At 37.8% G+C, this 121,896-nt stretch overlaps 5 protein-coding genes across 5 annotated transcripts; all 5 read left to right on the forward strand.

The window, feature by feature from the left end:
• The first annotated feature begins 47,609 nt into the window (after positions 1–47,609).
• Positions 47,610–49,946, forward strand: LOC117315163. Its single transcript, XM_033869308.1, has 4 exons — positions 47,610–47,731; positions 48,573–48,785; positions 49,033–49,105; positions 49,800–49,946. Exons 1-4 carry the CDS (start codon positions 47,610–47,612, stop codon positions 49,944–49,946), a joined length of 555 nt encoding a protein of 184 aa, XP_033725199.1.
• Positions 49,947–72,643: 22,697 nt separating this feature from the next.
• On the forward strand, positions 72,644–77,099 carry LOC117315068. The gene has a single exon (XM_033869208.1). The coding sequence runs from the start codon at positions 74,828–74,830 to the stop codon at positions 76,913–76,915; it is 2,088 nt and encodes a 695-aa protein (XP_033725099.1). The 5' UTR covers positions 72,644–74,827; the 3' UTR covers positions 76,916–77,099.
• Positions 77,100–91,557: 14,458 nt separating this feature from the next.
• Positions 91,558–95,898, forward strand: LOC117315069. The gene is made up of 3 exons (XM_033869209.1): positions 91,558–91,906; positions 92,142–92,272; positions 95,328–95,898. The coding sequence occupies exons 1-3, from the start codon at positions 91,818–91,820 to the stop codon at positions 95,843–95,845; spliced, it is 738 nt and encodes a 245-aa protein (XP_033725100.1). The 5' UTR covers positions 91,558–91,817; the 3' UTR covers positions 95,846–95,898.
• A 21,554-nt stretch (positions 95,899–117,452) lies between these two features.
• On the forward strand, positions 117,453–119,020 carry LOC117315017. Its single transcript, XM_033869147.1, has 3 exons — positions 117,453–118,226; positions 118,415–118,585; positions 118,820–119,020. Exons 1-3 carry the CDS (start codon positions 117,954–117,956, stop codon positions 118,928–118,930), a joined length of 555 nt encoding a protein of 184 aa, XP_033725038.1. The 5' UTR covers positions 117,453–117,953; the 3' UTR covers positions 118,931–119,020.
• Positions 119,021–119,546: 526 nt separating this feature from the next.
• LOC117315956 lies at positions 119,547–121,548 on the forward strand. The gene is made up of 4 exons (XM_033870398.1): positions 119,547–119,909; positions 120,220–120,377; positions 120,611–120,726; positions 121,022–121,548. Exons 2-4 carry the CDS (start codon positions 120,237–120,239, stop codon positions 121,404–121,406), a joined length of 642 nt encoding a protein of 213 aa, XP_033726289.1. The 5' UTR covers positions 119,547–119,909; positions 120,220–120,236; the 3' UTR covers positions 121,407–121,548.
• Positions 121,549–121,896: the final 348 nt, after the last annotated feature.

Here is a 121,896-nt window from a genome sequence, read left to right on the forward strand (position 1 = left end):
TCTCTTTTTCCTTGGAACACTCTCCGACTGCGTCGGTTTTACTTTCTGTTTAACGACCCTTTTCGACTGAAGCCGAGTCTTGGGTCTGGCCAATTTGACCGGAGAAGTTACAGCTTCGCTGCAAACAGTGACGTAAGCTCCAACATTAACGCCGAGCCCCTTAAACTCATTATCCGACCCTAACGATAGGGCGTCGCCTGACACGTCAGACATGATAGATAGAAAAATACACACGCACGTGGCTTTTCACGCAAAAAAACCTGACTCCTTTTGTTCAGGAATTATTTGATGTTAATAAATCTGTATATGAGAAGATAAACTTCAGGTATAATTACAGTATTGTAAACAATGTGATAAAGAATAACAACCAGATAAAGACTATCTTTATCGAAAAATTCAGCAAACAGGAAAAGAAAACTTCAAGATTTATTTTCAACTTCAAACCTGATCACAAAGATTACAGTCCATTCCATGGGACGACACATTCCCTATTTATTGTCCTTTTCCAATATTGATCATGCAATCATACTGAACCACACAATTCAGCAATGTAATTGCACAAATCACACCTTTATGTGGAGAGAACATTTCTGGGGGTGTTATAATATTCCATAACTGTATGCAAATTGTGAAGCATTCCATATCTATAACTATATATAAAGTACGTGTATATATTTACACATATCAAAATTGGAATGACACAGGAGATTTGCAAGTTTAATCATCAGTCATGGGAGGTTTATGTAAAATGTTATATTTACCGGGGTAATTAGTAATTTTGAGAATATGTTTATGAAGCTCTATTCTGTACATTCTACCAGTGCTTAGAGAATGGACACAATTATATGTTCTCCAATGTCAAAATTAATCATATGTAAAATATTAGGGGTTTATTCGCCATTCTAGGCCTGATTGCCGTCATAGTAAAATTACCAAAATGGACTTGAAATCAATAGTTTTAAGAGAATGATGTATGACTTGAATATTTCATAAAAATAATGTAATACATCGTTTATTCACTTCATTCAGATCTCCAGACACCACATAATTTGTGAAGTCATATATAGAAATATATGAACCATTTTGTTATTGATTTATAGTTCACACAAGTAAGCACTAGATGTAAGCAGTGCGTATATGAACCGCTATCTACCGGCATGCCTGAGTACAGTAGACTACACTCGCTTTGTGGATATTGACAGTATAACATATATTTACATACTAATTCAATTTTAGAATTATAACTGAAATCTGGTAACAGCATGGCACAAATAGTCATCTGAACATATGTTGTATATTGAAAAATTATTTAGGTAAATATTAACTCATTTGCTTGACTTTTAGAATTGTAACTGAAATCTTGTAACAGCATGGCACAAATAGTCATCTGAACATGTGTTGTATATTGAACAATTATTTAGGTAAATATTAACTCATTTGCTTGACTTCAATTTTCAATTTATCAATTCATTGATTACTGTGTTTGAAGTATGGTGTATCATGACTTGATGAACGTTCTGAATTAAAAAATTATCAAAATGAATTTGTTTGAAAAATATCCACAGCAATATTATATAGAGAATCGATCACACTATTTCAGAAGTTATAAAACTACAAATAACAATTAATGGCTGAATATCAAATTAAGTGAATATCACAAGTCTTTTTGCATTTGTTTTTAGATAATCCGGATTTCCGTTTTCCGTCTTTGAAAAAAAATACGTAGGCGTATTGCATAGTAAACGTAGCAATATGTACATATGTAACAGCGGATTTCAATCAGATTGACTTAACATGAACTTAACACCGTCTCAGTAGTTCGTCACAATCGAACATTTGATCGTGAATTCGGTATTTTGCAAATTCTTTCAAAATACTTCCAGGTAAAGGAAAAAAATGCATATGGTCTCTATACACACACCAAAGATTAATAGATCCTATATTGGGTCCATTCTCTCGTTAAAATATCGATTTGGGTCCACTATCGGCCATTTCGGTAATTCAACTCTAACGACAATCGGGCCGCGATTCGCAAGTGAAAAATTAATTTAAAATTCGTAAACCTCTAATATTTTACATATGATACAATTAGGCATTGAAAAACATATATGTGGGTCAATTCTCTGAAAATAATGCCAATTTATATAATAATTAAGCCCCATTTTTCTTCGTTTCGGTATTTCCAAGTCTGCTTCACCTGTGGTCCGTTTCAGTAAATATTCTCGACTTTGCCGAAATAAAAACAAGCTATATAATTGTTCATTTTAAACATGGCAACTGTCGACCACACGTATCTTAAAAATATTATTGTTGATATCATCTGAATATTGCCGTAGTTATCTGTCACTTCGATTGTAAACCCATTGCGAAAGTCATGGAAGAATCGACCAATCAAATTGGTTTAACGTTTGATTTCCGTAATCTTGCAGTTACCTCCCTTACAACAGTAAATACGTTCCAAGTATCGCCGACAACAACCAATCCCGTGCACATGGCAACAAGATATTATCATTTGCATTTGATTTATTGGTCGTTTTCGTCAAAGGAAAATGGAATATGGAAATCGATGACAATGTTAACGCTATGACCAGTCACCATGACCTAGTATCTACATTTCTCGCAAACATGTACAGTAACCTATGGTATGATACAATGTATCGTCTCGTACCTATAGTATGATACAATGTATCGTCTCGTATGCCGTTATTGATATATTTTTTTCTCTAAATTATAGAAATACTCATCTAGTTGATAATGATGTAACATTCTAGAATATATATATTACACATTTAAGTAAATCGCGGACATATTTGCAGACCTATGCTATAATATCAGCCGTTTTGGAATGAACACGGAAGAGCAAAACTTTCTAAACATCCGGAGACGAATGCGCCTGCGCAATATTTGTTTACATAAATATATTGACCTGGAGTTATTCGCAAAGTTCAGGTTCATTTAGTCTTCACATTTCGCTAGCGTTATGTATTTCTCAAATCGTATGCATCTTGAAAACATCTACTGAATACATTTCAACATTTTCGGTAAAACTACTACATAAAACGAAGATGTTTTTGCCAATAAATTATTTGAAGCGTAAGGCAATGGGGGCAGCCATATTTCATTGAAACAGACAGTAGATGGCGTATTGGTGAATGTGGCTCCCAAATATGGTCATATTTCTCAGTCCAGTTCTTGATGATGGCAATAACCGAACATTAATGTTCGTTTAAAAACGAAGCAAAAAGAATGCTCGCGTGCTTTCAAAAAAAATCACTATTGTATCAACGAAACTTACCTTCGAGGTGAAAACGGGTAGCACCCTCGTGTGCTCGAAACGAAAGATGGTTTCGTCGTGCGTGCGCGTGCATTTGTAGGCTAGCTTATTTGCATATTTTAATCTTCAGATCGAGGTTGTTGCGCATAGAAATGGAAATGCTTCCTTACCCCCGATAGCCGGAAGGCTACGGAAAAGAATTACTTTTGAATTCTTTTTCGGGAAAATTTGGACAACGTTTGAATATGCCAGTCTTCCTTTTTTCACGAATTTGAAGCTGACAAATTCTTTCGATGCATCTCGGACCCCAGTAAAAACATCAAAGATTTTCATATCGTCACCGACGATGCCATACAGGTCTCCTGGGACAGCAATGAGAGGTTCGTGCAGGAAAGTGTTCAGACGAATATTTTCATTGCGACAATGACTACCTGTTGGGCAAGACTAAAACTATACAGTGTACTGGAAATGTTGGGACATAGGACTATGTATCATGATACAGACAGTATAATTTTCGTGAGTTGCCCTGGGGACATTGATCCCGAACTAGGAGACTTTCTAGGGCAGTTGACAAACGAACTGGAAGACAATGACTATATAGTTCATTTTGTTTCCGGGGGGGGGGGGGGGACCAAAACAGTATGCATATATCATCAATGCTCATAAAATCACCAGAAATAAACGCAAAAGGAAAATCTTTTCCTCGGTTAAAGAAAAACATTACAAAATTGTTTATACTAAAAGAGTGATTCAGTGGGATACTCTTGACACTGTACCTTTTTGGATATTAGAATTTTTTAATGTACCCTTACAGGTATTTTTGTAAATCTTCTTAAACCATTTATTGTTCGTGGTTCTTTTTTGTTATAACGGATCATTTCCATTTTGATTTGATGGAAAGAAAATTGAATCGTTTATGAGACAGGTGTAACGTTTTAAAAAGAACCTTTATTTTATATTAGCAACGTATCAAGTATCATAGAAGTTTTCGTTACATGAAGTTTTTCACAAGATAATTCATATTTTCTTCACGTGGCCAACATGTGCATACTAACAAACTGTCATCCCATGCTGATAGTGTTAACCAAGTAAGAATGAATTCCAATAGAAATGAAACAAATGATAGTCAAAAATGTGATTTTCCTATATAGCTGTAATAGCAAATTGACCCCCTCCCCAGGGGCAAACGTGAGACCCCAGGGTCATGAAATTCACAATTTTGGTAAAGCACCTTTTAGTCAATTTGACCCTTATTGGCCCTGCCTTTCAGGCCCCTGGGGGGTCGGGACCATATAATTCACAATTTTGATGGATCTTTGGCCATGGAAGTTTCCTGCCATATTTCATTCAATTTGGTTTAGCGGTTTTGGAGAAGAAGTTTAAAATGTAAATTGTTTACGGACGGACGACGCTGGACCACGGACAAAAGGCAATTAGAATAGGTCACTAGATTAGACCAAATGTTCAATTTGTTTTATTTGCTATATATGGTTATAGTGTTGGAATCCGAACTGCTTTAAAGATTAATGAAGGCCAGACTCTCTAAGGTCTGAAAGACCTCGAGAATTGTTTATAGAACACGCATTCATCACTTTATGATTAGTAGCGATTTAAAGGAATTACCTCTATATCACCTATTGGGCCAAGCCCCTTTGGCCCTTCGGGGGTCAGAGTCACCATTTATGCAAAATATGTTCCCCTGTTTCTGACCAAATTTGGTTCAAATCCATTCATAACTTGATGACTAGTAGCGATTCAAAGGAATTACCTCTATTTCCCCCACCGGGCCCCGCCCTTCTGGCCCCTTTAGGGTCAGAGTCACCGTTTATGCAAAATCTGTTCCCCTTCCCCAAGGATGTTTCTGATCAATTTGGGTTCAAATCCATTCATAACTTTATGACTAGTTGCAATTTAAAGGAATTACCTTTATTTCCCCTATTGGGCCCCACTCCTTTGGCCCCTCCGGGGTCAGAGCCACCATTTATGCAAAATCTGTTCCCCTTCCCCCAAGGATGTTTCTGACCAAATTGGGTTCAAATCCATTCATAACTTTATGACTAGTAGCAATTTAGAGGAATTACCTCTATTTCCAATATTTGGCCCCGCCTCTTTGGCCCCTTTAGGGTCAGAGTCACCATTTATGCAAAATCTGTTCCCCTTTCACCAAGGATGTTTCTGACCAAATTGGGTTCAAATCCATTCATAACTTTATGACTAGTAGCAATTTAGAGGAATTACCTCTATTTCCAATATTTGGCCCCACCTCTTTGGCCCCTTTAGGGTCAAGTCACCATTTATGCAAAAGCTGTTCCCCTTTCACCAAGGATGTTTCTGACCAAATTGGGTTCAAATCCATTCATAACTTTATGACTAGTAGCGATTTAAAGGAATTACCTCTATTTCCCCTATTCGGCCCCGGCCCTTTGGCCCCTCGGGGGTCAGAGTCACCATTTATACAAAATCTGTTCCCATTCTGCCAAGGATGTTTCTAGCCAAATTTGGTCAAAATCCAGTAAGAACTTTTTGACTAGTAGCGATTTGAAGCAAATGTTGACGGACGGACGGACGACGGACGCCGCGCCATGGCATAAGCTCACCGCTTCGGTCCAGGTGAGCTAATAAAACCAAAACCAAACCATCCCATAAGGGGTCACGTTCTGATGACCTTAGAAATGTGTGTATTTCACTTTCAGGGCGAATTCTCAATTTGTCGATGTCATCGAAGCAAACCATTTCGTCACAGAATGCATCTGAAGCAAACCATTTCGACACGGCATGCTATGTGGGACGAAATGACTTAAAACAAATTGACGGATTATGTAAGCTATGCACTCTAGTCAATGCTAATTCGGACATATATATGTAACAGTTTCGTATTGTGGCTATACACGTTGAATGTATAATTTTCCGAGGTAAACCTGCTCAATAGGTATAACACAAGACATGGTAACAGTTCACTTACATAATACAGATGCCATTGATGGTGTGTGGCACTGCCGCTCCGTTGGAGTGATCAACCGAGTCCATCCTTCGTTGAATGTTTCAACCCCCAGCTCGGAACAGTCTCTGGATGGGGAGGAGGGGGTCCACAGTGGTGATCCAACGGTTGGCTTCCAGGTACTCTCCTCTCTTCCTCCAAACCCAACTGGAGGCACGTTCAGCTGCTTGGGCGAGCCTCTATACTGCTCCCGGCACTCGGCCAACAAGTCCTCATACTTTGCACGCTTCCTCTCGTTTGCCTGTACACATCTCTCTTCCCATGGCACGGTCAGCTCTACTAGTAGTAGCTTCTTCTCTCCCCAAGACCAGAGCACAATGTCTGGCCTAAGGGACGTCTGGACTATGTTCGTATATATTTATTCAACCTGAGACAACCGGCATGTACAAACAGACAACAAATCTGTAAATCTTACCTGTGCACTGAGGATGACTTGTCAATCATTCTTATCAACCAATGAAATACGCGCAAATCCTTGCCACGGCGTTTGATTGACAGCAACAATGCTCACTTAGGTGTGACGAACTAGTGTCATCTGCCTTGTATAAGGTGACTTGTCAATCATTCTCACCAACCAATGAAATTCATATACGGCCAGCCTTTGATTGACAGACAGCCAAGATGGATAATATAAACAAATGACGGCTATCATGTCATCCATATATGGGTGCCCTAAGCTACGATATATTGCATGGTTTTGACTATGCAACCAGTACCATTAAACATAATTAGTGTTATTCCCATTTTTGATCAGTTTCATATGTGGAATTAGCCAGAGTTTATATTGGCTTCCTCTGGCGCACAACGATATGAAAACATGGAATTCTCAAATACCTGACATGTGACATGTCGCTAAGATTTTGGTCCTATTACAATAAAATCGGGAGTGACATAACACTTACATATATGGATAAATGAGACATTTATTTACCCCAGTATACCCATTTAGTCCCATCTAGGTGTTTTATTCATTCCTTATAGACCCTCGCTTTACGCTAGTCAATATTTCATACTGGACTCGACGCCATATTGCTAACTATGTAGGTCGCGGTCGGCCTAACTGCCTAATCAATGCGCGATGGAGTGAAAAGAAAAGAATACAACCTTAATTTCTATAGATTTTACCGCTTATAATTAAGAAATAATGGATTTTTGAATTTAATATAACAGGTTTTGGGAAATAATAACTTAGTTTTCTTGCTTAAAACTACGTTAGAAGAAAAACATAATAAATTATATGTGGTCTTTTCGGTCCATTGCGTTCCGATTCGGGTGGTTAGTCGTACTGTCACTTACAAAATGGCAGGTCAACAGCGTGAAATTTTGAGAAGCGTAAAGCAAGGGTCTATACTGACGGAATAAAACACCTAGGTGGGACTAAACGGGTGTTCTGGGGTAAATAAATATCTCATTTATCCATATTGGTAAGATACGTGTGATTTCACACCGGTTTTATTGTATTTACACCTTACATCTTAGCGACACTAAACGGTGACGGAAAATTCCATGATTTCATATTGAAGTGTGTTCTGGCCCTACACAAAACATGCAAATTATATCCTTACTTGGATGAAAGTTGTTCGAAATGTTCATCAATCCGTGATTCTTACATCTACTACACAAGATATGACTTCCATCAAATCTACTTTCTTTTACCTGTCAGCGACACACAGCCGAATCTTTACAGTTTTACCTGTCAGCGACACACAGCCGAATCTTTACAGTTCTATATATATCTAAATATACTAGACTTCACATTATCTATGTCCCCTCTAGACTACGACTATAGCGACAAAATAAAATATCACATATTTTCTAGCTAGGTAAACTGATGTTTAATCCTACGGCATTTATAAGAGCTGGAAACAATTAAAACCAATGGTAAATATAAAGTTTCAATTACGTTATACCGTACGTCCCTGGTCACATCGATCATAGCGTTGATGGGTATCAGTTATATACATGTAGTTACTCCATATCGATCCATATTACAGGTGAATTATATCGCATGAGTAAGCACCGATGAGTCTTGCTGATCCTCTGTGATCCTCAGTGTCTCGATCGCGGAGGTTCACCGCGGCACGCTTGATCACCGCGATCTATGATGATTTAACCCCGGTGATTGATCGGCATAATTGGTCTATCACCAGGAAACACGGTGATTATTTCTCCATGTACACTCGTCACGATAAATCGCGGTGTGGTGGGTAGAAGTATTAAATGCTAAGGTCCTTACTGTACGTTGCGCCATGTTAATACAGGTGGGTCTGCGAGTCAGAGTTACCCATATCAAGATTAATTTGTAGATGTATATATTAGAAAGGAACTCTTCACAAAGAATTCATAGTTTGTAGGCCTCATTTTTACGAGAAAATCCTACAATACTGAAAAACCTATCAGAATATATATTACAGTTTATTAATGTTTCTTTGTATATTTATTTTTTCTTCCGTAGTGTTATACAATTTGTTTTCAAATTTATTTTCAAAACAAATGCTCCTTTGCATTGATAACAAAGCAAAAAAATGAAAATATACAATCAGTTAAACAAAGAAAAAATGATTTCCATAACCAATACTTAAGTCATTCATAACAGAAAAAAAATCAACAAAAACAAAATATTGCATACATTATGGAATGAACAATGCTTTATAAGAATTACTAAGAAATATCATTTTAATAACAAATTCAATCACTTGTCATTGATATTTTTAGTAAAACATCAACAATTACAAAAACTAAATATTGCATACATTATGGAATGAACAATTCTTTATAAGAATTGCTAAGAAATATCATTTAATATTAAATTCAGTCACTTGTCATTGATGTCCTTAGTAAAACATCAACAATTACAAATTTGAGGCGAACAAAGTATAATTGGCACAAATCATTGAGGTACAGTCCAGAAAAATGTATAAAAAAAAAAGCATACACTATAAGAATAACAGTGAAATTCAATTTCTTTTTCTGTATACTTTGTATTGATAGAAAATATATAACTTAAAAAGTATACAGAACCAATGTATTTTCTTACACACACAAACACTATGTTCAATGTATTTAGCACTTCAATTCAGTCATATTAAGGTTTCATGAAAGTTCACTCATTATCACATCAATAATGTGAAAATGTATCTGTCGGATTTGTTCATAAGATACACATATTTACAGCAGTTGCATTTTAATTGACATATGACTTAGAGTTATGGTTTAAACCATGACATTTTGAACAGTTCCTACTTTCTTTGACCCTTTTCTTATCCTCGAGAAAGAGAAGTCGATTCTGTTTTTCAACAACTTGTTTCAATGCAGGCATCAGGTAGGGCGTAAGAATTGTACCTGCTGCCCCATTGCATGATCGTAAGAGACGACTAAATTTTGGGTCTTATCTTTTCTCTTCTTTCAACAACTTTCTTCTTCCTAACGTCTCCCTTGACAATGCCTCACTTTTGGGCCTTTAATTGAGCGTTCGCCCCCGTGAGGAAGGCTTTGGGTTCTGTCCCCTGGTCGAGACATACCAGAGTCTTTAAAAATGGTAGTTGCTGCTCCTGCTAAGCGCTCAGCATACACGGAGTGGGACGACTGGTTGGCCCGTTGTCAGTGTAATGTGACCGGGTGGGGTGTGCTGCTGGGTGTCTTCGGCAGTATGCTTCAGTGCGGTAGCACTATAAATCGGCAAAAGTTCCGGCCTATCACAAGGAGACTTAACACGAACATACCGCAGCCTCCCAAAACACACATACGCACTCACCACACGCATACATGTCTCACGCACGGGAGGCCGTCCTTAAATGACCTTAGCTGTTAATAGGACGTTTAACAAAATTAACCAAACCAAACCCTCCAAGTCAATTAACCTTCTCCAGGTTGATACCGCTACCATATCAATCAAATTAAGTAACTCTGATAGATCTATAACGTGTACCAGACAGAATGGAACAACATACGCTCGTACTTTGCTTGTCATAAAGATTATTGGAAATGATGAATATTTACAAATTATTCTTAAATTGTTGGATAAATATTAAGTAAACTTCATACTCATCACAAGAAGAAATTGTAGCTGAAAGGTTCTTGCTTTTTCTAACCGAGTCAAAATATAACAAACCAAGGGCCATAACTCGTAAAATATATTCAAATGAAATAAACGCAACTTCATGACATGGCATACCCAGTTTGAAAAAAAAATTGTTATTGATGGTGGGAAGAGACCTCCGAACAAACCCCATAATGCCTGAATTAAATAAGTTCAACAAAGGGCTTATCCTCTGTCCATATCTCTAGTTATAATGTTGTCAAATCAAACTGCAGTTCAGGAAAACACAATTTTATGTCATGGTTATGAAACATACCAAGTTTGAAAACTTTGAAGAGATTACCAAACAAACCACAATGATACATGATGCCCAGGCCAATTTAACGTAGTCTAGTACACAACTTATGCCATGGTATATGTATACTAAGTTTGAAAGAAATGGATTATTTAGTGTAGGAGGAGGTCTCCACACAAACCCAATGTATTTGATACACAATGACCATATTTGGCAAATATGCAATACTGTTACTCAAAAATGTGAATGACAACAAAACCCATTTAATTTGGTTTTGGGGATTCGAAGGGATAGTGTAACTCCAAAACGTTATATATGCCGAATATCTGTAAAGTAATGTTTTGACACCTTTTAACTCCTAGACTTGCACCAAAAAATATTTTCACATAATCGATAAAGTTCAAAGCATGTCAAAAAGCAGCTTTTTGTCACAAAATCTATAAATTTGACATGTGACATCCATTGATAAACAGTACTAGTCATATGACATTGACGTTTATTGATCAACTGTACTAGTCATGAGCCATTCATGTATTGATAAACAGCTAACACCAAAACTACTAACATTTGAAAACCAACGTAACCGAAACTGGGGTGACAACATTAGCTTTCCATCTTCTTTGAAGAAATTAACTAATGAAATTAAAAAATAATTCCAGCTCTACATCTTCTTTGAAAAAAAACGAGCTAATAAAATTCAAAAAATGATTCAAAGCAGTGACTTATACTGTCATGCATTTTCAACACATCTTTCAAATTTTTAATGACATGTTCCAGATCACAAAATATTACATAGTCTGTATACATATCCACTCACAGTATAATCCATACTTAGAATTATCCAATATCAATAATACTAATAGCGAATCTAAATTTTATTTTTTTTTTTTTTTATTAGTTCCAGACAAACATATACATCAATACTCTCTTAATTATGTACATGTAATCAATTTTTATGAATACTCCTACATTTTTGGTGTATTTTAAATCTATTATAATCGACTATTACATTCTTAATTATTGGGCAGTATAGTGTATGTAGAATTGAAAACAATCAACCAATGAATATATTGCCTGGAGCTAATTGAAAAATGGGATTGGGGGATAGTTTGGATAAAAAGTAGAAGCTGATTTTGAAAAGGAAATACAAAGATAAGAGAGAAAGGAAACATAAAAGGAAGAAGAGAAGAGGGAACGAGATTTCCGACGAAAGCAAAGGCAATTTCTGAAAGGGTGACAAAAAAATAACTTGACTATTGCTAATAAAAACATTTAATGGAAAAGCAACCAATCCAACAAAACACAAGCAAATTGAAAAAATATAAAAATTAATTACGTTGGTAAATTGAAATCTATTTCATAATGAAAGACACTACCTTAATGTAATGGTTATATTTATTTTCTAAAAGCTGAATGGTAAGCACTGAAATCCTCAATAAAAGTAGCTTGTCACATTTTTTTGCTAAGTATCTCTCGATGTTATATGAAGTTTTAAGGTTACTAATTAGAGTGGGTAAGTACAGAGCTTTACCTAAACACTTTTGACAATAAATATAGTGCTTCATATTTAGTATTATAATATTTTCTGCTCTGTTATTTTGGTGTGGGTTTTGTGCTATTTTACCAAAATGAAATCTTTTTTACATACATTAAATGTCTCATTACAAGTAGCTTGCAACCAAATTTGGAAAGCCATAATTAAATTTTGGACTTTATTACATTCCCAAAGTACATGCTGTATTGTTTCTTTTTCTATGAAGCAGAAATTACACAAATCAGACTGAACAAAATGAATCTTTTTCAAATAAGTGTTTGTAGCTAAGACATGATGATTAATTCTAAATTGCATCCATTGTAGTTTTGAATTTTTATTTGTGTCAAAAGGCAATCTGTATATTTTTTTCCATTCCTCAATAGGTATATTTCCAAATATGGTGTCCCACTTTGCTTGGCCTGTAGGCAATACATTATTTTTATTCAATACATTATACATATCTCTTGTACCTTTTTTACTTTTAATAACAATATCAATATACAGTGGTATCAATGGTAATGTAAGTTTTTTTTCAAAATTCCATCCTAATCGTTTGACTGCCAATATAATACCATTATAATCAAGGAAGTTAGTATTTAAATTAAAAGCTTCATTAAATTCATTCTGTTGAAGAAAGCTGCCATCTTCTTTAAGTAAATCATTTATAAAAATCACACCTTTATCAAACCATTGCTTATACTATACAGTATTATTACCTATTTTTATTAAATCATTATACCAAATTGGTAGAGAGAATATTTGTTCTGGCATAAATATTTCAATTTTCCCTCTTAATACATTCCACGCATTAAAAACATCAATCCAAAATTTGTTATGAAGTACATTTTTAGCCCACCATCATCAGATGGTGGGCTGTTCAAATCGCCCTGCGTCCGTCGTCCGTCCGTCCGTCCGTCCCTCCGTCCGTCCGTCCGTCCGTCCCTCCGTTCGTAAACAATTCTTGTTATCGTTATTTCTCAGAAAGTACTGAAGGGATCTTTCTCAAATTTCATTTGTAGGTTCCCCTTGGTGCCTAGTTATGCATATTGCGTTTTGAGACCAATCTGAAAACAACATGGCCGACAGGCAGCCATCTTGGATTTTGACAATTGATGTTTGTTATCGCTATTTCTGAGAAAGTACTGAAGGGATCTTTCTCAAATTTCATAAGTAGGTTCCCCTTGGTGCCTAGTTATGCATATTGCGTTTTGAGACCAATCTGAAATCAACATGGCCGACAGGCAGCCATCTTGGATTTTGACAATTGAAGTTTGTTATCGCTATTTCTGAGAAAGTACTGAAGGGATCTTTCTCAAATTTCATATGTATGTTCCCCTTGGTGCCTAGTTATGCATATTACGTTTTGAGACCAATCTGAAATCAACATGGCCGACAGGCAGCCATCTTGGATTTTGACAATTTAAGTTTGTTATCGCTATTTCTGAGAAAGTACTGAAGGGATCTTTCTCAAATTTCATATGTAGGTTCCCCTTGGTGCCTTGTTATGCATATTGCGATTTAAGACCAATCAGAAAACAACATGGCCGACAGGCAGCCATCTTGGATTTTGACAATTGAAGTTTGTTATCACTATTTCTGAGAAAGTACTGAATGGATCTTTCTGAAATTTCATATGTAAGTTTTCCTTGGTGCCTAGTTATGCATATTGCGTTTTGAGACCAATCAGAAAACAACATGGCCGACAGGCAGCCATCTTGGATTTTGACAATTGAAGTTTGTTATCACGATTTCTGAGAAAGTGTTTAAGGGATCTTTCTTAAATTTCACATGCAAGTTTCTCTTGGTGCCTAGTTATGCATATTGCATTTTGAGACCAATCAGAAAACAACATGGCTGACAGGCAGCCATCTTGGATTTTGACAATTTCAGTTTGTTATCACTATTTCTGAGAAAGTACTGAATGGATCTTTCTGAAATTTCATACGTAGGTTTCCCTTGGTGCCTAGTTATGCATATTGCGTTTTGAGACCAATCAGAAAATAACATGGCCGACAGGCAGCCATCTTGGATTTTGACAATTGAAGTTTGTTATCACTATTTCTGAGAAAGTACTGAATGGATCTTTCTGAAATTTCATATGTAAGTTTCCCTTGGTGCCTAGTTATGCATATTGCGTTTTGAGACCAATCAGAAAACAACATGGCCGACAGGCAGCCATCTTGGATTTTGACAATTGAAGTTTGTTATCACGATTTCTGAGAAAGTGTTTAAGGGATCTTTCTTAAATTTCACATGCAAGTTTCTCTTGGTGCCTAGTTATGCATATTGCATTTTGAGACCAATCAGAAAACAACATGGCTGACAGGCAGCCATCTTGGATTTTGACAATTTCAGTTTGTTATCACTATTTCTGAGAAAGTACTGAATGGATCTTTCTGAAATTTCATACGTAGGTTTCCCTTGGTGCCTAGTTATGCATATTGCGTTTTGAGACCAATCAGAAAATAACATGGCCGACAGGCAGCCATCTTGGATTTTGACAATTGAAGTTTGTTATCACTATTTCTGAGAAAGTACTGAATGGATCTTTCTGAAATTTCATACGTAGGTTTCCCTTGGTGCCTAGTTATGCATATTGCGTTTTGAGACCAATCAGAAAACAACATGGCCGACAGGCAGCCATCTTGGATTTTGACAATTGAAGTTTGTTATCACTATTTCTGAGAAAGTACTGAATGTATCTTTCTCAAATTTCATATGTAAGTTTCCCTTGGTGCCTAGTTATGCATATTGCGTTTTGAGACCAATCAGAAAACAACATGGCTGACGGGCAGCCATCTTGGATTTTGACAATTGAAGTTTGTTATCACTATTTCTGAGAAAGTACTGAATGGATCTTTCTCAAATTTCATATGTAAGTTTCCCTTGGTGCCTCATTATGCTTATTGTATTTTGAGATCAATTGGAAAACAACATGGCCGACAGACCGCCATCTTGGATTTTGACAATTGAAGTTTGTTATCTCTATTTCTCAAAGTACTGAATGGATCTTTCTCAAATTTCATAAGTAGGTTCCCCTTGGTACCTTGTGTCCTGAAAACAACCTGGCAAACAAACAGCCATTATCGTTTAATCTCAAATTTCTTATATAGCTAGGATTCCCTTGTGTGAAAAGTACTGGAGGGATGTCTCAATTTGCACAGATTAGTAAAATGAAGGGAAAAGTAGAGAAAAGATCAATCTGACATGGTACCTATGAAGATCATTCAATGGTGGGCGCCAAGATCCCTCTGGGATCTCTTGTTGATATTATATTCAATATATCTATTTCCTAACGTTAAAAACTTATTTCTATTAATTTTTGTAAAAAGAAGTGTCTGCCAATTTGAACTTTTAAGACAAATATTTCTAATCCATGTTGATTTTAAGGCCATTTCAAAATGTTGGATATTATCCATTTTCAAGCCACCTTCTTCATAACATTTCACAATAATATCTCCTTTGACCTTTGCTATTGGACTTCCCCAAAGGTATTCATTGAACATATTTTGAATCTCTTTCATAGTAGATTGGTTAGGTGATGGTAATCCTATAAATAAGTGTGTAAGTATTGGTAGTAGCAGTGTTTTTATTACGGTTACTCTACCTATCGGGGAGTTATATATCGTCTATTCCACTGTTTAATTAGTGCCTTTAATTTAGTAATTTTTTCTTTGAAGTTAGACTGAACTATTTTACTGAGGTCAACATTGAAGTTAATTCCTAAAAGATTAAAATGTGTTAAACCCCATGATAGAGCAAGATTATTGACTAATTCCTCTGAACTGTATTTTTTACTCCCTATCCATATAACTTGTGTTTTTGTGTAGTTTAATTTGAGTCCCGATATTTCCCAGAAGTAAATAAGTTCTTTTAAAGCATACCTAAGTGATGTTTCAGTACCATCTAGAATAAGAGAAGTGTCATCAGCGAATTGTGATATAAGATGTTCTGTTGTGTCAATTTTTATGCCTTTTATGTGTGTATTTGCTCTTAATTTAATTGCTAATATTTCTGCACAGAGAAGAAAAATATAGGGTGATAATGGATCTCCTTGTATACAGCCTCTTTCTAGTTTAGTGGGTTTAGATAAATTTCCACCTTGGTTTACAAAAGAAGAAATATTATTTGTAAAAGTTTTTATCCAATGTTTAATTGAGTCCCCAAAGTTAAAAAATTCTAAAACTTGATTTATAAATGTCCATGAAACAGAATCAAAAGCTTTTTCGAAGTCTATTAAAAGAAGCATGCCTGGTATATGTTGTTCTTCTGTATAATCCATTACATCATAAATTAATCTAGTATTATCAGCTATATATCTGCCCGGAATGAAACCTTTTTGATCACTATGTATAAGTTTATCTAGAACTGATTTAAGTCTTTTTGCGATGCATCCTGAAGCTATTTTATATATAACATTTAAAAGAGAAATGGGTCTCCAATTATTTAAAAACTGACGGGGTTTATCTCCCTTTGGTATACAAATAATGATTCCCTGTTTTTGAGTTACAGATAATTCACCGGTTTCATATCCCCGATTTACTGATCGAATAATAAATGAATTAAGATTTTTCCAAAAAAAATTAAAAAATTCAACAGTGAAACCATCTGACCCAGGACTTTTATCATTTTTCATACTTTTTAATACATCTGTTGCTTCCTTATAATTAATATTACCTTCTAAATTATTTTTTTCATCGACTGTTAATTTAGGGATATCAGTAAGTGAGAGATCATTAATCCATGAGTAATTAGAGGGTTTATCATTATTTCTATAGAGTCTATCATAGTACTAAAATTCAAAAAATGATTCAAAGCAGTGACTTATACTGTCATGCATTTTCAACACATCTTTCAAATTTTTAATGACATGTTCCAGATCACAAAATATTACATAGTCTGTATACATATCCACTCCAGTATAATCCATACTTAGAATTATCCAATATCAATAATACTAATACTAATAGCGAATCTAAATATAATATCAAAGCATTGTAGCCAAATGATCTCAATAGAATAGAAACTAGATAAGAGATGGCCTGACTGGACTGGTTTGTGTTTCTTGCGCATGAACCAATTTAGCTTATTATAACAGTGCTTAACAGGATCTTTCATTTGACCAATAAAAGATCATTTAATGGTGTGTGCAAAGATCTCACACTCGGATATTTTAGTTATTATGTCAAGAAGCCACTAGAGCAAAAAGTATTAAACATAAACACTGCAGTTTTGTTAATGAGTAGTTTTATTTTTAGCTCACCTGGCTGAAGAAGTGAGCTTATGTCGTGGTGCGGCGTCCGTCCGTCCGGCGTCAATTTTTCATTTAAACAACTTCTGCTAATAACCAAGAGGCCCAGGGACTTGATATCGCACCTGTAGCATGCTGGGGTGAAGGGCTACCAACTTTGTTCAAAGAAATGGCCTTGACTTTCATTCAAGGTCACATGGGTCAAAAAGGCTATAATCTTCAAACAACTTCTCAATAAGCAAGAGGCCCAGGGACGTGATATTGGGCCTGTAGCATGCTGGGTCGTAAGGCTACCAAATTGATAAAATAAATGACCTTGACCTTCATTCATGATCACAGGGGTGAAATTGGCTTAAATCTGTACACAATAATTTTGCGATAGCCAAGAGTCTCTGAAGCCTGACATTAGGCAAATATTATGCTGGAATGAAGTACTAGAAAATTCTTTGATATGAAAAAAAGAGGTAATCAGCATAGTATGTGTAGAAATTACCTCAATCAACGTCAAAGTTGGTGTAGAGCCAGGTGAGCAATACAGGCCTATTGGGCCTCTTGTTTGAGAGGTACAGTATGTATGATGTGGACAAAATTGAGATATCATCTTATTCTCTCATGCATGTAAAGACACATATATATATAGAAAGGATTTATTTTCTGGAAATTAGAAATATGTCTGCAAGACATGGAAGTCCTCCCTCCTGAGGATTTCAGTTTGTCGAATTTGATTTTGTGACGGGACATTTAATCTCGATGTGTCCCTGCATTCCATTGTGCTATTTTCGGCGAAGTCCTAATGCCTATATGACTGATCTGTTACTTTGCCTATGAGTTAAAAATGTTCTTGGCATTTATAGCAATTACTTGTTGCAAGCAAAGAAATTAAAAACAAATCACCCGTTTCCGGCAGATATGTGTAGAATGTTGGAATTTGTAGCATAAACCATCTACTACTTGCACTATCAATATATTATTTTGGTATTAGTGTACCAAGGTATTGCCTAACAACAAATTCAGTAGGTTAATTCACCAGTACACTTTGTGGATACATATATTACATAATCATTTTATTTATTATAGATATATATATATGATAGCAAAGATGTAATCAACACAACAAGTATTGTTTGCTTATGAGTTTATATATTGAAACAAATTTGTGCAAACCTTACAATCCATATAGTATGGACTGACTTCCCCTTTAAATATGCTAGATGTGTAAATGCCATTTCTAGTTTTTAATATAAGCCAGTTACCATTTTATCATTTTATAAAAACATTTTGAATCCATGAAAAAGTGCAATTATTTTCATTATCATAGTCACGAAAATAGTATTTGGGTGAAGTAGAGTACTCGACTTTTCAAATTACATTACTACATCTTACAACACCCAGAATAAGCTCCGCCTACCTCTCTGATGACTGCAAAAAAAAAAACATGTGCACCCCTGTGTCTTCAGTACTTACAGTACTTTGATTAACTGAAGGAACGGTGAACATCGGGCCATGATTTGGAATTTAAAATATTGATGAGAACCATGTCTTAGCTGGCCCTTGAAGAAGGTAAAACAGGGGCACTCTTTTATCATCTGAAGGGTCGTTTAACGAATAAAGTTTTACAAAAGATTCAAATTCCGTGATGAATTTGGCTGCGTTGTCGAGTGACAAACCTGAAATTTCGAAATAGCCATAGTGCTAGGTCCTCAGTTACCACGTGATCGTGAACAATATTTCGTTTCACAACTATAGTCAGTTTCTTTTGAAGGATGTTCACGTAAAAAAACAGCATCTAGTATTGAATCGTCCTAGTTTAGTTGATCCATGTCACTTTGTCCATGTAGTGTGTTAAGTAATAAGAAGCTATCGCTCAAAAAGCTATCCATACCATTGGCCTAGGTAGGCCGACAACTCGACTGGCACCGTTCGTTTCGCGGGAATCTGCACCACGTGGTCATACCCAAATATAGTCAATCTTACAAATAAAAATAAAATAAAAACGGATGCCCTGTACTACTGAGAGGACAAGCAACCCAGTGGTAGTCCTAGATATCGTATGCAGTCGAGCGATAGCCAAATAAACGCAACCCTTAAGGACTAAGCCATCTTAGCTATTGGTATTGACCCAAAGAGTCTATTTCGATACCACTAAGATCTTCCTGTAAATGGTACAGGAAAATGTCATTACCCAAATTGGACAAATGGACTTTGTCCACACAAAATTCAGGATTACAGTCCTGTAGTTTGTGATATGTAATGTATTTGTCACCTAAACATGTTAAATAACTGGCCACATTACTTTTTACCCTAAGTCTCACCCTCTCAACGGCCTCATGTACAATTTCATTTCGCCATTCTAATCGAGGCAAATTCTGCGACCAAACAAAAATGTTGTCAACAATTGCATTAATTTATGCAGAGTTCGTAAAATAGCGTTACGAAGACCATAACTCACACATTGACTACTATCATTGCCCCTGGAATTCTTATCTACCCTATTCCTTGACTTTCACATCAGACATACCCACAGCAGAGGCCCTAGTAGCAGCACCTATTCAAAAAGAGTGATTTATAATGTCCTGTAGGTACTCCAGCTACAATGAGAGATGTTTTCAAAACATAGTATCCAACTGATACTTTGTTACAGGAAAACCTCCATAATGACAAAAGGATGGACGTGGCTTGTTTGGACGAACTGTCAGAAACTGCTGTACCAACAAAACTGGATAAATAGGGGGCCTGGTTGACGGCAGAAAAAAGATTTACACCTTTACCTAGCTGATCAGTCTTGGAACTTTTGCCGTGGTTTATAGTGCTACCCCACTGAAGCATACTGCCGAAGACACCCAGCAGCACACCCCACCCGGTCACATTATACTGACAACAGGCAAACCAGTCGTCCCACTCCCAAAATGATGAGCGCTAACCAGGAGTAGCAACTACCATTTTTAAAGACTCTGGTATGTTAAGGCAGGTGACGCCACCTGATGTGGCTGGTGGTCCATATATAGGTAAAGGAGCCAGAGCTCATGGTCCACCACTCCCCTTGGGGGCGAAATTGTTCATTGTACTGCTTCCGGCCTACACCAGATGTCCTACGGGCCCCGAGCCTAACAGTGTGCATATACTTCAAAATTCCTGCCATTTGAGTTGGATGAGCAGCCCCATACAAACTACATAACAAATACCAAAAAGGCATCTGTTCAGTTATCAATATCCATGATATTGATGGATTGAATTTTGGCTGAGCCCCAAACAGAGTGAGTCTGGCCGACTGCTCGTGTTGGTGTTATGGGCTCTGGAGTGTGAGTGACGTCCTCTGCTGGTATTGTGGGCTCTGAAGTGTGAGTTATGCCCTCTGCTGGTGATGTAGGTTCACTGCACCGTGTTGTTTTATGATGGTGTTGGCATATTTGGACATCATCTTTGTATTTTTTTTAAATAAGTCTTGTTTTCCTTTATTTGTTAATTTTCCTGAGGAAGAAATGTTTAAATATTAATTATCCTTCTCAGAAGAATAACATAATTACAAGTATTGTAAGCACAGGTCAATTAGCACTGACAAATTTTAGCACTCGGGCATGAGTTGGACCTTTCAGTGCCATTGCGCCTGCCAGATATTCGAGCGATACCTATTACCAAGCTTCATTGAAATCTGACAGAACTAAAGTTATAACCCCAATTATACATTGATATTAATTAGCAAATCAGAGGCCGTGGGGTTGATCGTATGAGGCGACTAAAGTTGGGATCTTATCTTTTCTCTTTCTTAACAACTTTCTTCTTCCTAATGTCTACCTTGACAATGCCTCACTTTTGGCCTTTGCCGCTGGAAGGAAGGCTTTGGGTTCTGTCCCCTAGCCGAGACATACCAGAGTCTTTAAAAATTGTAGTTGCTGCTCCTGCTTAGTGCTCAGCATATTAGGAGATGGACGACTGGTTCGCCCGTTGTCTGTATAGTGTGACCGGGTGGGGTGTGCTGCTGGGTGTCTAAGGCAGTACGCTTCAGTGAAACAGCACTATAAATCGGCAAAAGTTCCGGCCTGTCACAAGGAGACTTAAAACGAACATACGGCAGCCTCCCAAAACACACATACGCACTCACCACACGCATGCATGTCGCAGGCACGGGAGGCCGTCCTTAGATGACCTTAGCTGTTAGTAGCACGTTGAACAAAATAAACCAAACCAAACCGAAGTAACTTGTTAAATGTAAAAACTCCAATAAATATTTCATACACGTCTTTCTCATCTTTAGTTGAGCGTTCGCCGCTGTGAGGAAGGCTTTGTGTTGTGTCCCCTAGCCGAGACATACCAGAGTCTTTAAAAATGGTAGTTGCTACTCCTGCTTAGCGCTCAGCATATTTGGAGTGGGACGACTGGTTCGCCTGTTGTCAGTATAATGTGACCGGGTGGGGTGTGCTGCTGGGTGTCTTCGGCAGTATGCTTCAGTGAGATAGCACTATAAATCGGCAAAAGTTCCGGCCTATCACAAGGAGACTTAACACGAACATACCGCAGCCTCCCAAAACACATACGCACTCACCACACGCATGCATGTCGCACGCACGGGAGGCCGTCCTTAAATGACCTTAGATGTTAATAGGACGTTAAACAAAATAAACCAAACCAAACCAATTTTGGGTAGGGATTCAAAATTTTATAAAGGAAGGAACTGACCCCCACTCCCCCCGGGGTGCAGAGGGCGGGGTCAAAAGGGGTCAATTGGTTTAAACAACTTCTTTTCTGAAACTAAGCAATGGATATCACTCACATTTGTGTGGTAGCATCCATATGGGGTTGTGCCAAAAGTCAATTTTATTTCATGGATTAATGCATTTTTTGGCATAAAAACCTTACGTACCCATATAAAATGCCTATGATATAGTGACATAGCAATACCAGTGACAAATATACTTAATCATCATTCTTGTTTCATATCTCATGAAATCCAGGTGAGCGATACAGGCCCTCTGGGCCTCTTGTTGAACTTTAAAATCCTTTAACCCTAACCCTAACCCTCCATGTGTCAATGATGCTCCGAATCCAAGAAAGCGGACATGTGTCAACCCTTACCTGATCCTCCATACCTATACTGATCCAAAATGGTCGTCATGAGATGCTCCTCTTGATCTTTAAAATGGCGGGGCGAAATGCCAAATTTTTAAAAAAATTAAAAGTTTTGAATTTGAAAATTGAAATTTAACAGCAAGAAAAGAAAAAAAAAATGAAAATACAAAAAAAAATATAATAATAAATAAAATTTTTATTTTAAACGTAATGAAAATAAAATAAAATGAAAATAAAATAAACATTAAAAATATATCGGACAAATTTTCAAAATGAAAAAGCTAAAATAAAATTTTAAATAAAGTAAAATAAAAATAAAATATTTCGGGAGAAGTTTTATTGAATTATAGAATGATCTATTTGACGTGTTCGGACAAGTCTATTCAAGTTGACTATACACGCGCTATGTTTAATGATAAGTTCTACTCATAAGTTTACAGACGAATCTCCTTTTTTTCAGGGATCTTGACAATACTAAAGTATAAAAAAAAAAAAAAAAAAAAAAACATTATTCGTACTTGAAAGAGATTGAAGCACTTGGAAAATAGTACATTCCTAAACCCTAATCAATCAAAGTTAAAATAAGAGTATTATTTGGTTGTTTGTGTGTTTGAAATCAAGACACCCGAAGGGTGTGATGCGTTAGGTATCCCGGGATGGTAGATGATGTTGATACGAACACGTATACTATATGTTTATGTGTGAATATTTGCTATGTAATTTTTACCTCCAATGGATCAATACAGGGCGAGATTGTTTATGTAGCTGGTCGGTGAAGGTGTTAATATTTAATTAATACCTACATGCACCCCTTTATACATGTATAGACAAGCGGTAGCATGTAGCTTACATGTACGAACAGGTAAAAACACGAACACGGGTTTTCTTTACATGATAGTGTGAATGTTTACCCGTCAAAAAACTGATCAAAATTAAAGTGCGAATATTTGCTAAGTCACCCTTTTTAAAAACAAATCATACATGTATAAACAGGCAGCGACATTTGTTTTTCGTCTACATAACTCCATCTATTGTTTGGATTAATAGTAAGTGTTGCTAACAATTAAACTATAATTCTCGATAGTACAATGGTAAGTATCCCTGCTTGTTAGGTTGAAGTTCTGATAGGTATACGAGATGGATATTCTTACTCTGATTGTCATCGAGTACAGAGCTTTTTTTTTTATCTTTTAACACGGAAAATATGGAACAAACTATTATGTCCTACGCATTCCTCTTCAACGATGTAGGGGAATTGAAAACTTGGGTAGAGGAATTAGATATTCTCCATTTCACATCAATTCAAGATCGAATCAGAGATAGGGAGGTTATGGAAGAAGTTACCACCTTTTTCTGGAGGAAAACTTTTTAAAATGTTATACACACTCGCGTATGTATCCTCGCTGATAACTATTCAGGATTGTGATCATGAACTAACGGAGGAGTTGTGTACACGATCGTCTTGTGGCTAGTGTAAACATGAACGCAAACATTGAGGGGTTACCTAATGACGTACGCTGATTACTTCACACGCCTACGGACAGGTTGAAACATGTACATGGCAGAACTCATACCCAGATATACATTTCTCTAAACTTATACTAACAGGTTTGGATAGAACTTCACGTCGATGTATCAATGGCTAATAATCATTCCAGTCAGATGTATACTTTATTAGAACTATTATACGCACGAGAAATTTACAAAAATTGTACGGAAAAGAAAAATATTTTAGAACATTTAAAAGAAGTTGATGAGTGCAAAATTATAAAAGATTTTCAGCTGGAAATTGCTTCATCGACTATTCAAATTAGGCGATATCAATTTAATAAATTGTTCTTCGGATTTCGAGATTTCAAAATTGGAGCGAGCGAGCGAAATTTTTTTGTTTTTAAAATAATTTTGAAATCATGAAAATTTGGAGCGAGCGAATTATTTCAGAGGTCTCAATATCAGTAAATGTCTTTGACTGTGTAAATAATGTGAAAACATGTGTTAAACACTTCTTAACTGGTTATATTAAATGTTGTAAAGTAATGACTTGCACAGCACTGAGATGTGTATAGAGCTACACAAGAGAGAAAGGCACTGTTTAATAGCGTTTTAAATAGAACTATCCATTGAAATTAAAAGATAAAGCTACAACAATATGGAGCAACCTTTTTGCAACCATATATTATTAATTTCAAATTTACCTGCATGAGCAAATCATTTCAACGATAAACTCTATCATTCATTAAGAATGCATATATATATAACAATAAATTCTATGTACCGGTATGGTGTCTCTATCAACCAAATCATGAAGTCTAGTGATATGAAAGATGTTTTGATGAAACAAACCAAGGTAATCGCTATTTCAAAATAATCAAACACATTGTTAAAACAAAATCAACAGTATTGTATTAATCGAAATTATGCACTGCTAGTACACTTCTGTAAACAAGATTCAAAATTATATAAAATACTTTCCTTGATTGGCACATTATATATAAGTTACAAATGATTTCAATAAAATGACTAGAACCTAATACTTGTTGGCACATAAAAACAAATGATTTCAATAAAATGACTAGAACCTAATACTTATTCAACAAAATTACATACAGGAAACATGGAAATTAACCTGATAATTTGGAATGCAAAACAAACCTCTTGTCACCAATAATCACATTAAAATTCAATCTTTTATGGACTGTCATATAAAAATAAGGAACAGATTGAATTGGAATGATTAGAGCCTATAAGATAGTAAAGATACTGATAGATACAAGAATAATTTAAATACTAAAAATACAAAACAGTCAAAACACTAACATAATTATGAAATGCAAATGAACTTCTAAATATATCACAAAATTAAAAATAATTATCTTCTATAAAACAATAATTAGACTACAGACAGACATACAATGTAAGTGTAAACACTGAACAAAATATAAAATTAAACAATAAAACATCCATTTCAAATCAAAGATGGGTTCATTCAGGACTTCAATGTTAAAGCTTTAAAATGTCTTTGTAAACAACCTGAAGACACTGATATAAAATATGGATTAAGGACGGATGACTTGCTGCATCTATGTTTCAAATCGATGCCCAACTCTTGACACAAAGATAATGTAATCGTAAGCGATGACAACGATGCTGTCTGCAGACGGGGGTCGACTGCTCGATATACGTATCTCGACGAGAGAGTGTGTTTCGTTTACCTTGTTAAATAAATGTTCAAATGATGAAGCGTCGTCCACCTCCATAGCTGTATGTTGTAGTACATTGTGGCGGCCGCGTTCTGTCGTTACTGATACAACAAAAATACCCATGTTGACACAACTTTTCTTCAGGTAAACCCTCGTGCTTTCATTGTGTTTGACAGTTCACATCACTGTTAAAAAAGCGCTTCAGTTACTGTACTGTGACCTTCGTTTCAAACGTTCAATTGATCCAGAAAGGCGCTTTCGAAATTTTGAAATCGCGAGAATTTTTTTCCGGATTCGTCATTTTTCGTTGACGAAAAAATAGGATCGGTAAATTTTTTTTTTAAATTTTAATTTTGATTTTGATAAAACAGGAGCGGTAAATCCGACGAACAATAAATTAAATTGGTATGGCCTTAGTGAAGAATTGATGAAAAATATTCAAAGTCAGGAATGGAGAATAACTCATTTAAAAGTAAGAGTATGTGTAATAATTCAAAAAATGATGAAATTAGAGCGACTTTTCAAAGTCAAATCAATTCAAAAATATCTCTTGCAAAAAGACATTGTGCTTTTATTAGATATGAGAATTTTTTTTTCGAAAATTGAATATAGACTTAAAACGATTAAGAATCGATAACGATGACCAGGTAACTTAAGTTACATCACAAACCAAACAATACAAAACCATACATGTACGGTGTTGTTGAAATAGGACTCGCTTGTACATACATGTTTAACCGACGCAATAGATTTCACGCTACAAGTCCAAACCTGTTCGTTTTAGTTAGTATATATAGATATAGACTCTCTCCGTTTTGATGTCGACACATTTCACCATGTCGTATACCAGGAAAGCTATTCAGTCTAACAATCAGAAAAGGAATGGGGAAAAAGAAAAGATAAATTAAAAGGATTCATCCAATGAATATCTCATTAAAATTGAACTTGGAAACTCTAGATACGTCCTTGTGTCACCCTGGAAAGGAGATTTACGAGTTGATATACGTGAGTTGACAGAGGACAAGCCAACAAAGACTGGGATGAGTTTGACTTTACAAAGATGGTTGAACCTTTGTGAAACCATTGATGAATTAGACACCAGTCTGAGAGAGAGCAACACCGATGTGAAGTTTCACCTGGGTGGTAATGTTTACGCCACATTTTCTAATGGCTACAAATGTATCAACATTCGTCATTTCTTCAAGCCAGACTTGCAACAAGATTTGACGGCTACGCGCAAAGGAATTGCTCTACGTGTCAGTGAATGGAACATCCTTAAGGATAATATCTCCAATATCAACCATGCCATACCAGATATAAATACGATCATCCCCTGCTACATGCAACCACACCATGACGTCATCAGGTGCTCCGAGTGCAATCCATGACTATGGCTATTCTAATGTCCACCATCACTAGGAGTCCAGAAGTGATCCGTTTGTGATTCGAACTGTTATAGAACATTTTATGTATTCATAACAACAAAATGTCTACATTATATTCAATGAAAACTATTGATGATATTTCTTGCATTGCTGATAGTTCAAATATCTAAATAAAATAAAGTAGTATACATTTTTTATTGTTCATAATTTTTTTATTACCTCCGTCATTAGAACAATGTAGGTCGGAGGTCTTTCCATACATTGTCCGTACATAATTTAATCAACTAAGATTTGCTATGGTTTTATCAATATTATTGAAGAATGATTCAAGTACATGCCACTGTCTCAAAGATAAATGAATGCCTTGAATTGTGGCATGGTTATTGATGAAACGTCTGAAGTCAACACGAATATCTCCATCTATGCGACACACCGTCGCCAGGATATTATCAGTCCGATCGAACACTTCGATTAAATTGCACAAAGTCTGTGTAAGGTTCACCAGTTGAGTGTCTTCAACCTTGATTTGATCCGTTGTGTTTAATCTTACCATCGATGTGTAACTCGTTGAGGTTAATATCAAGGATGTCAAAGTAATACCCAGCATTAAGACAACGCCAATAAATCTTATAATCTTATATCGAACATCCATTTTCTCCATGAAAGAATAACTTTCACTATCGGCATCTTCGGGAGCCATGATATACATCCGCTCACTAGGAATGACTTTAAGAAAATAACATGAAGAATAACGACACACCAAATATTTCAAGTACAGCGTTCACGATCCGAGTATAAAGTTCGAAAACGGTTATACACAAAACTGTTGACGGTTGATTCATAAGGGGGAGCCCCTTCAAAATAATCATAGACTTCGATTAACGTACATTTTCTACAAATCCAGTAGGCAAAAAATAAACAATAAAGTCCGCACGTATTGGAACCTATAGTTTGTAATTGAGTATTACTACAACTATACACATTACTATTTTTTTCAATATAGACTGAAAGTATATATGATAATTCTCTGGACTTTTCCCTAGGGAATCGAAGAAATATGCAACATTATCACGCGAAAAATGAAAAAAGAAGCCAATGTGTACCACGTGAGTCCGATTCGTCACTATTAACTATATACAAACCGGGTTTCCGAATGTATTTCTTTGAGAATATATCGGCATTACCCGCCTAAATACTGTCGTGTCATTACGTCTTCTGTTAAAGCACTATACATTTGTATATTATCCATATTATTTAACTTCTATATTTCGGGAGGCATCCACTCGCATTAAACAAGGGAAATGTGCCTAACAAACGAGAGTCACTGCTTCCTCCAATGGTGTGTCAAATCTGAGCTGAAGACGAGTATGTCCGCGTTTTAGTAAAGGTAAATTTGTCTCTGCATCAAATACATAATTTACATTAAATATGTACAGACAGTAACCATTAGGGTAATCAGAGCGCGATATATCCATAATTTGATTCGGATGAGACTTATTGGTAACGAGAGTTGTATAAGCCGAGATGTAATTTCCACTCGTAAAATTAGGCTCCAATGGATTAGCAGGAAACGATTTTCCATCGATATAAAATCCTGCAAAGTTACAATTAAAATGCTGAAAATTGAACGGGTTTTTCTGATAAGAGCCGCTAAAAGCAGTTGACGAAATCAACCCGATGACCAATCGTTCCAGTATTTCGCCTTGAAACACATCGTCAGCATTTAAACTGTACTGACCTGCTGGTATCCCGAAACATTTGATATCGGAACGTTTGAAAGGGTAAATGGCCGGATTTTTCACAATCGCCTCGCTATGACCTAACATAACCCCCGGGTTGATTTTTACATAACATACTTTTAAAACTACATCGTCGATATGTACACGATAACGACTGTTTTCATCGATCGACATTAAACAGAAATTTTCTCTACTAGGCCAAAACTTGAAATTAATTTGAAAACGATTCATTATGAATCTTTCCTGTTGATATATATCCATATAAATGGGTCCCTCCAAATCTACGAATTTCCCTTCGGATGTGAATATACTCCTCATATACAGGGCGGTATTCGGGCCATCTGGATCTGGTGTATCCATATAACCAGCTGAATCCACATATGAAGTAGACGTACCAAGAATATTAAATTCTACTGCACTTCGATTGGTTATGTTTCCTATAGGTCTTACGTCAATCCACTCGGTTTGCTCCACACCAGCTTCAGTTGGAAAATTATGAAAAATTTCAAGACGCCGACTAACGGCCGGTTGAGAATCAGCGGAATAAAATGCCATCTTTAAACCTCAACGATTAAATGTGAAATGAAATAAAGTCATATATCTCATCTATATTTATAACACATCGGTATATTTTCCGTTAGGTTAAAACATGTTGTGACATGTTTTGAAGCGGCAATGGAGAGATTAAGCCCCAAGACTATTAGTGTACTAAGTAAACATGCTGAAGACAATATAACATACATCGTGATCTGTAAACACTTCCAACGCCACTTAAACAGTAACATTACCTTTATACATAGGCAAACGGTTTTTTCGATGACGACTTTCTATTTTTAGTCTTTACCGTTTGTTTTTCCTTTGCTGACTTCGCTATTTTCTTATTAACATTCTTGGACTTTCCCTTCTTTGTTTGAGATTTTTTACTTAATTTCTTTTTAGGCCTCTTTTTGCTGGTTCGTTTTTTACCTTTTTTTAGTTTTCTTATTTCCTTTCGGTTTTTTTTAAAGCTTTTCGTGTGAAATGTCAGCACTGGTCTCCTTCCCTTTTACGTGGAATCAATTCCGACTTGGCTCTTTCAACAGCCTGCTCAGTAGGTATAACCATTTGGATTTTGTTGGATATACCTCCGCTACCAACTTGGCCGATGACAGATGACTTTTGATTTGGATTTAAATGACGTGACGATGACGATAAAAAATGATTTTTCCACGCTTCTAGATCTGGGACAAATGGAATCCCAAGACATTTTCGCAGATGAAGTGTGCACAACAGTGGCTCGTTAAGAAATGAATTGTTTAGATTTGTTTCGAGGTTTATATAGATTCGAATCCTTTGTACATGGGACTGACTTACCGGAATATAGTACGGTAACACGATATTACTGATTTTACTATCATTCACATGGATTCTCCTTAGGATCGGCTGTGTTTCGGTACCCACGATACTCATTTCACATAAATCACACATTAAATCAAACGAAATAATGTCACTATTAGTAAAGCAATTACAAGATACGTCTAAAAGTGCACACTCCCATTTTCCGATGAAATGTAACGGTTTTGAAAGTTCAATCGTGAAATTTAACGCAGAGTTATTTTGATGGTAATTCAATCCATCATTTGAGGATAAAAAGATAATGTTGATCAGACATCATTCAATCCTATTATTACTTAGTATTATTATTATCAGAAGAAAACGGCCATTACACATTTTCTAGTTGACTCTCTGGAATCCACGTGTTAAATGATTTTGGCCATCCTACCCATTTTACAAATACCTCCTTACGCTTGTTACGCACTCTACGCTTTAACACAGTTTCGATTTTATAAGTTGTATCCTCATCAACGATGGCCCTGTGAAGTTCATTTTGGTAGAAAGTTCCAGATATCATTTCATTGTTGAAATCTTTAATTGTGTAAAGGGGCAGTCGTTCCGTCGTCTGTCTGGTAATAATAATAAATAATTATGTTGTCCATCTCTCATCGTACTCACGCGAGAATACATTTCTGAGATGACTTATTCTAACCGTATCGCCAATTTTTACGGAACGTGGTTTCGCTTACCGTGATCTGTTGGAGTTTTCAGTTTCGAATTCATTCCATAATGAAGTTTCCACAAACGTATGCTATCTGAGCTGGTAATGTTAGCAGGTGCCTTTTTAATGCTTCTATGATATGTATGATTGTAACTATCAGTTACAGATTTCAAATCGTCTACCAAACGGTGGGATTGACGAAAAGACATGATACGTTTTAATTTCTTCGCACATCGCACATTTAACGGAATTAAGTGATTGAAAAAAAATCGATATTCTTTTGTTTGAATAGATCTTTCACACGGGAGTTTACAAATTCAGTCCCTTTAACACTGCGAACTTTTTCGGGAGTTCTTCCTTGGTTTAATATAGAACTTAGAGACTAACATTTCTGGGGCATTCTTGGTTTTCAATTTACCGTCCAGATAAATTTAGAAAATGTATCGATGATTAATAAAAAATAGGCGTAGCCATCGTTCCATTTACTTAGGGAGAACATATTAGCCACATCCATTTCCTATTGATAATCTATATATGGTGATATTAGCTTCTTGTATACTTCGGCGAATTTGTTGGTGAATCGAGATAGCCTCCTGTTTTTGTTGCCATTTACTTATTTTTGCTCTAGACAAAACCAATTTACCTTCCTTGCGTACTGCCCGATACATCTTATCTATACCAGCGTAAGATGCCGGGTGTTTTGCATCATAATATATTTTTTCAAGATAACGTTCGTAAGGTTTAGTCATATTTCAATCCAACTCTGTTTTCTGTGAGATGATTTTTCGGAAGGAATACCAATGGGAGGTTTCTTTTTTGTAGCAACTAATGACGTTCCGTTTCCTTCTTGTAAAAATAAACGTTGAGAGGGGATGGATATTAAACTTAAAGGTACATTTGTTTGTGAAAGTTCTGAATAAAATTGAACTGTCCCATTAGGTTTAAACGTTTTATACTCTTTTACAGCATCCTTCAATTTATCGATAATGTTTGTTTGAGGAATGACAATATCGTTAATTATAAGTTCTCCTTTATCATTCCATTTAATAGAATTACTCTGACGTAAATGATGAATTAAAGACCTTACGTTTCCTTTGTACGTTTTTGGAACTGATGTAAGTATGACCTCTTTAGACAAGCCTATTGGTTCTTTAATCGTTTCCGTATTTCCTTTTTAGCCCACCATCATCAGATGGTGGGCTATTCAAATCGCCCTGCGTCCGTGGTCCGTCGTCCGTCCGTCCGTCCCTCCGTCCGTCCGTCCCTCCGTCCGTCCGTCCGTAAACAATTCTTGTTATCGCTATTTCTGAGAAAGTACTGAAGGGATCTTTCTCAAATTTCATATGAAGGTTCCCCTTGGTGCCTAGTTATGCATATTGCGTTTTGAGACCAATCGGAAAACAACATGGCCAACAGGCAGCCATCTTGGATTTTGACCATTGAAGTTTGTTATCGCTATTTCTGAGAAAGTACTGAAGGGATCTTTCTCAAATTTCATACGTAAGTTTCCCTTATTGCCTAGTTATGCATATTGCGTTTTGAGACCAATGGGATAACAACATGGCCGACAGGCAGCCATCTTGGATTTTGACAATTGAAGTTTGTTATCGCTATTTCTGAGAAAGTACTGAAGGGATCTTTCTCAAATTTCATATGAAGGTTCCCCTTGGTGCCTAGTTATGCATATTGCGTTTTGAGACCAATCGGAAAACAACATGGCCGACAGGCAGCCATCTTGGATTTTGACAATTGAAGTTTGTTATCGCTATTTCTGAGAAAGTATTTGAGGGATCTTTCTCAAATTTCATATGTAGGTTTCCCTTAGTGCCTAGTCATGCATATTGCATTTTGAGACCATCCTGAAAATAACATGGCCGATAGGCAGCCATCTTGGATTTTGACAATTAAAGTTTGTTATTACTATTTCTGAGAAAGTACTGAAGGGATCTTTCTGAAATTTCATATGGAGGTTCCCCTTGGTGCCTAGTTATGCTTATTGCATTTTGAGATCAATTGGAAAACAATATGGCCGACAGACCGCCATCTTTGATTTTGACAATTGAAGTTTGTTATCTCTATTTCTCAAAGTACTGAATGGATCTTTCTTAAATTTCATAAGTAGGTTCCCCTATGTCCCTTGTATTGCATTGTCGGACCAGTCTGTCCTGAAAACAACCTGCAAACAAACAGCCATTATCGTTAAATCTCAAATTTCTTATATAGCTAGGATTCCCTTGTTTGGAAAGTACTGGAGGGATGTCTCAATTTGCACAGATTAGTAAAATGAAGGGAAAAGTAGAGAAAAGATCAATCTGACATGGAACCTATGAAGATCATTCAATGGTGGGCGCCAAGATCCCTCTGGGATCTCTTGTTTATTTTGATATTGATCAAAATGTACTAGAACCATTTTACGGACAGCTTTCATTCCATCTGTTTCGAAATTTCAACTCGTAACTATAACAGAATATTATATAAAACCTTGTAATGAACTCTAATTATCTTAACCTTTTTCATGTAAGAAACAGACGGGTCTCCTAATGTGGTTAAAATAGTTCGATGTTTAATGATGGAAACGTTGTTGTTTTTAGAAAGTGAAGTATTACCAAGTAGTAAATTATGTATAATCTCTGTAATGGCTGTGACTTGTGAGGGATTTGCACTGTAAATCAATCCGAGACCCTGCAGCTTCGAAGTTGTTTGGTCTAATAAAAGTTGGAAGTAATGCTTTGCTTTACTAACATTCCAACTCATGTTCTCGCTTCATTGGTTAAAGCTACTACTGAAGATGTTTACTATCACGACTACGTTATATTAGAATGTAAACAATGGTATCTCCACCTGGAAAAATCTTAATGCGAAAGCGATACTTTTCCTCACTATGTGGAGACAAGTCAATTACAAAATAACCGTATGGTTCTCGTATATGATATGACCTTAGCTGTTAATAGGACGTTAAACAAAACAAACCAAACCAAACCAAACCAAATTCTCGTATACATTATACGCCTCAATGATCGCTCGAGACTTACCTGGGGCGATCTGTGATACGTCCCGCGGATTACGTAATAACACGTTATAATGTGTGTCAGACCAATCGTTCAAACGGACTTACCCTGACAAAACATATTTTGATTGATATAGATTACGGATAATCTGCGATGGTGACTGCCTTGGGTGAAAAGCAATTGTATTTCTTTACTAATGATTACCTGTTCCATGAGATCATCTAATACAATCATATTGTGAGAATGATTATCTGTTAATTCATTTATATCAGTCTCTGTTGGTAGTCCTTCAGAAAATCGTAAATTGGGTATGACGTTCTGCATTTCATCAAAAAGGGGCTGATATAACCATAACAATATAGTTTACGTTGTGGTGGTTGATCAACAAACATATATGTAAGGTTTCGTAATAATTTGTACACAGAAAAAGACTTACCCGAACCAGTGCAACCGCTGATTGAAATAGTCGAACATTGATGAAATGGATACATGTTGTCTATACACTTACGTGTTGATGTAGTTAATGGCATTTCATACAGCTTGCACCGTACTTTATCATTGATGAAATGAATCTCCTTAGTTATATAACAGAGAGATGGCTATTAAAACATTTCTCATGAAATATAAAAAAAAAAAAAGGAGAATGGGTGGGCGTTCTCCTATCCAAAGCACTTCAAAAGCTGAAAATATATTTACAAACAATACACAATATGTACAAATGGATTTTTTTTTCAAATAGCACTAGTTTGAAGTTCATTCAATAGCACTTAATCATCACCCTCTACCATGTATTGTGCAAGCAATCTATCCTCATCGGTAAGTGTTTTGGAATCAGTCTGTTCCTTTGTCTGTTGTCTTTTATCGATGGGTATTAGCACTTAATCCAATGGAGATGTATGTATCCCATCATCCAATACACGTCGTGTGCAGTAAAAATAACAGAATCCACTGCGTTCCTGGTTGTACGAAAACATTGTGTTGTCCCTCGCTCGAAAACCGTTATTTACAGCTGTATACGAAACTTGAGTTTTAAGAACAAATTTGTATATCTTTAGTGGTTGTCGAATGTTTGATTTTGAAATGCCTTTACAGCTGAATTTGTGTTCCTTAACAGTCCGCTTTTTAGGTTGTAATCGTTTTGGTGGAAGTTTTTTTGATTTTCTCAAAATACTGTACGCTGCAACAACACTAGCAGGGGTCTGTATATAATTTGTTTTATTTATGATGTACGTCTTTGAATATAAACCAACTATCTCGTCGCCTTCATACTCCAATTTGAACATTTGGTTTGGTTTATTTTGTTTAACGTCCTATTAACAGCTAAGGTCAATCCAGGTGTGCGCTTGTCGTATTTAGAATGGTTAGAACAGCACGTACGAGGACGCAATAGTGTACAATCTTTATCAAGATTGTCTATACAATGTCCCTTTAAATCCTTTTGAAATCTTCCAGACATTTCAGTTTTTACCACTGAATTCAAATCTGGTCCCGACAAAGACATATAGGCACTATCCGTATCCATCTCGCAGTACTCAGTCTGAGCGCTCTACATATTCATCTAAAAAGTCATAGTAAAACTGCAACATTCGTAATTTAGCATATTGTAAAATATAAAATCCAAGTTGAATAGGTAAATCCTACCATATTTTTCTTTTGGAAAATTCTACTTCATAGTTAGCATTTTCTTCGTCCAAACAAGTTAAATTTCTAAACAATTTATTGTTGACAGAAACGCTGACTTCATTGTGACCTTGGACACAGGAAATGGATCTATGTTTTGACTTATCCATTATCAGTCCGCCATAGCTGGAGTTCCCTATTAATTTGAAAGTATCGGCTATGATACCAAAACGATTGTCACTGTCTCCCATACGTCTCGCGCTACTAACATCTTCAACAAATGAACAAAAGGGAACACCTGAGTTGTACTCCACAGTTTGATAGATCTTCGTCACAACCATACCGTGATCTAAGTACCATTTTAAAAGTGGAGACGACAGAAGCATTTTCTTTCCTTTGAGCCCTCCAACCAATAATGTACGGGGTTTTTTCGGATAAGCCGTTTTTGCAAACATGTTCCTGCATGCGAGATCCAATAACGTCAAATGGAACTTCGGTTGTACAAAACAATGGAGACATTTCGCTGAAGTAATCACGCGGAGAACGTTCTCTATTCTTGAATTCATCTGTCCATTCATCTGGAACCTCGATATCAAATTCAATCATACCGAAAAACTCCCCGCTTCGTACTGATGCTAAAATCTCATCTTCACTAACGTGACCCGCATGTTTTTAGGTCACCTGAGACGAAGTCTCAAGTGACCTATTCTAATCGCCTTTTGTCCGTCGTCGTGCGTCGTCCGTCGTGCGTCCGTAAACTTTTTACATTTTCAACTTCTTCTCCAAAACCACTTAACAAAATTCAATGAAATTTGGCAGAAAGTTTCTATGGCTGAAGGTCAACCAAAATTGTGAATTATATGGTCCCCACCCCCCAGGGGCCTGAGGGGTGGGGCCAAAAAGGGTCAAATTGACTAAAACTTCAAAAATCTTCTTCTCTACTCTCAGATATGGTGGAGTCAAACACTCTTTATAGATGAAAGGGTCTTGTGGTGCTTTACCAAAATTGTGAATTGCATGACCCTGGGGTCTCACGTTTGCCCCTGGGGAGGGGGGTAAACTTTACTATAGTTTATATAGGGAAATCACATTTTTGACTATTATTTGTTGGATTTGTATTGGAATTCATTCTAACTTGTATCAAATTATCAGCATGGGATGACAGTTTGATGGTATGTACATGTTGGCCCTAATTGACCCCCATGGGCTGGTGGGCGGGGCCAAAAAGGGTCAAATTGACTAAAATTTCAAAAATCTTCTTCTCTACTCTCAGATATGGTAGAATCAAATACTCTTCATAGATGGAAGGGTCTTCAGGTGCTTTACCAAAATTGTGAATTTCATGACCCTGGGGTCTCACGTTTGCCCCTGGGTAGGGGGTAAACTTTACTATAGTTTATATAGGGAAATCCTATTTTTGACTATTATTTGTTGGATTTGTATTGGAATTCATTCTAACTTGGTTCAAATTATCAGCATGGGATTACAGTTTGATGTTATGTACATGTTGGCCCTGGTTGACCCCCAGGGGCTGTAGGGCGGGGCCAAAAAGGGTCAAATTGACTGAAATTTCAAAAATCTTCTTCTCTACTCTCAGATATGTTAGAATCAAATACTCTTCATAGATGGAAGGCTCTTCAGGTGCTTTACCAAAAGTGTGAATTTCATGACCCTGGGGTCTCACGTTTGCCCCTGGGGAGGGGTAAACTTTACTATAGTTTATATAGGGAAATCACATTTTTGACTATTATTTGTTGGATTTGTATTGGAATTCATTCTAACTTGTATCAAATTATCAGCATGGGATGACAGTTTGATGGTATGTACATGTTGGCCCTAGTTGACCCCCAGGGGCTGGTGGGCGGGGCCAAAAAGGGTCAAATTGACTAAAATTTCAAAAATCTTCTTCCCTACTCTCAGATATATGGTAGAATCAAATACTCTTCATAGATGGAAGGGTCTTAAGGTGCTTTACCAAAATTGTGAATTTCATGACCCTGGGGTCTCACGTTTGCCCCTGGGGAGGGGGTAAACTTTACTATAGTTTATATAGGGAAATCACATTTTTGACTATTATTTGTTGGATTTGTATTGGAATTCATTCTAACTTGGTTCAAATTATCAGCATGGGATTACAGTTTGATGTTATGTACATGTTGGCCCTGGTTGACTCCCAGGGGCTGGTGGGCGGGGCCAAAAAGGGTCAAATTGACTGAAATTTCAAAAATCTTCTTATCTACTATATGTTAGAATCAAATACTCTTCATAGACTGACCCCATTAGGACTGATGGGTGGGGCCAAAAAGGGTCAATTTAGTTGGCCGAAATATTTCAAATCTCAGGTGACCGTTAAGGCCCTGTGGGCCTCTTGTTTGTAGAATTGTGGTTGCCGCATTTTTGCAAACTGTTGTAATCCCGCATTTCTTCGTTTCATATCACAAAATTCACACTCCCACATTTCAATAACTTTATAACCCCTTTCTCGAAAGTACGCGGTGGTCTCCTCTGTTTTCTTCAACTTGGCTGCACGTTGAGCATGCCACTTTTCACTTTTTATGTTTTTGGTGAGTGGACAGTTACGGTGACCGTGGGAATAACAATCATGAAATTGAAAAACCATATTTGTTTCAGCGCAATATCCATCTACAGGATATGGTCCTATCCTTTTCTCGTTTCTATTGTTCAGTTTATGAATAATTTTGATGTTGTGCTCCTCGCTCATCCAGTCCAGCCAATGGAAAGACGACATATATTTCTCTCGTACCTCAGGACGAAAAGTATTTTCCAATTTACGTCTTTTATATGGTCCGATCGGCATTTGTTGACCGATAGCCCATAAATATAAGGCGTTCGCGTCATTTCCTACAATGTTTGCACAGGGTTTGTTATGATTGTTCCTAATGAAACTCTTTCCAACTTTACTGTGTCTGTTAAATATTATAGATGGTCCACCTACAATATTATTTCTCACTGTATGAAACAGATCTTCATCCTGTTTGTTAAATAAGGAAAATGACGCACCGCTACTTCTACCCGCATCAAACAACATTTGCCTAGTTATTCCAGGCACTGACATGGTATTTTTGAATATATCAATCCCTTTGTTAAAATAAAAACTTTGTAATTTAGTCAATGCCAAAACAAACAGTCCAACATCTAAATTGTTATACAAGACAAGGAAGTCCTTGAATGTTTTCATTCCATGTTCGTACCACATCCGTCTACAAAATTCATACTCATCGGGCGTGATGTTTTTTTCTGTTTTAAAGAACTGTAGAAGTGATCATATGAGGGCAATGTTTCGTTGTCCAGTTTCTCTTTACTATCAAACCATTCATAGGGAAAATATCCTTTTTGATCTATCCCATAAGCGAGTAAGAAGATCCAGGGGCTAGGTAACTGGAAATGTCTAAAAATTTAAAAGTTTTTGTACTGATGCATGTATAGGAATTGCATTTCTTTACTGTAAATGGTTTCTGGGTTTTGTCGTGTAGTCCAAGATGTCTTGATATATTCCGTTTAATTAAATTCAAATCGTATCTGGAGGAGTTAAAACCAAGTACCGGTATTTGTTGACAATACGCTAAAGTTTTTTCCTGTAGATGGATATATTTGTTTTTCATGATGAAATCCTTTTCTCCGCATGAGTTGATTTTTTCCTGTAATGTAGCAATGACGTTTGACCAGTGGTCTTCAGTTAATAGTTTAGATTTGAATGAAACTTCTTCCAAGTAAATGATCATGTCGCGGATCAATGTATCCAAGTCCATATCAACAAAACACCTCGGCTCATCAAAACCAGTGACATTTGATGAAATACTCACAGAAATGGGTACATGTTCTCTTGTCCAAGAAAGTTTTTTTTGTAACACTCTGTCGTGTATGGTTGTAGCATGGCCTCAAAATCATATACTATGAACCATGGAAAATAACGTTTTTCATTTGGTACTTGAATTTCATTTTCGTCTAATTCATCAAAAAGGGTGTTGTTGATTTTATAATATCCTCCGGGAAATAAAGATCTTGTTGTTCCTACACAGGTTCGTCTATGACGTAAACATTTGAAAGTTGTCGTGAACAGCTGTTCGCATGTTTGGCACTGGAAATTTTGGGAATAACGACGAATATTACTAAAAAAGGAGAGGTAGTTGTCGTATAGATTCAAGTTCATGATGGAACAGAAACGTCCACTACTCCTGTAGACTGGAATTACACCCAAATCCTCGTTCATTTTAAAGATGTTTATGCCAATGTTGAAGCACCTTTCAAAATCGTTAATTTCACTTAAGTTAACCCCAGTGTAACAGCTGGATGCAACAGTGGTAAAATCTCCCAACTCCATCTGTTTTAAATTATAAATATAATACTGCCGTATGGTAGTTTCAACTTTTGTTTGTTTGTTGTGCGTCGCTAAGCATCTAAATAAACATAAATTATCATTGTAGGGTCTTCCTGTCCGTTGTTTTGTAAGAGTGGTGATACTTTTGTTTTCCTCGATATATTTTGGCAGTGATGTGTTTCCGGCTCCTAAAGGGGAGTTTGTACGAAATATGTAAATGTGTAGATTTGTTAGGAAAACAGGTTTCCACTTACTATTAGCCCGTTGTCGAAGCATATGTGCAACAAGGTCCATTGTCTCCAGACGACTTCGAAGTTTTTTTTATTTATATCTCTCCTGCTGTTGATTAATAGAGGCTGATCAAACACTGTTTCGTTGGTGTAAAAATATCGGTACTCTCCTGTTTCCGAGTTTCTTAGCAATAGTCCTAATGAAAAGTTTATCCGAAACGCTTGCTCTTTTTCTTCGTAGATGTTATCCACACTCTGCAAAATACTTTCCACATTAAAATCCGGGGAAAGAGGGACATTGAAAGTTGTCGTAACTTTTCCCGACGTACTCTCCTCAAGGATATGCGTAGTGTTCGTTAATACTTTCATTTTTGTACCACAGAGCTTGGTTTTCAGAAAATGGCATTGGTTGAAGCTTAAGTCCCTCGCCCTCCTGTTTGTGTCTCATGTGGTGAACATAAACATTTTTCTATTGTCAAATACGTCCATGCACGTTCTACACGTATAAGTTTTACAACTTGTTGTAACTGATGCTCCGGGGGAGGATTCGCCGACCGTACAAGGCCCGTTCGGACTGTTTGGTGGTGGTGGAACATCTCGCATCAGTTGAGGGTCCTGGTTTCATCAATGAATTTTCCCCGGTGGTGTCTACACGCCTCCGTTTTGTATGCTGTGTATCACTGCTTCCATGCAACACGTTGTGTTGTTTTAATTGATTCAAAGACGGTAGACTTGTATTACACAAATGACATTTATACATGCGCAATACCAAAGCGGGTCCAGTACATACCTTCTGGTGTCGTACTCTATTAAAATTGGACGAAAAGTTTTTCTCGCAGGTGATACATTTAAATGTTTTCTTTTCGTGAACAGATTTTACATGACGAATGAGAGAACTTTTCCTGGAGAATGCGCGTGTGCAGTACTCGCACTGATTCACGCTCAGTTCGGCAATCCTTTTCTGAACCATTTCATCGTGAGAGAGCTGATTCATAATTATCTAGACTACGACGATGAGATAATATTGTCTCTTCAATGACCTGACTTCCCATCGAATCTTCATCCAATGCCTCAATATCTCTAATCCGAGTTTGGATTATTGGGAAATGGAGTATATCCAAATCTCCGGCCCATGCCTTTAGCTCTTCTGCATCATTAAAAAGGTTGGCGTAAGCCATAATAGTAACATCCATGTTATCCATACTAAGTACGTTTGAGAGTGATCTGTATTCGTTGAATAACCGAGTAAGAATGAAGTTACCACATCAAATTCGTCAAGGTAGAAAGTAGCTAGGTCTACAACACAATCTAAATGTCAACAATTCATTGTCCGTCCGTGACAATATGTCGGAGTAGTTGTATTAAACTTTCTATGCTTACGCGAGTAATTGTTTTTTTTCTCTTCAGTTTGTTAACGGGTAAATATTTAATTGCGCATGCGCGGAATTGACACGTAACAGTTATCTGTAATGTCTACTCAAGTATAGTACGTCCACTTGCTCAATTGTTCACACCTCCAATGACCAGCTAAGCAACCTCTCGCACATATATTGTATGTAGGTGTGATCGTGTGGTCGTAGACTATTTGAACTACATGTAACACATATTTTACATAATATCTAACTCGTTTCTAAATAAATTAATACTCCCAATGCCATTTCAAAAACAACCAAAAAACGTCGTCTTATCTTTCTATCGTCGAGTTTATTACCATCTAAAAAATACATATATATCAGAAATTCAGAGCTGTGCGCCATAACGTATAGGCATCCGTCTCACACGGGTAGATCGATGAATGGTGGGTGCTTCCTGGGGGTGCCTCTCGTTATCGTTGATGGATAGTGCAATAGTAAGTGTCTTTATACACGTCAGGATAACTGCAAAGTATATCAATCGTTTTTAATTGATCCTAATTGAAACTCTGTCACAGACTCCAAATCGGCAATGTGGTAGTTTAATGTACGTTCTTCTGTACGACTAGGACGTTTTATTAGTAGTCGTATACAAAACACACCACATGTCAGAACGATAACTGTTATTAATCCAAAGGAAACGTAGAGCCAAGTTTTATCTGTAATAATGGTAAAATTTTACAAACGTTAGATATATGAACGTAACGTTTAACATCAACGAATTGATTAACAACAACTCTAATAAAAAGATTCAAAATTATCAATTTAAATTTATTCAAAGTTATCCTCAATTTAAACATATTTAAAAATGACCTGAATTAAAATGTATTCAAAATGTTCCTGAACTTGATTCTTATGGTTATGAAGTGAGAACTTACTAATTGTCACAATGACAGCTTCCAGTAAAGTACTTGATGTGGACGAGACTGTTGACGTTCTGGACGTAGTTGTTGACCGTTTGTCATCTGTTGCTGCTGCTTCAGTTTTCTACAATATAAATATTAATATGATGTTTAAAATGTATAGGTATAATCAGATAATTAGACAACGCAATACAGCAGTGACGTACATACAGCATAATATGTAATAAAATAGATATTTATCTTTAGTCATGAATTAAAATCATAGTATTTATATATATATATATTGTTATTAATTTTGTTTTTATAGATGATTAAAGCTCACCTTGCATTTCTTTCCATTCAAAATAATCAGCTTGAATGTTCCAAGTCATGACATGTCATCGGCGTTCTTGTAATGACCAGTCGCGTGACCGTCGCCATTTTGGGGGAGTTGACCACTTTGGGGCAATATGCGATGACCACCACGGCTTCTGCTGTGTTCCTAATCAAAGCCTCATCAAAACGATCGCATTTCAGCACGTGTTCATTGCTTTTGCAAACTGCTCCCGCATTGACTACGTAATGGAGACTCATCATCATAATCACTGTTATCATCATCATCTTCAGCATCTTTATTATCACATTTAATTAATCCAAATGTAAACAACTGCCAAGTGTATACTCTTTACACAGGCTAATGAGAGGCCCCCATAGGGTTTTCACGATGTATATTAATTTATTTACTCTTAAGTATTCAGTAATTTAAGTTTGAATTGTAGTTGTTATCATTTCAATAAAAATAATGTTTTGATATATAAAAAACAAAAAACAAAAAAACATTTTTAAATTCGGGTATATTTATGCATTGAAATATTGTACTTTTTTTCCCTTCAGATGCCCCACTTTATGTGGTCAGTGTGATCGTATATTTGGAAGGGACTTTCTCTTTTATAGGGTATTTGCTGTGGTTAACCTAACAAAAAATATGAAATATTTTCTAAGTTTACAATATATTTTTTTTCCTTAGATGTATTTTTAGTGTTTAGAAATAGCGATAGGACGATTATGCTTTCGAGCCCCCTTAGATGTATTTTTAGTGTTTCCCCAGGGGGATCAACCCCCAACACCTGTACAATTTTGAATCCACACCCCCTATGGATGCTACCATACAAATATGAGTGATATCCATTGCTTGGTTTCAGAGAAGTTGTTCATATCAATATAGCCAAATTGACCCCTCTTGGCCCCACCCCTCAGACCCCAGGGAAGTCAGCCTCACCATTTGTACAATTTTAAATCCCCACCCTAAAGTGATGCTGCCAGGCAAATATAAGCAATATCCATTGCTCGGTTTCAGAGAAGAAGTTGTTTATTAGCTCACCTGGTCCGAAGAACCAAGGTGAGCTTATGCCTTACCGTTGCGTCCGTCGTCCGTCCGTCCGTCAACAATTGACTTCTTCTTCATAACCACACATCAGAATTTGACCAAATTTGGTCAGAAGCATCCCTATGGGTAGGGGACTCAGAATTGTACAAATGATGGGGCTGACCCCCAGGGGCCTGAGGGGCGGGGCCAAATGTGGCCATCTGGCTATATTGATATAAACGACTTCTTCTCTGAAACCAAGCAATGGATATCTCTCATATTTTACTGGTAGCATCACCTTTGGGTAGGAATTTGAAATTGTACAAATGACGGGGCTGACCCCCTTGGGTCGGAGGGGCGGGGCCAAAAGGGGTCAGTTTTACAGAATTGATATAAACGACTTCTGCTCTGAAACTAAGCAATGGATATCTCTCATATTTTACTGGTAGCATCCCTATGGAGTTGGGATTCAAAATTGTACAAATGGTGGGGCTGACCCCCAAGGGGTCTTAGGGGCGGAGCCAAAAGGGGTCGATTTGGCTCTCTTAATATAAACGACTTCTTCTCTGAAACCAAGCGATGGATATCGCTCATATTTGCCTGGTAGCATCACTATGGGGTGGGGATTAAAAATTGTACAAATGATGGAGCTGACCCCCCGGGGGCCTGAGGGGCGGGGCCAAATGTGGTCAATTGGGCTATATTGTACGCGTTTACAGACAGCAATTTACCGATTAGCGGAACACTATTGATGCAATTCTGAATCTTTGTACAATACTCTATATAAGTATTTAAAGTTGCAACATATTAATGAGAGGTTGATGCTTTTTGTAGATGTTAAAAATCAACTAAAATCAACTTGATTGGGCTAGTCAACACTTAGGTCATACAGCCAAGGTGCATAAAACACATTACTGCCAGATGTCTGGGATGCTTGAAAGGGTGTATGTCAGCAAACTCCTTTTAATCCAGGATTTGAACCTTACATCAAAATACAAAGGGCAGAACTTGGAAAACCTGGATATCAGAGGTACAAAGTTTTCATGTTTGTGGCTATTAAACACAAGAGGCCCATGGGGCCTGTATCGCTCACCTGGTTGGATTTGACCAAATGTCAATATAATGTTCATGTTCAATTTGTTTTATTTGTCAATCTCAAACTATACTATAGATGGTTAAAGTGTGGGGATCCCAACTGCATTAAAGAAACAAGAGCTGTTGGAGAACAGCATAGCTCGTCTCGCAAATGTTTGTCAATAAATAATTAAAATATATTAATTGGAATGGTTTCGCAAATTGCATTAATAATACTTATATTGTTTACTTGATCAGATTATGCTTTGTGAATTCATGCAATTTTCAAAACCATACCAATTTATATATATATAAATTATTTATTGACAAACATTCGGGAGACAAGCTATGCTGTTGTAGATTAAATGAATATATTAAATACAAATGTAATTGCTTTTAGACATATTTCTTCAATTTTTTGACAATTTTGAAATTGTCTATTGTGAGCATTTTCACATTGTTTTATTTTCAGTTTCACCCCAAGAAGGGATAGTGTAACTCCATAGGGACTCTTTTTACCAAATATCGGCACCCGAGTACAATCATAAAGGAATGTGTTAAATAGCTTTCAACCTTTGCACAATTTTTTTAAAAAATATGTTTTTTCCCCAAAAAAATATTTCAGTTCAACTCCGGCAATGGATAGTTTAACCCCCACAGGGAACCTAATACCATGTATTACTATGACTTTCAACACTCACAATATAAACTTAACACAAAGTCCAAAGATTTAAAAACAAAAACAAAAAAACACAGATTTAAAAAGAACAATTCCAATATTTTTTTTAGTTTTACTCCAGGAAGGGATTGTCTTACTCCATAGGGACTCTATTGCCAAATATCAGCACCCTAGTACAATTATCAAGTTATGTATTAAAACCTCTTAACACTTGCACCAAAAACTTAACGCAGAAATATTTTAAGTCCAAAAATTTGAAAATTCTGGTTTTTTCCCAAAAAAATCTTTCAGTTTAACTCTGGCAGGGGATAGTCTCACCCCAGAGGGACTCTATTGCGAAATATCAGCACCCTAGTACAATTATAAAGTGATGTATTAAAACCTCTTAACACTTGCACCAAAAACTTAACGCAGAAATATTTTAAGTCCAAAAATTTGAAAATTCTGGTTTTTTCCCAAAAAAATATTTCAGTTTAACTCTGGCAGGGAATAGTCTAACCACAGAGGGACTCTATTATCAACTATCAGCACCCTAGTATAATTATAAAGTGATGTATTAATACATTTCAACACTTGCACCAAAAACATAACGCAAAAATTTTCTAAGTCCAAAAATGTTCAAAAATCTGTTGGTTTTTTTTTCCAAAAAATCTTTTAGTTTAACTCCGGCAGGGGATAGTTTGACCCCCACAGGGACCATATTACCATAAATTACTATGCCTTTCAACACCTGCACCAACAATTTAACATTTGGAAAACCAACGCCGACGCCGGAGTGACGACATAAGCTCTCATTCTTCTTCGAAGAGACGAGCTAAAAAATAACAAAGTCCAGACTCTTTAAGGGTCTCAAAGACCTCATTGATTGTTTTTACAACATGCATTCATAACTTTTTGACTAGAACCAATTTAAAGGAATTACCTCTTTCCCCTATGGGGCCCCACCCCTTTGGCCCATTGGGAATCAAAATCATCATTAATGCAAAATCTGTTTCGCTTTCCCCAAGGATGCTTCTGACCAAATTGGGTTCAAATCCATTCGTAACTGTATGACTAGTAGCGATTTAAAGGAATTACCTCTATTTCCCCTATTGGGCCCCGCCCCTTTGGGATCAGAGTCACCATTTATGCGAAATCTGTTCCCCTTCCCCGAAGGATGTTTCCGACCAAATTGGGCTCAAATCCATTCATAACTTAATAACAAGTAGTTATTTAAAGGAATTACCTCTATTTCCCCTATTAGGCCCCACCTCTTTGGCCCCTTTGGGGTCAGAGTCACCTATTATGCAAAATATGTTTCCCTTCCCCCAGGATGTTTCTGACTAAATTGGGCTCAAATCCATTCGTAACTTTATGACTAGTAGCGATTTAAAGGAATTACCTCCATTTCCTCTATTGGGCCCTGCCCGTTTGGCCCCTTGGGAGTCAAGAGTCACCATTGATGCAAAATCTGTTCCCCTTCCCCCAAGGATGTTTCTGACCAAATTGGGCTCAAATCCATTCATAACTTTATGACTAGTACCGATTAAAAGGTGACAGACAGAAACATGAAATCTGATTTTTGTTGTATATACTTATTCAACATGTATTTTTGAAAAATGATTCGTGTTTAAAATTTTTTTGATTCGCCCGATTATGTTAAATTTGAAATAAAACTACGTTCGTATCCCCGGAAAATCCGGCACGAGTTATCGCCCCAAGGACCGGAAGACGTGTGACGTCACCAGAGCCCCAAGCTATCGCTGAGACCACTGATCTTATACTCAAGTCCTGTCGTGAAATTGGCTATGGATTCACCCGATCTCAGTGATTATGTTTGTTTGTTTGTTTGTTTGTTTGTTTATGTTTTACGGCCCATCGACAACTAGGGTCATTTAGGGCCAAACAATATACTATCGTTTTTCCTATTTTTAGCGTTAAAATCAGATAAAATTTGTCATTTTTAAAAGCATTCGAATTGTATATTTAGATCATTATGATAAAAAAGTTGGCTAAAAATGGTAATATATATATATGTACGAATAGATTATGTCAACTTTGTGATATAAATAGAACGTCAAGGAGAGTAACGTAAAAGACATCAAAGTCTATAAAAATAGATCGATTTCTTTCAAGTAGCTAAATATTGTTTTCGAATCCACGGAACTGAAAAGGGTTCTCATATCCGGGAAAGTGATTATGACGCTATTCCGGAGGTGTCATTCAGTCTTAATATCCAACCATATATGTATGAACCAGAAAAACAAAATGACTCTAATAATGACAGCAGTTCATCAGACTTCAGTGACGAGAGTTACGATTCCGGTGATTCAACCAGTAGGCCTTATCCCGACAGCGGTACCGAATGGTTAGTAAATTACCCCATAAGTTCTATGTGCCTAATAGATGATCAAAACCGGTGATTCAAATTACCTATTTTATATAAATTTGATATCTTCGATTCACTTCCCTTTGGCGCCATATCATCATATATACACTGCCTCGAAACATCGTTTACCGGGACATTTCTATTATAATTTAGGCCTAATTATAATCCAATCTTCAATATTTGTAAATTCGCTAGATCTATCTTCATAATTTTGCACTTTCCCATCCAGTATAAATTATAATAGATCGCTGCTAAACCATCAACAAACGTTAGGCCTATATTCTCCATTAGCATCGGCGACATTTTTCAGCCAGGTACACCTGGTCTGAAAACGAATTTACAGCATCAATTAATATTTGTTAAAGAGAAAGACTGTGATATAGTTTGATATGATGATCCGAATTGATCAGCTGGATGGCTTAATATTTGTTTTAGATATATAATTTCTTTGCGCATTTTATCCTGGAAGTAAGATGGTAAGATTTGAGGGCAAAATAATGATTGATTATATTACAATGCAGATACTAGACTCTATACACTTTCAAATATATAATTCGTCAAATAAACACACGAGAATGGTTGAATTCATATCATAAAGTTTATTTATACATAGATTTTGTTGAATAATGTTATTAAGTACAGACCTGGGGAAATAAAAAAAAAATCTTGGATATGCATTTCAATTCAAAACATATTTTCAAGTAATGCAATGTGTAATTGAAGATGAAATTTAATTACTTTACAAAATGTCTGTTATTCCGTCATATCTGACATAACGGGAATTGTGTCATTGACAAAATTTCAATTGTCTTTTGAACAGGTGTTCGTGTAGCTTCTGTTTCTCTATGCCTACAGTTGAGGAACGAAAATGTTTTCATGACATTGACATTTTACAAGATAAATTAGAAAGCATTGAGTGTATAACACAGCACGAAGGATTTACAGCAAACTGCTTGAATATGCATGTGTTAGAGACATCTTTATACGAGTTTGCAGAAGAATACGGAAACGTTCCACAGGAAAATATACACAGGTAAATGAGGCTGAGATCAACAAAAACCAACATTCAATCATATTTGTTCATCAATGTTGCCAAAAAAATTATCAATGGTCCAGTTTTCATGCCAATTTATTTCATGAATCGTGAATACAATGAATACAATATAGTTAATATACATGAAATCTACTACAGAATGTACATGTAAGTTCCTTGGTATTGTGCTTTTTTGATTAATATTATCAGATGAATGATATTTAATTAAAATGTATACTTTTTTCAGAACATATCGTCTTGTTGCATACAGAAGATTTATAAGATGGACATGGAAAGTTCTAGGCAAGAAGAATCGAAAAGTAATTCCATCTTGTGCTGTCTCTGCCATTCGAAGGACATTTCCCTCAGAACAATTTACCGGATTCCACTATCCTCGTTTCTAACATAACAATTGAATCTCCTACACATGTTCTGAATGACAATGTCTCTGTTATAGTCATGAATGGCGTCCCTCTCCTGTCCAGAGATTGAAGGTGGGGCAGGGTCTAGCTCCTGTTGTAACGCTCTCTTTGCCTGGTAATATGTTGAAAACAATTCCCTTCTGATGAAAACAATTCCCTTCTGATGACCACTTCATCCATGAGCTCTTGAATGTAACCTGTGAAACGTAATAAAGATTGCAATTAAATTGAAGTATAAAAAACTATATACAGTAGTTGTTGTAGAATTCATTTCAATTTTATTTATCAAGTTAGTACAAAATATACAAAATGTCACACTTGGATTTATTTCAAGCATTAGAGCCATGATCAGGTTTCTAGTCTTTCTGCTTATTGAGAAGTTGAATGATCATTTTCATAAGTCTGTTTGATAGTAAAAAAAAAAAATGTCATGGTAATTCATCTGAACAAACTAAGTATAAAATCTTAAACATGCTATAAATCTAACATCACACTATTTTATGTTCTGAAATAAAAATTACATCATTTTTAGAAAAACTACTAGGAAAATCTGGCATCAATTCATACCTGGCTTGAACCAATTCCTTTCCAGATCTCCATGCTGGCATCTCTCAAACTTGTCCCCATGACCATCGTGGATGTTGGCTATGTGATTGGTGATGCTGGTCCATTTTTGACGCACAAGTTCCTCCTCTCCATCACTACTGGCTGCACACCAGTACACATGGTGGCTGATTGATCTTGCCCATTGTCCAACCAAAGCATATTTTTGTGGTCTTGCCAAGAGCTTCCAACTTTTTGTAGACTCCTAGAAAAAAAATCACATTATAGAAAAAAAATACTTAGACAAGGAGCGCACTTGATTTAGCGACCTGAGTACACTGAACACTGACATCTCAAATCAAGTGTCTGGGTCACTGCTCCGATCACTGTTCATTCTGCTCTTTCTCGCGAGGTGGTGCACGTGGAGCAATCAACAATTCAAAATGGCGGATGACAGCAACAATAGATGGACTATGTTCGAATGTGACGAGTGCAAGGAGTGGTTTACGGACATGGAGAATTTCGTACGTCACCCCTGTGTCGCTGGTATGATCTTAAGGGTCATCTATATAGCAGAATAATGTTGAATTTCAAACACGAATAAATAGCTTAAAAATTGCTCAAAAATAGTCATTTAATATACCAAAATGTTTGTTTGGACATGTAGTGTCTTAAAATCACAAATAATTTGATGAAGATGCTAAAAATTTCTTCTATAGAGTTACTTTGTGGTAAGTTGTAGCATGGAATAATTCTAAGCCACAAAAATAACCAAACCTGAAAAATAGCCCAGATGTCATGCTCACAGGTGTCTATAGCACAGGGTAGGAGCATTTGTTTGACCGGATTTGACTTTATGTAGGTATAAACACATATTTAGTTTTGACCTTGAAATGCAAATGGCGGCTGTGGATGATATTACACAAATATGGCATAAAGGGAGGCATTTCAGCCATTAAAAATGCTCCTATATAATGCATTTGAGACATCTGATTATAGTAAGAATGACCATTTTAAGACAAATTGTCGAACTGGTGAGTTTTGGGCCTTTTTCAGAAATATATATCTTTTACCCCAAACTCAACGGATGAACATTTTTACCTAAAAACAGTCTTCCTGCCATGTCTAGAGTTCTCTATAGTATCTAATATGAGCATTTTTGACGCTTGAAATACCTTCTTATATGCCATAATTGTCTGCTCTTATTCACAACCGCCATTTGCATTTCAAGGTCTAAATAAAACAGTGTTAATACATATCATAAAGTCCAATCTAGCCAAACCAATGCTCCTATTTTGTGCTTTAGACCCTTGTGAGCAAAACGACATGACTGTTTTGCACAATAAATGAGATACAAATGAGTTAATTATGTCCCCCCGAAACATGCATTTTTCTCATGTTTTGTTGAAATTTACGAACTACTGAACAAATTGAATGTCAACAGCAAGGCCCACAGTTTGACATGATACATATCAAAATCTTATCAAGTTATTTCTATTAAATAACACCCTAGTAGGGATGTATAGCCTTGTAAAATATCAACTGTTTTGGCTGGATTTGCTGTTTAGATGCCCCTTAAAACACATAAAACTATTCTTTTAAAGATTGTTGCGAATTTTAGATGTAAAATCTTGTTGATTTTACTGTCTCTGCCCTTATGATGATGGCTTATCGTTTAGAGACAAGCATATGATTTCGTCGATAGAGCCTACGTCATTATGTGTGTAGTTGTAGTTGACTAGGCGGCCAGCCCATCCAAAATTTAAAAGTCTTGTTTGTGTAGGCGTTTATATACATTACCTATCAAGGTACCTTATCATGGGGGGAAAAACTGTAGGACCCACTCGAATAATTTTATTACTCTCTATGAACTTAGCTAGTTTGGTTGACGAAAAATCGCTGTTAAATTTTAGGACAACAAGAAGCAGCTGAACAGGCAGCAGAAACAGATAACTTGCAACTAGCAGATCTAGAAGACAAAGAACCTGCAGCTGCCGGGTCTCCTGATGCTATGGTATGGACAAGACCAAACACGCTGCTACTCATCATTGAGATAGGTAAACGTAAACCATTAACTGATGCAGGGAAACTTAAGAAAAAAGATATGTTTTGTCAAGTCGTGAGTCAACTGCAGTTGAAGGGATACCAATGTTTTGCTGACCAGGTTGCGAACAAGTGGAAATCACTTCCTCGAGGCTACAAAAGTGTCAACGAAAGACTGGATCCATGGAAAAAAACACCCACATGAGAATGAGCTAGACAGTATATTAGCCACTGATCCAAATGTGGCCCCTGTCCACACTAGTAGCAGTTCCTCCCTGCAAGACAAAGAAAATGAAGATCAAGGTACTAAAAAAAAGAAAATTCACCCCCTCCCAAAATTAAATGAAGGTGATGAAGACAATAATATTGGAAGTGATGACGATAAAGAAACAAAATGAATCTTGTGAAACCCCAAAAGCAAAGAAACCCAAAGTGACAAGCTTCCCAACTTGTCTCTTTTCTACATGATTATGTAGAGAAACAGGACAGACGACATGAGGAAGAGGCCAAAACAAATGAAATGATGCATAATCAAAAAATGGAAATGGAGTCTTGTTGAAACACTGAAAAATAATTTATGAATATGTTAATCCTGATATAAGTTACATGATTTATCAATTTCAAAAACTGAAGAAATCAGTTCTGTTATTTGTATATTTCAGATTGTTCTGTATGCATGGAAGAAAAAAGTGACCCCTGTGGACATTTTGGACTCTGTGAAAAATGTGCTTCCATGCTCAGAAAATGCCCCATTTGCAGGGGCAAAATTAATAAAGTTGTAAAAGTGTTCTCCATGTAGCCATGGCAACATTGACCCCTTTTGGCCCCGCCCCTCAGCCCCCAGGGAGGTCGGCCCCGCCATTTGTACAATTTCAAATTCCTACCCGAAGATGATGCTACCAGTAAAATATGAGATATCCATTGTTTGGTTCCAGAGAAGAAGTCAATTATATGAATATAGCCTGATTGACCACATTTGGCCCCGCCCCTCAGGCCAGTGGCGGGTCAGCCCCATCGTTTGTACAATTTTGAATCCCCACCTCATAGTGATGCTACCAAGCAAATATGAGCAATATCCATTGCTCAGATTCAGAGAAGAAGTCGTTTATATCAATATAGATATATTGACCACATTTGGCCCCGCCCCTCAGGCCTCTGTGGGGGGTCAGCCCCATCATTTGTACAATTTTGAATTCTCACCCCATAGTGATATTACCAGGCAAATAGGAGCAATATCCTTTGCTTGGTTTCAGAGAAGAAGTTGTTTATATTAATATAGCCAAATTGACCCTTTTTGGCCCCGCCCCTCAGACCCCTGGGGGGTCAGCCCCACCATTTGGACAATTTAGAGTCCCCACCCAATAGGGATGCTTCTGACCAAATTTGGTCAAATTCTGATCAGTAGTTATGAAGAAGTCAATTGTTGACGGACGGACGACGGACACACCGGTATGGCATAAGCTCACCTTGGTCCTTCGGACCAGGTGAGCTAACAAACAATATTTTCATGTTGACCACAATAAATGCTGCCATTGTACATGTCTTTCCAAGTTCCAGGCTACAAACATTTCTGTACATTATATAAACAGTTACTTCCAAAAAACCCCTTAGCTACTTTTGCTTTAAGAATGTCTGAATAAAGCTTTGAAAATGCACAATTTATACATCAAGCGTCCCATCAACTTACTATTCATATATGTATCTTTAGACAAAGGTAATACTTACAACTACATTGTAGGAGGTCTGGCATCCAACAGAATATTTTTCTGTATGTGCATCATCTGTCCCAATACATTTACTACTTGTCTGCCTATTGTCAGATTCTGTCTGAGAATCCATATGACACTGGTCCGCTCTGTATTGAATTTGAAGATGTTCATGATGGTCCTCACTTAGATGGATAGCAACATAATTGCCGTCCTGGTATAGGTCTGTAATCTCGGCCAGAACCTAAAATTAAAATACATGTACATGTACTACATGTAACCATTGAGGAATATATTAATCAATTCATGGATGTTGTATTACAGTTAAACTTGCATGGTATTTCAAAGCACTGTACACGTGTAATAGAATATGTTTGAATAATTAAAAATTAAATTTACTATACTTTAAATCATGTACATATATAATATACCATACAAATTATAACAAAACAAAACAAGAGGCCCATGGGGCCTGTATCGCTCACCTGGTTGGATTAGACCAAATGTTGAAATAATATTCATATTCAAATTGTTTTATTTGTAAAACTCTAACAATGCTATACATGTATATGGTTATAGTGTGGGAATCCGAACTGCTTTAAAGATTAATGAAGTCCAGACTCTCTAAGGTCTGAAAGACCTCAAGAATTGTTTATAGAACATGCATTCATCACTTTATGACTAGTAGCGATTTAAAGGAATTACCTCTATTTCACCTATTGGGCCCGCCCCTTTGGCCATTCGGGGGTCAGAGTCACCATTTATGCAAAATCTGTTCCCCTGTTTCTGACCAAATTGGGGTTCAAATCCATTCATAACTTGATGACTAGTAGGGATTCAAAGGAATTACCTCTATTTCCCCCACTGGGCCCCTCCCTTTTGGCCCCTTTAGGGTCAGAGCCACCATTTATGCAAAATCTGTTCCCCTTCCCCCAAGGATGTTTCTGACCAAATTGGGTTCAACTCCCTTCACAACTTTATGGCTAGTAGAGATTTAGAGGAATTACCTCTATTTCCCATATTTGGCCCCGCCCCTTTGGCCCCTCGGGGGTCAGAATCACCATTTATGCAAAATCTGTTCCCCTTTCCCCAAGCATGTTTCTGACCAAATTGGGTTCAAATCCATTCATAACTTTATGACTAGTAGTGATTTAAAGGAATTACCTCTATTACCCCTATTGGGCCCCGCCCCTTTGGCCCATCGGGGGTCAGAGCCACCATTTATGCAAAATCTTTTCCCCTTCCCCTAAGGATGTTTCTTACCAAATTGGGTTGAAATCCATTCATAACTTTAATACAAGTAGCGATTTAAAGGAATTACCTTAATTTCCCCTATTGGGCCCCGCCCCTTTGGCCCCTCAGGGGTCAGAGCAACCATTTATGCAAAATCTTTTCCCCTTCCCCCAAGAATGTTTCTGACCAAATTGGGTTCAAATCCATTCATGACTTTATGACTAGTAGAGATTTAGAGGAATTACCTCTATTTCCCATATTTGGCCCCGCCCCTTTGGCCCCTCGGGGGTCAGAATCACCATTTATGCAAAATCTGTTCCCCTTCCCCCAAGGATGTTTCTGACCAAATTGGGTTGAAATCCATTCATAACTTTATGACTAGTAGCGATTTAAAGGAATTACCTCTATTTCCTCTATTGGGCCCAGCCCCTTTGGCCCCTCAGGGGTCAGAGTCAACATTTATGCAAAATCTGTTCCCATTCTGCCAAGGATGTTTCTAGCCAAATTTGGTCAAAATCCAATAAGAACTTTATGACTAGTAGCGATTTGAAGCAAATGTTGACGGACGGACGACGGACGGACGGACGACGGACGCTGCGCCATGGCATAAGCTCACCGGACCTTCGGTCCAGGTGAGCTAAAAAAACATACAAAAATCGTTCTTACAAGGTTGATAAATATTAATTGTTTTCTTATTGATACATATCATCAATAATTTCATACATTTAATTCATTGATTTTATCAGTATTTTTAAAAGAAAATTATATCCCAAAATTTTGATCACCAATTAATTATATATATAACAAACAACATATAGATCTAGTCATGATTGAGAAAACAAAAAATGGAAAATACAAAAAAAAAATAAGTAAAAATTGCTACCCCATTACCATCTTCCTCAGTTCTAACACAGGCATCTGCATCTGATAATTACTATTTACATGATGGCATGAAAATATATTCAAGTAGTGGGATATGTATTTTTATAAAAATACTAACCAGATCCAGATGTATGTGAATGGTTTTAAAACGGTTTGATTTGATAAAACATGTATGAAGTATTAGGCCTAATAATTATCTTATTTCTTGATGAAAATATGTTGAAAAATATCAGGGATTACATGCACGTTGTATTGTTGTACATGTAGCCTAATTGTAGGCCTACAAGTCCTGTTCATATTTAAAGAAAGATATGAACCTCCAATAGACCTATAATGACTAATGCATATAATCTGTAAAAGATGGAGTGGAAGATTGAAATTCATCTAAAAATAAATTGCATATTTGTTATTTAACAAACCAAACTTACCTCAAGTCTACGCCTTTTCTGCATGACAAGACTCCTTGACCGTTTCCTACTTGGAGTTTCCTCAAATAAAGAGTCTGATTCAGGAGTCCTAGCATATTGTTATTGAGACTTTGGGGTTGAAAAATCAAATATAGTAGGTACAGCATCAGGTTTCAGTCTCATTAATTTTGGTGTAAATCCAATGGAACTGGTGATACGGGGGTATTTTGTGAATGACTCCGATGTGAAATGCATCGGACATAACCTGCTGTAATCGGATGGCACATAGTCTTTCCTTTTCAGTCTTTTTGTCCATTCGTTCCGTAGTTTTGTGTCCTTTGGAAACGTGAATAGGCTGATTTTTTGTCCAGTTCTGTTAGAACAATTAAATGCCGCACACTGCACCATTGTTTTACATTTTACGGACGACTTCACACCTGTAATCAATATGGCTGACCTCTGACAAAACCGCTCCTGGGGTTCACGTGACGTCACAGCAAAGGGACGTAACTCGTACCAGAAACTTCTATCAGCAACGTCTCATGAAAAACCGTTATTTTTACCATCGTCAAAATGTCACTAAATCAACATTTTTTTCGGAAATATTGCCAGATATGGTTTAATATAATAAAATTGTATTTGAAAATGCATATATCACTGCATATTAAAAAATTCTATGTATGTCACTTTTAAAGGAATTACCTCTATTTCCCATATTGGCCCCTCGGGGGTCAGAGTCACCATTTATGCAAAATCTGTTCCCCTTCTGCCAAGGATGATTCTGGCCAAATTTGGTCAAAATCCAATAAGAACTTTTTGACCAGTAGCGATTTGAAGCAAATGTTGACGGACGGACGGACGGACGCTGCGCCATGACATAAGCTCACCGGACCATCGGTCCAGGTGAGCTAAAAACTGAACAGTTATCACTGTATCATCTGAGGGGCGTAATAGAAGCTACATTTTAACCCTTATCATGCTAACCGCAGACCCACCGTCTTGTTTGCTTATCGCGACATTTGTTGTTTTTCGATGTGCGTGTTTTACCGCCCGAAAATAGATACGGGAACACCGTCCCAATAGCTGCGAGTCTAATACCGAATGATGTCATACCTTCCCATCCCAAAATGCCTTTGCAGTAAATCTGTGTAATTTGATTGGCTGATAAAAATACTATCGGATATTTCTTTCACTGACACAAACTTGTTTACAAAATGTCGGACGACGACTCGGCATTTGTTGATGAGGAACAGAGGGATGCTTTCCTCCGGGAATATTTTGCAGAATCAGACGATTTCATTAGAATTTGAAGGGTTTGATGATATTGATTTTGTTAATGTTCAAATTCTTGGACAAATTCAAATTGATCAATGTGTAAGAGACAGAGAATTTGACGACGATAATGAGTGGTCGCGTAACGATACCCCACCTGTAAATGCTCCCGTCACAGGTACGCCCGGGATCAAGTTCGATCTTAATGACAATATGGAAGCTGTCGACTTTTTTACGAAAGATTTTGTGGAAGTTATTGTGACAGAAACCAACAGATACGTAGGGACAACATGTTGATTGTAAAATATCACGACAAACGTGATGTGCACATGATAACAACATGCCATGAAGCGACACTTGATATAACCAACATGGTGGACAAGAACGGGGGTACCTATTACTAAGCCTACTTGTATTGTTGATTATTGCCAGAAGATGGGTGGGGTAGATTTGAGTGACCAGGTAGTACAATACTATGACATATTACGCAAAACTGTCAAGTGGTGAATGAAACCAATTCTTCCATCTATTCATTCTTATGATTGTTAACGCGTTCTTGCTCTACAAAATGTGGTATAAAGGGAATGACAAGCAAACTCTACATTTGAAATTCAGAAAGTCGTTAGTAAAATCTTTATTAGAGGAAAACTCAGATGGACCACGTCCATCACGACGTGGCAGGAGATCCCAGGAAGGTCTTGATCGTCTGACAGGAAGACACTTCCCTTCATACAATACGGCCAAAGCTAATGCAAATTGGAGTCGTCCAATGCGGGACTGTGTTGTGTGTGATCCGAAAGCAAAAAATCGAACTGGTCAAAAAAGAAAACTAGTTTTAGATGTGAGGAGTGTGATGTGTCTATGTGTGTCCCAGACTGCTTTGAACTCTACCACACATACAAAAACTATCGGTCTCGGGTTGAAAACCCAAACGTCAATGAGGATAACGAAAGTGATGACACGGTTTAGGTACATGTATGTTCATCTAAATGAAGTAAATATGTAAAAGAAGAGTCATGAACTGGTGAAAGTTATAAAATTCTTTATTTTTTCTGTAAAAAAATACAAAGTGGATGGTACTTATACCAATTAGAATGACAACAAAAGAATATACCTGTTAACGAGTTTTACCTGTGAATACCCAAATTTCATTTTGAAAGATATGATTTCCTTTAATATCTTTCTAATGTAATGGATTTGGATACACATGAATGATATGTTACATGTTTTATATGAATAATGCAATAAACACCTGTATCTCACCTGTTTACACCTGAAACTTGACGAAATTTGAGTAAATAATATTTCCAACTACTTCAATATAAAGAGGAGGTCATAACCTTTAAAAACGTATATGGTTTATGTAGTTTACCCTGAAAATGAATTCACAGTATTAAAATGAAAATCAAAGACACTTTTTACTGTTTTTCACTGTTTTATTCAGCACTTTGGACAAAGGGAAGTAATTGTGTGATAAGCATGATAAGGGTTAATAATTACTTTAATCTCGATTACCTGATTACCATAACTTTATGACTAGTAGCGATTCAAAGGAATTACCTCTATTTCACCTATTGGGCCCTGCCCCTTTGGCCCCTCGGGGGTCAGAGTCACCATTTATGCGAAATCTGTTCCCCTTCCCCCAAGGATGTTTCTGACCAAACTGGGTTCAAATACATTCAAATCTGTATGACTAGTAGTAATTTAAAGGAATTACCTCTATTTCCCCTTTTGGGCCCCGCCCCTTTGGACCCTTTGGGGTCAGAGTCACCATTTACGCAAAATCTGTTCTTCCCCCTAGGATGTTTCTGACCAAATTGGGTTCAAATCCATTCATAACTTTATGACTAGTAGCGATTTAAAAGAATTACCACTATTTCCCCTATTGGGCCCCGCCCCTTTGGCCCCTTTGGGGTCAGAGTCACCATTTATGCAAAATCTGTTCCCCTTCCCCCAAGGATGTTTCTGACCAAATTGGGTTCAAATCCATTCATAACTTGATGACAAGTAGCGATTTAAAGGAATTCATCTATTTCCCCTATTGGGCCCCGCCCCTTTGGCCCCTCCGGGGTCAGAGCTACCATTTATGCAAAATCTGTCCCCCTTCCCCCAAGGATGTTTCTGACTAAATTGGGTTTAAATCCATTCATAACTTTATGACAAGTAGCGATTTAAAGGAATTACCTCTATTTTCCCTATTGGGCCCCGCCCCTTTGGCCCCTCCGGGGTCAGAGCTACCATTTATGCAAAATCTGTTCCCCTTCCCCCAAGGATGTTTCTGACCAAATTGGGTTCAAATCCATTCATAACTTTATGACAAGTAGCGATTTAAAGGAATTACCACTATTTCCCCTATTGGGCCCCGCCCTTTTGGCCCCTCGGGGGTCAGAGTCCCCATTTATGCAAAATCTGTTCTTCTTCCCCAAAGGATGTTTCTGACCAAATTGGGTTCAAATCCATTCAAAACTTTATGACTAGTAGCGATTTAAAGGAATTACCCCTATTTCCCCTTTTGGGCCCCGCCCTTTTGGCCCCTCAGGGGTCAGAGTCCCCATTTATGCAAAATCTGTTCCCCTTCCCCCAAGGATGTTTCTGACAAAATTGGGTTCAAATCCATTCATAACTTTATGACAAGTAGCGATTTAAAGGAATTACCTCTATTTTCCCTATTGGGCCCCGCCCCTTTGGCCCCTCCGGGGTCAGAGCTACCATTTATGCAAAATCTGTTCCCCTTCCCCCAAGGATGTTTCTGACCAAATTGGGTTCAAATCCATTCATAACTTTATGACTAGTAGCGATTTAAAGGAATTACCACTATTTCCCCTATTGGGCCCCGCCCTTTTGGCCCCTCGGGGGTCAGAGTCCCCAATTATGCAAAATCTGTTCCCCTTCCCCCAAGGATGTTTCTGACCAAATTGGGTTCAAATCCATTCATAACTTTATGACAAGTAGCGATTTAAAGGAATAACCTCTATTTTCCCTATTGGGCCCCGCCCCTTTGGCCCCTCCGGGGTCAGAGTTACCATTTATGCAAAATCTGTTCCCCTTCCCCCAAGGATGTTTCTGACCAAATTGGGTTCAAATCCATTCATAACTTTATGACTAGTAGCGATTTAAAGGAATTACCACTATTTCCCCTATTGGGCCCCGCCCTTTTGGCCCCTCGGGGGTCAGAGTCCCCAATTATGCAAAATCTGTTCCCCTTCCCCTAAGGATGTTTCTGACCAAATTGAGTTCAAATCCATTCATAACTTTATGACTAGTAGCGATTTAAAGGAATTACCACTATTTCCCCTATTGGGCCCCGCCCTTTTGGCCCCTCGGGGGTCAGAGTCCCCAATTATGCAAAATCTGTTCCCCTTCCCCCAAGGATGTTTCTGACCAAATTGGGTTCAAATCCATTCATAACTTTATGACAAGTAGCGATTTAAAGGAATTACCTCTATTTTCCCTATTGGGCCCCGCCCCTTTGGCCCCTCCGGGGTCAGAGCTACCATTTATGCTAAATCTGTTCCCCTTCCCCCAAGGATGTTTCTGACCAAATTGGGTTCAAATCCATTCATAACTTTATGACTAGTAGCGATTTAAAGGAATTACCACTATTTCCCCTATTGGGCCCCGCCCTTTTGGCCCCTCGGGGGTCAGAGTCCCCAATTATGCAAAATCTGTTCCCCTTCCCCCAAGGATGTTTCTGACCAAATTGAGTTCAAATCCATTCATAACTTTATGACTAGTAGCGATTTAAAGGAATTACCTCTATTTCCCCTATTGGGCCCCGCCCCTTTGGCCCCTCGGGGGTCAGAGTCATCATTTATGCAAAATCTGTTCCCCTTCTGCCAAGGATGTTTCTGGCCAAATTTGGTCAAAATCCAATATGAACTTTTTGACTAGTAGCGATTTGAAGCAAATGTTGACGGACGGACGGACGACGGACGACGGACGCTGCGCCATGACATAAGCTCACCGGACCTTGGCACCTTCGGTCCAGGTGAGCTAAAAAAATTGTAAGTATTTAAGATTGGGTCATGAATGATCATTGAATGATTTAGCATGCATGTATTTACTTACACAGTTAACCACTCTGCCCTCCAGGTTGTTTCCGCAGCATACTGCAGGATATATTACTATTTGAGGACTGTAATGGGTACCCAAGTAATCTATCCTGCGTCCTCCGTCCCTTGATTATGATCGATGGATGATCGGGAGATGCGGGGCCGCAACACAACGTAACCAGGTCGAACTCATACTGCAATCGTAATTATCCAAGGTTGTGTCGTCCCTGTTGACAATACATCCAAAAAGTAATGGAATATGTTGACAACCATTCACTGTAATGGCGATGCTACATATTGCTAATAACTACCCTAACTACCCTAACACCTCCATCATCTCTCACGAGCGCTGTGTTTCTAGTCGGGTTTTTCGCGCACCGTAAAACGGATTACTGCAAAGGTCAGCGACTTTAGTTTTCCACGTGCACGGCGTGCGGTTACAACAAACAGATTATAAAACCCGCCAAAACCTCCGTGAAATCGCGACATAGGTTAAAATCATAATTGTATTGTTGAATAGTCACAATCTTTAAATAGATGAAGTTAATATTTGTTTTAATTGGGGTGATAAGTCAACAACTAGGGTGAGCGATAACTGTCGATAAGATACATTTATATCGGAGGTCAATATCGACATCAGATCTGGTGAAGATAGGATGAAAGGAGTTTGATGGGGTCGAAAGGGTACTAGTCTGAAATAAGTAATATGGACAGTTTCATTTGTATCTATATCCTTGTATAGATTTCTGATAGATTAGTTAAAGACGCATTTAAACAAGAGAGATGGGAAATACTATCTCCCATTGACCTTAGACGAGTTTCAGGACTTGACAGACCTTCGAAGCAGCCTGGAGGATAGCCTTCATTTAATAAATCAGGTAAGTGTAATTTTTATTAGCCCACCATCATCAGATGGTGGGCTATTCAAATCGCCCTGCGTCCGTGGTCCGTCGTCCGTCCGTCCGTCCGTCCCTCCGTCCGTAAACAATTCTTGTTATCGCTATTTCTCAGAAAGTACTGAAGGGATCTTTCTCAAATTTCATATGAAGGTTCCCCTTGGTGCCTAGTTATGCATATTGCGTTTTGAGACCAATCGGAAAACAACATGGCCGACAGGCAGCCATCTTGGATTTTGACAATTGAAGTTTGTTATCGCTATTTCTCAGAAAGTACTGAAGGGATCTTTCTCAAATTTCATATGTAGGTTCCCCTTGGTGCCTAGTTATGCATATTGCGTTTTGAGACCAATCGGAAAACAACATCGCCGACAGGCAGCCATCTTGGATTTTGACAATTGAAGTTTGTTATCGCTATTTCTGAGAAAGTACTGAAGGGATCTTTCTCAAATTTCATATGAAGGTTCCCCTTGGTGCCTAGTTATGCATATTGCATTTTGAGACCAATTGGATAACAACATGGCCGACAGGCAGCCATCTTGGATTTTGACAATTGAAGTTTGTTATCGCTATTTCTGAGAAAGTACTGAAGTGATCTTTCTCAAATTTCATATGAAGGTTCCCCTTGTTGCCTAGTTATGCATATTGCATTTTGAGACCAATCTGAAAATAACATGGCCGACAGGCAGCCATCTTGGATTTTGACAATTGAAGTTTGTTATCGCTATTTCTGAGAAAGTACTGAAGGAATCTTTCTCAAATTTCATATGAAGGGGCCCCTTGGTGCCTAGTTATGCATATTGCGTTTTGAGACCAATCAGGGGAAAAAATGGCCGACAGGCAGCCATCTTGGATTTTGACAATTGAAGTTTGTTATCGCTATTTCTCAGAAAGTACTGAAGGGATCTTTCTCAAATTTCATATGTAGGTTCCCCTCGGTGCCTGGTTATGCATATTGCATTTTGAGACCAATCTGAAAATAACATGGCCGACAGGCAGCCATCTTGGATTTTGACAATTGAAGTTTGTTATCGCTATTTCTCAGAAAGTACTGAAGGGATCTTTCTCAAATTTCATATGTAAGTTTCCCTTGGTGCCTAGTTATGCATATTGCGTTTTGAGACCAATCTGAAAACAACATGGCCGACAGGCAGCCATCTTGGATTTTGACAACTGAAGTTTGTTATCGCTATTTCTGAGAAAGTACTGAAGGGATCTTTCTCAAATTTCATATGGAGGTTCCCCTTGGTGCCTCATTATGCTTATTGCATTTTGAGATCAATTGGAAAACAATATGGCAGACAGACCGCCATCTTGGATTTTGACAATTTAAGTTTGTTATCTCTATTTCTCAAAGTACTGAAGGGATCTTTCTCAAATTTCTTATGTAGGTTCCCCTTGGTCCCTTGTATTGCATTTTTGGACCAGTCTGTCCTGAAAACAACCTGGCAAACAAACAGCCATTATCGTTAAATCTCAAATTTCTTATATAGCTAGGATTCCCTTGTTTGAAAAGTACTGGAGGGATATCTCAATTTGCACAGATTAGTAAAAGGAAGGGAAAAATAGAGAGAAGATCAATCTGACATAGAACCTATAAAGATCATTCAATGGTGGGCGCCAAGATCCCTCTGGGATCTCTTGTTAAACGGCATAATGTATATCAAGTTATAGCTAGTATTAGACAGTGTACTGTACAGAGTAGTGTATGATGTAGCCTTTGGGGAGCCGTTTCCTCCAGAAATGTGGAGCCGAATGAAAAAATTTGGAGCCGATGTAGCTTTGGGCCGCCTTGCTCCACATTTTGGTGACACGTGTCAACTCTCGGAAAGTAGATTTGCAGTCAATTTGAAAATGTCGGAGAATAACGATGTTTGCCGAGACGGATAGATATTTGATCTAAGTCTTTACAATAAAACCATATATTACAAAACCTACTGTAAACTATATGGTAATGACTATAATCAGTGTCAATGCTTAACGTTAATTATAACATGGTAATGCTGAAAGAGTATGAATAGACCACGTACTTACCGCGAATCATAGAGTTGAATCTCATAAAGTTGAAGATATGTCCGAAAAATGATATTAAAATAAGTAAACCTTTCAAGACATATAATAAAGGATGATATTTGTTTTTTTTTTTTTTTTTTTGTTGTTTTTTTTTTTTTGTTTTTGTTTTTTTTTTTAACTCGTTTAGTTCGTACATTTCAGTTTTGATTTACTAAAGTATTGATCACATCCATATATTGTGAAAGATTTTCCCACTGCCCTTCAGATAGCAAGATAAATTGAGGACGCGCACGGTCTCTTCTAATCATCACAGTTATTGCGTTTCCTTCTTTTTTTCAAGTGTACGCTAACCATAGCCTGTAGTTGAAACACGAAGGTACTATCTTCGCCCTCCATCTTTATCATCGAAATGAGAATGTCGATTTCGTCCGTCACATTACACACCTAAACCACCTCTCCCGTGAAAGGCTAATTCCATGCTGTGTCGGAAACATAAAATATCTCTGTCCCCACTCTCTTATATCTACTCGCACTTGTCCATTCATAAAAGTTACATTCAGAAACACAGGTCCTCCTAGCGTTAATGTGAAATACTTTCGCCCGCCTTCAATTCTTCGAACCATACATGTAGCAGATATTCTTGAAACGTGTATATTTCTCGACAAACTTCATCAAAAATGATACGGGTAAGTTCACTAACCAACGATTTAAAATGACAGCATTTTTGCACGAGCATGCTATTCTTTATTGGTATAAAGAATAGCATATAGATATAAAGAGAAAATTGAACACCAATCAGTGAACACAATTAACACGTTTATCAGAGTCCAGTTGTCTAAGACACGAGGCTCTATTAAAAGAGGCCACTCACGGGATAGATAAATAATTTACAATGCTTATTAATTACCATTATCTTATTACAAAACTGTAAAACAATACAAATATATATATATCTTAAAAATAGTATCTAAACTTTAAAGAGTACAAATTTGTATATACGAAAAAACTCAAATATAGCACGATAAGTATTGCATTATATACTTAAATTACCCCCTTCTCGGGCCCCAATGGGCCCCACCGCCAATAACCGATGGTCACCCAAAATGCTACGGGGTTCACCATGGGGAATTTATACCTTATGATGTATTCTCTTAAATTAGAAGTTATTGAGTATATGTTTAGTATTGAAAGTGAGACTGAACACTTATTTTCAAAGCGATGATAATAAGAATAAAATTAGAATGGGTTTTACATATACGTATAAATATTTTTAAATACGGGTCAGTGAAACCCCTTCGGCGCCTCTTCTATCTAAGTGACCACTTCAAGTGGACACTCTGTAAACACTCATTAACAATGGCTCGAAAGATTATGATGATGATGATGATTTTAGGGATGATGATGTTGGCAGAATGAAAGAATTGTAGGAAAGTTGGTGCAGTAGAACGGTGTCATAGATATGATCAGCAAGTTCTACGAACAAGTGCAATGATTTTGCATTTGGAAATGAGCAATTTTGAAGTGGATCTGGTGAATATGAAATTAAAAAGACTACAGATAGACAGGACGCCAATGAGATGTTATGATTTTAATGGTCAGCAGAATGAACTGATTCTGAATGGAGAGAGATGCGAGGTAATCATTTAAAAACTTTTGAATTTAAATAATACACTCAATGCATTTCGTTTAAATTTATGAATTTCAATAATATACAAAGTTTGCGTTAGGTTATACATAATTACGTTTTTTTTTTTGGTTTTTTTTTTTGAAAGCATAAATACTTTGTATTAAACAAATGTTATTTTACTTTGTTAGGGTCCCTCATCTAGTACGCCAACATAAAACACATCTGAGAGAGATGGGATCAGTCTAAGTGAGATGGGAGTTATAAGTGTCGGTAAGTTATCGGTTTACATACATGTTTATTTTAGTCTATGTTGTCACATATACGAATCTCTCTATATTTGTCCTAAAGAAAGCAATTCACAAAACTCTTGAGCTGATATTTGAATGAATGGTGAACATTTCAACCCTTTATGTCATTTCAGTAAGACCTTGGGTAATCGTGTGCGTCTCCCTGGCCATTGTTTTACTGATTTTCACGATCACGTGTTGTGTTTTACGTACTAAGAAAAGGAAAATTCAACAGGAAAGAAATCTCCCTCAGCCTATAGACTCGATTTGTGAGTTCCATCAAATAAAAATTGACTGAAGAAATTCTTTGTTAAATTACAGTGGTGCTAATTATCGTAACGATAATGATGTTGCCTAGTGAGCGCGAGGAAGAAAGGAATGTGCCTGATATCGTCCTACCTGCCATCGCCCCACCTGTCATCGCTCCGAGGAGGTCTCAACGAACGAGAAGACAACCAGATCGATTGTCATTAAACTCTGTTATCATACAAAAGAAGAAATTAAAGCTCTGTTCTTCAAATAATGTACTCATGTTGTTCATTAAAAAAAACAAATACGCCTTTTTAACTAGTACACAAATATTGGGAACCGGACAAAAAAAAACAAAAAAAAAGTTTCACTATTTACTGTAGGGTTTTGAGAAGCTATCACGTTTATGTGTGTGTGTGTTAAAAAGGTGTTTATTAAATTAACCTTTGACAGGTGAAGAATTGGACACTCGCTAATAAGCTGATGTTTATTTTAGAATGTAACGAATGACTTCTGACCGATAAGCGAATGTTTATTTTAGAATGTAACGACTGACGTCTGACCGAGTACCTTGTAAACAACGAATTAAAACTTGTATTGTATCATTTACCGATTTTATTTCTTTTAAACGTATTGACTTAATTATACAGGTGTCTCGCTGACATGTAAATAGTTTACGTTACCGGACACGAAATGGTATGGTCGTAGAGAAGTGTGACCATTGTTATTCTTAAAAAAAAGATAAACAATGTTTGTCTGACGAATATTTAAACAGAAATAATTGATTTCTGCGAGCTAAGAATCATTTCACTATTACCAAAATCATTCTTACCCTGACTTTCGTCGAGTACAGTTCTAAAAACTTTCATCATGTCTAATATGAATGAAGCTAGGAATGGGCTTCGAATTTAGATATTCTACACTTTCCTTCTATTCAGACAAGGATAGCTGATTTGGAGTTTTTAGAAACTCCAATGAATGTGGGCATAGGTGAAATCCAGGATATGGAGGCATTCGATGAACCAATTAGTACACATGTTTGTTTGTTTGTTTGTTTATGTTTTACGGCCCATCGACAACTAGGGTCATTTAGGGCCAAACAATATTCTAACATGTTTTATTTTCAAAGTTAAAATCAGATAAAATTTGTCATTTTTAAAAGCATCCGTATTGTATATTTAGATCATTGATAAAAAGGTGGTTAAAAATGGTAAAATATATATATGTACGAATAGATTATGTGGAATAATATGTACGAATAGATTATGTGAACTTTGTTATATAAATAGAACGTCAAAGACATCAAAGTCTATAAAATAGATCAATTTCTTTCAAGTAGCTAAATATTGTTTTCGAATCCACGGAACTGAAAAGGGTTTTCATATCCGGGACTCGAAAGTATTTATCACGAATGTGCTTGAAATCGGAACATTCTATTAAAAAATGCTCCACTGTGAATTGAGCATCACATGCATAACACACCGGTGGATCCTCTCGTTTCACACAGGATCTGAGAATCAGCGATGAAATGGAGAAGAAAACACGAAAGGAATTTCGTTGTAAAGACTGTCCGAAGGTTTATAATAAGAAGGGAAACTTAAACAGGCATATCCAGTCTGTACACCAAAACAAAACTTTTAACTGCAATAACTGTGAAAAGGCTTTTTCCTCCAACTTTAGCAAGATTCGACACCAATCCAAATGTACCGGTCCGAGATTAAAATTGCGTACCTTCAATTGCCATCAATGCAGGCCACATTCACTACAGTGAAAAGATTACAACAACATTTCCGCTTTCATTTGGATGCTAATGAACAGCACAGACGTCATTTAACTAACACGTCCACACCTAAATCTACATCTGAAGAGACCGCCGGACCTTCCCACGACCAGCGTCAATCAGCGTTCAAAACGACCCCAGGGCCCTCAAGTGGTGACGGACCCCCCGTGGATCTTGCAGATTATGGATATACATGTAGAACTTGTCAACAACAATTAGCAGACAGAAAGTCGCTATACCGGCACTATATGAAACATAAGCAGGAAGGGTCCGGACTCAAACTTCAACCTATGCCATTTTCCGAGGACCGAGCTCCGTGGTTTGTTTGTTTATGTTTTACGGCCCATCGACAACTAGGGTCATTTAGGGCCAAACAATATACTACTATGTTTTATTTTTAATGTTAAAATCAGATTAAATTTGTCATTTTTAAAAGCATCCGTATTGTATATTTAGATCATTATGATAAAAAAAAAATGGCTCCGTGGAGCAACGGTGAAACGGACGAGGCTCTGCGGGAGACATATGTTGTGAATACCCCAATAATACTTGAGGAAAACACATCAGGAATTGTCACATCAACATATAATATTCCTCTTGCACCGGACGTGCGGACAAATGATTTAATACAGCAGGTGGATGAAATATATGGAGATGAAGAGCATCAATTTTTCGTTCGGACTGATTCTCCGAAATACCGAGACAGGCGAGTACCGCTAATTCCGTCCATATAGCAACGAAACCTTACTGGAGCAGCCGTTGCTTATAAATAAACGAAGGGATGTCAGTAACAAGCTTCGTCTTCGCCTTGAGAGAATGGACCTTAACGAATACATGCTCAGGCAGCGGGAAAACAGTAAGTGGAAGCCTGTTTTCATTACAAATGTGCATATTTATATATACCGAACGAACTTCCCCCTAGGTGCTGGAAACATCATGTTGCCAAGATATATTACAGAGAACCGAAACATCAGAGGTTTAGTGAATCGCCAGAACGGTAAGCCGTACAATGACAACTTATGTCTATTTAGATGTTTCGACGTACACAAGGGGCAAAAAAACTCAATTCACCAGAATTATACAAAAAGGACATCTCACTTCATTTTGTAGTATCCACCAGGAAGATGGGTTTCAGTTGTGTCTTTACAGGTGCGCTGATGACGCAGGCATTTGAACGAAGTTGTAAAAAGTTTTCCACAGGTTTCGCACTGAAACTTGTTCGAATACGCCCGAATGTTAGTAATGTAGGAAAGATGATTTTCAAACAGGTTCAAATTCATAATGTCCGAAAAACGACAGCTGCTTCTAAAAAACATGAAGTTCCTACTTTGAAACATTTTTCAAATTCCGGAATTTCGTATAAATTCACCCCGGTGTAGTTCGATGGTTTTACTTTGGTGAAATCACCCGAACCCGCAGCTTTGAGGACACTCTGTTTGATCAGTTGGAAGTCTACGAAGGTTTCAAAGGAAAAACGTCATTTCCCTTGGTTTATAGTCTATGATTTCGAGGCTATGTTAAAACCGGACACTTCTAACAAAAATACTGGGAAACTCACGTGGACTAGTGAGCACATACCGATTTCTATCAGTATTTCATCAAATGTACCCGATTTTGACAGTCCGGAGTGATTCATCAATGCAAACCTTGATGATCTGATCAAAAGCATGATAACTTACATGGAAAGTATCTCATCAAAAGGTGAAGTTACTAGCGGAGGAGATGTGGTCTAATGTTATTTCTTCACTTCGAGAGAAAATTTCTGCCTGTGAAGAAAAAGAAGTTGTTATGAAAAACATCTATCAAAATTTACTTGCTAAAACATTGGAATATTGTCAACAGACTCCAGTTCTTGGTTTCAATTCCTCCAAGTACGACCTTAACCTCATTAAACGGAAAATAGCAAAACATCTAGGACTACACGACAAAACCAAAAAAAACCATTCATAGTAAAAAAAAATGCAATGCCTACAGCTGCATCAGCACAACCACGCTGAAATTTTTAGATATATCAAACTACCTTGCTCCTGGATCGTCCTATGCCAAGTTTCTCCGAGCGTACGGAATAAAAATGAATGGTTTAATGCTGTGGAGAAACTGGACCGACAAAAACTTCCAGAACACCAACATTTTTTTCAGTTCGCCCGATGATTACGCATTTTGCAAAAAAATTTGGATCGAAAACAAGAGGCCCATGGGGCCTGTATCGCTCACCTGGTTGGATTAGACCAAATGTCGAAATAATGTTCATATTGAATTTGTTTTATTTGTAAAACTCTAAAAATGCTATATATGGTTATAGTGTGGGAATCCGAACTGCTTTAAAGATTAATGAAGTCCAGACTCTCTAAGGTCTGAAAGACCTCAAGAATTGTTTATAGAACATGCATTCATCACTTTATGACAAGTAGCGATTTAAAGGAATTACCTCTATTTCACCTATTGGGCCCCACCCCTTTGGCCATTCGGGGGTCAGAGTCACCATTTATGCACCATTTATGCAAAATCTGTTCCCCTGTTTCTGACCAAATTGGGTTCAAATCCATTCATAACTTGATGACTAATAGCGATTCAAAGGAATTACCTCTATTTCCCCCACTGGGCCCCGCCCTTTTGGCCCCTTTAGGGTCAGAGCCACCATTTATGCAAAATCTGTTCCCCTTCCCCCAAGGATGTTTCGGACCAAATTGGGTTCAAATCCATTCATAACTTTATGACTAGTAGAGATTTAGAGGAATTACCTCTATTTCCCATATTTGGCCCCGCCCCTTTGGCCCCTCGGGGGTCAGAATCACCATTTATGCAAAATCTGTTCCCCTTTCCCCAAGGATGTTTCTGACCATATTGGGTTCAAATCCATTCATAACTTTATGACTAGTAGTGATTTAAAGGAATTACATCTATTACCCCTATTGGGCCCCGCCCCTTTGGCCCCTCGGGGGTCATAGCCACCATTTGTGCAAAATTTCTTCCCCTTCCCCCAAGGATGTTTCTGACTAAATTGGGTTGAAATCCATTCATAATGTTATGACTAGTAGTGATTTAAAGGAATTACCTCTATTTCCCCTATTGGACCCGCCCCTTTGGCCCCTCGGGGGTCAGAGTCACCATTTATGCAAAATCTCTTCCCCTTCCCCCAAGGATGTTTCTGACCAAATTTGGTTCAAATCCATTCATAACTTTATGACTAGTAGAGATTTAGAGGAATTACCTCTATTTCCCATATTTGGCCCCGCCCCTTTGGCCCCTCGGGGGTCAGAATCACCATTTATGCAAAATCTGTTCCCCTTCCCCCAAGGATGTTTCTGACCAAATTGGGTTGAAATCAATTCATAACTTTATGACTACTAGTGATTTAAAGGAATTACCTCTATTTCCCCTATTGGCCCCGCCCCTTTGGCCCCTCGGGGGTCAGAGCCACCATTTATGCAAAATCTCTTCCCCTTCCCCCAAGGATGTTTCTGACCAAATTGGGTTCAAATCCACTCATAACTTTATGACTAGTAGAGATTTAGAGGAATTACCTCTATTTCCCATATTTGGCCCCGCCCCTTTGGCCCCTCGGGGGTCAGAATCACCATTTATGCAAAATCTGTTCCCCTTCTCCCAAGGATGTTTCTGACCATATTGGGTTGAAATCCATTCATAACTTTATGACTAGTAGCGATTTAAAGGAATTATCTCTATTTCCCCTATTGGGCCCCGCCCCTTAGGCCCCTCAGGGGTCAGAGTCACCATTTATGCAAAATCTGTTCCCATTCTGCCAAGGATGTTTCTGGCCAAATTTGGTCAAAATCCAATAAGAACTTTATGACTAGTAGCGATTTGAAGCAAATGTTGACGGACGGACGGACGACGGACGCCGCGCCATGGCATAAGCTCACCGGACCTTGGTCCAGGTGAGCTAATAAAATGAAAACTTTCAAGGACTTTTTAATTTGGTATAATAATCTAGACGTAGGCCCTTTTGTTTCGGCAGTGCAAAAACTACAAACTTTTTATTTTGATAAGGGCTTAGACATTCAAAGATACAATGTCTGTCCCTGGAATAGCGCGGCAGATGCTTTTTGATTCGGGAAGGAGAACTGGGGCTTCTTTTTCGCTCTTTAATAAGCAGGACGAGGATCTGTTTCAAACAGTAAGAAATAACATTGTCGGCGGACCATCGATTATCTTCAATCGGCATAGTAAGGTCGGCGAAACTTTCATCCGTGAAAACGAGCTGAAGCCGTGTCACAAAATCGTGGGATATGATGCGAACGCACTCTATTTGTGGGCGATAGGTCCGCCAATGCCCGTGGGACCTTACATTCGTCGAAAGAAAAAATCTAACTTTCGTCCGATTTTGAGGGAGAAGTACACGAGTGCTTTTCATTGGTTGGACTATCTCAGTGTGAAACACAACATCAAAATCACACACAAAATAAATAGTAAAGAGAATCGGACCATACCCGGTTGACGGTTACTGTGCTGAAATTAACACAGTCTTTCAGTTTCATGGGTGTTATTTCCATGGGTATCACAATTGTCCACTCATGAGGAATATCACTAGTGAGAAGTGGAAGGAGAGAGAGAAAAAAATATAAGAGAACGGAAGAAACAACATCCTTTCTTCATTCACGTGGCTACAAAGTGGTAGAAATGTGGGAGTGTGATATCTGTGATATGAAACATCAAGATATGGAATTAGTAAATTTTATCAAATCAAGACAGTTTTACAGAAAACACACCGGCCATGTGAGCGAAGAACAGATTTCGGAAATGAGCTCTTTGTTTTGTACAACAGAAGTTCCGTACGAAGTGATCGGCTCTCACATGCAGGAACATGTCATTAAAAATGGCTTACCAAAACAAGAGGCCCAGAGGGCCTGTATCGCTCACCTGGATTTCATGAGATATGAAACAATGATGATTAAGTATATTTGTCTCTGGTATTGCTATGTCAATATATCATAGGCGTTTTATATGGGTACGTCAGATTTTTATGCCAAAAAATACATTAATCCATGAAATGAAATTGACTTGCGGCGCAACCTCATAGATAATATGCTACCACACAAATGTGAGTGATATCCATTGCTTAGTTTCAGAAAAGAAGTTGTTTAGACCAATTGACCCATTTTAACCCTGCCCTCTTTACCCCGGGGGTCAGTTCCTTCCTTTATAAAAGGACCAGGTCCGGTATGGGCTGTTATTTGCCCAATTTTTAGAGATATTTTCTAAATTTCACTCAGCCAAATAAATCACAGATTTGGAAAGAAGAGTATTTATACTTTTAGAAAATATAACGGTAATATTGAATGAACATATTTTTGACGATCTATCACCCTTGAAAATTGAGACGAAATGCCGTTTTGAGAGAATTTTCCTAAAAATCAGGTCTCAAAACGATGTTTTCATATTGGCCGCATGTTTGGAGCAACTCACTGCTTTGTTGAAAACATTAAAATAGTAAACAGATTCGATGTGCAAAATGTCTTCTTGCTCCATGCGTGCGGCCAATGTGAAAATACAGAAAACGTCAAATAAATTGGTTCCGCCGCAGCCGGTCGTGTTTTGTAAGCATTAGAAACGGAGTCCGGACCTACGATCCGCGAGTAATGAAACAAATCCACAGTTCATTTAAAATCGATATTGCGGCAATGTTTGACTGATTACTTCAATAAATAAGATACCGGTCATACTATGCGCGAACATAAATTACATTTATTTGGCTGATATATCGTTTTATCGGTACATATTAAAAAAAATATATATAATCCGGAAAAAAAATACGTATACCATTTCAAGGGTTATAATCTCCTCGACAAACGTAAACAACACCGGAGCATTGCCTAGGCCTACCTGTCGCAGATGATCTAGAATATACAACGCTGTATTTTGTGATATCCCATTCCTTGCCTGTATATATGGTTTTTAAACACCAGGTAAGTAAATCAATACTTTTATATTCAATAATCATGTATAACCGCAGTCCACACCTGACAATGTTGGATCGGAATGCGGTAGGCCTACGTTAGAGTAGACCTAGGATATTTACCACGTACTTGTAGAGAACGTATCAATTATTGCAATAGAAGATGGATAGGCATTATACTACAACTTCTGTCCATTACCAACAGGTTCACTTGTAATGTATCCTTATTTGTAGACAGTTTTAACGTGCAAAAACATCAATGAAAAAATGTACTGTAACAGTTGGCTACTTCGGGCAACGTTATCAATGGTTATTATATCGTCTATTAGCTAACATTGAAAACAAATCAAACAAGGACAAGACAAACATGATGTATTTGTTTTTAATATATATCCATATCTACATTTTTTTTTTTTTTTTTAGAAAATTGGTGTCGTCTGGTCGTTTCTTGCCTCATTATTGGTTTATATAATTTTAAAGTGTGAACACATGGTATGGGTTTACGGTGGCCGAGTGGTTAGAGCTTCCGCTTCTAATGCACAAGGTCGCAGGTTCGATCCCAACTCGGGTCGTATTTTATTTTTTTTTTTTTTTTAACATACCTTCATTTAATTATTTAACATAAGTGTAATGTCTGTTACATATATTGTAGACATATATAGGTAAAGAAAACATTATGTAAAAATATCTCAACAAATAATTTCTTTTCCAGAATGCCTGGCTGCGGCCGAAAAAGTTTCCCCTGCGTGCTATGCAATAAGAGGACCAAACCGAAGGAAAGACGTTCTTTGACCGGTGAACAAAATAATCAATATAGAAACTATCTGCAACAAACATTCTTTATCAATGTAAAACCTGACGATGTTACCTGTCACAAATGTCATCTAAAGTTTTATCGTGTAGTCAAACCTGTAAATATTCGTGAAAACAATTCTGAGATTGATCCAGATTTTATACCTGTACCAAAGAAGAGCAAATTATCGTACAAAAGTCCTAAAAATATAACATTGCCAATTATATCAACAGGAAACAGTCATTCGTCATGCTGTGTGTGTAAGCGGAGGGACACCAAATTAACAGTGATAACAGCAGAAGCGCGATACAGACTTTTCATTGAAAAAGGACATTTACTAAAATGTGGTTCTAGATGCTGTGTTAATCATTTATGTGATAAATACTTTACTCGAGAATGTATTGAAAATATAGAGGATCATACTAAACACAACGAACAATCGCAATTCAACAGGACAGACATAATTAATCTAATTTCTAGCATTCGGGAGATAGCAATTCGACATGAAAAAACAAGGATTGACTTTGATAATGTGAATGCACTAACTGAAAGTGATTATGTAAACCTTACAGGTCTCTCAAAAACAGACTTTGAATATTTGTGCGAACATGTTACCACCATTCGATCAACGAAAAACAGAACGAGTAGAACATGCCTAGCATTACTTTTAGTAAAGCTCCGATCCGGAATGTCCAATACGCTGTTATCAACTTTATTTAACATTGGAAAGTCAGGAATAAGACGAGCAATCTCATCTACAAGAACAGCATTAGGCTCGCACTTCACGCCCAAGTTTGTTGGATTTCGTCACATTTCAAGAGAGGTCGTTATCAAGGACCACACTCGACCATTGGCACAAGAACTCTTTGGTAGTTTTGTGCAGTCTCCTGCAATTCTCGTACTCGACGGAACATACATTTACATACAAAAGTCAAATCATTTTAAGTTCCAACGTAGAAGTTACAGTCTCCACAAAGGTCGTCCCCTTGTGAAACCCATGATGTTTGTTTCAACAACCGGATATATAGTATCCGTTATGGGATCCTACCTCGCAGACTCCAAAAATAACGATGCTAATATTTTGAAGCATGCCATTGCAACAAACAGTGAGGATATCAATGAGTGGATCTCTGAGGAGGATGTACTAGTTGTGGATAGAGGTTTTCGGGACTCTTTAGGTATGTTGGAAGATCTAGGCATCAAGGCAGAAATGCCTACATTTTTACCGAAGGGACAAAAACAACACTCAACAGAGGAAGCGAATGCGTCAAGACTTGTTACCAAAGTGAGATGGATCGTGGAGTCTGTTAACGGTAGAATTAAACAGTGGAAGTATTTGTCTAACATTGTACCAAACTCACAAATACCTTTCATCGGTGACTATGTGCGTCTCGTTGCAGCCCTCTGCAACAAGTATAAAAGGCCACTGAATAGTGGGGATGAAGAGGAGGACCAGATTCTGGCAGCTAAAATGAGAGTATTGGCTAAAGAAAAAAACCAGCTGAAAGATCGCGTTGCCAATGAAAATCTTGCTAGGAGGAGTGGTTCTTGGAAGAAAATGGATGCGGATCATGTTGCGACGAACTTTCCATCATTATCCGAGGAAGATCTCCGCAACATCACCCTTGGCGTGTATCAGTTGAAGCTAGCACGGAGCTACACACAAGAGCATTTGGACGACAACGGCGACTATATCATCATGATTGATGACAGTGTGTCGAACATTGTACGCGTTCAAATCCAGAGTCGTCATACTTCTGCCAAACGATACTTGTCCTGGATCGAGTATGACGAGGTAGTGGTCAAGTCCTGGTACTGTCAGTGCCGCGCTGGAGCCCGAGTGGTAGGAGCATGCGCGCATGTATCTTCGATATTGTGGTACCTAGGTTTCGCACGACACGCAAACCAGGTACATGGAATACGGAACTGGGCACTTTGTTTAGAAGATGCATCTCAAATGCCCGTCCTTGTAGATGCTTCCGACACTGACAGTGATCCAGAAGAGTGATCAGAGCATTTGCTCATGCGTCAACTCAAATTGTCTGTGCTATATGTAGTCAATACAACACAAACGTGCTGTTGTTGAAAACTTTTTTTGAGTGTCTTGGGCTCATATCATTGAACTCGTGTTATTTTGTTTAATTAAAGTAAGTTATCGTATCATAATTCTAACTTACTTCAACCAATCAATAAAAAATATAAAAAACTAAATAAAAAAAAACATAAGCCAACCAGACTATGTTGATAAAAATATATATGTTTGAATTACAGTTGTAAACAAACAAACATATATGCTTTATTTTTTTCATTTCAAACATAGTCTGCCGGTCCAAAGCCCGGAAATTCAGCCTGTGACATTGCAAAGATGAAATACAGGGATAAGAGTATTATAAAAAATCTTAAGTCACAGGCTGATAATGGTGATGGTGTTTTTTCTTATTTTGTGTTTTATATTTTGAAGACGATATTAATAGCAGCAGTGATCGGGGAAAGAAACCACCACCAAACAAATATTGTTTAATGTTCTTTCTTTCTGATTTCAAAGCTACTGTAAAACATTTTTGGTATCGAAAGTGATACTGTTTTAATGCTAAACCTATTTGTAGTTTGGATAGTCATTCTTAGACATTACATTGACCCTCCATTCTATATGTGAAATGAAATAGAGCATATGTTATGCGTTGTTTAAATGTTTAATATTGGGATAATTCAAATGTTATTGATTGCTTTTAATTGATGAATAATTATATTCCATGACACAATCTAATCTTGAGTGTTTGTTTTGTTGTTGGGTTAAAGAAAACCAAGGACAAAGTTCTTTCAACACATCAAAAAAGCGTACTAGAAGGACAAACCTAATAAGATAGTACTGTCTCGCTGAAATACCACATGATATAGGCACTGGTATGGTATCTAGATGAAATATGTACATGTACTGATAATCAACACACACAATAAGAGGGATCAAATGGACACCATTCTTTTAACAAATATCGGAAATGCATACTCGTTTAATCATTGTTTTTACTTGCTTAAATATCACATCAAGGGTTCATTGATATGATATTCAAAATGGAACAAAATATACTTAATGATAAAAACTATACACTTGTAGTATACCAAATTCACTTTATAGTTGGTTTATTCAGAACTTTGCTTTGATGAACGTTCAATTGGAACTGATAATGATCCCCATAAACTAAACCACACATGTACACGTACCAGGATGAGTAAGATATGTTATCAGCTGATATGAAACATTTTTTAATCGATGGATAAGTTTTCCTTTGTCTTCGTAATTAGCTGATTTATCTGGGGTTGCTAAGGAAAGATATTATTGTTTCTTTGGTTGCTATGGAAGAACGCTATTCATGGATCGAGTGTATATACTATACATATCTGCCATTGATATAGAAAGTCACCAAGTTGCTTATTTCAGGAAATATATTGATTTTATCCCGATACAAGATGCATAAAGCAGATTGTAATTCATATAACATATAATGTGATATTTTTCGGTTGCTAAGGAGTGCTATTTCAACGAGCTGTAACTATGGCAATTGACGACGCATTGTTGAAAGTAAACTATTTTATGAATCGGCATGAACTAGTTAATAATTGGTGTAAAAATGAACAAAATCGGAGACGGGGCCAAAAATGGCCCTTACTGCACCTGGTCCTTTGAATCCTTAACGAAAAGGATGCTACCAGTCAGATATGAGCTGTTTCAGAAAAGAATTTGTTCATACCAATTTAGCCAAGATTTGTACAATTTGAATCTCCATCCCATGACCATGCTATCATACAAATGTGAGTAATATCCATTGCTTAATTTCAGAGAAGTTGTTTACATCAATTTAACCAAATTGACCCCTTTTGGTCCCGCCCCTCAGCCCCCAGGGGGTTGGCCTTGTCATTTGTTCAATTTTTAATTCGTAACCCAAGGGAATGTTACCACTTAAATATTAGAGATATACATTGCGTAGTTTCAGAGAAAAAGTTGTATATATCAATTCTGTCAAAATGACCCCTTTTTGGCCCCGCCCCTCAGACCCCCGGGGGTCAGCCCCATCATTTGTACAATTTAGAATCCTCACCCCATAGTGATGCTACTAGGCAAAAAAGGAGCAATATCCAATGCTCGGTTTCAGAGAAAAAGTCCTTTATATCAATATAGCCCAATTGACCGCATTTGGCCCCACCCCTCAGGCCCCTGGGGGGTAAACCCTAAGATTTGTACAATTTTGAATCTCCACCCAATAGTGATGCTACCAGGCAAATATGAGTGATATTCATTGCTAGGTTTCAGAGAAGAAGTCATTAATATCAATATAGCTATATTGACTCATTTTGGCCCCGCCCCTCGGGCCCCCAGGGGGGTCAGCCCAACCATTTGTACAATTTTGAATCCTCGCCCAATAGTGATGCTACTAGGTAAAAAGGAGCAATATTCAATGCTCGGCTTCAGAGAAGAAGTCATTTATATCAATATAGCCCAATTGACCAAATTTGGCCCCGCCCCTCAGGCCCCTGGGGGTCAGCCCTAAGATTTGTGCAATTTTGAATCCTCACCCCATAGTGATGCTACTAGGCAAATAGGATTTGTTTGTTTGTTTATGTTTTACGGCCCATCGACAACTGGAGTCATTTAGGGCCAAACAATATACTATCGTTTCCTATTTTTAAAGTTAAAATCAGATAAAATTTGTGATTTTTAAAAGCATTCGCATTGTATACTTAGATCATTATGACAAAAAAGTTGGTTAAAATGGTTAAACACATATATGTAGGAATAGATCATGTGAACCCTGTGACATAAATAAAACGTCAAAGAGACCAACGTAAACGACATCAAAGTCTATAAATAGATCGATTTCTTTCAAGTAGCTAAATATTGTTTTCGAATCCACGGAACTGAAAAGGATTTTCATATCCGGGACTCGGAAGTATTTATCACGAATGTGCTTGAAATCGGAACATTCTATTAAAAATTAAAATCTTTGTGGAGGATGTGAGTAACGCGAGGCGTACGGGAGATAAGGACCTTCGTTATGCCATCATAGCCGACACTTTTAAGCTGATAGGAAACTCCGGCTACGGTGGGCTTATCATGGACAAAACCAAACATCGAACAATATCCTACGTGCAAGGTTAGCAGAATGTCAGTCAACTCGTCAATAGCAAGCAATTTAGGAATTTAACGTGTTTAGATGAAGACTCCGACTACTACGAAGTAGAGATGTCAAAGAGTAAAATCAGATTTGATCTACCTATCCAGCTGGGGTTCTTCATATTGCAATGCGCAAAATTACGAATGCTCCAGTTTTACTATGGCTTTATAGACAAATACGTGGAGCGTGAAGACTTTGAATATTGCGAGATGGATACTGAAGTGCTTACATGGCAATAAGCGGTCCATCACTAAAGCACGTTATAAAACCAACAATGAAATCGGCATTTTTGAGAGACTTAAACGGACACTGCAGAAATGATACTTCAACAAACGATGACTTATGGTTTCCGCGTGAGTGTTGCTTAGTACACCCCAAATATGACAAAAGAACACCCGGACTTTTCAAACTAGAATATGAAGGAGATGAAATTGTGGGTTTGTGTTCTAAAACATACATCGTGAGCAAAAACATTCAGACCCAAACTCCTGCCAGTGTCATTGCGGCGTATAGTGTTCTGCGAAAATCAAAGAAATTACCACCAAAACGTTTACAACCAAAAAAGAAGTTTGGTTTATTTTGTTTAACGTATGTTCGTGTTAAGTCTCCTTGTGATAGGCCGGAAAACAAGGGAACAAATCATGGTAAGTGAATAGGGGTATATGAAAGCCACACGCGATATATCATGTTTTTATTTAATGAATTCATCTGTCCAGAGAGAGAGAGAGTTTGTTTGTTTGTTTATGTTTTACGGCCCATCGACAACTAGGGTCATTTAGGGCCAAACAATATTCTAACATGTTTTATTTTTAAAGTTAAAATCAGATAAAATTTGTCATTTTTTAAAAGCATCCGTATTGTATATTTACATCATTATAATAAAAGGTGGTTAAAAATGGTAAAATATATATATGTACATTATGTGAAATAATATGTACGAATAGATTATGTGAACTTTGTTATAAATAGAACGTCAAAGACAGTAACGTAAAAGACATCAAAGTCTATAAAATAGATCGATTTCTTTCAAGTAGCTAAATATTGTTTTCGAATCCACGGAACTGAAAAGGGTTTTCATATCCGGGACTCGAAAGTATTTATCACGAATGTGCTTAAAATCGGAACATTCTATTAAAAAATGCTGCACTGTGAATTGAACATCACATGCATAACACACTGGTGGATCCTCTCGTTTCAAAAGGAACGAATGAGTAGGATATGTGTGCCCTGTACGGAGCCGAGAGAGGACTATTTCCTCTCTAAGATCCTTCCGGCTTGGTTTTGATGTTTTAAGTTTTGGTTGTACTTTAAAAAGTTTGTTGCTCGTCTCGAGAGACCAGCGTTGCTGCCATTTACTCTGAATGGCATAAGTAATTAGAGGTTTGAAATCTGTATATGGTATTTTAATATTTGTTTGTTGCAGATTTAGAGCAAGTTTTGCTTGGCGGTCAACAAGTTCGTTGCCTTTAATTCCGACATGGCTCGGAATCCAAAGTAATGTTATTTTGCATTTTTTTAAGATACGAGATATTCGTAAAACAAGGTTTTGTATGAGTATGTTCTTTGGATCTCGTGATTGTAAATTCTGAAGGACGGATAGAGAGTCGGAACAAATTATTGCCTTTCTGATGCGTTGTTCTTCGATATGGTCGAGAGCCAAATCGATGGCACATGCTTCCGCAGAGAAGATAGAGGCACCATCTGGTAAGCGGATTGAAGAGCAGTGGTGATCGGAATAGCATGCTGCGGAGACCTTTACTCCATCTTTTGAGCCATCAGTGTAGATCTGAACATGATCAGGAAAATCTGCAATGCACTCCCGAAAAGAAGATTTGTGCTCTTCGGGTAATACACTCGACTTTGCCCTCTCATGTAGAGTAAGGTTAATATCAGGTGTTTCGATAAGCCACGGTGGTACATCAGTTACGGTGTACTCGCCTATGTTGTCTAAACTGATGTTAAGTTCCTGAAGAAAGTTAGAAATTCTAATGCCAAATGTTGGTAAAAGTTTTTGGTTTTGATTAAATATGTTTTGGTATTTCGGATTGACAACAAGGTCAAAAGCCGGATTTTTCGGGTTGGATTTTAATTGAACGGCATATTGAAGAGAAAGTTTTTTCCTTCTGTCATTTAGGGATGGTTCATTTGCCTCAACATAAAGGCTCTGCACAGGTGTTGTTCGAAAAGCACCAAGTACTAGACGTAATCCTTGGTTTTGGATAGGATCCAGCATCTGCAGGTAAGAATTTCGTGCCGATCCATAAACGATGGAGCCATAGTCGAGTTTTGATCGAATAAGTGCCCTATAAAGGCGCAGAAGCATTTCGCGGTCTGCACCCCAGTCAGTATGGGATAGTACTCGTAAAATGTTCATTGCCTTTGAGCACTTATCTTTCAAGTATTTTATATGTGGAACAAAGGAGAGTTTCGAATCGAAAATTAGTCCGAGGAATTTAGTCTGCTCGACAACTGGAATTGTGATACCGTTTAATGTAAGATCTGGATCATTATGTGGTTTTCGTTTTTGGCAGAAGTGCATGCAGACAGTTTTTGATCTGGAGAATTTAAAGCCGTTTTCATCCGCCCATGTTTGTAGTTTGCCTAAACATTGTTGAAGTTGTCGTTCTATCGTGTGCATGTTCTTCGACCTATAGCAGATCAAGAAGTCATCGACGAATAGAGACCCTTCAGTCGACTTACCGAGACATTTAGTTATATTGTTGATTTTCAGACCAAAAAGTGTTACGGAAAGGATCCCACCCTGAGGGACTCCCATTTCCTGTTTTGCTGTTTCGGAATAAGTTGAACATATGCGAACTTTAAAATGTCTGTCAGATATATAGTTTGAAATGAATTTTGGGGGATTCCCACGTACACCAATTTCATGCAGGTCTTTCATAATAGCATATTGCCATGTAGTATCGTATGCCTTTTCCAGATCAAAGAACATAGCGACAAGATGCTCCTTCATCGCGAATGCTTCTCGAATGAAGGTTTCTAATCTGACCAGATGGTCTACTGTTCCTCTGCGGTTTCTGAATCCACTTTGGAGTGGACTCAAAATATTATTGGATTCAAGGAACCAAACTAGTCTACTGTTTATCATCCGTTCAAGTGTTTTGCAAATGCAACTCGTTAGAGAGATTGGACGATAATTATTTGGTTCAGTGGTGTCCTTACCAGGTTTATGAATTGGAATAATTGTAGATTCCTTCCAAGAGTCTGGGATCTTTCCAGATTCGTAGACTTGATTAAAAATATATAGGAGACAACGTAAGGATGATTCCGGTAGATGTTTCAGGAATTGGTATGGAATTTCATCAGGCCCAGCTGCTGAATCGTGTGATTTGTTTAAGGATTCAAGCAACTCTGGGAGATCGAATGGTTTATTGTAACTTTCTGTGTTGGAGGATTTAAAATTAAGACGTTTCTTTTCTTTCTCTTTTTTAAATCTTTGAAATTTTTGGGAGTGGTTTTTGGCTGATGAGTTTTGGGCTATATTTTTGGCAAATACATTCGCAATTTCGGATTTAGAAGAGAAAATTTGCTTTTTATTGATAAGATGGGATGGTGGTGCCGTTTTTCTTTTTCCACTTATTTTTCGCAACTGATCCCATACGTTTTTAGATGATGTGTTTGAAGTTATTTTAGAAACGTATTCCTTCTAGCTATTCTTTTTATCGGATTTAATAGATCGTCGAGCCTTTGCTCTCCAAATTTTAAAATTATTGTAATTTTCGACAGTTGGGGAAGTCAAAAATCGTCTTAGAGCTGCCTTTCGGCCGGATCTATTAGTTAAAGATTCTTCAGATAAAAGAAACTTTGTAGGTTTTGGAACGGACTTTGGTATCGTTTTTTCGGCAATAGAAGTGAGAGTTTCGGTAAATGTTTTAAATGAATCATCGAGGTTAGTTAGTTTTTCTACAGTAAGCTCCTCGTTGCACATGTGTTGGAATTGGACCCAATCCGCTTTGTGCATATTCCATCGAGGAAGTGGTTTATCAAGAGGAGTCCCAATATTATTTAGAAAAATAGGGAAGTGGTCACTCCCACATAAATCATTATTAACCTTCCAGTCATAATCGAGAAAAATGGAAGGATGGCATAGTGATAGGTCTATGTGGGTACGAGAGCCTGTAGCAGGGTGTAAATATGTTGGGGTGTTATTGTTAAACAGGCACAAGTTGTTTTTATCTATAAATTCCTCAATACGTCTTCCTCTCTCGTCTGTGTTCGGAGAGCCCCACAGGCTGTTATGCCCATTAAAATCTCCGAGAATTATGTATGGTGTTGGGAGTTGAGAGACGAGGTTATTCAGTTGCTCACTAGTGAAAGCAACACTTGGAGGAAGATAAATTGAGCAGACAGTTACTTGTCTGTGTAAAGTTGCACATACAGCGACAGCCTGTAAATTTGTGTTTAACGTGATCATTCTGTGAGGAATATTCTTATTGACAGCTACAGCTGCGCCACCTGCTGCTTTGATTCCTATAGTTGTAGTGCTATTATAAAGCGAGAAATTTCTAAGGGTAATTGGGTTTTTTAACATGACCTCCTGTAGGCAAAATAAGGCAGGTCTAAACTCTTTAGATAAATTTTGAAACTCTTCTATATTTGCCCGTAGTCCGCGTATATTCCATTGTATGATCGTGTTGTTATTATTGGCCATTATCCTGGTTCATGCTGGTCGTTCTTCGGACTGACAGGGCTGCCTGGTATAGGCTGTCTAGTAACAGCAACGTTGGTTATATGCTGTTCACTGTCGTCCATAAGAACGCCATACCTGTTGTAGCCAAGGATAGGGTCATCTGAGCCCTTGGCCGGTTTGTTGTTTAGGGAGGGATGCCTATTGATCCGTACCCTAGATTTTGGTGTTCTTTGATCTTGAGGGGGTGTAGTGGCAGGTCGTTTGGTAATTCTGGAGGTGTCGACCGACGGCTGTGACAGAGTTCGTCGTCTATGGTGGTCGGCACCTGTCTTAGATTTCCGTTCGTTTACGATTGTTTTTGTATTCGATGGCGATGGTACGATTGATGGTGGTGCGAGTTGTATGGGTTTTGAAGGCTCTGGAGGTTTGGGGGTAGCACTCCAGCGTGAGGCTCTCCCAATTAAGTGTTTGTATTTTGGTAGGTTTGCCATCTCGGGAGCATCTGGACCCCAGGCAGACTGGTCCTCAAATGCTTGGATAGAGGCATCCTTCACCGAGATGGTACGTGCTGTCGACTGTTTGACAATTGTGGCAAACGTGGGGTTTGTGCTGTCCTTACTCTCGACAATCCTCCTGGCTTCAGGAAAGGAAATATTCTCGGTATATTTCAGAGAGAGAGAGAGAGAGAGAGAGCGAGGGGGGGGGGGGGGGGGGGGGGGTATGGGTATTTTTAACCATGTCATGCCAGTCAGTCATTTTTTATTATTCATTTTCCATCATAAATGAAATATTTGAATAAAACAATATACTAGACACCACAATTGTGAAATTCATTATTATTTAGAAGTTATCGATCGAATGATTTATCTTATTTTTCGTACATATATTTCAATACTAAACTTTAACAATTAGTCTTGTTTTTTTCCTAAGTATTGATGCCACAGAGGAACTGACAACAAGAGCACGTCTTGGTCGCCTGGTCAACCATGCTAAACGTGGTATTGCAAATTCAACGATAAGACTGGTTGATTTAAATGGACAGCAACGTCTTTGCCTTTTCAGCCTCAGGTTAGTTTTTCATTTTGTCTTATTCAAATCATGTTGACGTTGTGCAAGTCTATTTGTATTTCAAGTTGGGACAGTTATTAATATAGCCTCAAAGAGACACCATCATCAACAAAAATGCATAAATAATTTACAAGAGACTATCCAACAACATCAGTGATGATTGACGGAACAGTGACTACAAGTCTTTCAAAGGCTTAATAGGATTGTGTGGAAATGTTGCATTTGTGTCCGAGCTACATTCCGGTGCAATTTCAGACAAATCCATAACGGAGGAAAGTGGATTCTATAAAACATTAAAGGCAGACCAGGGATTTACAATTGAGGAGGACCTTAAAAACCTAGGGCTTAACCTTAACATCCCACCTTTTGCCAAATCTGGCACTCAAATGACTCCTTCAGAAATTAAGGAAACTCGAAAAATTGCTAAACACCGTGTCCATATTGAGAGACGCATAGCAAAAGTGAAGACATTCAAAATAGTTTCACATAGAGTGCCAACAAATTTGTTTCCAAAAATTAAGGAAATTTGGTCAGTTTGTTGTCTTTTGGCTCTATTTCAAGTTGTCTTTGTGTTGTCCACATGGCAGAATATGTGTTGGATTATTCAAAATATGTGTTTAGTCTTTAATGTTTACTTCATTACACGAGTAAAAGCACTTGACAGCATTTTGTAGCTATTAATTTATTCATTCATGTTTCTTTAAGTAAAGCATCAATTTCTACCTATTAAAATGCATCAAAGAAATGATTGAATCCACTTATATATTTTTTTAATATGGTTGTGGTTGGGGCATCAAAGGGTAAAACAGGTATCACTGAGGTGAACTTGGTTTGGTTTGATTTGGTTTATTTTGTTTAACGTCCTATTCACAGCTAAGGTAATTTAAGGACGGCCTCCCGTGCGTGCGACATGCATGCGTGTGGTGAGTGCGTATGCGTGTTTTGGGAGGCTGCGGTATGTTCGTGTTAAGTCTCCTTGTGATAGGCCGGAACTTTTGCCGATTTATAGTTCTATCTCACTGAAGCATACTGCCGAAGACAGCCAGCAGCACACCCCACCCGGTCACATTATACTGACAACGGGCGAACCAGTCGTCCCACTCCTAATATGCTGAGCGCTAAGCAGGAGCAGCAACTACCATTTTTAAAGACTCTGGTATGTCTCGGCTAGGTTTCAGAACCCAAAGCCTTCCTCACAGTGGCGAACGCTCAACTAAAGGCCAAAAGTGAGGCATTGTCAAGGGAGACATTAGGAAGAAGAAAGTTGTTTAGAAAGAGAAAGGATAAGATCCCAAATTTAGTCGCCTTTTACGATCATGCAATGGGGGCAGCAGGTACAGGTCTTACGCCCTACCTGCAGAGCATAAACCATCCTTAAATTATCTTAGCTGTTAATAAGGACATTAATCAATATAAAACGAAACCATTATCAATTCAATGTTCCCAATACCTTTTACAACAGTCTTTGGTCTCTGCTTTAATAATGACTTTATTTACAGATAGGACAACATTCCTGCATTAGTAGGAAATCGGCATCTGCCTGACAGCAAAGGCGGATGAAAATTGTAATTTCAATTCAGTTTCCACATGTCTGTATGGGAACAAACTAATACCATGTTGGTTCGCTTGGCATCAGTTGTCCACATGGCAGAATATGTGTCGGATTATTCAAAATATGTGTTTAGTCTTTAATGTTTACTTCATTACACGAGTTAAAGCACTTGACAGCATTTTGCAGCTATTAATTTATTCATTCATGTTTCTTAACAGTAAAGCATCAATTTCTACCTATTAAAATGCATTAAAGAAATGATTTAATACACTTATAGTTTTTTAATATGGTTGTGGTTGGGGGATCAAAGGGTAAAATAGGTATCACTGAGGTGAACTTGGACGAATAATTTAAGCCAAAGTTATTTGTATATGGCAGTAGTATAGTCGTCTCGTTAACCCCAACTTGACCTACATCTAAAGTAATGCGTTACCTACTTTAACACCTGCGTGACCTAGCCCCAGCGTGACCTAGCCTCAAATCGACCTAGCTCTATTTTAACCCCAACTTGACCTACTTAAACACCTGTGTGACCTAGGCAGTGATTTAGACCCAACGTGACTTAACTCTGACCTAGGTACTACCCAACGTGACCTACTTTACCGTATTAAAGACACGGGATTCCGTTGTTTCAGCATCAGTCTTCTTTGGAACAGGGAGCAGCACATTTACACTTCACACATTGGATATACGTATTTTGTAAACAATTTTTTTACGTCTTACAGTTATTTTTTCAATTACTCTTACAGATAATGAGTTCGCGTTACGAAATAACAGAAATTGAAGATGGGCCAATAACAGAACTCCCAATAAAAGAGTACACGGAACCTTTAGCGGATGATATATTAGATATCATCAACGCCATGAGCAATCTTTCACTATCGGTTGATTCTATTACAGAATATGGCGGCCGAAACCTGAGCGAAGAGAAAGTGTGTAGATTCACGTACGACTTGGGGAAGAATACTAAACTTGAGATAACGGAACAAACATGCGCAAAGTGGATTTGTCTCAAAAAGGACACCAAGGAGGTTATGTTTCCTATACAAGGCTGGAAGGAATTGTCTCTCTCTATCGACCAAGTAGATGAAGTAGTGACGGATTTCAAGGCAGGCAAAGAAATAACGTCTTCTGAACATATAGGTGGTAATGTACACGTTTCGGTAAATCACCCGTATCCCACCGTAGATATTCGTCATTTCTGGAGACCAGAAGGTACATGTGAAAAACGGGCTACTCGTAAAGGAGTGGCGCTTCATTTTGATCAATACACTCGTCTGAAGGAAGTCATGAAGGAGTTACCGGACAGAATCACAGAACTTAAAGACATCGGACCGTGTTATCAATACCATTTCAATCAAATGTCGATGCTTTGGTTTGGTTTATTTTGTTTAATGTCCTATTAACAGCTAAGGTCATTTAAGGACGGCCTCCCGTGCGTGCGACCCCGTGCGTGCGACATGAATGCGTGTGATGAGTGCGTATGTGTCTTTTGGGAGGCTGCGGTATGTTTGTGTTAAGTTTCCTTGTGATAGGCCGGAACTTTTGCCGATTTAGTTTGGTTTATTTTGTTTAACGTCCTATTAACAGCTAAGGTCATTTAAGGCCGGCCTCCCGTGTGTGCGACATGCATGCGTGTGGTGAGTGCGTATGTGTGTTTTGGGAGGCTGCGGTATGTTCATGTTAAGTCTCCTTGTGATAGGCCGGATCTTTTGCCGATTTAGAGTATTACCTCACTGAAGCATACCGCCGAAGACACCCAGCAGCACACCCCACCCGGTCACATTATACTGACAACGGGCGAACCAGTCGTCCCACTCCTAATTTGCTGAGCGCTAAGCAGGAGCAGCAACTACCATTTTTAATGGCCAGGGGACAGAACCCAAAGCCTTCCTCACAGGGGCGAACGCTCATCTAAAGGCCAAAAGTGAGGCATTGTCAAGGGAGACATTAGGAAGAAGAAAGTTGTTAAGAAAGAAGAGAAAAGATAAGATCCCAAGTTTAGTCGCCTCTTAAGCCCCTGTCCCACACTAACGTCTAACGATTCCGTCTGCCAACGTCTAAAAAATACGGCATGCGGTACTCAGACGGTGACAAATTCACATTTTTGGCCATGAACGTTTTAGAGAAAAACATGAGTAACGTCTGAGTAACGTCTGAGTAACGTCTGAGAACCGTTTGCTTACGTATGAATAAGGTCTGTATCAGGATTATCGAACGCCCGAGTAACGTCTGCTTCAGTATGACTTACGACCGAAACGACCGAACAACGTCTAACAAACGCCTAACAAACGCCCTGAGTGCGTATTATAAAAGGCTAACTCCACCAAGTCATTATCACAACAGTCGTGGCAACTGGACAGTCAACATCTTCATTCCATCATGCCGGCTAGGAGAGGAGGTAAAGCAAAGGCCCAATCGAAAGCCCCACCCAAGCGAGGACAGAAAACTCTCAGTCCTCCTCCCAGGGATGAATCAGCAGAGTCGAATGCCCCAGGGGTCCTACAGGTAACACCAGAGGAGGTCCCAACACCAGAGGAGACTTGATATTGGGCCTGTAGCTTGCTGGGGTGAAGGGCTACAAAGTTTGTTCAAATAAATGACCTTGACCTTCATTCAAGGTCACATGGGTCAAATAGGCTATAATCTTCAAATGACTTCTCAATAACCAAGAGGCCCAGGGACTTGTTATTGGGCCTGTAGCATGCTGGGGTGAAGGGCTACCAATTTTGTTCAAATAAATGACCTTGACCTACATTCAAGGTCACAGGGGTGAAATTTGCGATAGCCAAGAGCCTCCAAGACCTGATATTAGGCCAATAGAATGCTGGAATGAAGGACTAGAAAATGTTTAATATGTGAATAAAGAGGTAATCAACATAGTATCTTTAGAAATGACCTCATCAACTTCAAAGTTGCTGTAGAGCCAGGTGAGCGATACAGGCCCATTGGGCCTCTTGTTTTTACAAATGTTGAAAAATATGTATATTCTTTCAGTCGATAAAAATGATGAGAATAAATCAAACAAAAATTGCGCTGTAACCTTATATTTTAATGACATTTAAGTTAAACATGTATTTGTCATGGGATAGTTTTGAAAATGGTGCTGCATCAAGTGTCAATTTCAAAGAGCTCTTGTTGAAAAACAAGCACAGCAATATGCTGTTTTCTTTCCAGAATTGCTGCTCCTCCATTAAGCCAAAAAGGATAAAACCAGGTTTGATCTGAAACATAACTGCCTGCGTATATAATAATTTATGGTAATTATGCTGGATTGAGGGGTGTGTCCCTGCTGTAAGTGTTTGCCAGATGACCGTTAAGGCCCATGGGCCTCTTGTTATTGTTTAGGAATGTTTATGATCGATTGTGCAACAGTGAACCAATAACAAATACGTAATATGATTTGCTTTAAGAAGTCAACTGCCTTGGACCTGGCACCGGATATGTGCAGATCTAGATATACGTCAGCAGACAGATCCATCCCTGTCGGTGTTTCGTGCCACTGATGACGACTTGGACCGTACGTGTGGTGTTCCCATATCAATACTGTGGTGAAACAGGACTGAGCCAACAGTAATTGTCCGCCTTGCCGGAATGCAGTGGGCATTCATGAAGTCTCGGGTGTCTTCCATCTTCCGGTGAGAGCGCGCGAATCAAGCAAGTCCGAGATCTACGCCGACCTGTCAACATTGAAAGTTCTACCCATTGTGACTGTTTTGTGATTCATATTGTATTGCCGCTTGTGCTGTGCCCGGGCTGCTTCGTAAGAATACTATGCGATATTTCAGTGACCATTATTATATGTGTAACGCAGTTGCGTTCCGCTCGCTTGTTTTTGGACTCGTTCCGGAAAATTGTAACATCCGGGTTACGTAAGATACTCGTGCTGCTGTGGGGTCAATTACTTTTCGTCCGGGTGTCAGCAGGGTAAGTGTTGTTGACTTTTAATCTGTGAAATTATTTAGATAATCGTCGCCCATCCTTTCCTAAATTTCATATTAGTTTGTCTGCTGGGTATTATTATTACTATCGCACATGTATTTTTATTTTCACGTGTATTATTTTGATGTATTTTCGATGTATAGAACTTTGTTTACTTTGAGTCTCGTGTGCCGGTGTCATGTCGGAAGTCAGGTTGTTGCTTGAAGAAATTATTCCATTTTGAGAGCACTCGCGGAGTGGCTAGAGAATATTTCCGCCTCTGGGGCTGTTTCTATACCGGTAAAGCGAGGGATGGTTATTGGTAACCTCGTAAGTAGATACGGGAGTAAAGACGGTTGGTTGGCAAATGTTGTATTCTGACCGGACATGCCACGTGCTTGAGACTCGGGGTAAAATAGATTTATTTCATATATATTTTCAGTTTTGATTCAACGTGCACGATAGTTGGCATATGATTTCATATCAAGATTAATTTGTAGTTCAGTCAAGAGTTATCTCCCCTTACTAGACCACCCCTTTCCAAAAAAATATGGCGACGGTGTGCTTTGGACGAAGACGGGAAAGTAGACCAATCAGTATTACACATCCAAGTTCACCGAGAACGGTGAGTTCATATAAGTAAGTGTCTTTATTTTATCTCAATGTTTGATCTTCACCACTCGATCTTCTCAAATATGAGTGATGCGACGTATATTTCTTTGATTATCAGTCCGAAGTGTGTAATGTCGGTGTCGTGGGAATTTCAACCCTCATAAATACCAGAAAATAATGCCGACACATTCAAAATTATCTTGTCTTTTTCATTCAAGTCAATCAAGTTTTATGAATAAATAGTATCATTTTTGTGCTTTAGGGATCTTGTTAGTCCTACTGAGAAGATACCGAGGGAACGTAAGAAGAGAGTAAGAGAATGGAAGGCAGGCTTATACCCAATAGAAATAGTAGAGGATGCAGGAGATGGTTATGTGAAAATCCACTACACGGGTAAAATATACTGAAACGAAAAAGAAACGCAACATGGAAAATTGTGATTAATTTTGTATTAAATATACATATCTGTATAAAAATCGCGGAAATAAACATGCACCCTGCCTAACACCCATACCAATCTTCAAAATCACCCAAGTGTGACTAGAGACCTATGCACTTCCGGCGCGGTAAAAACATCAAAAACCGTGCCTGTACAAACATATGCGTTCTTTTTTCATTCAAACCAGTATCAATTCATCACTAACATTGAGCCACATCATCGCCAATACTTTTGCAAACAATAATTCCTTTTACAATTATGCCACGGTTATCAAAGGTTGATAGAGGACGTGCTATAGCGATGCTTCTGGCAGGGAACACGCAACTTCACGTCGCTCGACAATTCAGAGTTCACAAATCGACTATTAGTCGATTAGTTTCACGTCTTAACGCAACAGGAAGAGTCGATGACCAGCCGAGATCAGGACGTCCACGCGTAACGTCGCGACGTCAAGACCGGGTTCTTAGGTTGGCACACCTGCGTAACAGGAGATTAACGGCCGCTGAAACGGCAAGGAATACGATTGGTAATCATAACCGTCGAATTCATCCCCAAACAGTGATCAACAGACTGCGTGAGGCTAATTTGCGTGCAAGGCGACAGTACGTTGGTTTACCACTAACACCGCAACGTCGAGCACGTCGTATGCAATGGGCAACGGCACATATGCCCAGACGTTTTCCTATGAGACGTTGGAGGTCTATGCTCTTCACCGATGAATCTCGATTCACGTTATTTCGAGCAGATGGCCGTCAACGTGTGTACCGGCGTCGAGGCGAACGTTTTGCTGACGCCTGTGTTTTGGAACACGACCGATTTGGGGGTGGATCAGTTATGGTTTGGGCGGGAATCTCCCATGGTTTGAAGACGCCTTTGGTGATAGTCAATGGGAATTTAACGGCCGTACGCTATCGGGATGAGATCCTTAGGCCCCATGTTGTGCCGTTTGTTAGGCAGCATCATCTAACCTTTCAGCAAGATAACGCGAGACCACACGTTGCAAGAGTCTGTAGAGACTTTCTTGCGACACAGAACATTGTTCCTATAGATTGGCCTCCATATAGCCCCGACCTGTCCCCAATCGAGCATTTGTGGGATGAATTAGACAGAAGAATTCGAAATCGCCGTAACCCCCCAAATACCCTCCCTCAGTTAGCAAATGCACTCGTCCAAGAATGGAATAACATTCCAATACGGAAAGTCAATGCCCTGATGAACTCAATGCAACAAAGAATTAGAGATGTGATAACTGTTCGAGGAGGACACACACGATATTAGGGCACGGTTTCAAAACTGCTGCCATTTCAACTTGGATTCACGTAGGGTACTACCAATCATGACCTTCTAGCAAAGTGACCTGTTCTTAAAAATCTCTAAACATTTAAAGGATGTTACATCAATATTCAATATTAACTATTACATATGAAATTTAAACATAATGCTCACAAGTATTATTTTATTAAACCTACAATTTGAAGTTGCGTTTCTTTTTCGTTTCAGTATATATGTAATATATATAAATTAATTAGTTTTTAAATGCGTTATCAAACTGATATTTTCAAAAAAAGAAAACATTACTGTATTACTTCTTCATTGTCTTCGAGCACAGGGACATGATAAATTAGACAGAATATATATTTATAGATATTTAGAGGTTTTTATATATCAGGACTCCAGGGTTGATTAGGTTGATATCAATATCATAAACTTTTTATCATATGTTTTCCTGTAAAATAAACAAAACATCTAGACACAATGAGAAATTTTGATGTCCGTTTGCATTTTTCTCACAGTAGGCCTGTTCGTTTTGCAGAAAAGCTTTGGTATCATAGTGATAAGCATTATCGAGATTGACGAATTGTTCCCCATAACGTATTTAGTCTCTTTCAATTGTTCGATCATGTTGATTAATTTGTCTTATTCAATATTTACTGACAATATCTCAAAACTATCTGAAGTCCATGTCATTGTTTACATCACGACTGGTTGTAATTACTACCCTGTAAGAAAATGATAAAAATCCAAATCCGGAAGCGGCACCATTCGGAAATTTGAGAGGGGTTTAATTTGTGTATCAATCTTAAAAATAAATCAGAAGAATTCTACTTTAGCGTATTCATACATTGTACTGTAGTTAGGTCCAATTGCCAGAGAAAATCCACCGACCTATGGTCCATATCTGTCAACTGCTGGGGGAGTGTCCCAGGTGGGTTTCTAACCTGTAACCCAGAGGTGGAGTGCTAGTATTAATGTGTCGGGACTCGGGACATCTTATAACCACTTGGTCACCCCAGTCCCATTTTTCTCTTTTTAAAATGTATGCATTTTCAAAAATGGCATGTCTTAATATATTTTACATATAAATTTTAATAGATGTTTTCACACTTCAGGGATCACTTTGGGCAGAGATTTTGGGATTTTTACCAATGTTTTTAAAAAAAAATCTCATTAAAAATTCAAAATTTGTACCTCTTTATAGAGACAAATCTCATAGGAATTTTGCTAATCTCATAAAATCTCCCATAGGTTTTAAGAGCCAGAGTTGTCCCTGCACTTGCATGTACAGTCAAACCCCGTTATATCGCCACCTTCTGTTTCCTGACATTTTGGCGATATAACAAGTTTGGCGGTATATGAGGTTTGCCGTTGAAATCCAAATCATATTCACATAAAGCAGATGTACGTATGACAATGAAAAAATAATTTTAAAATGTACTCTAGCTCTGGCATTGATTCTGTATGTGTACACGAGGTCACATGTGTACAGCTGATTAGCTGTCAAGTCAGCAGTCAGGCATCATACAACAAAACATCCCGGAAACATGATGGTGGATGGCGGTAAACAAGTTTGGCGGTATAACGGCTGGTGTATTTATATGGAGGGAAATCCGTTCTGAATAAATTCATGGCGATAAGCGGGTTTGGGGGTATAATATGTGGCGATATAGCAGGGTTTTACTGTATATCAGTTAACCAACAATTAGTTTTCATATATTTTTGTTATGACAGGATGGAGTACCAAATATGACCAACTCATCAAGGAGACTGAACTTGTTGAAGTGGATGACAATCTTGAGGGATCACAGTCAATCCTAAATTTAGGTTCCTTGATTAAAGATAATCTCACAGCCGGAACAAGGTTGGATAGTGTTGTGTGGCTTAGAGCTCCAATGGGAGACGAAGATTTTACATGTTTGGAAGAAAATCTAAATGTTATTAAACACACAAAGACCAAAACAGTTTATGGTTTGAATTCCAGATTTAGTTTATGTCATATTTTTGGCAAAAATTGGGATTACAGAATTCTGAACAAGGAGGGAGATTGTGTTTATATAAAAACAGCAACTGTGAAAATTTATCATCGGAAACAAAGGGAATGCAAAGATTTTGTTGTGCAGGTCACAGATGGTCAGCTAAGGATTGAGGAATCTTTAAGGGTCAGGGCCAAACAAGTGGTTTTCACTTTTGTTAAGTGTACTGGAAACTACAGGCTATTACCCAACTTACTCAATGACTCTCTACTGTAACTGCAGGTAATTTTGACCTCTGCTACATTTATTGTAAAACAATCAAAGCATGGTTGTTGTTTCCAGAGAAGAACTATTCGAGTTACTATTACAGAAGTATTGGAATAAACCATTGAATCTACATACAATTGAAGATATATCTACAGCTATTGAAAACAATTGTACATTGAAACTTCTTCCAAATGAACAAAGTTTAAAATGTTTAGGTGCGGAACTTTTCAGGCTGAAAAAAAGGGGTTTGCAGGCAAAAGTGAAGGGCGGGTCTCAATTTAAAAAATTTAAAGAACAATTGAAACATTCAAAGTACAGTTGGGATGTGAAAGTTGACAGAGATGAAACTCAGATTTTAGTAGAGAAAATTAAGTCTGATACTGAAAAACAGTTAATGGAAAAAGAAAAAGAAAATCAGGAGTTAAGGGGAAAAGTTATGTAAAGCATCTGTAGTTACTCCAGAAGTTAAACCTTTAAAGAGGAAAGCATTTGTTGACTGTACTCCAGGTTGGCAATCAAAAATCCGTAAGAAAGATGAAGAACTTTGTAAAAGGGCACTGACATTTTTGAAAGATTCAGATGCTATCCCTGTTTCAATAACTGTTTTTAGAAATGGTAAACAGGAGGTCATAAAATTATGTGACACAAGTGAAAATACAGAAAACCAGTCGTCCGAGGTAATGGAAACTTTAGATGAGTTGAATACTCTAATTTACATTCTGGATACTTTTAATGTTAGCAAAGATGCCTATCATGAGTTAAGCATGACATTTAAAACCATTCCCAGACTTAATGCTGTAAACAAAGTATTGTCTGATTTAAATTCCAAATTTGACATTAACACAACACCGGATGGACTTGGTGTCCAGCAAAGTTTGAAAAAACATTTATTTGATGTACTTTCACACAAGATTGACATGAACAAAAACTTTGCCCCTGATGGTAATATTAGAATAAAAATATCTGGGGATGGTACAAACGTAGGGAAAAGGATACATGTGGTAAATGTTACTTTCACTCTCATAAATGAAGACAGATGTGCAGCAGTAAATGGTAACTATCCCTTAGCCGTTATAAGGACTAAAGAAAAGTATGATGATCTTGTCTTGGGTTTATCAGATCTGGTTAAGGAAGTAGAGGAACTACAAGGTACTTGTATGAAGGTTAAAGATGGAGAATTTAACATTGAAATACTTCTAGGTGGGGATTACAAGTTTCTCTTACTTGCAAGTGGAATACCTTCCATTGCATGTCAGCATTTCTGTATCTACTGTAAATGTAGTAAAGCTGAGAAACTGGATCTGAGTAGAGACTGGTCTATGACTGATACTTCCAAAGGAGCTAGACTTGAGTTTAAGTTTAATGAAGAAGTTCACTCTTCAAGGAGAAAGAAAGTTAACAAAGATAGCTTTTCTGTGAAAAATAAGCCGCTATTCCCATCTATTACCCCAAATCGCATTGTTATTGATCACCTCCATATGTATCTGAGAATTTCAGACAAGCTGTTCAATCTCCTCCTCTCTGACCCGAGATGTTTAGATAATATTAGTGAAAACTCCACATTCACAGGTGTTTATGAAAAAAGAGACAGACTTAAGCATATTATGAGATTAGAGCATGTGCTTCAGCAGCTGGGAATTCATTTTGAAATAGGTGTAAATCAAGAAACAAAGAAGTTAGATTATCGAGACCTAACGGGTCCAGAAAAACGTGTGTTGTTTGACCATTTTCATGCTGCAGATTTGATTGATGATAAAGATAAGGCAGCAAAGATACAACAGCTCTGGGATGATTTTAAGCAAATAAATGAATTAATCAAATCCGAAAACCCTGACCCTGATGAGATTGAAGCCATGGCAAAAACCTGGTGTTCACTTTATGTAGAACTGTATCAAACAAGAGACATAACTCCATACATACACTTGTTAAGATATCATGTGAGTGATCTTATTAAAATGCATGGAGCCATTGTTAGGTATAGTCAGCAGGGACTAGAAAAATTGAACGATAACATAACAAAGCAGTTCTTCAGGGGGTCATCTCATCGAGGGATGCCTGCATTGAAACAAGTTGTTGAAAAACAGAATCGACTTCTCTTTCTCGAGGATAAGAAAAGGGTCAAAGAAAGTAGGAACTGTTCAAAATGTCATGGTTTAAACCATAACTCTAAGTCATGTGTCAATTAAAATGCAACTGCTGTACATATGTGCACCTTATAAACAAATCCGACAGATACACTGTCACATTATTGATGAGTGAACTTTCAGGAAACCTTAATGTGACTGAATTGAAGTGCTAAATACATTGAACATAGTGTTTGTGTGTGTTAGAAAATACATTGGTTCTGTATACTTTTTAAGCTATATATTTCTTATAAATACAAAGTATACAGAAAAAGAAATTGAATTTCACTTATTCTTATAGTGTATGCTTTTTAGCTCACCTGGACCGAAGGTCCGGTGAGCTTATGTCATGGCGCAGCGTCCGTCGTCTGTCCGTCGTCCGTCCGTCGTCCGTCAACATTTGCTTCAAATCGCTACTAGTCAAAAAGTTCTTATTGGATTTTGACCAAATTTGGCCAGAAACATCCTTGGGGTAAGGCGAACAGATTTTGCATAATTGGTGACTCTGACCCCCGAGGGGCAAAAAGGGTGGGGGCCCAATATGGGAAATAGAGGTAATTCCTTTAAATTGCTACTAGTCATAAAGTGATGAATGTATGCATGTTCTAAAAACAATTCTTGAGGTCTTTGAGACCTAAGAGAGTCTGGACTTCATTAATCTTTAAAGCAGTTCGGATTCCCACACTATAACCATATATAGCATTGTTAGAGATTTAAAAATAAAACAAATTGAATATGAACATTATTTTGACATTTGGTCTAATCCAACCAGGTGAGCGATACAGGCCCCATGGGCCTCTTGTTTTCTGTTATGAATGACTTGAGTATTGGTTATGGAAATAATTTTTTTTTGTTAATCTTATTGTATGTTTTTCATTTTTTGTTTTGTTATCAATGCAAAGGAGCATTTGTTTTGAAAGTAAATTTGAAAACAAATTGTATATCATTGTGTTTTTGTAGTCTGTTTCAAATGCAGGACAAATTTGTCTAGGGCAAATATTGCGTCGACACCGGTTGAAAAGTGTTCTGGAAAAAATCCTTCAAAACGGGAAAATCCTGTCTTTTTATAACTCAAGTTTTCATTGGACCAAAAATTGGAGATTTCAACGACGTCATGTCTATTGTAATAGACTACTGGTTGACTGAAACCGATTGCTTTTTATAGAAACTTGCACGATTTGGATGGTCCTACCTACCGTTCCTATTTGGTGGTAGTGGCACCCGGCTACCAGAAATACTGTTAATACGGTAGATTTCCATAACACTGATACGAACTAACACTACGGAAGAAAAAATAAATATACAAAGAAATATTAATAAACTGTAATATATATTCTGATGATAGGTTTTTCAGTATTGTAGGATTTTCTCGTAAAAATGAGGCCTTCAAACTATGAATTCCTTGGGAAGAGTTCCTTTCTAAGGGGAGATAATTATCCAACTACAAATAAATCTTGATATGAGGTTAGCTATTTATTACTGTAAAACCCTCAGTGTCTCGGGGGTATTATTTTGGTACTGTACTTTGTTATTTTTACACATGTTAATAAATTGTTAACTTTATATGACGAGTCTATTTTCCTTCTCATCAGTTTACTAAATATCGTCTATTACTTGATAATTTCTTTGTATTTGGAATCTGCAAGCGAAAGCGGCTGTCGAACCCTGGGCAAATACTTGGTAGCAGTCCGACACACGTGGCACCCCTGCGGTACGCGTGCTGCGCGTTACATATGTATGTTATATGTGGTGACGCTACAGGTGGTTTCACTATAATACCCGCCGTGTCAGAGGAACATCGCGAGGTCATGGACACATCAGTACCAGACCTAGTCTGGTCGTTCGTATCACTACTATTATATTATTTACGTTATATTGCTGCTTGGTTAAGCATGCTATATAGTAGTTTCACTGGCTTTACAGAAAACCAATCTTTAGACACCTTGAACATTTTAGTGTCGAAAATCCTATAAGTAGCCATAGAGGATTCCTAAAATGGTTGATTGATGGGATTAAACGCTTTCTGTCGGTGAAAATTGAGCCCAAGACAATGGTTTCCCTCGATATGTGTACATACGCGAGATCCGCAGTCGTCGTTTCGTCCCAATTAGAGTTTATACAGACGTTTCGTCCAAAAAAGTAGTAAGTCTTTTCGCCCTATTTAAGGATGTCTAAAAGTCTCAGGTCAAAATTTTCTTAACTTTAACTTTTCTTCTGCTTATACTTGAAAATTACCATTTGGTTTTGTTGCGTTCGTTTGCAGTTAACAAATGATCCATGCATCTATTGTATGTGTGCAACAGGAGCGTGTTGGGCCCGGTTTATGTATGTAAACAGCACCCGACTCGCCCCTGTATACCGATGCAACCCAGGTTCGATTGGATAGCAGCGAGCAATGCCAAGAGAGAATTTCACCTCGACTCGCGTTGTCATGTACTGCCGCCACCACACCCAGGTTCAATTTGCCAATGGCATAGCAGTGTTTCCAGTGTTTTTTCTGTTCAAGGGTCATCTGACCCTTTGGCTGTTTCAACAGAGGGTCAGAGCAAAATTATGAGGGTAAATTTTACCCTGCCTGATAAAATTAAAATTAAGTACATTTTAATAATGTCTGGTCGACAGAGTAGAACAAACATATTTTTGTTGTCTCATGTATATTTTTAATGGTGGCTCATTAAAACATAGTTCATTAATAACAATAAAATTGTCATGAATTGATTCATTCAAGTATGATTTAATTCATTTACTAACTAAGTAACATCAATAATGAATTCTAAATCATAATCAGGCGGACAATTTTAATGAATTGATGGCCCTGTATTGGATAATACTGATTTATTTTTTCATGCAGTGTCAATGAAATTTACAGTGTTCAAAGTAACTGAAGTTGATCCAACTTACTAGTCTATTCTACAAGACAGTTTCAAGTTGAAAATTTTATTGCTGCTTTGAATCAAACTTTGATCTGTAGGTAGACAGAAATTTGACACATGCACCCTCGCAAAGAGTTTCAACATCCAAATCACTTGTTTGTATCAGAGTTTTGTTTTCAACATTGTCAACTGACAAGCGATTCCTTATAGGACAAATGATTTTATTCTGGACTGAAAATCCTCTCTCACATGGTACAGAGGTTATTGGAATTGTCAGCAGAATTTCAGCTAAAACACAAAATGAAGGGAACACATCTTTGAACTCGTTAACAAGTTTCAGGCAAAACTGTTGTAGAGTTTGTTCTCTATGGTTTCCTTTCAAATATTTGAATTGACTGAAAGACATTCTTAAGTCATTGGCATTGACTTCCCTGACATCACTATAGAAAGTTATTACCCTTTCCAAATTTTCTTCACCATGATCATGAATTTCCTGAACATTTCTTGGAAGCTTTTGTGGGTTAAGAATGGTATTTAGGTCTTTTAAAACAACCATATCTTCATCTGGAAATCTGGCAGAAAACTAAGACTCTAAGTTTTCAAGAAATTTGTCTTTTAAACTCTCAAATGCCCTTTTCTCAACAGCATTGTTCTTTGTCACAGGAATGCCCTTAAACTCAGTGTGTTGACTTAAGCATGTCTTCAGTTCATCAAGCTCAGGTGGGGTTGTAGCTTTAAAACTCTGCAAGTGTTGACGTGTTGATGTGAGCATAACATCCATTTTATCAATATCTATCACATCATGCTGAAAAATTTTGCTAAGGCGAGTGATCTTTCAGAAAACAGAGTGTGGCTAAAAACTTGTATGTTTGAATAAGAATTTTGATGCCTTTGGCTTTTGCTGACCCTTCACCAGTACCAGATGATGCCTCGTGATCAAGACTTAAGTACAAGACAGACAATGAACTGTGGATTGCTTCAACTGCCTCAAAAACACTTAACCATCTAACCTGAGTTGGTTTCTTAAAACGTTTCACATGGATATTCATTATTTTTGTGAGCTCTTTGATTTTGTTATACCTCACTGCAGAATAACTAAAAATTGTAAATTTTAATCATTGTTTCCTGTACTCTGTCCAGAAATCGGATTTTTTTTGCAGCCCAATGTGCTACAAGAGCTAACCTGTGAGCAGCACACCAGATATGTACAATCCTTGGATTGTCTGCTTTCATTTTTACCCCAACCTCGAAAAGTCAAATTTTGGTTGTCAATGGCTAAAAAATATCCTAACAAACTCAATCCTATTCGGGCTATTGTCATTTAGTAACAAACACTGTGTTGTGATGTACATTATTATTATTTATCTGATAAACACACTACGAATAGTAGAGAGAATGACCTAAAATCGCCATTTCAGAGTAATAATCGCTTATATGTAGGCCTAAATGAGGCCGATTTTTCCCAACGCACCGGGCTAGTCGTAGCCTCACGTAAACAAAACTATCTCATGGCGCTATATAAGAATAATTATCTAGAATATTCACGTATCCACTTCAAAACAAGTTGACATGTACCATTTACAACGTTTATATGTTAATGTACGTACTTACGCATATGAATTTACTTCATTTCTCCGTCGCTTTGCAGACGCCATATTGCCCATGCTGACAGGTATGTGATATATCAGGAACGATAACTCTGTACTGGAAATGTTGTCAAAAGCGCAAAAATTTTCCATATGGGTCGAGAGCTCAATGTAGGCTGATGAGCGACGGGTAATTTCTCTGTGCTACTATGGGTAGCCGATGAGTCCGTGTTATCAACAGGAGAGTCAGGTGCACTGGTAGTATATAAGTCATTACAGTCAATATTGGGATCAAGTTCATGTTCGGGTGGAGTATTATCAAGCGGTACTGATATAGCTGTATGAATATCAGGCACTTTTTGTGGGGGCACAGGAGTTGTCGATTCTCCTTCTTGTCATCAGTGAATCTGGCATCATCTGGACAAGCGTGGATAGAGTCCTTAGGGTAAGTATCGGGCACTTTGTAACATTCAGTGAGTTTTACACGATAAGAGGAGGCTCTTAGTTGGTTGCCAACGAACTTCTGAATGTTGCACCAATCTCCTTCGACTTTAACGACAAGATACCTGTCGCGTCCTCTATGTTTGTTTTTGTCGAAGTGAAGGTAGACGAGGTCGCAGACGCAGATTGTTGGACACTTCGGACGTAAGCCAGAAGGGGCTTTACATCTCTCACTAAACGTGTGATTTGACTCTCATTTCTGATTCAATGCAAGAGCTTCATCGTCCAAGGGAATTTGTTGGTTTAGGAATTGATCGCGATGAAACCACATTTCTCTGGATGAAAGGCCACGACTTCGGATGCGCGTGTTGACACGCGCAGTAGCTAGAGAGAGCTGCAAAGGAGACGCAATGCGGCAAGAAGGGTCCTGGCGAAGAATTTCATCCTCTAGTTCCTGTATCGCTCTTTCGGCCACTGGGTTTTTGTTGATGTTTTTCGCGTTACAGATCTCGATACTGATGCGATGATTCTTTAGAAGCTCGTCCCAAACAAGGGACTTGAGTCCAGGTGCAGCATCGGTGCGTATAACTGCGAACGGGCCATCCAATGGACACAGCGGAACACACAAACACAGAATACCATCGCGTAGAGTGTCTCAACGTTAGTCTTCAATGAGCATGGTTGAAGTGTATGATGTAACACATTCGCGTACGAGAAGGATGAGTTGGCGTTCACGTTTTATAACGTCGGCTGCAAATTGACTGCCGACTGATGCTGGGGCATCTGATGAAGTTTGTGTTGCTACGAACTTTGGCGATTTTTTCAGCGATATGCATTGATGGCAACTGTCGCTTGTACGATAGATAGTGGCATCCATGTCAAGTGCGTAAAAATATCTGCTCACGACAGACTTAAGTTGGTGACCTGTAGGGTGGCCAAGTCGTATGTGCAGTGCCATAAGTAACCCATCAAGAACTTGTCGTGGTACGATGATATTCTCACTAGCCCTTGAAAACGGAATATTTCGTTTGACGACAAGAAGCCCGTCTCGTGAAACTGAAGCAACATTCAAGTAACGTTTGACATCTCGCACATTCATTAGCTTTTTTGAGGGACGTGTGCCTTGCTTGAGGTGGGCACACGTGCGGCGCAAGTCACTACAGTCTGACTGAAGGTTGTGCCATGCTGACCGACTGATAAATGGCATGGACGCAGACCCTTCAATGATGTCGTTGGTCGAAACACTGCGCACAACGGAGTCTGTTGAAATATTCACGAAGGTGCAGATCTGACATGTGGGTTCCTCACATGGAAGAGCATTACGACTTGAGAAATCTGCAGGTAGATTAGCAGAGCCAGCTACATGTCGGATGGTGACCTTGAATCGGCTTGCAGTTGACAGAAATGTGGTTACACGTGGGCTAGCAGAAAACTCGCCACGGCAGAGCTTTTCGAATGCTTGCACACAAGGTTTGCTGTCTGAAAGCATTGATAAGTTCATCGGACCAAGATATATTGTCTTTGGATTCGCGGCCCGCAACAGCATCATCCAGAGGAGACATCAGTTTGGAACAATCCTTCAGCACTCTTACCATAACTTTGTAAGCCCCGATGAAAGATCTGAGACCTGATACCCTAGAAGGCCTAGAGCATGTGGATAAAGTGGATATGCGGTGAGGACTTGCGCGAATAGTCCCTAGGCACCATGTCCATCCTAAAATTGAAGTTGCTTTGGGGCAATGACAGTTTTTGACGCGGAAAGATTCAATCCGCTCAGTCCGAGTGCTACAAGAACATCTATCCAGTTGGTCAACAATTCTTCCAATGTGTTACCACCGCAGTACAGGTCGTGTAAGTTCCTCCAAAGCTGTTTCTGAGCCTGGCATGCCCATGGCACAGCTTGCATACGGACACCCTTAAATGGTGTTGCTACGCCACAGTATTTCATAGAGTCTCGGGACATTGGTATCTGGTAAAATGCCTTTGTAAGATCAGTGGTAATAATGTACTTGCATTGCGCGATCTGTCGTAGTGTAGAATCCACGTCGGGCATGAGAGATGGTTACGGTTTGGCGTAGCGACCAACATCGGCGAACGCAGTGACTAAACGATAACCTCCTTGTGGTTTCTTAATCAGGAAGGATGGGTTAACATATTCAACGGCAATGTTTGTCCTCGGGTCGTCTGAAAACACCCATACCCTCGAGCTCGTCAAATTTGTCTTGCAGTTCTACGAGTTGGTTTCGCGAATATTGAGGAACTCGCCCTTTCCGTTGGGGTGGTTGGACGGGCCCCATGTTGACATGTGCCTGGAACGGTCCAACAGCACCATTGTAGCCTTTGAATGTCGGATTAAACACATCATCGAACTCCAAAAGTACCTTGTTAAATTTGGCCTTCATATTGTGCGGTAAGATGTTATCTGGGTCTAGTTTGACTAGCTCCGAGTGGTGAGTCATAGTCGAAATTCTGTGCTTACATGTAGGTGTTGCACTTACATCAAGCTCTTGGACGAGGTCAGGAGAGGTTGTGGTTCTCGCAATGCAGAAATGCTCCTTTTTCTGCACTTGTTGAGGCAACTTTGTGAGATTCGGAATACAGATTTTGCCAGATACGATTGACACTATGGTCGGTTGGGGCCAGACGGTGTCATTATCCTTGCCCGCCTAAGGGGGCTCAAGTGCAATTGTCTCATTACTGGGATGAAACTGGTCAGTGAGATCAATTTCTATGTACTCACCAGGCCAGATAGTTGATCGCGATGGTGCGCGCAGTACACGTCGAACTGCATGTCTATCCATCGATGATGGGGGTGAGTTATAGGAATACGTTGAGCTACCACCAACCATGATTAGTCGTTTTGCAGGTCGGACAAGAATACCATTGGCTTCCATAAACGGGATTCCAGCAAGGACATCCGAATCAAGGTTTTCAACAATAAGTCCCTCGAAATACAAGTGGAGTCCATGAAGAGAGAATGTTGCTCGTGTTTCGCCAAGTATTTTTAATGGAGACGATCCGTCGGCTTGGTTCGCAGACTGCGATGTGCTAGTCACTCGACGCGCGCATCATGTTTGCAGTCGCACCGCTATCGATTATTAGTCGTACTACAGTATGGGAACAAAACACATCCAAATATGGAGACTGTTGAACTCTGACCCTGTTTATGACTGGAGGCAGAGCCTCTTCACTCTCAGAATTATGGTCTGAACTACCATCCTCACAAGTGCCAATGATTTGTCGTGCACGTGCGAAAAATGTCTGGTCTTGTGTTGGAAGGAAGCTACATTTACTTCAAAAATGGTTACTGTCCCTTCCTTCTGCTTTGCGCAGTGGGCATGATTTCCATGGTTTTCTAAACTGTACTGTTTTTGGAGGTGCGGAGGATCGTTTTGATGGATATGATGCTGCGGTACGCATCGCCCTAGCGTCTTCAGTAGTTTGGAGCTCCTCGCGTAATAAGACCAATTTCCTGATGAATTGATCCGCGCCCTCTCCGTCGGCGATCCCAGTCTGGGAGGAAGGATGTCCCCGGGGTCGACGAACCGTGAGTTCGTAACATGCACCTCCCTGAGGTGTCCCACGGGATCATGTCTCCGGGCATGCCTCTTGGCGTCGGATCTCCGTCGGCGGGCGAAGTTCCTTCCACGGGCCTGGCAAGTCACAAGGATCCTGGTAGGCTTGTGGACGGCAGACCAGTGGTCCAGGTATCTGGCCAGAGTCCTGTAAACCAGATCACCGCATCCCAAAACCTCACAAGTCATTCCCCCGGTGGGGAATATGGGACGAAGCTCCTCGGTGAACTCGAGGAGTTATACCTCCCCCACGGCAACCTCTAATACATCCATAGCTATCAAAAATAATGATAAACTGTAACCTAAATTATGTATTCTAACCTCTATCTGACTGTGAATATACTACCAGCACCTTGTGTTGTTTTCCAGGGTCACACCAGTATATATATATATAAAAAGTAGCTAATGTACCGGGTAGAAATAGTAAATTAACTTTGATAACCATATATGTAAAAAATAAATAAATAAACAATAAAATACTGCATATTTAAAAACTAGGGATCTAAAATCTCTGGTGAGGGGGAGCTGATAGCCTCCTCCTGCTCCTCAGAGGAACATTCATCTACACAGGGGTTCAAGCCCTCCTCCCACCAACCAGTTAACAGGCGGGTTCTCGCCTTCATATGGCTTCAGGTGGTCAACATGTACATTTATACCCACGGACTCCCTATTCCTCTGGATCCTATATGTCACCCCAGGTATTTGTTTAATAACTAGATAGGGACCCGTCCACCCCAACCCTAGCTTCTGGTTTACCTTGGGTGGGTACCACCTCCAGACCCATGATCCTATGTCATAATTTCTTGCTTTCAGTTTGGAATCATAGTTACGTTTCTGAATGCGAGCAGCTTTACCAAGATTGATATTGGCAAATTCAAAGTTAGTTTGCATGCTGTGTCTAAGCCACTCTACATACTCTACAGGACACTGTTCCGAGGTATGAGAAGGGGTACCTGCCAGCAAATATATGGGGACAAACATCTCCCGTCCTAGCATCATGAGATTCGGGGTACAGTGTGTACTCTTGTGTTCAGACGCCCGATATGCCATAAGTAAATAGGACAACTGGTCATCCCAGTTAAGTTTGTCCTGATCAATATAGATGGAGAGCATCTTTTTAAGGGTACGGTTAAATCGTTCAACCAGCCCATCAGACTGGGGACGATGGGGAGTAGTCCTAGATTACGTATGTAAGGCCCGGAGAAAACTCCCTCATGGCACCAACTTCTCTTACGCATTGGGATATTTTTTGAAGAATGAAGTTGTCCATGGCAAATGTTTGGATGCTGCTCTCCATTTTTGACCTGGTATGTATCAAGTGTTCCAAACTATGTTCTAATCTGAAAATAAAGCAATGAGCACGATAAAGTGATACCAATCGCCATCTTTGGTGGTAAACGTGGGGACTAGTATTTTTTGGTTCACTTTTTCACCGATTTCCGTTTATTACCATTTTCACTAAACTGCTATGGATAAAATTTATAATAAGGCTTTTAAATTTTCTTCAGTGCCTGTACCACATGTATCGGTTTTTTTGTGCATGGTTTTGCTTGTTGGGCCCTGCAGGTAGGGCGTAAGAATTGTACCTGCTGCCCCCATTGCATGATCGTAAGAGGCGATCGTAAGAGGGATCTTATCTTTTCTCTTCTTTCTTAACAACTTTCTTCTTCCTTCGTGGGGTGTGCTGCTGGGTGTCATCGGCAGTATGCTTCAGTGAGGTAGCACTATAAATCGGCAAAAGTTCCGGCCTGTCACAAGGAGACTTAACACGAACATACCGCAGCCTCCCAAAACACACATACGCACTCACCACACGCATGCATGTCGCACGCACGGGAGGTCGTCCTTAAATGACCTTAGATGTTAATAGGACGTTAAACAAAATAAACCAAACCAAAACCAATGTACAAGTACTCCTTTCCCACTATTTATCACTTCATAATTATGTTTATAGTCTCCAGCATTTCTAAGCTCCTCCGATGCCAGGGTTCTTTCCTTGGAGTGTAATGGAAAGTTCATAACTCGCTGGACCTGGCTTTCAGATATATGCTTTTTAGAGAAATAATGTTTTCTGATGTTTGTACTACCTTTGCCAAAATGCATACAGTAGTGCTGTTTGTCCCACTTTCTTTTTTTGTCATTATTGTGAGCCATTTGGACATTTATATCCGATTTCTGCTTCTTTTTTAGTTCACCTGGACCGAATGTCCGGTGAGCTTATGTCATGGCGCAGCGTCCGTCGTCCGTCAACATTTGCTTCAAATCGCTACTAGTCAAACAGTTCTTATTGGATTTTGACCAAATTTGGCCGGAAACATCCTTGGCAGAAAGGGAACAGATTTTGCATAAATGGTGACTCTGACCCCCAAGGGGCCAAAGGGGCGGGGACCAATAGAGGAAATAGAGGTAATTCCTTTAAATCGCTACTAGTCATAAAGTTAAGAATGTATTTGAACCCAATTTGGTCAGAAACATGCTTGGGGTATGGGGAACAGATTTTGCATAAATGGTGACTCTGACCCTAAAGGGGCCAAAGGGGCGGGGCCCAATGGGGAAATAGAGGTCATTCCTTTAACTCGCTACTAGTCATTAAGTTATAAATGGATTTGAACCCAATTTGGTAAAAAAAAACATCCTTGGGGGAATGGGAACAGATTTTGCATAAATGGTGGCTCTGACCCCAAAGGGGTGGGGCCCAATAGGGGAAATAGAGGTAGTTCCTTTAAGTCGCTACTAGTCATAAAGTTATGAATGCATGTTCTAAAAACAATTCTTGAGGTCTTTCAGACCTTAGAGAGTCTGGACTTCATCAATCCTTAAAGCAGTTCGGATTCCCACACTATAACCATATATAGCATTGTTAGAGATTTAGAAATAAAACAAATTGAATATGAACATTATTTTGACATTTGGTCTAATCCAACCAGGTGAGCGATACAGGCCCCATGGGCCTCTTGTTTCTTGAATGCCATTCAGAATTGGAAACACTTGAATTTGCATCAGAATCACTATCTGAAACTATGTCAACCATGCTATTCCTTTTTTCATCCTGGCCTTCAAAATCTGAATGATTGTTACTTTTGTATCTCCTTTTTCTTTTCTTGCCTTTCAATCCAGTAATGACCTGTGCTTCCCTCTCTACGTAGACTTCATCAGCATCAGTGCTCTGGTCCTCCACATCTGATATAGGCTGGTAATCAGGATCCACATCACTGTTGTCTTCATAAACCCAAACATCCATCTCGTCTGTTTCGCCTTTCTGCCCCTTCTTATCAGTAATGAGTTATTCATCTAAATTTTGCCCTTTATAGACCGTGATTGAGTCCAATAACCAGTCATGAGAAACTGTTTAATCCCTTTTTGATAGAGGTCACTGAAAGATGATAATGATACAGTTGCAAGATTGGTGTTAAGCACAACATACATTTACATACTAGAAGTCTGACATTGAGATCAAAATTGAAAGTTAGAGTAAATTTTGAAAAGACGGAGGCCAAGGAACTAGTCTTTTGAATGACCTTATTAAAGACCATCCCCCACCCCTGAACAAATGAACATGTCAAGTTTCATTGAAATCTTATAAGTTAGAAGAAAAACTGAAAAACTAAGCTAAAATAGGAATGTCTATCAGACATAAATGCCTCCTCCTTCAGATAAAACTGGTTCTGCCAAATTTCCTGAGACTTCGCCAATATTTTAATTTTGACCAATCACTTTTTAATGTTCATTATGAATTCTGTCATGGTATCATCCCTCCCACGAAGTTTCTTAAGAATCCACAAGTTAGAAGAATAGTAATTAGAGAATATGTTTTCAGCAAATCAGAGGCCATGGCAGCCATCTTGGATGTTTGTTCCGGAAAAAAGAGGAAGGTACACGGCTTGACCTCATGCTCATTACTTATGTCAATCACATTGGTAGTTATTTATATAAGCTATATTTAAGCGGAAGGGGACGGGACAGGTCGCTGCGGAACAAGAAAGGAATGGCACGGGGCATAAAACTGAAAGCTCCATGAAAGTAATTTAAAATTTATAATCTGATAATCTGTAGTGCTCGTAGTGTAGGACCCATATCATAATCCCTTCTCATTACACAACACACAAAATTACAGTTTACAAGCAGATATAAACATCTCTATTGATGGGCAAAGACATTACTTGCTTACTTCACCTATAGTATTTGTTGACAGGATTTTTTCTAGAAAATTATTAGGGAGGTTTCAAGCTTTATAGCAAATAATGAGTATTGATGCTCACCTTGTGTCTGATCATAGTCAAATAACTCATCCACACATGCCACAGCAAGTTTCCGACTGTCAGATGTTAACTGTTTTGCAGGATCTAGCAAAGAACCGCCACACCCAGTCACTAGATCCTCAAGATCACCTGAAAGGCATTACATTTTGAATGTTAGATAATCCAACATATTTCATTTCCATGTCAACTAGAGTAGAACTCAACATGTATCCAGTAAGCCTGGGGAGGTCATACATAGGAAATGCCACTGTTTTACAATGTCAACAGATATCTAATATTGACTGCCGTAGTTACAGTGCTACACCTCCATCCCAAGGGCCTTTGAAACAAACCTTGTGCATGCATACCCTTAATTCTAATTAATACAATTGCAAGCTACATTTTACATTAGATTTATATATTTAGACGGCGATTTGGAAATTTTCTGGTATATTAGCCAATGGGAGCCAAGTATTGGTCCAAACATAATCTTATAGAAAGTGATCTTCATGACGAAGATTAGTCTTAACCATGAGGAAACTTCTTCATACAAAGGTGGAGTTCTCGATTGTGATTGGCTGATGTAAAAGGCCTATCACAGTCGAGTAGACGCTCAGATTTCTTTCACAGGGACTTGGCATAATTTCCATATTTGCCATATTCAACAAATTGCTGGTGATCGGAACTAGATCGACTGATTCGCGACGAAGAAAACGTATCCGTCGATGTCTAACACATTAAATATCAAACACGAGATGTATTAAAACTAGCTGTTTTGGTACTAAATCGTCGTAAACAAAACTCAACCTCAGTGGGCCTATTGGCGACTCGTCTTGTTGTGATATCCCGCCTAATTATTTTATCCAATCAAAATCGTCTTTTCAATTAAGGAGGAGGCTGGCGCATCCGGAGACGAAATTGACCAATGAAATTGAGCGTGATAGATCCATTCGGGTACCGAACTGCTACACATGTCGTAATTTTTTAAGTGTCGCAAAGGGTAGATATATTACCAGTGTGATGAACTGAAGGTAAGTAGAATATACAGTTAACTATCGTGCTTTACAGACAAAACAGTGTTGCAGGATAAGAGGCATCGTTATGTCGTGCATCCCAGGCCAACAATCAGTTCTAGTCTAGTCTTTCTAAGGGAGTAGGACCTATCATGTTACATTTTGTTACGGATACTTTGGTAAACAAAATTCCATAAACAAGACAAAGGGAAAAGTCCGTTACAGATGGAGCACGTGTGCTAAAATTGAGTTGTTACTGCCAGTAACGGTTGCGCTATCAATATTATTTCATGCATTTTTCTGGCTTTGTTTTTCGGACAATTTAAATGCATTTTCACACGAAGAACAACACACGTTTATATATATAATATGTTTTCAATATTGTCTGACGGGTTACTTCAGAAAATACGGAAGATATTAACGTAAGATATCGATAATATCATTTGCGCTGATTTGGGAAGGATAAAGAAGAAAATGATTAGATGACCGCGCATTTGTGAAATCAATGACTAAACAAACAGTAAGAAAGGGAATATGTAAAAAAAAAAAATGCAAGAGGGTATATGTCATAATTATCTTTACACGCTCAAATTTTTATTGTAAAAGTCCAGAAATTAATGCCTCAATTATTTATATAACTATATTGAAACAATGTGAAAAGCCATGAAATATAGGGCCTATAGCGTGAAATTATGTAGTTGTCTCGTGTTTGGTATGATGCTGTAGTACATGTATTTCAGTGATTTTGGTTGCCCATTTTTACAGCTAATATAAGGCTGTTTCATCCGGTCAAAATTTGTGTTATTTTCCCATAATGAAGCAAAATTCAAGATTATTTTCTCAATTTATCTGAACATCCATTTTCCCAATTCAACAAGGCACTGCAGCTATAGGCAGCTGTAAAATCAAGGTACTGTAGCAAAAACACTGTATTTGTTTTCAAAGAAAACACTTTTATTTATAGCTGCAGCCCATTTCACAATCAACTAATATGATTTTTTCAAGTTTGTGTCTATAACTCCTATGTTGTAAAAGTTTGTTTTAATTGTGAAATGAAATATATTAATTGTCTGTGTCATTTCTTTAAGGGTGTGAATTCGAAGATGTCCACCTTAAGCTCATCTAGTCTGTGTACGTCAAGTGCAGACGATGAGTCGCCATATGCCTCCATGATAACACCAAAGAAAAGGCGATACAGACGTACTCTTTTTCATGGTCAACAAAGCAAGGAAAGAAAGATGGAAGAGACAGGTGATAACCAATTAATTTCTTAGCCTTAAATACATTAAGTTCTGTTGTAATACATGCACATGCCAGCTTAGAATATTGTGAAGTACAGTTCTAAATTTAGTGTTATTTTTTCTTTTTTAATTTTGAGCTGAAAAGACTCTTTTATTTGAGGTTTCCAATTTTGTGCTAAAATTTTCCCAAACAAAAAAAATTATTTAAACCCTTAACATGTCCCTGTTCACTGACTAAGTATGAACAATATTATTTTGATGGCTCATGAAAATAAACATTCCAACTTGAAAAGGTACTGGCCTCTGTTAAAAAGGGTAAAAAGATTAATTAATTGAAATTTCCTAGTAAATGCCATATTTTTATTCTTATACCTGTCGTTATATTGAAATAAGAAAGTGATTGAAACCAATTATGTCTTTTTATATTAGTATGCAAGATGAACTTGATAGTATGGACTAATTAAATTTAGTTTATGTACTTGAATGTTTTATTACAGGTCAGAATACATCGGCGGATGTGACTTGCAGGCATGATCTGAATGTTAATGTACATGATCCAAGTGTTGCTGTTGATGAGCAGGATCCAAGTGTTGACCAGCAAGATCTGAACATTGCTGTTGACAACTTCAGTGATGAGAGTACCAATGGTCATTTAACAGCTTCAGATTCAAGTGAATTATTAAGTGACGCAACACATGATTTATCTACTAGTGAAGCAAGTCAAATTACCTTGAGTGAATCAGTATCAAGTGTGAGAGGATTATCATCAGATATACTAAACAGCTCAAGTGACTCAAAGAAGAAGAAATCCAACAAGTTTTTTTCTCAGAAAGATGAACCATTGTGTGGTGGTTCTCCTCATACAGTCTTCACAGCCTACATTAGCATGATGCTGTATGCACAGAAATTTTCTTTAACAGGGGAAGGATTCTCAGCATTACTCCAAATGGTCCACTCCTTTCTACCAAAGCCTTGTAAACTAACTACATCTGTTTACAGACTCAAAGACTTTCTTAAATCTCATATAGGATTTCAGGAACCACTACGGCATTACTTTTGTGATACTTGTGGAATAGCCCTGGCAGAAGGAACTAGATGCAGCAAAGCTAGATGTGAAGGTCTTCAGTCAAAGTCTTTGGTCTTTCATGACTTAGGACTTGAACATCAACTAAGAGAACTTTTCAAAGGTAAATACCCAGGTATCATTCACTCAATGTTCTCCAATGGTTTTCTTCTACTTGTCCAGGATTTGATACTTCGTTGTCTGTTCTGCTTGTGTCTTTTTGTTGATTTCCAAATCTAATTATACTGACCTTCACTTTCATTTGCCTGTACCATGTGCTCTTATTCAGGATATTTCAGCATGTTTATGTATACAAAGTACATATTTATTTCAGATGAGAATTTTTGCAATCTTGCTTTGAAGAAGAAACAAAACACCAGTGGCAATATTGAGGACATCAGTGATGGAACTGAGTATGAGAGGGTAACAAACCTTCAGCAAATGGCACATATGGAAAAGACCATCACATTTACAATGAATACAGGTAATGTATACATTTATCCTAGATCATTTTTGGTTATCAAATTAATGGGTCATTTGAGGTCATTTTCATGGAAAAAGACCATTTGAAGGGGTCATTACAAAGATTTTTTTTTTTTATCCATATGGGTCATTTAAATGAACCCTGCTTAGGTAGCACACCACAGTAAGACAGCCTGGCCATGGGCAATTTTTTTGTTAAGCAAATAACTCCTGTATTATGATATGCATAAAAAATGAAAAAAATAAATGTACACTATAATTGGTGTATTCAGTATGAAGTAGTACATACAGGCTTCACATTTATTAAAACAAAAATCAATAAATTGGTTCCGGATTTTAAATATCCGGATTTTCCGAACGTGTGTTTACACAGGAAATTTAGTTTTGCCTACAGCGCAAAATGGAAGCCCACAGAAAAGGTAAGATAGCGGAAAAACTTAATTTACAACATATGTCCAAACCAGATTAATTCTGTCTTTGGGATAGAGATATTTAATCTTAAATAGGTTTCAGAAAAAAAAATGTGTAGAGAATTGTGCCATTTTGGGTCAAATATCATAATATTTTGCAATTTTTGAGAATTTTTTAAGCTGTTACCATGGTATTCACAGCTCTAAAAATCACAGAAAATATCAGTTTACTTATCCTTCAGAGCTCTATCAAAATTGCAAATGTTGTACAGATTTCAAATATACATACTTTATTAGAGGTTATATGTAAGGTTAACTGGCAATGTTTACATATCTAAAACATGTGCCATAGTTTTCAGAATTTGGCATTTTTACTGTACACTGCTACCTTATAAGGGCTGAAAAATGTTATTTTTTGGAAATTGTGCTTAATTATGCTTGATTAAGCTTCATTTTAATTCATTATTGCTCAAAAATGCATAAAAACAATCTAAAACTTGTTTATTATCTGGCTTGTCATATTAGAGGAATCAAGGGAGGTAACTCGCATATCTACCCATTTTAAGGGTGGGTTAATTAAGCATAATATTAATGAGTCAGTGTAAATTGAAAAGATATTCTATGTTTTATAACAAACCCAATATAACTTATTGGGTATCTAACAAACCATATAGACTGAATTCTGGTTTGTTTTACCTGATTTATTACCCCGTATCCATGGAAACTATTACAGTAAGTGTTATTTTTTGAAATATTTGGTGAAACCATTATTTTCTGTTTATTTATACAATGGTAAGCATGTAATTTCAATTGATGGAGTGTACGGTTGATACAATATTGTCAATTATTGTCACTTCCTTCGGTAAAGCAGAAAAAAATAGCATTTTCCGCATAAAATGGGATCAGCGGACACTTTCATATGATCAATGGTACATATCTGAATAACCGGGGTGGAAACAGATGATTGTGATGTCATAGGCATGACATTTTGAAATCTTGGATGTCATGTCATGATTTATCAGTTAGAATATTGCATGTGTTGCTAAGCTGAGGTTTGGAAAGGAATTTGGTTATTTATTATGACACCATTGAGTATTTATGACGTCATAGATACCATCTGATGACGTCATAGTTACTGATGACGTCATGGTAACTATGACGTCATATTACAAGGCTAAATTTGATAGTTGTATAGTATTTTTTGCTTGATTACATGCACAGAGACTCAAAGTACCACATTCAACTCAAAACACAACTTTATTCAAGAGATATACAGAATTATGGGAGTTTTCATCTTTAAAATTACCTCCCCTTATTACTAGATTGGGAGAAAAAGTTGTCAAAATACACCTCTCAGGGAAATCAGCAATACTCGGTGACTATTAAAGATACACAGTAACCGGATATGTCATTTTGTTCGTCGGAACATGTTCTAGACATTCATGGGGTTTTTAGTAAAATTAGAATTTAAAAAAGTGATGTATAAGGTAGCACACCACAGTAAGACAGCCTGGCCATGGGCAATTTTTTTGTTAAGCAAATAACTCCTGTATTATGATATGCATAAAAAATGAAAAAAATAAATGTACACTATAATTGGTGTATTCAGTATGAAGTAGTACATACAGGCTTCACATTTATTAAAACAAAAATCAATAAATTGGTTCCGGATTTTAAATATCCGGATTTTCCGAACGTGTGTTTACACAGGAAATTTAGTTTTGCCTACAGCGCAAAATGGAAGCCCACAGAAAAGGTAAGATAGCGGAAAAACTTAATTTACAACATATGTCCAAACCAGATTAATTCTGTCTTTGGGATAGAGATATTTAATCTTAAATAGGTTTCAGAAAAAAAATTGTGTAGAGAATTGTGCCATTTTGGGTCAAATATCATAATATTTTGCAATTTATGAGAATTTTTTAAGCTGTTACCATGGTATTCACAGCTCTAAAAATCACAGAAAATATCAGTTTACTTATCCTTCAGAGCTCTATCAAAATTGCAAATGTTGTACAGATTTCAAATATACATACTTTATTAGAGGTTATATGTAAGGTTAACTGGCAATGTTTACATATCTAAAACATGTGCCATAGTTTTCAGAATTTGGCATTTTTACTGTACACTGCTACCTTACCCTGCCATCCGTTAATAGTGTCAAGTTGCATAGGTCAGTCTACTTTATAAGGTAAAGGGTTTTGGAATAAAAATTTCAATTATTTTTTGCCCCCGCCATAAAATGGAGGGTTATATGGTGTTGCCAACGTTCCATTGTGTCCTGTCCCATCCCTATTTAAAATAAACAAATAGCAACTTCATTCTTTGAGGAACATTTTCAATTGTTTTTTAATCTTTAAAATTGGATTCACATTCAAAGATTTATTGCCTGCAGATCTTCCTCTTGGCCTGCAGGTCCTCCTCTTGGCCTGCCTTCCTTTTGACCTATCTTAAACTATCTTTTTAAATCAGCATATATGTTAGATTACTTGAGTAATCATCACATCATTATGTATTAATACAATAAAAACCAAAATATGACAAAACAATTCTTTGTTTTAATCCAGACGGAGCCAGAGCCCGTGTACTTGGCAGTGAATGAACTTCCAGTGAAACTGCGATTCTCCAAGAAATACCTCCTTACCTGCTATTTGTACTTTCACCCAGAGAAACCTAGTATGCTTCAGTTCTTGTTTCCCCTTATGGAAACTTTGAAGAAATTGTTGACTTTGTTTAATAACATTATTCAATTTTGAATTGGCCTGCAAAGGAAAGGTTCGCCGTCAATTTAGAGGGAAACTGTCAGAGAATATAAGCAAGTGACTAGTGAATGATCACTTGCTGGAAATCTTAATTTGTTTCACAGGGTATTGAAAAAAAAAAGTATACAAAGGACCTTTAGAGTTTATTCTTGTCAGTGCGATATTAAGGCCAATGTTTATATTCATTGAAGACAAAATGTATGGTGATCATTATGACATAACTAATTTCACCTGGTGGTTAATATTAATTTCATATGGATCCTATTTAATAAGAAAGTATTGAAGTATGAACGAAGGGAATCTTATACAATGAAGACTTTTCCCACAGGATTGAAAGCCAAAGGAGAAATGGTGATAAGGTGCCATCTTCTTGCTGTGACCCTTGATCTTCCTGCTAGGGCCATGGTAATGAACATGAAGCAGTTTAATGGCAAATTTGGTTGTTGCTATTGTGAAGACGAGGGAGTAAATCCAGCAAATCGTCCAATGCTTAGATACTATCCATACACGGCTACTTCTGTGCCTCGACTTAATGAGGGAATGATCAATGATGCAAGAAAAGCTGCAACTACTGGAGAACCTGTAAGAACTTTGTGCTATTGCTACTTCAATAATAATTGTTTGGATTTAATTAAGTAAGGTAACTTCATTTTACTATCTCACAGTGTATCTATAATTAGACTAAAATTGATTAGTTTTACTATTTTTTCTCTTATAGTCATTGAAAGGTAGAATGACATGAATAAATCTTTAAAACATTCATTTTATAGGTAAAAGGAATCAAAGGAGCCTGTCCTGTAGTTGTGCTGAAATATGTTGATTTGCCGAAGACATTTGTGATTGATTGGATGCACTCTGTACTCCTAGGTGTAGTCAAAACCCTTCTGAGTATGTGGTGTGATGCATCCTACAAAAAGGAATCTTTCTATGTCGGAGATAAAGTAGGTATAATAAATTTACTAAATGAACATATGTATTGCTGTAAATATTGGGTGTTATTTTAAACCAGTAACTTCTTAAAGTTTATTTTACAGACAAAACAAAGCAAAAATGCTAAACATCATATAACATTTCCCAATCAAATGTTGTAAATTATGTATTTACTATCAATAACTGAGCCAAAGATAGGAATGCCAATTAATTGTGATTAATAGACTTGTGTTGATAATTTGTAGATGGCATTGGTAAATTCCAGACTGCAAAGAATCCAAGTTCCAGATTACATTGTAAGACAACAGAGAAATATAGATGATCATAAGCACTGGAAAGGTAACTACTGCTATTAACATAGGTAGAATGATGTGAAATCATTTGAATATATCGTTGTTCCGATATGATTCATTGATTTTTACATGGACAAAATGTCTTAATGTCAGTTTGAGGTCAAATAGGATTTTTATTTAGATCTATTGACAGCAAGAAATTTTGCTGGTGTATAGAAAAAAAAAACAAGTTGCATGCCAGATAGGGGCCGTGGTGGCCGAGTGGTTAAGGTGTCCCAACACTTTATCACTAGCCCTCCACCTCTGGGTTGCGAGTTCGAAACCTAAGTGGGGCAGTTGCCAGGTACTGACCGTAGGACGGTGGTTTTTCTCCGGGTACTCCGGCTTTCCTCCACCTCCAAAACCTGGCACGTCCTTAAATGACCCTGGCTGTTAATAGGACGTTAAACAAAAACAAACAAACAAACAAGCATGCCAGATCCATACACTCAGAAATGTAAGATAAAAGAAATGAATGGGTTGGTCTTCTGATACACTGCTAGTAGTTCACACACAATCACTTCAATTTCTTGCAGATCTTACCTCCTAGGATCACGACCTTGTGTGTCAGTGCAAACTGCTTCAACTCGAATGATTGTGTAATTACAATAAACTAATAAAATACAATTTAATGCAGGAGGCATGTTTTGGGAAGTACAAATTTCTGCTGTGTCCTAATTGGTCTATAAAATAATGGAAATGCCATATTTTTTTTTAACACAAGATTTTGAATGTTCTCTGTTGAAATAAAGAAGTAAAGTTATACCTTGTCAAGAATACATATTTCCTCATTTTTTTTCAGCATCTGAATGTAGGGAGTGGCTCTTGCACTATTCCATCCCTGTATTACACGAACTTCAAGACCAAAACATTGCAGTTCATTATAGTTCATTGTTGGTTTCTGCTTTGTTCCTGCTGAACAAGGATTCTATTTCCAGAGATGAAATCAACGATGCCAAGGACTACATTGATACATTCTGCAGTTTGTATCCTACATTTTACAGTAAGTACATTGTGTGTGTTTGGTATTTTTATGCCCCTGCTGTCAAATGGGAGGGGGTTGAGGGCAACTGCATTCTTTGACCGGCGTTCATCAAACTTCATACAAAGGTCAAGTATGGGTATCCTTCATACATTGTTGAGTTTGAGGGTCCTAAGGTCAAGGCCACTTGTTATATATAGAAACACAGGAGACACATGAATGTTTAAACAAAGTTATCTGTTATAATTTGAAATTGAAGAGTAGCAAGAGGATATCCGTTGTGTCTAATACTATTATTGTAATATAACATGAGTATATTTGAAATTTTCAGACCCTGAAAAGCAGACCATGAACATCCACATGCTGAAACATCTGCCAGAATTTGTCCTTCTTCATGGTCCGCTTTTCCATTACTCCTGTTTTGGATTCGAATCTATGAACAACCATCTCAAAAATATGATACATGGAACCCGTTTTGTCAATGACCAAGTAAGTATTGAAAGTATTCTAAAAATGATACTGACAGACTCAAATTAATGTTTGAATGCAATTGAACATTCAATGATTTATTGGAATAATTATGTTTCATTTATATATATATATGCCCCTAAATTATTTTGTCCCGTGGCTTCCTTTAAAGCGCTTTGCAAGATCAGAGAGGATTCAGTTTTATCTTTCTCCCTTTTTCACATATTTTGTCTCTTTCTCTGATTCTTTTTTAGATAAGCTTTGCAGTGGGAATGAGCAAATGTCTACCGGACTTGGTTAAGTCTGAAATGAAAAATTGTGGCCTGGAAGTAAAATCTTTACTGCAGCTCTTAAGCACAAACCTTGAAAGGTAGAATGATAAAGTACATAATACTGTATTGATATTTTTTTATGTTAAAACAGACCAACTACATTTTAGATATGTTTTATTTTAAAACAGATCATTTTTCCACACAGTTGAAATATTTTTACTTAATGATATCCAGAAATCTACATATAAAGCTCTTATCATTTTGCAGTTACAAGTATTTTAAATTGCAATGTTTTGTTCTGACAATAAAACCTTTTATAATGTCATGTTAGTCAAATATGTATTTGAAAAATACACATAACACTGATTCGCAATTCATTGCCCTTGGTTTTAGCGAGTACACTGAAAACAGAGAACATGTTCTTGGTGCTCTGAGAAATTACACCTTGACAAGAAAGGAGAGGAATTTATTTGGAGAAGATCCAGGACATGTACTTAAAGCACACAGGGTTGCTTCCAAAATTGGGACCATTGATTGTGAAGAATACAAGAGGAGTCACAACAAGAACTCGCACATCATACATTATTATCCAGAGAAATATGGCAGTGTCAAATATTTCTTAAAAACAGAAAATGGTTTGGTTGCTGTTGTCAATAGATTTGAGGTAGAGCAGACAATATTGCTTGCCTTCAGCAGCATAGACGATGCTGCTCTAAAACAGAATGAACTCAAAATTTTGCCACAATACAAACAAGTGGCTGAGAATAGTAGGAGTTAGTTCCTGTTAGAAACATTATCTGTAAATGCATCCTCGTCAAATGTCTACCAAACAAAAAACTTATTTCCATTCCATCTAACATGCTTGAACACAACTAAGTTGCATCTGTATTACATTGAATTATTACTTAGAAACTTGAAAAGCACATAGTATCATAGATTGTGTTGTAAACTACACCAGTGTTGTCAAGTGAAATGCTGCCCTGCAGGTAGGGCGTAAGAATTGTACCTGCTGCCCCCATTGCACGATCGTAAGAGGCGACTAAATTTGGGATCTTATCTTTTCTCGTCTTTCTTAACAACTTTCTTCTTCCTAACGTCTCCCTTGACACTGCCTCACTTTTGGCCTTTAGTTGAGCGTTCGCCCCTGTGAGGAAGGCTTTGGGTTCTGTCCCCTGGCCGAGACATACCAGAGTCTTTAAAAATGGTAGTTGCTTCTCCTGCTTAGCGCTCAGCATACAAGGAGTGGGACGACTGGTTCGCCCGTTGTC

Source organism: Pecten maximus, chromosome 17 (assembly GCF_902652985.1).
Source record: "Pecten maximus chromosome 17, xPecMax1.1, whole genome shotgun sequence".
Lineage (NCBI taxonomy): Eukaryota > Metazoa > Mollusca > Bivalvia > Pectinida > Pectinidae > Pecten > Pecten maximus.

What these genes read in the sequence shown, in the direction of transcription:
- LOC117315163 (XM_033869308.1), top strand. Translation starts at nt 47,610, where the DNA reads ATGTATGAACCAGAAAAACAAAATGACTCTAATAATGACAGCAGTTCA. An exon ending in CCCGACAGCGGTACCGAATG is followed by an intron (nt 47,732 to 48,572) that starts GTTAGTAAATTA and finishes TCTTTTGAACAG; the next exon opens with GTGTTCGTGTAGCTTCTGTT. An exon ending in TAGGCAAGAAGAATCGAAAA is followed by an intron (nt 49,106 to 49,799) that starts GTAATTCCATCT and finishes ATTCCTTTCCAG; the next exon opens with ATCTCCATGCTGGCATCTCT.
- LOC117315068 (XM_033869208.1), top strand. Translation starts at nt 74,828, where the DNA reads ATGCCTGGCTGCGGCCGAAAAAGTTTCCCCTGCGTGCTATGCAATAAG.
- LOC117315069 (XM_033869209.1), top strand. Translation starts at nt 91,818, where the DNA reads ATGGCGACGGTGTGCTTTGGACGAAGACGGGAAAGTAGACCAATCAGT. An exon ending in AGAACGGTGAGTTCATATAA is followed by an intron (nt 91,907 to 92,141) that starts GTAAGTGTCTTT and finishes TTTGTGCTTTAG; the next exon opens with GGATCTTGTTAGTCCTACTG. An exon ending in TGTGAAAATCCACTACACGG is followed by an intron (nt 92,273 to 95,327) that starts GTAAAATATACT and finishes TTGTTATGACAG; the next exon opens with GATGGAGTACCAAATATGAC.
- LOC117315017 (XM_033869147.1), top strand. Translation starts at nt 117,954, where the DNA reads ATGAAGACTTTTCCCACAGGATTGAAAGCCAAAGGAGAAATGGTGATA. An exon ending in CTGCAACTACTGGAGAACCT is followed by an intron (nt 118,227 to 118,414) that starts GTAAGAACTTTG and finishes TTCATTTTATAG; the next exon opens with GTAAAAGGAATCAAAGGAGC. An exon ending in CTTTCTATGTCGGAGATAAA is followed by an intron (nt 118,586 to 118,819) that starts GTAGGTATAATA and finishes GATAATTTGTAG; the next exon opens with ATGGCATTGGTAAATTCCAG.
- LOC117315956 (XM_033870398.1), top strand. Translation starts at nt 120,237, where the DNA reads ATGAACATCCACATGCTGAAACATCTGCCAGAATTTGTCCTTCTTCAT. An exon ending in CCCGTTTTGTCAATGACCAA is followed by an intron (nt 120,378 to 120,610) that starts GTAAGTATTGAA and finishes ATTCTTTTTTAG; the next exon opens with ATAAGCTTTGCAGTGGGAAT. An exon ending in TTAAGCACAAACCTTGAAAG is followed by an intron (nt 120,727 to 121,021) that starts GTAGAATGATAA and finishes CCTTGGTTTTAG; the next exon opens with CGAGTACACTGAAAACAGAG.